General features: G+C 34.2%; 9 protein-coding genes across 16 annotated transcripts; 5 read left to right on the top strand and 4 right to left on the bottom strand.

The window, feature by feature from the left end:
- Positions 1–2,918: 2,918 nt before the first annotated feature.
- Positions 2,919–6,966, top strand: LOC115983713 (protein NUCLEAR FUSION DEFECTIVE 6, chloroplastic/mitochondrial-like). 2 transcript variants are annotated; one of them, XM_031106471.1, is made up of 3 exons: positions 2,919–3,178; positions 4,320–4,438; positions 6,582–6,966. In XM_031106471.1, the coding sequence occupies exons 1-3, from the start codon at positions 3,024–3,026 to the stop codon at positions 6,605–6,607; spliced, it is 300 nt and encodes a 99-aa protein (XP_030962331.1). In that variant the 5' UTR covers positions 2,919–3,023; the 3' UTR covers positions 6,608–6,966. The 2 variants fall into 2 exon arrangements, with proteins under 2 accessions (XP_030962331.1, XP_030962332.1); XM_031106472.1 differs by lacking the exon at positions 6,582–6,966 and adding an exon at positions 5,627–5,661.
- A 17,473-nt stretch (positions 6,967–24,439) lies between these two features.
- On the top strand, positions 24,440–25,659 carry LOC115987152 (GATA transcription factor 2-like). Its single transcript, XM_031110629.1, has 2 exons — positions 24,440–24,969; positions 25,062–25,659. Exons 1-2 carry the CDS (start codon positions 24,703–24,705, stop codon positions 25,500–25,502), a joined length of 708 nt encoding a protein of 235 aa, XP_030966489.1. The 5' UTR covers positions 24,440–24,702; the 3' UTR covers positions 25,503–25,659.
- A 1,854-nt stretch (positions 25,660–27,513) lies between these two features.
- LOC115987967 (RGS1-HXK1-interacting protein 1) lies at positions 27,514–34,712 on the bottom strand. Of its 3 annotated transcripts, XR_004091274.1 has the most exons (10): positions 34,329–34,712; positions 33,504–33,570; positions 33,314–33,391; positions 32,470–32,522; positions 30,620–30,703; positions 28,867–28,919; positions 28,706–28,770; positions 28,542–28,600; positions 27,766–27,928; positions 27,514–27,653 (listed from the first exon to the last, which is right to left on the bottom strand). XR_004091274.1 is itself a non-coding variant. In XM_031111582.1 (9 exons), exons 1-9 carry the CDS (start codon positions 34,611–34,613, stop codon positions 27,839–27,841), a joined length of 834 nt encoding a protein of 277 aa, XP_030967442.1. In that variant the 5' UTR covers positions 34,614–34,712; the 3' UTR covers positions 27,515–27,838. The 3 variants fall into 3 exon arrangements, 2 of the variants coding, with proteins under 2 accessions (XP_030967442.1, XP_030967441.1); XM_031111582.1 differs by having other exon boundaries at positions 27,515–27,928; XM_031111581.1 differs by having other exon boundaries at positions 27,515–27,928; positions 28,706–28,919.
- Positions 34,713–37,173: 2,461 nt separating this feature from the next.
- Positions 37,174–37,952, top strand: LOC115985102. Its single transcript, XM_031108071.1, has 2 exons — positions 37,174–37,509; positions 37,602–37,952. The coding sequence occupies exons 1-2, from the start codon at positions 37,174–37,176 to the stop codon at positions 37,950–37,952; spliced, it is 687 nt and encodes a 228-aa protein (XP_030963931.1).
- A 1,437-nt stretch (positions 37,953–39,389) lies between these two features.
- LOC115986534 (CCR4-NOT transcription complex subunit 1) lies at positions 39,390–75,015 on the top strand. 5 transcript variants are annotated; one of them, XM_031109656.1, is made up of 51 exons: positions 39,390–39,768; positions 42,801–43,098; positions 43,232–43,460; positions 43,588–43,927; positions 44,064–44,177; positions 44,291–44,419; positions 44,505–44,696; positions 44,813–45,007; positions 45,337–45,474; positions 51,286–51,408; positions 51,498–51,751; positions 52,265–52,368; positions 53,938–54,032; positions 54,121–54,360; positions 54,676–54,864; positions 54,950–55,031; positions 55,154–55,221; positions 59,296–59,441; positions 59,762–59,870; positions 59,956–60,102; positions 60,196–60,243; positions 60,324–60,452; positions 60,545–60,784; positions 61,191–61,328; positions 61,417–61,502; positions 61,575–61,680; positions 62,632–62,727; positions 62,850–63,002; positions 66,553–66,735; positions 66,833–67,053; positions 67,170–67,305; positions 67,390–67,515; positions 67,818–67,862; positions 68,045–68,122; positions 68,328–68,444; positions 68,812–68,938; positions 69,015–69,115; positions 69,195–69,332; positions 69,423–69,506; positions 70,864–71,010; positions 71,087–71,215; positions 71,344–71,373; positions 71,478–71,624; positions 71,697–71,758; positions 72,369–72,522; positions 72,614–72,805; positions 72,886–72,990; positions 73,226–73,357; positions 73,742–73,951; positions 74,465–74,566; positions 74,666–75,015. In XM_031109656.1, exons 1-51 carry the CDS (start codon positions 39,670–39,672, stop codon positions 74,813–74,815), a joined length of 7,203 nt encoding a protein of 2,400 aa, XP_030965516.1. In that variant the 5' UTR covers positions 39,390–39,669; the 3' UTR covers positions 74,816–75,015. The 5 variants fall into 5 exon arrangements, with proteins under 5 accessions (XP_030965516.1, XP_030965515.1, XP_030965517.1 ...); XM_031109655.1 differs by having other exon boundaries at positions 61,191–61,331; positions 74,666–75,010; XM_031109657.1 differs by having other exon boundaries at positions 61,191–61,331; positions 67,393–67,515; positions 74,666–75,010.
- Positions 75,016–75,120: 105 nt separating this feature from the next.
- Positions 75,121–78,407, bottom strand: LOC115986536. Its single transcript, XM_031109660.1, has 5 exons — positions 77,906–78,407; positions 77,371–77,488; positions 76,937–77,195; positions 76,791–76,872; positions 75,121–75,489 (listed from the first exon to the last, which is right to left on the bottom strand). Exons 1-3 carry the CDS (start codon positions 78,395–78,397, stop codon positions 77,140–77,142), a joined length of 666 nt encoding a protein of 221 aa, XP_030965520.1. The 5' UTR covers positions 78,398–78,407; the 3' UTR covers positions 75,121–75,489; positions 76,791–76,872; positions 76,937–77,139.
- Positions 78,408–85,203: 6,796 nt separating this feature from the next.
- LOC115983359 (protein transport protein Sec61 subunit beta) lies at positions 85,204–87,609 on the bottom strand. Its single transcript, XM_031105999.1, has 2 exons — positions 87,472–87,609; positions 85,204–85,742 (listed from the first exon to the last, which is right to left on the bottom strand). Exon 2 carries the CDS (start codon positions 85,738–85,740, stop codon positions 85,492–85,494), a length of 249 nt encoding a protein of 82 aa, XP_030961859.1. The 5' UTR covers positions 85,741–85,742; positions 87,472–87,609; the 3' UTR covers positions 85,204–85,491.
- Positions 87,610–90,788: 3,179 nt separating this feature from the next.
- LOC115986876 (F-box protein At5g51370-like) lies at positions 90,789–95,540 on the bottom strand. The gene is made up of 2 exons (XM_031110234.1): positions 94,085–95,540; positions 90,789–91,571 (listed from the first exon to the last, which is right to left on the bottom strand). The coding sequence occupies exons 1-2, from the start codon at positions 95,359–95,361 to the stop codon at positions 91,298–91,300; spliced, it is 1,551 nt and encodes a 516-aa protein (XP_030966094.1). The 5' UTR covers positions 95,362–95,540; the 3' UTR covers positions 90,789–91,297.
- Positions 95,541–112,759: 17,219 nt separating this feature from the next.
- On the top strand, positions 112,760–117,931 carry LOC115986522 (transcription factor UNE10). The gene is made up of 6 exons (XM_031109636.1): positions 112,760–113,171; positions 113,297–114,065; positions 114,438–114,539; positions 114,893–114,958; positions 116,492–116,854; positions 117,510–117,931. Exons 1-6 carry the CDS (start codon positions 113,068–113,070, stop codon positions 117,600–117,602), a joined length of 1,497 nt encoding a protein of 498 aa, XP_030965496.1. The 5' UTR covers positions 112,760–113,067; the 3' UTR covers positions 117,603–117,931.
- Positions 117,932–144,179: the final 26,248 nt, after the last annotated feature.

Here is a 144,179-nt window from a genome sequence, read left to right on the forward strand (position 1 = left end):
GTGTGTGTGTGTGTGAGAGAGAGAGAGAGAGAGAGAGAGAGAGTTCATAATGTGGATTTTTTGGCGTCTGAAGGAAATTTTGTCACATGATCTGCCATTCCATATTAATTGGTTTGGTTCTTTAATTATTGCAGCATGGGACTTGACCTTATGAAGGGAACAGTTCGGAACAACTTAGAAGCCGGAGTCATTGAGCCTGCAATGAGTAAAGTGAAGATAATTCAGGTAAATGTTGTCAAACATACAAATGCTGCTGTAACAAACTTATTATATAGATTTGAAATGGCCTCTTAAAGTTGTTTACTGAAATTTTCTATTTGACAGTTTGCGACTGAAGCAGCAATAACAATTCTTCGAATTGATGACATGATCAGGCTTGTCAAAGATGAAGGTCAGGGCGACCAGGATTAGGATTGGTTTCTTTTTGGAAAAAAGGGGGGGGGGGAGATTGTTTTTGTAGTTTGTTTCTGTGGACTTTCTGGTGTCATGCTTGTAATCTTTGGCTGAGGCAATCTCTCTTTCTATTCATTTTGGTCTTGTATTGTTGTAGCTTAATTTTATGGATAACTTCTTGGTAAAATGTCAGAATGCAGGTACTTTTTTAAGTAGATTTTGTTGTAGAAATGAAAATTCAAGCAAAGACTGGAAAATGAACGGTTGTGTTCAGTTTTTGGGTTTATGGCTCGATCAAGCTTTCTTTATCGCTCTACCATTTTGCATATTTTTTCTGCACGTCGTTTCTTCTTGTATAACGATGAGATTGTAACAAATGTACAGGCAAAACTGCGAGCCAGGCAATGAACTTTATTAGCTTAGGTTGTTTATTTAGAGGCTTGGTTAATCTTACAATAGGGCGGGAATGGTTGGGATGGATCTAGATGGCTTGAACTGCCAAGCAGCTTTGTGAACTTAGTAGGTTGCTAGGTTCACTTTTAGCAAGTTAGGGGCTGTTTGGTAGACTTTTTTAAATACATGTTTTCAGTTTTTAAAAAACATTACACGTATTTTCACACACTTTTTCATTTACACTTATTTTCAAAAAAATTGAAAACTGTTGTTTAAACACACGTACTAAATGGGCCCTTAGTTGTGAAGAATTTTTGTCTGGTGGAGTTGGCAAGATTTGGTTTGTCTTAGAGCTCACCCTATATTAATCTCCAATAAGATCATATTGAAATCAAGTAGAAGAATCTTCTTAAACATATGATAGACTTATAAAAAAAAAAAAGAGAATCTTTTTAATCGTATGATAGCCAGAACTGTCTTTCTCATTCTAATGATCACGAAGCAAGTTGGGTTTCACGAAAAAGAGAAGTTTTGGTCAGCCATTTTAGGGACATTTGCAAGCTATGTTGGGTTCTATTTACTACAACTTGAACCATGATAGATGAAGTTTTCATTTGTAGTTGTCTTCTTTGCATTGAGAAGGAAGAAATTGTGGAGTATCTATTTATAGATTGCCCCATTGCTCAAATCGCATGGTCTATGTCACCACTCATCATGGCCATTTCAATTCATTGAGCTGAATACTCCTCAATTGTTGATTGGATTAAGACTGTTTTAAACCCTTGGAGGGTTCTCAAAGTACCTTAAGATGAAGCACAGAATCTAATCCTCTTTGCAGAAATTTGCTGCAATGTGATTTGGTGGACAAGAAACAAACAACAGGAGGTGTAGGAGTAATTAGACCCTTTTAAAATAGCAAATCAGATCCAATCAGTTTACGCAAACTGACTCTAGAACTTATCCCAGCAATCTTGGTACTCTTTTTAATTAGAGAAGTAAATTTTATGGTCACAATGTTGTTAGGTGGACATGACCCAATTGTTACTCCGGATTTAGCTGAGGAAGAGGCCTAATTCTTGCTTCAACCCAATGATTGCAAGATTGCCACTATCAGTATATACCGACAAAATTGTTAAAGTCATTACTGCTGTCACCAGACATGACACTACTCATTTACAATATTTCCCTTGCATTCGGTGGATCTATCATGGTAAAATGAATGGTAAAAAAAAATCAAATTTACTCTTAATTATTCATCTGTGATTCCTGCTGCTTTCTACTATTCAAATAGTGTCTGTTTCTACCTATAAAAGGCATGTTTCTCTTCATTTGTAATAAGAACTCAATTTTTTAGCTTTCATATTTTCCCTTACTTTCCCAGCTATTTACTCTTGTAATCTTTGCTTCTTTCTTGCTTGGAAATATATATATATATATATATATATATATATATTCAATAGTATTTCAAATTATAAGAGATTTTCTTAGTTGAGTTAATTAAAATTCACAAATATTTCAATTTTTTTTATTATAAATTGGATAGAGAACATTAACAACAAACAAGTCTATTACAAAATAACTTCAATTTATCAAAAACCTATAAAAGTTCACCACATGTGGTGGTTCATTAAAAATAGGCAAAAATGCAAATTACTCCTTCAAAATTTGACTAAAATTCATTTCAGCCATCTAACTTTACTTTCATTTATTTGAATCCTCTAAATTTCAAGTTCATTCAATTAAAATCCCTCCATTAATACCGTGTCTAAGTTTTTAATTTTTTTTCCTTCAAATTTTTTTAAAAAATTATAAAATTTCAATTAATTATTGAAAAATATTTTTCAAATCATAAAAATTAAAAAAAAAAAAAAACTAACAAAAGTTGATAGAAAAACCTTAATTGAAAGAAAGCAAAATTAAATCATTTAGATGAATTTTAGTCAAATTTAAATCACGCAGTTTGCATTTTTGCCTTGAAAATATTATTATCAATAATAAAACTATCTTTTATTTTATATCATAAAAACATGTACTTAGAAAAAAAAAAAAATCATTAGACTTGATTATTGACGTGGCAAGATCTGGGAAATAATACTGAACTAGTGAGGTTTTAGTGACCAGTGAGCTTAAAAGGTCCATAAACCCCTAAAAAATAAAAAATAAAAAAGAAGTAAAAACCCAACACACAGGTGAAAGTGAAACCCCTCTCTTCTCTTCTCCACCAAACCTTGATCTTGATGATGGCTTCCACTTGCAACCGTGTGATCGGCAGAACCTTCCTCTCGTCCCTCAAATCAACCGTTAAACCAAGGCTCCGCCCCTCTACGACGTCGTTTCGCTCTTCCTCTTCCTCAACCACACCATCCACTCGTCGTTTCTCTCCTTTTACCAGGTTACTTTTTTTCTTTTTTTCAATATGTAATAGAAATGATTCAACGTAATTTGATTGTAATGTTTTTTTTTTTTTAGTATTAGGTTGCTTTATATTTAAATGTAATTATATTATAATTTGTTTAGTAACACTAAATGTAACTTAATTAAGCTTTTGTTTAGTGTTACATTGCTTTATTATTCTAATAATTTGGTGTTAAATTGTTTTTTTTTTTTTTTTATTTAAATAATAAAACAGTGAATTCTATGTAATTGACATGTAAGAAAAATCAAAATTAAAATATATATATTATAACGATGGTGTGAAAAAGAAAAAAAATTTAGGACCCATTTGGATGGAAGGGAGTAGAGTGTAGGGAGTGTAGAGTAGAGTTGGCTAAAAATATGCTTAGTCTCGAATTTATGAAGCATGGACATTTCATTTGTGGTGTGCTGGACCTGTACCGTACCTACTGTGTCATGTTATAATTTTTTAGAAAGTGCCCATATCACTGTGTCATACTCGTACCCGTGTCCATGCTTCCTAGGTTTTAATTATGGAGTGTTACTTTTGGTTAAATTGTTTTTTTTTTTTTTTAATAATAAAACAGTCAATTCTAACTTTCTAAGTAACTGACATGTGAAAAAAAAAAAATTGTTTAGTGTTAGATTGTTTAATTAGAGGTGAACAAATCACGAGTTTTTACGTTGAATGGCAAAATATGTTTTTATAGAACAAATAGCAAATAACATTTGATTAATATAGTAGTTGTCGTGTGCATTAAGAAAAACAAGAATGAATTATCCAACAGTGAATAAGAAGTTATTGATTGAGTGGTGTGACTGGCATTAACTAAGTGTTAAACCAAGTTTAACATGATCTTTATATACATAATGATGAGATGATAAAATTTGTACTTTCAAAAGCCTAAGTGACAACATAAAAAAGAGTCTGAAAAATTTGCCGCTTCCATTTATATATATATATATATATATATTTATATTATATAGATGAGATTCCTTATTTCAACATGGGTTTTGTTTCTTTTCCCACATTTTTTCTCATAAGCCAAATGGCCTGCGCTTTTGTTCAATCATTTTCCATTCACATGTTTGAATTTTCTCCTCATTGTTTAGAGCTGTATGTATTATGATTTGGGTAGGAATTCGGTATCGGAACTTGGTGGCGTTCAATCTCTGATGCCTCTACACAGCGCCATGGCCACAGCAAGGATGACATCCTGCCTGAGCTTGGACGGAAGTAGCCGAGCTCTCTCACAGGGTATCCTCTGCTGCTCCTCTCCTGGACCCTAGCCTCTTTTTGTATTGTTCTTGATTGTGAGTAGTTGCTCCTCTTACTAATTAAATCCCCATGGAAATTTCAGTATTTGCTTGTGTTCTATACTTATTGATTGACCTATAGTGTGTATGAAAGAAAAGAGAATTGAAGTTGACATTGAAAATTGACCCTTGAATTCTAGTCCCTTTTCTTTTTCTTGGTTGTTTTTTTTTTTGGGGGGGGGGGGGGGGGGGGGGGTGGTGTTGATTCATAGCTACAAATGTTCGGATAGAATTAATCCTGTCATGACTGTCGTTCCACTTGGTAACTAGTAAATCAGAATGAATAAACCTTAGCATTTTTTTTTGTTGTAGTTTCGCAAAAAAATTTTCCCCCAAGTAATTGGAGTCCACCTCATACTGATTTTCATTGTATCCCTAAGAATGTCCATTCTTGAATCCCTTTATTGGTGTCAGCTAAAATGGCTTTTGTCACAAAGTATTATTTTTTAGATATAATGTTTATAATTATAAATATTTTAGATCATGATCTGACTCATGCTACTTATGGTAAGAATAACAAGCAATCATTAATATTTTGAATACATCATATGGACAGAATCCTGAAGGCTATTCTGATGTTTGGAGATGGTCCCAAGAATTTCCCAATGTCACAGGGAGTAGAATTTGAGATCCCAAATTACTTTTGAGAGATTTTGGTGGAGAGTTTCATCACCAGAATCTTTAAACTATCACCATTAATAGGATCTTTTTTGGGCTCTTTTATTTTTTTTGTTTGGGGGGGTGGGGAATTTTTAGGTGGCAAACCTTACAGGTTATCACTGCTATTTACTGGTACTCAAGAAACTGAAGTTTGAGTGCTGGAGTACTATAGTATCACCTTTAAATTCATGTACATTCCCCATCAAAGAAGGTGAAAAATAGTAAGGAACTTTAGTTGTGTACCATTTTTGGATTAACGCTAGGACCACTGCGAAAATAAAACACTAGTGAAAATGATACTTGGTGTGTCTGTTCTTTGGGAGTTCATGTTACAGGTACATGAACTGTGACATGGCCAGGACAAATTCCCTACAAAATGAATATTTATTTTTTATATTTTCTTGTACACGTGATAGTCATGTATAATTTAGTTTGAATGATTTAGTGACAGATTTGTTACTTTCCTCAGATGGAGTTGATGATACATGAATTGTTTTGCTTCATACTGTCCATGAAGGTGGCCCCATTTATTATATTTAGGTTGCATATCTAAGTCTAAACTCTCTCTCTCTCTCTCTCTCTCTCTAATATAGGCTACAAATCACACCCTTCTATCTCTCATTTCTCTATGGAGAACCATATTATATTAATGCTATAGAACATAAGACCAGCAAATGTTTCGACCAATTGAAACCTCTCTCTCCAAGGAGGTGATTTCTCACTATGCCAAGGAGGTTTCTTGAATTTCTTGAATATGGTTTGATTTCTGATTATCTTACACTTAGCTAGCTTCATAAAATGTTGTATGGGTAATTTAGTGACGGAATTGTTACTTTCACCAGATGGAATTGATGGTACGTGAATCGTTTTGCTTCATGCTGTTCATGAAGGTGGGCTTGTCGTATGCATATTTAGGTTGCACATTTGATCCATCTTTATAACAACACATTGATATTTAGCATATGATTAATCCAATGCATATTAACTTTTTATACTATTCAGTAATGCTTCTCAACCTTGGAATATCTATTATGTGCCTATATTTCTCCTCCTCCAATTTGATTTTTCTGTATTCTGGATGTTCATGCTGGCCTGTTCATCAATAAAAGTAGTTATATTCAATAGCAAATGGTAATATAATTATTTGTTAGGAGGTTTTAAGAAAATGTAATCACTCCAGGGTTATTTGCAAACCTGCTTCATTTTCTTTTTCTTCTTTTTTGATGAAAAGCGATAGATAACCTCATTACCATTATCAAGCAAACAAAAGAAGTAGATAAGCTCATTAAACTACTAAGAAAATAGCAACTGATGCATCTTCAAGTGCCATGTAAAGTAAACCGAAACGCATGGAATTTGATTAGAATTTTTCTTTTTGTTGGATCATTTTGCAGTTGTGAATTGATTTTCTGTTTGCTTTGCAGAGCTTGGTCTATCAGTCCCCAGGTGAGGAAGCCACCAGTTTGAATGTTTAGCTACCCATTCCTAGGTTTTGTAATTCTTCCTAACCAGTATCCTCCTTTATGGAAATTGTTTCCGGAGGCTCGTGAAGAACTAAAATTGGTGTAGATTGCTCTCAACTTGGAGTTGGATATTTTTTTACTCAAGGTATAGGCGATCATCTTATTTATTACACATCTTGTTGAATAAGAGTAAACTGTTGCTCCTGTTTTTTCTTCTCTAGGATTAGTATAATTTCCTTTTCTGATGAAAGAATTTTTTCTTGCTGTTCTCGTGGACCATGGTAACATTCCTGGGTTCCACTTCCATGGTGATAATATAACTTGCCAATATAGTTATTAAAATGCATATATTATATCGTATGTATCACAAATACTTTGGAAAATACAGGTTTTTTCAATAATCAAATGTATAAAACACATTAAATGTTACTCGTATTATATCTAATTTACTTTAGATTTATACTAAAGTAAATACTTTTTTTTTTTGCCAAAATGCCCCTTGGGATTTGGGTCGGTTACAAAAAAACACTCCTTAGGATTTTATTTCTTTCTTATAAGTTATAACTCCCGAGGTTTTCTTATCTGCCAAATTAACTCCTGGGAATAACTTTCGTTAGCTCTTATGGATGGAAAAATTACACGACCATCATGTGACCATATTAAGAAAACACTAACTAATTTGTGTCAATCACTGGATAAAAGTTAGTCTCAAGGGTCAATTTAGTAGATTTAGAAGCCTCGAGAAGTTATAAGGAATAAATGAAATCCAAGGGATGTCTTTGCAATTGACCCAAACCTTAGGAGTGTTTTTGCATTTAGGCCAACTTTGTTCTTTTTTTAATACTATTAATGGCACTTTAATAGTTTATTATGTCAAGTGGTGTCATTAAATAAGACAATAATGGTCCCTTTTTTTTGAGAAACAAGTGACGGTCCCGAGTTGAAGGCAAAAAATTATATATAATATTTTTATTATTTTTGCTACCCTATAAATGAATATTGGAAACAAAATTAAACTTCATCCCATTAATAATATCTAAAAACTTAGTTCCATTAATAATATCAATGACTCTCTTGTCCTAGCTAGTGATTTTCGTTGTTGTAATTTCTCTCATGTAAAACGATTAGGCAATTTAGTTGCCCACTGTCTTGCCAGAAAATCCAAGTCTGGTAATGAGCCACAGGTTTGGATTGAGTCTGTTCTTGAGGATATAGCTCCCCTTGTATCTCGTGATGCTTTCTAGTTTTCTTTTCTTTTAATATCAGCAAACCCCTGGGTCTGGATTCTAAAAAAAAAAAAAAAAAAAAAAAAAAAAAAAAAAAAACCTGCAATAAGAAAGAACTCCCTAAAAATATATATATATATAAAAAACCAAACAACATCGCAACGCCAGATCGACCGCCTCAAAACAATTCGCCCGATCCAGATACCAGTAAAAGTATTCAATCCAAACCAATCAACGACGATGAAAAAGAAAATCAAAACCCGAAACTACACAACAAAAGTATACGATCCAAACCAATCATGGAGGATGAAAAAGGAAATCAAAACCTGAAACTACAAACATAATATTTCTTGGGTCCATTTTTTTTTTTTTTTCATATAACACGAACATTTTTAAATTTCTATAATTCGACTGATCAAATCTTGATATCACATATAATATGTACGTATGTGCAGTAGATTTTAAATAAGTAATAATCAAATTATAATAGGCAAAGCTTACAAGCCAAAACCAAGTAGATATATCAGATATTTTACTTGAAAACAGTTCCAAAATTTGAAAATATGTAAATTAGATATATCAAATATCTAATCAGTTGCTTGTTTTTTATATCTCGTAAAATTATTTTTATGAAATTAATCTAAGATTGCATAAGCAGGCCCAACCTGGTGTTCTATTGGGCTATGAGGGAGTTATTAAGGTTTTGAAAAAAAAGGCATACATTCAGAATGAACTAATAACAGATTTGCTTAAAATTCATGTTTCAGATTCATTGAGAGGCACATTACTTTCATTTCGGTGATTTTAAGTGAAAGTAGGACCTCAAATCAAACGGAATATAAAAGGAAAAAAAAAAATCAAACCAATGGTGATCAATCACGTAGGAAGATGATATACATTGGATTCAGGGTGTTATCTTGTGACAGAACTGTCTCCCATTCTGTTCAAAATCCATGTGAAAATGTGGTCAGTCTCTTCATTTTTTTATGTGATAAAGTTGCTACAATTCATTGCTATCAAATGCAAGCAGGGCCCAAGGGCCATATCCACAGACATGGCCCATTAAATATTGTAGATATTTCAGACTTTTATTTTTTTATTCCTGGCTCCAATATTTAACAACAAAAATGACCCGAGAAATCAGTTAAACTACAAGACTTTTGGCTGTTGCAAGTTAGTCAGTTGTCTTTTTTAGTTAAATTTCATCTACCCTCACTCCAAAGGCTCTAGATTCCCTGGAACCCAAAATATGAAATTAACTCTCCATCTTTATTTATTTAGCTAAAAAAAAAAGCTTTACAAAATCTATTCCTGGTACCCTTGCAGTTCTAAAATCTTAGAACTATTAGCTGGTCCTGGGAATTTTATTCATTTCAACAGAACATTGATAATTTTCCTGGAAAAAGTCCTCAACAAAATAGTAGAGCAATTTTCAATCCATGTTAGATTGAGTTATCCCATTTATCATACGAAAAATTCAAATTATATAAAGATACACTAATTTAATTCTAGTACATCATATAATTCATTTAAGCGATCAAACTTGATTCTAAAAAAAAGTGATCAAACTTTTAAGAAGGTAGACATTTGTTACACGTAGTAAATATGGATGATGCTATTGCTAACGGATTTGAGTTCATGTATAAATAAACCCCATGGTTTGCATTTTCAAAAATGTCAACTTGGGCACAAAATCCAAAATCGAAGGTAAAATCTCGAAATTTTAGGAATTCTTTCTACCCCTATAGCACAAAATCCGAAATCAAAGGTAAAATCTCTTTCTAACCCTGTAGCACAAAATCCCAAAATCAAAGGTAACATCTCGAAATTTTAAAAATTCTTTCTACCCTATAGTTCAAAACGAAAATAATTCATTATTCTAAGAGTCTATTTAGCATTAGTTTCAACTTTTAGCTTTTAATTTTTATATATAATTTTTTAAAACTTTACTTTTTTTTTTCACATTTTTAAATTTTTTTATGGTATAAATATACTTTAACACACTTTTAATAAAAAAAATTAAATAAATTATTCTCAAACAAATAATAATGCGTCAACTATCAACAAAGAAAAAAAATTCCTAGGTCAATTCATTTGAGACATCAGCTTCCGAGCATTGGTCAATTATTCTTGCATTGATTTAAAAAAAAAAAAAAAGAGAGAGAGAGAGAGATTTGTTTAAGAATAAAAGATTCGCAAGGTAATGCAAATCAATAATCATAGTTTTTATAATCCCGTCACGTTTACTGAGCACATGACCATGCACGTGTAGTAATGTGGCTTCGGGATCACCATTTTCCTTCTACTGTCACGTCACGTGATTCAAAGTCTCTCCCACCAATACCAAAAAACTTAAATATTTCTTACCAAAAATCTACTACTACCTGTGTAACAAAAGTACATGTCAATAATACCAAGTGGCAGTCTCTTGTTTAGGACTATGGGACAAATCTACAAGAAAATAATAACTTGCACCCATTCTCATGGTAAATTCACACCTCCTTAATCTAATCATTGCCCTTAAAAATTCTTTTGAGAACACCATTTTCCCTTGGAAGAAACATGGATCACAACAATTCGTCTCTTTGGGTCTTGAAAACCTTTTTTTTTTTTTTTTCTTTTTGAGAAATAGTAGGTATTGAAAACCTAGAATTGGAGCTTAGAGGTACATCCCACAACTCTTGTCTTGACCACTTTTTATCAAAATAGCAGAAATTTTATCAATCGAAGCAATACATCAATACTTGATGCTCAAGTTAATTATTTAAGAATTACCTACTTTTTATCTCTAGGTTTACCTCTTCTTAAGGTGGCTGCATATAGAACCTTTTCCAAACTGTTTTCTTACGTGAAATTACACTGATCGAGAGTCATTAATAGTTTGTAATCGCAGGTAAGTAATTCAAATGTTGAGCATTGGCTTAGTCTAAGGTTTTGAAATTATATTCAAGAAATGAAAAGATGGTTTAGAAAATCAAAATAGTGCCCGTTCATCAAACTTTGATGCTCAAGTTAATCATTTAATAATTACTTACATTTTTTCCTGGTGCATCACCCCTTTTAAGGCTGTAGTATACATTATTTTCTCTGGAGTGTTTCCTTATATGGAGCTACATTGATCAAGGGTCATTAATGGTTAGTAATAGCAGGTAAGTGATTTAGACAATATGCATTGGATCAATCTAAGCTTCTAAAAATATATTAAGAAATAAAAATATGATGGTCTATAAATTTTTTTTTTTTTTGAAACAGATGGTCTATAAAATTTAAATAGTGTCTATTCATCAATACTTTTATGCTTAATTTAATCACCCAATAATTACTTGTTTCCACTGGGTTCACCTTTTTTTAAAGTGGTCATATACGTTACTTTCTATAGACTGTTTCCTTTTTTCTCTGGCTTCGCCTCTTTTAGGGTGGCTATAAACATTATTTTCTCTAGACCGTTTCCTTAATTTGAGCTACATTTATCAAGGATCATTAATGATTTGTAACTGCAAGCAAGTTATTCAAACGTTGAGCATCAACTTAGTCTAAACTTTTGAAAATATATTCAAAAAATGAAAATATGATAGTCTAGAAAATCGAAATAGTGTATGATCATCAATATTTTTATGCTCAAGTTAATCACTTAAGAATTACTTACCTTTTTCCACTGGGTTCACCTCTTTTTGAAGTAATTGCATTCGTTACTTTCCCTAGACTATATAATTTTTCCTCTGGTTTCACCTCTTTAAAGGTGGTTATATATGTTAGTTTCTCTGTATTGTTTCATCATGTCAAACTACATTGATCAATGATCGTTAATAGTTTGTAACCGCAAACAAGTGATTTAGATATTGAGTGGTTGAACAATCTAAGTTTTTGAAAAAATATTCAAGAAATGAAAAGATGATGCTCTAGAAAATTCAAATGGTGTCCAGACATCACTACTTTTATGCTCAAGTTAATCATTGAAGCATTTGGGTTTACCTCTTTTTAAAGTGGTCATAATCATATACGTTACTTTCTTTAGAGTGTTTCCTTACGTGGAGCTACATTGATTGAGGGTCATTGATGGTTTGTAACCAAAGGTAAGTGATCCAAATGTTAAGTGTTACTGGCTTTTTTTTTTTTTTTGAGAGAGAGAGAGAGAGAGAGAGAGAGAGAGAGTTTCAACATATAGTGTCCGCTTCTAATGATAGTTCTTTATTATCAGACCAAGACACTAATCTGTTTTTAGTGTAGACAGAGATTGAACTCTAAATCTTTTATTCAACCAGTCGGTTTTTAGTATAGGCAGAGACAATAATTACTTAAGAATTACTTACCCTTTCTCTTTTAAAGATATATACATGAAATAAAAAAGATGATGATTAAGAAAAATCAAAATAGTGTTTGGTCATTAGTATTTTAACACTCAAGCTAATCACTTAAGAATTACTTACCCTTTCTCTTTGTGTTCACCTCTTTTTAAGGTGATTGTATACGTTACTTTCGTTGGACTATTTTATTACATGAAGCTACATTAATCGAGGGTCATTAATGTTTTGTAAACGCAAGTAAGAGAGTCAAGCATTGGCCGTTACTGACTCAATCAACATTTAACACGTAGGCGTTATTTACTCGTTGCCCAATTGATTAGTGATCTAAATATTTGAATTTTTTTATGCAATTCCTTGGGCCTTACCTGTGGTTCATCTAAACAATATGCTTAGTATGCTAAACAAAGCATATTCTGGTTTAGGGTTGAGTAGAGTAGATCTTAGTTTGGTGTGGAGTAAAGCTGAGTACACCTTTATCAAACATAAGCCTCTAAGCACAAGAGGCCTGTCATCAATCCAAACAATCTCACCAAAGGACTTAGCAAAGATCTCTTAAAATAAGTTCCCCAAACCAATATAATAAGATATAATTGGGATGGTTATATACCCATTTCACTCCATGACTTGAGTAATCTTATAAATACAATAATTTTTACAATATTTACATGGACAGATTTTTAATAATTATGAACTCACAAAATATCTTCTTCTTTTTTATCTACTAATAATAATCTACCAACTACCAACTACCAAGTAAGTAATTGTTTGTATATAAAAATAAAAAAATAAAAGTGAGTAATTGTAAAAAAATTTACTCTAATTTTAGTAATTTATCATTTTATTTTCTTTATAATAAAAAAATAAAGATAAAAAATCCACGGGTCGGGTTTGTAGAATCCAGGCTGGAATAATTTGTCTCACTCGTACTAATTTCATACACACAATAAGAAAACTTCGTAGGAAGTATATAAAGCATAAAACAAGAAAATAATACGTCAGATCGATCAATCAATCAATAAAGGAAAGGAAAAACGTACTTTGAAAAGCAAAATAAAAAGAGGTAGCACGGTACGGTTGGGTAGTACCTTCTTTTATTATTTAATAAAAGTATAAAACTAGTACCTTCACCTTGTACAAAGTCATTTGAGTTTGCCCTTTCTTTTCCCAAAATCCCAGCCTATGCCCAGCCCTAGCCAATATTTTTTAAAAGACCAAAATACTGTTCATTCGTTTTGTGCAAGTCGCCTGATCCATAAAAAGTGTCATGAGACCAATCAAACGCAAACGTTGAAATTGCAGTACGCAAACACACACTTAATCTAATGCAACTTATCAAAGAGGTCCAACCAAATTCATGTGGATCGAGTTAGATAGTTTTTTTTTTTCAATTACCATTATTATTATTATTATTATTATTATTATTATTATTAAATTGAGCATTAGAACATCACCACTATAAATAAAAGTAAATTTATAATTAAATAATCATGAGCATAACACTAAACAAACATAAATTATATGAGAGGAACTTAGGATTTTACTTTTATTTTTAAAAAAAGCCAAAAAAGTAAATAACAAAATTATATAATATATTTTTTAAAATATATTAAATATAGGTTGATTAAGTTTGGTTAGGCTGATTTGTAAATCTCATGACCCGAACCGAACCCGACCCGCTATAAAAAAAAAAAAAATTCATAACCCAATCCAACCGACCAACCCTTAAAATCGATCCAACCTAGAAGGTTAGGTTGGGTTGGGTCAGATTGGTTTTGGCAGGTTCATTGGTTTGTTGCACATAGGGGTGTCAATGTTTGGCCCAACCTGGGAGCACGACACAGATTTTTGCGGGTTAGGGTTGAGTTTTAGTGGGTTTTGTTCATAAATAGGTCAACTCGAAAGTGACATGATAAGAAATGTGTCATAAGCAAGTCAACTTGTAATAGACACGTTTGACACACCAATTTATTTGTGTTAACCTAAAATGACTAATTTAACACAACTTGTTTAACTCGTATAGCTTATAAATATTCATTTTATTTTAAAATTTTCAATACCTTTTATATCAAACCTATATTTTAAACTTAAAACGAAAAATGAGTAATTATAAAAACTTACAAGTGATATAATTGAAAATTGAAATTTTATAAACCCTAGTCATGATCAGTATGTTGTTTGCACCAACTCTTTAAATATTGATATTTAGTATTTGGCGAATTCTGTGGATGTTATATTTTTGTTGAACTATGTTATTTTGAATTTGGGTTGAAGTGTATGCATTTATTTTGAAGTGTAAAGAACTTATTTTTAGATAGATGTTATATTTTTGTTAAACTATATTATTTTGAATGTGGGTAGAAGACTTGAAGTGTATGCATTACTTTTAAGTTGTAAAGAACTTATTTCTATATAGATGTTATATTTAATATTAAGCGAGTTGAAATGGGTTGTGTCACATTTGTGTCAACCCAACACAACCCGTTTTATAAGTGTGTCAAGTGGGTTGGGGTCAAGTTATGGTTGAAGAGCCATTACACAATTATTAAATGGGCCGGATTCAAGTTGAAGTATTTAGTTGAATATCTTTACCTTGACACGATAAGAACCCAACACGCTAACCCGAATTGATATCCCTAGCTGCACACCCCTAAGTCAGCCACTTATGGAAAATTATTGGTAGTCATAGAGTATACTTTCTTCCTCACACATAGGGGTGGCCCACCTCTATGTAAATATCCTAACTAATAGATTCTAACTACTTGTCATTTTCATAGAGACCGGTAAATTTTTTTTTACCACTCTGGTCTACTTGGCCAGCTTTGGTTTTTTTTTTTTTTTTTTTTTTTTTTTTTAATGTAATCCTAAATTTTTTGAAATCATAGAGTCTAATCTATGTTTGTTTCATTTTGAAACATTTTTAGTTAAATATTTTCATGTTTTTGGTGTGACATTTGTAAAATTTTTCAAGAATAAACCATTGGAGCCAACAATCCGATCATTGGACCCACAACCTAATCACTAGATAGGGGTGGAGAGTCACAATTTGTTTTTGTAAAATATTTTATCAAGTTTTTTAAGGTAAAACGTTTTACAACATTTTACAAAAAATTTTATAGTCAACAAAACACACTCTCAAGTTTGACCAAATTTTACAATGAAACAAATAAGGTAAAATACTAAAATACTAAAAAAATTTCATTAAACAATTTACAACGAAACAAACAAAGTGTAAAGTGATACTATTAAGGGACCTCCCATGAGAACTTGACAATTCAATAGTTATAAATTTTGTTGTGAAAAAAATTGTGCATGCAACACCATTTACACACCACTGGAGTAGTCAAACTTGTTTTTTCCCCCCAATTCATCTTTGAGAACATCTTTTTTAGTATTAATAAATTTTCATCTTTGACAATTATGAATTTCTTTGTATTTTAGGGAGCATTTGGTTCGTTGTGATGTGCCTTTAATATGATGCACATTACCTTATTATCATGTTAAGGTGTTTGGTTCATTTTAATTTTTTATAATAATACTGTAATCTAAAATTACAAAATATATCATGCCTCCATTTGGATACCGATTAAAAATGAAAATTATTTCACTATTCAGTTTATTTTTGCTACTATTTATGGGCCCTACTATACTTTTCAGCTAACTTTTACCTTTATTTACAATACTTTCAGTAATAAATTTTCAGTTTCAATAAAATAAACGATATTCCAATAGACTTATATCACATTCTTAAATGGAGATGATTTTACATTACTTATGACAAATAATTTAATGTGATATTAAAATAATGCGCATCACATCATAATCACATCACAGCAAACTTAACAAATCAAATATCCCCTTAAAGAAAAACAATTAATTTAGGGACACGTTGAGTTTTATATCTAATATTTCATAACATATTAAAGTGGTAAATTATGATAGATAAAAGCTTTATGCCAATTATATAAGCCAATTACTTTTTACCTATCGTTTTCACTTGAATCTTGTTTTTTGAGAAACATTTTCACTTGAACCAAATCAGTAAAAAGTTGTAAAATTAATAAGTGTAAAAAAAAAAAAAAAAAATGGAAAGACAGCATTACAAAACCAGAACCAAAAAGGTTGTACTTTTACCCCCTCCCTCTCCTTCTTCTGCACTCAACACGTGCCTCTCTTTATTAATGCTATTTATAAAAGTCAGTCCTTTTTTTTTTTCTTTTTTTTTGCCTTTCACTTTTACAAGCCAAAGGTGCAAAACTCAAAAATGGCCAGCTGGAACTGATTGTCGGTGCTATATATTAACTCTCTCTTCGAGGTTGTAGTTTGGTGGCGTCAGCTCAGCTGGATATACATTTTTTTTTTTTTTTTTTGAGAATCAGTGGATATAGATATATCCCACTAATAAAAATTATTTTTCCTTTTTTTTTTTTAATTTATTATAAACTCATCTTAGTAATTTTTAAAAAAATAAATAAAATTTAGGCTTGTTGGTTTAAGTGTGATAGTTAATTTTTTATATAAATATCAGTTGACTTTAGGTGTGACTTTTTAAAAATATTTTTTTCTTAATTAAATATAATTTTTTAAACAAATAAATTTAAGTTATAAGTTTCTTTATTTAGTCCATGAATGTTCCTTTTTCTTTCCTTTCAATCAAGATTCAAGAAAGTCCTGCGTGACGCGTTTGTAGGGATCTCGGATTTAGTTACACCTGCGAGTTTAAAAGTTGTTGGGTTTGAATCGTGCGTTTCGCAAAAATGTTGTGCCACAATGCATATGGTCCTAATGTGCCCAAGGCTATCCCATGCCGTCAATAGTGGGTTTAAGTTAGTTAAGTCAATGATTACATGCGTGAGACCCCTTTTTTGTTCATTAAAAAAAAAATCAAGATTCAAGAAGGGAGGAAAAAAAAAGGCTATCAGCAATTAGGCATGGAGTTTTTAAAATAATTATTTGAGAAATTTTTTTATAGGAATATTTTAGAGAATTTTGATTGTAGCTCAAGGGGGAAAAATGTTCAGCCACATTGAAGTGTGAGCTTCTTTCCATAAGGGAAGTGTACTATGACCTTTCTTCTTGCTAATTGTGTGATTGTTTGAGTTTTTAAGGGGCTGTTTGGTAATGTTATTCTAATAATGTTGTTTGTATTTTTTGAAAATACATATGAGTGAAAAAGTGTGTGAAAATACGTGTAATATTGTTTAAAAATTGAAAACATATATTTAAACACATGTACCAAAGTTTTAAGCAAAGTTGACATTACTTGCCTTTATGAACCTTGACAAAGTATTTTCTTTAATGAGTTTCACCAAAAAAAAAAAAAAAAACTCTTATGAGAAACTATCATATCTCGTAGTGGATATAATGTCTAAATTATTCTAGATTTTTTTTCTGGTGTTGGGGAATGAGTTTGGGTTATGCTTAAAACACATCTATACCTCGAAATTTCTAATTCCTTTATTTACTTAAAAAATAAATAAATACAAATTATTCTTTTTTTTTAGGACAATACAAATTATTCTATGATGTTAACATCTTTAAGATGAAATGAGGTTGCTTGTTAAGAATGAGATTTAGTCGCATGAGGAGTCAAATAGGAAGTCAAATTAATAAAGATTGCACACATAAAATTATAAATGAACAAAAATCTTTTGCCCTACTAAGGTCGGAGAGTGTTTTATTTTATGTTTCATCACATGTAACATGCTATGCTTTTTTTTTTCTTTTTCTTTTTTTTTACCTTTAAGCTTCAATTATTTTATAGTGGAAAAATAAATAAAAAGAAAAGCCGTTCGACATGTCATGATTGATGAAGTATAGAATAGTCAATAGAGCACACATGTTAGGACGGAAGATTTTTATTTTCTAGTCAACAAAAATGATTGTTATCTTTTTAAGTCTCCATCAAATTTTTTGTCGTTCATCCTCCGGAAAAAAGGAAAAAAGAGTCTCCATCAAATTTTTGACATAGAATGCTTATACAATTGTCTTGTGTAATAATTAAACTAAAAAGTATAAAGCAGGTTTCATGCTAAATCAATAAGAGGAAGAGATTAGAAAAGCTATCACAAGAAACTCCGAGGATGACTTGCCTTTTTTAGGTGGTAGTTTTTAGTTATGGATTGAAACACTCACCCACCTACTTTACAAAAACAATTCAATACTGGTCATCTACTGGAGTTATCAATTTACAAAACAATTAAATCATTGTCATATAAAGGACGTATCAACTTTAATTAGGAAGAGAAGTAGCTAAAATATTGCAAAAAAAAAAATACTAAAACTACAAATTATTTTACAAATAGTTAGTGTCATAAATAATTATTGGTAAGTTAAAAAATAATATTAATAGTAGATCCAAATAAGAACCGATAAGAATTTGACACATTAATAATTTGTAAAAAATTTTAAAATAATTTATGGCAGTAACATTGCATATTAGCGAATTTCTTGTTCAAACCTCGTTTCAGCGTCATAGGCTTTAATAAGTACCACTAGAAGTACAGGAAATCACAGTCCATTTATGCTTGAATTAAAACAGCCAAGTTGGTGAACTATATGTATTAATTGATTGCATTTTTAGCCAAAAATAGCAAAAAGACAAATCCTAAAGAAATGTTTCTACTTAAATGGACTAGTGATTTGAGTCATTATTAGAGACTAGAGAAAGGGTAAAATCCAGAGAATCCTGGGATTTTTTTATTTGGTGGTTGGGGGTGCTTAAAGAAAAATCATATATGTCGAAGTAACTTAATAAATTAAGCTGCAATGGGTTTCACATTATTTAGAACAATACCGGATGAATTTTAAAAACGGAATTTTAAGTTCCTAAATCTATGTTAAATTTATCTTTAAAGCTTATATATTTTTATTGATGATTTAGTTGATTACAAGTCTAAGCTTTTCTGAAGATATATTCAAGAAATAAAAAGATAAAGGTCTAGGATAATCAAAATAGTTTTTGGTCGTTAGTAAATTTTGATGCTAAAGTTAATCACTCAAAAATTATTTACCTTTTTTTCTCTAGGTTTTTTCTCTTTTTAAGGTGGTCATATATGTTACTTTCTCTATACCATTTCCTTATGTGAAGTTACATTAATCAATGGTCATTTATGGTTTGTAACCATAAGAAAGTGATTCAAACAACATGTGTTACTAATTCGGTCTAAGCTTTTGAAAATATATTCGAGAAATGAAAAACTGAAGGTTTAGAAAATCGAAATAATGTTCAATCATCAATACTTTGATGCTCAAGTTAATCACTCAAGAGTAAGTGAATAACTTACATTTTTCCTCTAGGTTCACCTCTTTTCAAGGTGGTCATATACATTACTTTCTTTGGATCGTTTCCTTACGTAAAGTTACATTGATCCAGAGTCATTAATGATTGTAACAATAGGCAAGTGATTTAGACGTTAGACGTTACTGACTCAGTCTAAACTTTTAAAAATATATTCAAGAAATGAAGATAGGAGGATCTAGAAGATCAAAAAAGTGTTCAGTCATCAATGCTTTGATGCTCAAGCTAATCACTTAAGAATTACTTATCTTTTTTTCCTCTGGGTTGACCTCTTTTTAAAGTGGCTATATACGTTATTTTCTTTGGACGGTTTCCTTATGTAGAGTTACATTAATCGAGGATTATTAATGGTTTGTAACCATAAGCAAGTGATCTAGATCTTGGCCATTATTGATTCAATCAAAACTTTTGAGAATATATTCAAGAAATGAAAAAATGGAGGTCAAGAAAATTTAAATAGTGCCCTATTATCAATGCTTTGATGCTCAATTTTTAATCTTCTAAGTTCATCTCTTTTTAGGTGATCATATTCATTACTTTTCTTTGAACCGTTTCCTTACATGAAGTTACATTCATCGAAAATCATTAATGGTTTGTAACCGCAGACGAGTGATTTAAACCTTAAACATTATTTGCTCAATCAACATTAACACGTGAATGTTATCTGCTTGTACTTGACTAATAGTTTAAATATTCAAATTTTTCACATGGATTCCTTGGGCCCCACCTATGGTGGATCTAAACAATAAGACTAGCAGGCTTTGATCTAGTGTCAAGTAGGGCAAACCTTAGGTTGGTGTCGAGCAAAGCATATTCTAATGAGATCTGGGAAAGGGTTTACACATGGAGAAAAGAAGGGGAAAAGGAAAATAGATATCGAAAGCTTCTTTCTTGGTTTTGTTGAATCAAATTTAAAATCTGGAGGACAATAAAAGATATTGGAATTAGGGGGGAGAGGGTGGGGGGGGGGGGGGGGTGTTTAGGCTTTGAAAGGGACACGGACTAAAGGAGTAATATTTATGACATGATGATATTCATATTCTCCGAATTATTTTTTTTTTGAAACAGATATCCGCCAAATTTCAAATGGTTATAACATGGTTATTTATTTACAGACAAAGTAACTCTCTGAATTTTTATAAACCCCCTTCCTAGCATATTTTAATGGATTCAATCCCAAATTATTTGTTTAAAACTATCAATTGAAACAACTTACACGGTTAGATCTTCTATAATAAAATTTTATTTTTGAAGAATCAAGTTGAATAAAATTTCAATTAGAAAATGTCTAGAATCTTGATATTATCCGCTTTTCTTTATGAGGAAAATCAAGATTCAAATCTCGCTTCTCTCTCATTGTCTTCTTTGTGAGGATTGAGAGGGACTACAGTTCAAATCTCCCCCTCTCATTACTAAAACTATTAAATAAAAAAAATTTAGAAATTTATGTAGAGAATATTTCAAAAGCTAAATGGTATGTGCTTCATGTTAAATTAAATCAAAATAGAAACTAAATTGCATTGAGAAATTTGAAAAAATATTTTTTAAGTGAAACAAACAACATGAAGAATTATAAAGTTTACATTATTTGAAAGAGGGATTTTCTTCATATCAAGTCAAATCAAATTTTAGCCCACAAAATCAAGCAGGAAATTAAAAAGAAAAATTGGGCTAGTTCATGTTAAAGAAGAGAATAGTCAAGCAAGACAATGAGAAAAAATTGCCAAATCTTAAATTAATTTAAACAAGTCAGCTAAATTTAGAATGATGACATTGCAAAGAAAAAGTAACACTCTATTCCCATTAAAATGAGGCCAATAAGAGACAATACGTAAAAGATGAATAAACATATTGAAAATTAGACATGGCTCATGTTAAAAGTTAAAAGCACTGCATACTAGCGGATTTCCTGATCAAACCACGTTTCAACGTCATAGGTTTTTTTTTTTTTTTTTTGGAAAGAAACGTCATGGGCTTTTAAAAAAGGGAGTTTACTAGTAAAAACACGTCAGGCTTTCTTCTAAAAAACAAACCAAAAAAAAAACTAAAATTCCTAAGTTGATGAACCATGTCTGAATGATTGTGGGCCGTTTGGTAATGTTGTTCTAGTAATGTTGTTTGTATTTTCTGGAAATATGTGTGGATGAAAAATTATGTGAAAATACGTATAATGTTGTTTAAAAACTAAAAAATGTTGCTCGAATAACCATACCAAACGACCCTTGTATTTTTAGGAAAAAAAATAGTAAATAGACAAATGCTAAAGAAATTTTCGGAAAATTATTAGGTACTCCCGGAGTATCATAAATGCGTACTCCCCCCTCTCACATGAATGGTAGGTCCCACCATGAATTTAATTAGTAGGACCCACCATTCATGTGAAAGCAGGGAGTACGCATTTATGGTACTTCGGAAGTACACAATAATTTCCCAAAATTTTCCTACTTAAATGGACCGGTGATTTGAGTCATTACTAGAGCCTAGAGAAAGGGAGAGGAGTGGAGGATCCTGCAAATTTTGGACAAAACACCATATATCTAGAAGAAACTTGTTATATTAAGCAGCTATGGGTTTCACGTTATTTGAATAAATTTGGAAATAGAATTTCAAATTTGCGGAGACCTGCATTTTTGGTAAATAGTCGTCTAGGCCTCGTCACTATGACCCTCTTTGTGAGGAGGCACCCCTTATTCCAAATTTACGTTACTTTCTTTAAACCATTTCTTACATGGAATTACATTAATCGAGGTTCATTAATGGTTTGTACTTTGTAACGGTAGACAAGTGATCCAAGCATTAGGTTGATACTGGCTCAGTCTAAGCTTTTGAAAATATATTCAAGAAATGAAAATATGAAAGTCTAGAAAATCAGAATAGTGTCCGGTCATTAATACTTTAATACTCAAGTTAATCACTTAAGAACTTCCTTTTTTCCTCGGGATTCACCTCTTTTGAATGTAGTCGTATACGTTACTTTCTTTGGACCGTTTCCTTACGTAGAGCTACATTGATTGAGGATCATTAATAGTCTGTAACTGTAGGCAAGTTAATCACTTAAGAACTTCCTTTTTTCCTCAGGATTCACCTCTTTTGAATGTAGTTGTATACGTTACTTTGTTTGGACCGTTTCCTTATGTGGAGCTACATTGATTGAGGATCATTAATAGTCTGTAACTGTAGGCAAGTTAATCACTTAAGAACTTCCTTTTTTCCTCGGGATTCACCTCTTTTGAATGTAGTCATATACGTTACTTTCTTTGGACCGTTTCCTTACGTTGAGCTACATTGATTGAGGATCATTAATAGTCTGTAACTGCAAGCAAGTGATCTAGTCGTCAAGCGTTGGTTCAGTCTAAGCTTCTGACAATATATTCAAGAAATGAAAAGATAAAGGTCTAGAAAATTGAAATAGTGTTCGATCATTAGTACTTTAATGCTCAAGTTAATCACTCAAGAATTACTTACCTTTTTCCTCTAGGTTCACCTTTTTTGAAGGTAGTCGTATACATTACTTTCTCTGGATCATTTCTTTAGTTGAAATTATATTAATTGAGGGTCATAAATGGTTTTTAATTATAAGTAAGTGATCTAGACATTGGTCGTTACTGGTTCAGTCTAAGTTTCTGAAAACATATTCTGGAAATGAAAAGAGGAAGGTCTTGAAAACTGAAATAGTGTTTGATCATCAATACTTTGATGCTCAAGTTAATCACTCAAGAATTATTTACTTTTTCCCTCTAGGTTCACATCTTTTAAGACGGTCGTATACGTTACTTTCTTTGAACGGTTTCCTTATGTGGAGCTACATTGATCGAGGTTTATTAATGGTTTATAACAATAGGCAAGTGATCTAGACACTAGGTGTTACTGGCTCAGTCTAAGCGTTTGAAAATATATCCAAGAAATGAAAAAGGAAGGTCTAGAAAATTGAAATAGTATTCGGTCATCAACACTTGATGCTCAAGTTAACCATTCAAGAAATACTTATCTTTTTTCTATGAGTTCACCTCTTTTTTTTTTTTTCTTTTTTTTTTCTTTTTTTTTAAGTAGTTGTATACATTACTTTATCTAAACCGTTTTCTTACGTGGAGATACATTAATTAAGAGTCATTAATGGTTTGTAACCGCAGACAAGTGATTCAAATGTTAAGCGTTACTATCCCAAACAACATTTAACTCGTAGGTGTTATTTGCTCATTGTCTACTTGACTAGTGGTCTAAATATTCAATTTTTTCTTGGAGAAAAGAGGGGGAACAGGCAAAATAGAAATCAAATTCTTCTTTTTTGTTGAATTAAATTCAAAAAAAGTGGAATTATTGTTTTTTTTTCTTTTTCTTTAAAGAGTGGTTAAGCGAGTGTACTGTCAGAGTTGTGTATTAGAAGATGGCTTGTTGCTAGTGATTAAGTTGAGGATTACCGGTTTACACATTAAAGTTGAAGCTAAAGTTACTAATTGGTCAAAAAAACAATATTTGTACCAACCTTGTAATGGAATTCTTTCCTATTTTTGATAGCTGGGGAATCTCTAGAAAATAATCACTAACAAGATTCCTAATGATGTTTATTAGGAAGGAAGCTAGCCAAAGTTTAAGACTTTATAATCTTGTTACTTAGTTATGGATGATAACCTACCATCCATAATGGGAAAAATTGCTTCTTTGATAAGATGCAGATTTTTTTTTTTTTTTTTAAATGTGTTGCAAAAAGTTTGGTAGCTTCACTAATTGACACCAGTTCAATTTAAATGTTTCTAAAAAAAAGAAAAAAAGAAAAAATATTTCAATTATAAAATAAGAAACATAAAATTAAATTATAAAAAAAATAAAAAAAGAAAAGAAGAAAAAAGAAGAAGATAAGCATGTGAAGTAGTGTAGTAGACATTTGTCAATGAAAATGCATGAAACCATCCATGCACTTGGCGGTTTCAATATCAGGCAAAATATAATATAAAGGGAATAATCCCCATATCCATTTGAGATGCACCAGATTGACAGACAGACAGATAGCAAAAACCAAAAAAAAAAAAAAATTAAACAAAAAGCAAAAACTCTCTCTCTCTCTCTCTCTGTCTCTCTGTGCAGTGCACTGCAATGCACTGCACTGCATGATCGCACTCCCTTCAGCACGTTCCTCTGCTCCCCTCCTCCTCCTCCTCCTTCAAATACTTATATATCTCATCTCTCTCTCTCTCTAAAACCCATTGAGGCAGAGAGCCAAAAAATAAAGCTATAGTGTGTGAGAGAAAGAGAAAAAAATGGATGTGTACGGAGGAGGAGTGTCTAGTACAGCTGATTCGAACTTCCCAATAGATGACCTCTTAGACTTTTCCAACGACCAACTCTTCTCTTCCTCTTCTTTCTCCTCCAACGACTCTGATGTTACCCCCACCCAAAATTACCTTCCTACCCCTCACTCTCACTCTCACGCTCACGCTCACGCTCAGCCCATTGTTAATAACGGCCTTAACTACCACCACCACCACATCTCCACCGACTTCACCAACGACCTCTGTGCCGTCCCCGTAAGTCATTTTCATTATACTCTTTTTGTTTTTCAAAACAATTTTATTATTAATAGTGGGTTTTTTTTTTTTTTTTTTTTGTTGGTTTATAGAGCGATGACGTGGCGGAGCTGGAGTGGCTTTCGCAATTCGTTGACGACTCCTTCACCGACTTTCCGGCGAACGAGCTCGCCGGAGCAATGGCATTCCGAACGGAGGCTTCACCGGAGACCGGACAAACGAAGCAGAAGAGCGGAGAGCGTGGTTCTCCGGCGGAGGGAGAGGTGAGGAGGTGCACGCACTGCGCGTCGGAGAAGACGCCGCAGTGGCGGACGGGTCCGCTGGGACCGAAGACGCTTTGCAACGCGTGCGGTGTGCGGTTCAAGTCGGGTCGGCTCGTGCCCGAGTACCGACCCGCGGCGAGCCCGACTTTCGTGCTGACTCAGCACTCGAACTCGCACCGGAAGGTCATGGAGCTTCGTCGCCAGAAGGAGCTAACGAGCGAACAACAGCAAGAGCAAATGTATCATCACCACCACCGTCAGGTATGCTGACGTGACGTGTCGGAATCTGGTTGGACTGCGATCGGTGTTAAGATACCCAACCCAAATGGGGGCCGGTTTATGTTATCAAAACTCAGGACTAAATTTTAAATTTTAATTTTGGTTTTTTTTTTTTTTTTTTTTGGTTTCAGCAGTAGTATTAAAAGAAAAGAAGAGAAAATGTGTTTGGGTTTTAAATTTTTAGACTTTTAGTTTACTTTTTTTAAAGTGTCAACTACCAATTTGAATTTGGGTCTTAAATTTCACTTTCTTTTTACTAACATTGGCTTTACTTGAAAAAGAAGTAGAGTATAGAGAGTGTGGTGTTTGTGTGGTAAGAGTGGAGTTCCACGTGACACTGGCATGTGGGGCTGACTGAATATTTATTATATATTTGCAGAGTAGGTAATTTAAAAGAGAGAGATGCCTAGAGGGTAATTAAATTAAAGCTAAGGAACATGGGATGGGAAAGGTATGAAGCATATATAATAAGCTGTCTTGGATACACCATCAACAGTGTAAAATGACATCAGATAATAACTCTTAAGGTATACTATTGGGTTTCAATTAAATTAACTGGAAAAATCTCTTGTTCCCTATACAAAAAAAATTAATTGGTGTTATGGTTTGAGATAGAGCAATTGGTAGATCATCATGAAATTGATGTCATAAGTTAAAATTCTATCTCGAACTTGTTTGGAATGAGATGCAAGCTTTAACTTATTTGAGTTTTTATCTTCTTTTTAGTATTATTTATGGATCTTATTACCTTTTTTTTATACTATTGGTATTATTCATGAGTCTCATTATATTATTCAGTCAGCTTCTAACTTTTAGTAAAAACTTTTCAGTTTCAGTAAAATAAACTATTCTCAAACTATGCCCAAACTATGCTTTATGCGTATGTTACATAAAGAACATAAGTTTATAGTGATAGTATGGATCATATGATGTGAAGATAATGGTAATAATTCAGAACATGAAAAGGAAAATTCACGGGGAAAAGGTGTTACCCAACCCAAAAGACTAATACTATAGGTATAGATATTGTTTAGATGCCCTTTCATTCCTTAGTTCCTCACTAAATAGAAATAATATAATTATGAGGAATGAGGAAAATCAGTCACACCTGATGATATTTGTTTAAGAGTGAAAGTGAGAATATGCACACGCCATGTGATGCCTCATGGCTGTTGTTGACTCAATATGAGCAGTTTGACCATGACAGAACTCACAGAAGAGTATTCAGTTCACTGAACATTTTCTTTTGCAGACCAACGCTGTGATTCCATTTATTCAAAGATTCAACTCAGGTTGTGCAGAAAGTGAGTCCTATATTGACAGCAAATTTATATTTTTTGACCAAAGAAAAGTGGCAGGTAAAGCACAAATAATGTTTCTGCCAAAATTAAAGCACTTCTTCAACTGAATTCCTATGAATCTATGACTATAACCATTTCCTGAACGATTTTAACATTGGTAGAATTACTTCACCACTGCTGACATTGCCACAAATCATAAAAACCAAGAAGGAACTCATTCCAGAGAGTGCCATTTTATAATGCAAAGAGCACAGCTATGAACCTCATTGTTGCCTTACAAACAATTATTGCACTATTTTATCTTTCTTTCATTTTTCCCAGGGAACAAAACCGAAACCAAGGTAGTATGAAACTATGAAGCAATATCAAAGTTTTAAAAAGGTAAACAAGATACCGCATGCAAACTAGAGGCTTGGAATTAGAAATAGCCACCAATGATGTGTTTAATGACACCGGTTAGGCATTGAGCTAGTGTTAACTGTATACTTGTTTTAACAACTGAACAGAAGCTTGGGTCTGGGGTTCTATGGTTTTGTAAAAAATTATCCTCAAAAGCTGAAAACTACAACACATGACAAGATTTTGAAATTAATATATATCAAGCACAAAATTTTTAGCTTTGAAATCATTCATCTCAACCCCAGCCTTTAAATATTGGACCTGAGAGATTAAGAACGCAAAAATGGCTATAAACCAAGGCCAGAAAATAAGCAGTGATAAGATTCATATTGAAACACATGAATTTTTGTAGTTCTGTTTTTGAACATCAGTCTACAGCTGAACTGTGTACTCTTCTATAACGTACTCCAAACTTAGTATTTATGCAGCACATGTATCTCCTCTTCAAAAAAAATTTGCCACCGTAAGGAAAAATACCTTCCCTTTCACAAAACTCTAAAGGAAAAAAAAATGATCCACAGATTGCATTTATTTCTGACAATATAATTACTCACATGTTAGATAAGGGCGATTCAATTTGTGAAACTTCAAAGTACAGGAAACAAGAGAATTTCAGCAGGAGAATTCTCAAACTGAGATCCCATAATTGCTGATTTTTGTGACCTCCTTGGTCAAAGCAACCCTTTCTCGCTTTGCCTCAGAAGCTAGTTTAGAAACCTGTCAACCAGACAGTGCAACATGAGCATTTTTGGACAGCATGAACATTGACGAAATTTTTTAAACAAAAGCAAAATGTTAGTCAAAATTATTACATCTTGCTCTTTTCTTTTCAAGTAGACGTAGAAGTTATCAAATGAGATTTTTTTCTTTTTAGAGTTATTAAATAGGAAGAAAGACAGAGGACATGGACATGATAAAAAATGGAAGATTTTTTGCCTATGGCCTTTGTCACCCACTCAATGACTTCACAGGTTTTATTTTGATGATGTGAAACCTCAACAAGGCAGGGCCCCTTTCGACCCACCCCTGGAGACAAAACCACAGATACACAACCCATCCCGCCAGAACCATGTATCAGGTTATCCAGGGGAACTCTTAGTGGGGATTGGACCTAGGATGTCTGGGTCTACAGCTCATCCCAAGACTCCAACCACTAGGCTACACTGTGACGGGTTTGATTCCACAGGTAATATTTTGTTCCACATAATATACTTTAGAACAGTTAGTTTTAACCACGATGTCTGTTCTCAAGGGGATTAAATGACCTTGGAAGACTTCAACTTGTGGAAGAGAAAGAAAGAGTGAAAGGAGCTTCAATGAAAGAACTTACCTGTGACCGGAACCTAGATGCTTGCGTTCTTGGAAGTTCTCCAAGAATATCTTTTAATCCTGATGCAATAAAAGACAATGTGGAGACAACATAAACAGCATGTTTCATCTAAATAGGTTTGATGTACTCAATGCCAATAGCTTTTGGAGAGAATATTTGCATACCTCCTGCTTGTCTTTCAATCTTATAAGCCGAGCGGATCACACCTTGAATCTGCTTCCCTGCTTGTCTATAAATGGAATAGGAAAAGTTTAAACAGGATTGCAATTCATTATAAAGTAAACTACAGTAATTACATAAAGAACTATTCATTATAAGTGCAAACCTGAGTTTTGTCCTTCCACGTAGCAGCTCCTCTTCTCCATGTAATGCCCTCTTCTGAAAACAATAACTATATACCATGAATTGCATTGTTTTAGGAGTTTACTTGGATCAGTTATGTTGATCAATGAGCAAGCAATAGTTGTCATTTATATATATATATATATATATATATATAAATCCTTGATAGATAGATAGCGGGGGAGGGGGGAGGTGGGATTCGAACCACAAACATCACAAAGGGTGTCACTACTCACTACTGCTGGGCTTCACCTGAACCCCCATGAGCAGGCAATAGCTTAAAATCCGGAAGTTAATGCAATAACGACATTAAACAATATGCTATGTTAAAAACACATAATCAAGCATACTAAACAGTTGGAAATTTCTGCTCAGTTATCTTAACTTGTCTTGTTAAGAAAGTACCAAACATCTTATTTTTTAATTGGTTCCAACAGATGAAATTGAGCAAAGTTACCTTGTTAAATACAAATTGTAAACTAAGATATTAACATGAAGGACAAGCAGTTCTGCACTGCAAATTGGCAAAGCAAGAAAGAATGAAGGATAATATTCATTCTTATGTACAATATGTAAAATAACTAATACCAGAATCAGCTCATCACTGTATGGTTTGAAAGTTGAAATGCCTTTTGCAATTTTGAACAATACAGTTTAGGTTAAACATTTCGTACACATCTCGTTTTTTAATGAATAAAATAAATTTATTATATAAAGGTTACACACACAGGATACGCAACTAACTAATCCTAACCACTTGGAATCTGAGACTCAACAAATCTATTAAGTCTACATAAGATATGGTACACATGTTGCCTAAGGCAATCATCCAATCACCTACTTTTTTTTTAAAAAAAAAATGGCATTTATCTGATCATACAATGATTGCAACATTTAGCATGCATCTGCTCAAATGATGCACCCAATGACTGCTAAGGGCACATACTTTGCAACACACTCCCTCTCCATGGTTCTTTAAGAGAATACCCAAAAGTGTCATTATAATGTTGTTTATTATGTTCATATGTTCCTCAAATACATATGTCTATTGTTTTTATTCCAATTCAGGACTACTGCTAAAGTGTTTCAGAGAGGGATTATTTTGGACTATTGCGAGCTCTTATTGATTGGTCTAGGTGCTAGGGTTCTTCGAATTGTTCTTCTATCATAGAGTTTCTTTCTTCTCTTAGAATAGTCCCTTGAGTTCTTTTTTTTTTCTTTGATGTTGTTTGTTGTTTTTTCTTGTGTTCACCATCACAAACACCTTGTACTTTCCTACTCCGTTTTTTTTTTTTTTTTTCATCATGATTAATATTACTCTTATTACCTATCCAAAAAAAAAAGTCAAGTTAAATAGAATCTCTGCCAATCTTCTGCTTAAAGAATCAAATGTGAAAATTTCATACACCTTGAGCTTGAGGTTCACATAGATAGGGTGAAAGATTTTTACCATGTTCTCTTTGAAGGTCATAACAGTCATTGTGTCTAGCATGACTAGACTGGGTCTAGCCATATCTACCAATGATGGGTTCTACCTGGTGCCTATCCTAATGGGTGCCCCATGGACCAAACTGTTTGTCAGACTATTGTTCTCTTTTTTGTTCCCAAACAGACAGTGTAAGCAACCAAACATTTATATATACATATATTTTATTCCTTGTTATCATTTTCTTTTCTTTTCTTTTCAAATTAATTCCCCATCATCATTGAGGATTGAGAAGAAGCCAAAAAATTACCTCCAACTTTTCACTTTCAGCTTTCAGAAGATCAATTGATTGTCGCAACTCCTTCACTTGAGAATCAGCTCTGGAAATTAAGGACTGCACCCATAAACGAAGGCAGAGATAAATCTCTAGATATCATAACATAATACATAAAGCCATTGTACAATAACACTGGGTTCTCAATCATAAATGCCAAGCATAAGTGAGAATATTATGGCATTACTGCCTTAGAATTGTCGATGTAAGAGTATACAAAAAGTGTTTAGCAAAAAAAAAAAAAAAGAGTATACAAAAAGAATGTTCTTCTAAAGCAAAGAAAGACATTTAAATTTTTGTTAAGGCATTTCAAGGGGGGGAAATGATGGCATCAAAGGGATATTGCAAAGATCGAAAACCTTCATCTTAAAATGTAATATTAGAGTTTGTATTTTACAAAAAAAGAAGAAAAGAAAAAAAGAGAATGTCCTTCAAATTAAGATAGGCATTTAAATTTTTCATGAAGGCATTTCAAGCAGAAAAAATCATTAAGGCATAAAAGGGATATTGCAAAAAACCCTCATCTGAAAATGTGATATTAGAGTTTGAATTTTACAACTAAATCTTAGAGAGAAGAACATCTAAATGAGCATTATAGGCAATTCCATCATGAGCCTGTTGTTTTTGAAATTTCATCACTTTAGTTATGGGGCATTAAATAATTTTGTAACAGTCCAAGAATAGATTGATGGGACACATTTGACCTATGTTTGCACATGAAATAGCTTATAGTAATTTTTAAACGTAGCTTAACTAATTTATAACACATGCAGAGTGGGATAGTGTACAGAGAATTAGTCAAGACTAACATCCAATGTGGTTTAACTGCAAAATCATGGAAGTCAACAAGTTTAACATGTTCAAGTTTCAACTTCAATCCACAAGAATCTAGAACAAGACTTTTTTTTTTTAAAGGACAAATAATAAATATTTTATGGATATGTTTCTTAATAAATTCCTTTATTAGTCATTTAAAAATATATATATATATATATATATATGAAAACATGTTTAGAATTTTTCTTAAAAAATAAATAAAGGACTTAAAGATGAAAAAGGAAAGGAGTATGCACAAAGATTGTAAAAACAATGAACTCCTCATTCCAACCTCAAATAAATTTTATCAGGTTCATTGTGGGATCAAGAATAAACTCTACCTAAGATTGCCAAGAAATTACCAACAACTACAACCACATGCATATCTAGTACAGTGGCTTGGAAGCAGGCAATGTTCCACTATTCCCTGGCATGTTAGAAACACACAGGACCAACCTCACTTAGGTGACAGGAAAGCATTTGAGGTCTTGGTCCAAGTTGATAGAATGAAAACTTTTCACTCTCCTAGAGGAGGACACACCTCTCACTATGGGTGAGTTAGCCCCTTCTCAAAGAGGATTTGAGATCATTGATTAGCTTCAACTGACAGTAAATTCCAAATTTCACGATAACATGAAATTGACTCTCCCCCTCTTTCCGAAAAAGCCCAACCATGTTTTGTTTGGAAGGTTGAACCAAAGTCCTAGCCAAACCCAACCCACTTAACCTTAGACTTCACATAAGGGATCCAATAATTATTTCAGGGCACATAATACCATGACATTGGAAATTTTCATGTCTCTTCAGTTAAATTAAGGGCCTCTTTACAGCTGAAAGTCAATTTCTCTTACAGGTTTTGAAGATTGTTGAAAGAACAGGTTTTGAACATTCTCATTAACACCCAAATTACATAGCTATATCATGAATTGGAAATAAACTCATTCTGTTGAAGCACATTTAAGATGACAACTAGACAACTGAAAAGAAAAGGTAACAGGAATTGTGCTTACCTCTTCACTAGCAAAAAGGTGCAAGATTTTATAGTACAAGAAACGCCGTGGCCCTGCAAGTCAATAACCATTAGATGAGATTCAGTATAATCTTAATTCTTTCAAGGGGGGTTTAACCTGGTCACTAGTGTGCCTGACAACCTACTTAGCATTGGGATATCTTTGTGGGGGGGGGGACAAAAAAGAATTGTTTCATGAGAGCAATATAAAATATTTGGCATTAAACTTGAAATTTTATATTCATCTATATGAGTGAAATTTGTACATTTAGTGAACATTTGGATAGCGCAAATGTCCAGCGTTTTGCACGTGGGTCCCATGCACTGTTCACGGGACCCACAAACCTCTTGTTTCAACCAAACTTTCATTAAAAATGAGTCTCATGGCACATTTAAAAATTATTTTGCTACAGTATTTTCAGTTTTCAGTAATAAGTGGTATTCAAACAAACCTTGGCTAGCTTATTTTTTGCCAACTTATTTTACTATTCAGTTTATTTTTGCTACTATTCATAGGTCCCAATGCACTTTTTGATACTATTCATGGGTCCCACTTTACTATTTCAACTAATTTTTACCTTTATCTACAGTACTTTAAGTAAAAAAAAAAAAAAAATTCAGTTTTAGCAAAATAGGTAGATTTTTTTTTTTTTTTATAAGTAGCAAAATAGGTAGATTCTAGACAGACCCTTAGCATATTAATTACTTATCTAATAATATATGGACAAGATCAAATATCAGAAAATTATTAATTCAAGTATTCCTTGTTGGTAGAAATAAACACATCTCAAAGCTTTCAGATAATTTTATCGTGATACAAAAGTTTATAGAATTTTGAACCATACTTTTCAGTACTGTCAATCCCAATCCAGCAGCAACCCCACCCGTAATTAATGGATGTGAAGATGCAATAACAACACCCTCTGCACAAAAGGAGTGAAAATAATCACTACCAAATATTAAAAGTTTTAAAACAAATAAAGACTCATAATCATATGAAACTGTGAGCACAATAATGCTGAAACCAGAGCTAACCTTTAATCTTTCCAACTAATAAATCCTCATAAGTAGCATAATCAGACTTGAGATCTTGTAAAGAATCCTACATCCAGAGTTTCAGCTATAATATCAACAGGGCTTCATAATTCAATTGTTACAACGAGTGGAATATGGGAGATTCAAAACAATGCCACCGAGCTACAAAGCTCTTGGCCCTTTTTTTTCCCTAAGAGAACAAAACCTTATACCCAACTAAGCCTAATACTCCGTTTATTCCTAAAACACTGACAAAATCAAATACATTTTTCATTTTCCAAACATAGTTCCAAAAGGCGAACACACACATATTGATATTGTTTTAAGGGTCCATTTGGTTAGGCATTTTGGGAGCCAAAAAGTGCAGTTTTAAAACCCTTTTTACAAATGCTCATTTCAAACCCAAAACATAGTTTTGCAACAACTTATCCAAATGCAACCTAAACAATGACACATAATGCATAACCTTTTCTTTCCCCATTATTCTCATCAAACACACAATGCCACAAAATTAAGAAACCATACACATACACGGGCGCATTGCATACATACATACATACATACATGTGTGAGTTGTGAGAAACTTACTGTGTAATTCAACTTTCACAATTATCAATGTCTAAATGAATCAAAGTTTTTGCTAATAAGATGAAAATGCATATAAAAATTAAACTAAAAGCGCGAAAATTTCATTGTTCAGTGCCCAACTTTGCATAAATTCCAGAATTATCGGTTATTTTCTTTTCCTGTCTATTTTCTCGGCAACCAAACAGGGAAAACAGAGCAAAAAATGAAAGAAAATGAGAGTTGAGGAGGAAAAACTACGATAGTTTGGTTGAAATGAGCGGAGGAAGTGGATCGGATTTGGGAGAGGCGAGATCTGGAGACTTCGAGAGCGGAATCGAGGGCTTCTTCGATGGCTTTCTGGTAAAGCTGAGCTTGATGAACTGCGTACTCCACCCAAAGCGTCGTCGTTTCGTCTGGGGTTTTAGCACTGTTGTTGTTGTTGTTGTTGTTGTTGTTGCTGTGGCCTTCGCTTGGTGATGGTGGTGGTGGTGGTGGTAGTGGTGGAATTGGGTTCGCTTCCGATGATTCTGCTACAGTCGCCATTGCTACAGCAAGAGCTCGTTCAGCTTCAGAATTTCTGAAATTTCTCTCTCTCACTCTCTCTCTCTATCTCATTCTCACACACTGAAAATCTGGGCTAGAAAGACCCGGCTCTGTTTACTAAACGGGTCAAATTAATACCCGATTCGGTTTTGTTTCTGTTTGCGAAAATAAAAATAAAAATACATTTTTTTATAATTTTGATTAATTATCATTTTTAGTCCAATGAATTTAAAATTAGTTATTTTAATCCATTTTGTTAAAAAGTTTCACAATTTTAATTTTTTAAATAAAAATTAGAGGTTATTTTATTAATTTATTTCTAAACACAAATATGGTAGTTTCTTTTTAAAAATTAATGAATTCTTCTTCTAAACAAATCTCCCTTATGTGTAAAATTTAAAATAAAATAAAAAACAAATCAATAGGCGAAAAGGCCAACCTTGGTATAAGAGCATCCACATCAGTTCTTTTAAATTTTTTGTCTATTTTACACAAAAAAACCTACTTTTTATATTTTACACTATCATTTTTACAAAACACCCACATCAATTTATTTATTTTACAATATATTTCAATAAAATATTAATTCTTCTCAATTTTTTTATTATTTATCTCAACTACCATTTACCTATATATGCACTCTCTCTCTCTACTCATTTTTCCTGAATAGATCACCTCTCTCTCTCTCTCTCTCTTTTCTACCTTCTCTCATTCTTTCTGAAAAACTACCAACCCATATCACTTCTTCACCGAGTCCTTTCTTCACCGGCCGATCCACGAACCAAGCTCCTCGACCCAAATCCTTTCTTCATCGGCCGATTCACGAACCAAGCTCCACGACCCAAATCCTTTCTTCACTGGCTAATCCACAAACCAAGCTCTGACAACCCAGATCCTTTCTTCACTGGCTGATTCACGAACCAAGCTCCGACCCAGATCCTTTCTTCACCAGCCAATCCACAAATCAAGCTCCACAAGCACCAATCTATCTCTTTGTTGGTTTGTTTGTGTGTGGATGTGTTTGTGTGCATTGAAGGAAAAGAAGATGAGGAGCTGAGGTCGTTGTGCACGGAGAAGAGAGAGAAAAATTGGTGCAAATGAAAATTAATAAAATAATAAATACACATGCTACAGTAACCGTGTAAGTATAAACAGTTACTGTAGCTAGTGAAAATATATACACAAGTTTAGAAGCACTGATGTGGAGCAATTTTGAGGCAAAATGTGTAAAAGTGATGTCTTTTTATATTTTACACATTTTTAGAAGCACTAATGTGAATGCTCTAAGTATATAGTATTTGTCTCTTTTTACAAAAAGTATGACCTTTTTTTTTTTTTTGTACATTTTTTTTTATGACATAAGAGAATTTCACTTAGATTAGTTGCACGTAGCAGAACATACTGTACAACAATTCTCATTGTTAATCAAACTCCTATAGGCAATTGACGCCACCCGTCAGAACCAATTACCTATTATTCTGTTTTCACAAATTTATTCTTTATATAGGCTCACACAGAATATATTAGTTATGTAGTTTTATTTGGAACTCTAGTCTATGAGATTTGAGTTCCAAGGGTCTGACTCTAAAGGGTAACTCAAGTCTCAAAGATTCGAGTTCCATGGAGAAATTTTTTTTTTTTTTTTCAAGTTCCCAGTGAAATTTGAATTTCAGGGAGTTGAGTTCTTCACATTAGAACTTGACTCTCAGATGCTCAAGTTCCAAATGAGACTATGTAATTAATATATTTCGTAATAAATTTGTGAAAGCATAATAACCGCAAAAAAGTCCCAAAAAAGCACGCCTATAGATTCTATACTATATTTTCTCCCAAAAAAAAAAAATTTTATACTCTTATTTTTTTTTTTTTTTTTGAGAAACAAAATATTTTTAAGTTAGATGCCCGTATCCAAATCAAAGTTGTGCTAAAAATTTCCTTCTTCTTTAGAACTTTTCTAAAAGAAATTTTTTTATTTTATTTTATTAAACTAATTCCTTAACCAATACAAATACTTTCACAGGACAATTTCAGTTTTTACACGACTTTACTTCACTTTAATACCTTCTCGAAAAAAGAAAAAACAAAAAAACAAAAAAACAAAACTTCACTCTTTAATATGGCTACAGACTGAGATAGTCATACTCTCATAGTTGCAGTAGTTTTGTTCGTGTATTTACTCTATAATCATTCTTCATCTAAAATAAAAAATGTCAACCATGAAGAGGAAGAATCGTGTTCACGACCACATTGTACTCAACATCTTGGCAAGGCTGCCTGTCAAATCAATTATAAAATTCAGGTGCGTTAGAAAAGCATGGTACTCCTCAATAATCGGCCCGAATTTCATATTCACCCACCTTATTAACAACAACAAAAAAGATAAAGATGGTGATTATCTTGTACACATGCAACATGCTAATGAAAACTGAAAAGACCATGTATCCTTGTTATTATAGCACAGTTTGTACAGTTACTTGTGACCGCACGTTTAATAGGATTTTCGAGTATCAAATTACCAATGATTTTCCTATAGAGTTTGCCCATATAGGTGGTTCCTGCAATGGCGTATTGTGTCTCACTGATTTTCGAAGTTCTGACCCTTATGGTAAAGCTATATATTTGTGGAACCCCAGCATCAAGAAAATTTAAGAGGTTGCCTGATTCTTCCTTAGCCGGGGCTGCTAGTGGACTTGCTTATCACTGCCAAACCCATGACTACAAGGTTGTAAAGCTTTGGTTTTCTTCACATGTAAATATATTTGAAAATATAATTCCTCCACTTGAGGCTGAGGTTTACTCATTAAGCTCGGACTCATGGAGAAGGGTTGAAACCTCTTTGAGACCCAAAGTTGGGGTCTACGATAGCAACATCAATGCTATATCGGGTGCCACATTTGTTAGTAGGGCTATGCATTGGTTGGTATATTGTAGGGAATTTGAAGACAGACAAAGTATTTTGTCATTTGATCTCAATAATGAGAAATTCAGAAGATTGCACTCCCTGATGTTAGTGCAGATAGACTGCAAGAGCAAAGTCTAGCAGTGTTCAAGGGGAATTTGGCCTACTTTACATTTAGTTACCCAAATTTGATACTGTCCATTTGGGTGATGGGGGAGTTTGGTATGGAAGAATCATGGAATGAACTTTTTGTTATGCAGACCAAATATTCTATAGAATCCTTTGGTTGCACAATGCGTAGTGAACTTCTAGTTGGAAGTCTTGTGAAGGGTGGCTATGTGGTTGTTTCACTTGACCCCGAAACTTGCTGTGTGAAGAATTCTGGTATTCAACATGTCCAACTATGGTACTACTTTCGTGGAAAACCTTGTGTTACTTGATGGAGGAATGGAGCTATTTGTGTAAAAAAAATTGTAATCATTAGTGATAATCATAGGATTTTTGTTTTTAAACGTACTTATACTTTTACTTCTTCCTTTTTATGTGACTATTTTGGAGCTGCAATGGTCCTTTCCATGCTTTAGTGGCTAAATCAAATGTTTACTGTCATAGGAGACGTGAATCAGTTAGTAATTTAAGCATCTTAATCTTAGAGATTTTTTTGTTAATATTGTTTTTGGATTTATGTGCTTTCCCCTAATTTTTAACAACCCTCGGTGTACTTTGGCTATTTGTATTTTTTTTTCTTTGAATAAAATTTGCCTTTTACCAATAGGAAAAGAAGAAGAAGAAAGAGTGCGGTTGTGATCATCTTCGGAAAATGTTTAATGATTTTGATTTGACTCGCTTTGACTCATACAACAACTTTCTTTAATGATGTATCCCTATTTTTCCCAAGCCTTTTGCTGTTGGCTTTCAAAAACATTGTTTGTATTTTCTGAAAATACGTGTGGATGAAAAAATGTGTGAAAATACGTATAATGTTGTTTAAACACAGAAAATTATTATTTAAATAACGGTAACAAAGTAACAAACGGGCTCTTGAATTCTCAAATCTCCATTTGTTGCAAAAAAAAGTTTGACATTGGTACCAAAGTTCTTATTTCTTTGAAATCATAACAATGACCAAGCTTCCGACCTTGGTCCCCAAACCAACCCTTACCAAGTAACTATACCGCTTAGAGGTGTGATCCTCAATTTTACTTTTACCGCTTATAACTCATCACATGATGAGTTAATGGTAAAAACTGTAAACTTTTGAATACTCCTAACATTTCTCATAAAAATTAGTAAAAATTTGCTAACTCAATATATGTGAAAAAAAGTTGTCGAGTTTATTATGTAGGCTACGTTTGGATAGGGCGTTTGCGTCCGTGTTTTCCCTTTTTTTTTTTTTCACGCGTTTTTGAGCTTTTTGAGTGCTGTGGTTACTGTTTATGTACTGTTCAATGAACAGTAACCGTAAATTTTGACTTTTCCAATTTGTTTCAACCAATTACAGCACATCATGTACTGTTTACAGACCCACAAATTTCACTTTTCAGCAACTTTTTCATTAAAAAAGGGTCCCACGATACTATTCACACATTTAAAAATTATTTTGTTACAGTATTTTTCAGTTTTCAGTTTTCAACTATATCCAAACGGACCCGTAGTAACATTAATTTTAATTGAAAAATTTTATTTGAACTCAATTTTAATTTTAATTTATTCATTTATTTCCCTTTCAAATCTTATCCAATCATCACCCTATAAAATAGATAACCCAAACCTATTGAAAAGACCCAATCCATAGTTGGGACTGTGGGCAATGGCCTGGCCCCACCACAAGTGACAAGGGCATTCGTAAAATGTATTTAAACGACACATCCCAAAAAGCAAAATCACACAGAAAACAAAAGCCGCCTACTCTGCTAACGCTCTCGCTCTGCCATCTCTGTCGCTCATTTCCTTTCCCAGCTTACTCACAGACAAACTTTACTCCCTTCTCAAAACACCACACCACACCACTCTCCCTCGGAACGCTATATAAACCCCCCTCGCTTTCTGCTCCCATTTTTCTCACCACCAGTTTCCGATCTCCTTCTCCTCCCCAAATCTCTCTCTCTCTCTGTGCGCAAACCCTAAACCCTAGAAATTGAAGAACATTTGGTCACTATGCTGAAGTTTTCGTCAACGACGGCGAACCAGATTCGCTTCCTTCTCCAGAGCATCGACGAATCAAACGCCGACTCTGTTCTTCGCGAGCTCCGACAGGTCTTCCTTCTTTCTCTCTCTCTCTCTAGATGTAAAAATGTATTTATGTATATTCGAATGTGTGAAAAAGTCTAGGTTTTAGTGCTCGCTAATTTGTTTCATCTGCGTTGTTTTTCTTTCAACCCTGGAATTATAATGATTTATTTTTTTGATTTTGAAATGGATTTCGCTATGGTTCTTTCGGTTCTTGTGCTCAAGGTTTTGCCTAGATTCAATTTAATGGCCGGCGAAGGTTCGGCTCGTCTTTTGGTTAGGGGAAAAGTAGTTGATTAAACATTGGATTAGATTTGTTGAGAGTGGGTTGACTTCATTGACTGGTGAAGGGGGAAATAGATTAAAGGGCATGTTTGGATGGGTGTTTACCAATTTATTTTGGGAATGGTTCGCTTTGCTATGGACTGTTGCACGATAGTTAAGATCGTTGATGTGAATGGGTAGCAAGAAGGAATTCTTTTATTCTTTTATAAAGTTATAAAGAAAGTACAAGAAGAAATTCTTTCTTTACAGTAACCCCTACCCCCAGTCAATAGTGTAATAGACTATCGTCCCATTATTTCGCAGAGAGCAAGAGACATAACGTAAGGATGGATAGTTTTTGTAGATGGATGTTCTTGGTTATCAAATGCACTGAATTGTTTTGTTATTTTTGTTCCAAGATTCTTAATTATCAAGGTTTAGGTAAGTTGTGTTTAATACTTTAATCATTTTGCTAGAATTGAAAGTTTAAAAGGTAAAAAATACCATTCTCTTTTGTGTAGTTGGGATAGTTGGGACAACTTGCACGCACAGCTTGTTGTTTAATAATTATGACTCTCGTATGGAGTAAATATTTCCTCTAAGACGTACTTTTGATTGCTGAAGTATAGGAGTATGTTGTATGTATGTACTGCACTTTCACGTAACTTTTGGATTAAGAATTGTGTTGAAAACGGAAAACCTGAAGTCGCAATTAATTGGTTTGGAAGAGACTGAAGGATGTATATTTGAAGTTCATCTAAATCCATCAGCGGGTTCAATCCCTCTATTTGTGGATATAGAACTACAATTATGAGGTTTTAGTTGTATATCTTATTGGTGATTTAGGAAATTAAAACTCATCTGGACGAAATGAGTAGATTAATCAAACTATGTGGCTACCATTTAATTTTGTAATTTGCATTTGCATAGCAAATCAAGTTAATATTATGTTCCCAGTTGGAGGTCATATTGGACACCTGGACATCACAGCAAGGAAAGGACATTATTTTAATGAGTGACACAGTGCGATACTCCAAATTGTTTTGCAAACCGATGAACTACACATTGAATGCCATGCTAGCAAAAAGGATGGAGAAGACTTAGCAACCTTTCAAAAATCAAGCAAGTTCAGTGTGAGATAGCTGCATGAATGCTTTTCTTGGTTCTATAGTTTCTAAAATACTAATGATATTCTCAAACTTTAGAAGGGAGAGTAATTTTTTTTTTATAAGTAAAAGAAAAAAATGGAATTGCTACTACTTCTTACCATAACATTCAGACTCAGTCCTTGATAATGAATGATAGGAAATGAAAAGAAAATAAAGAGAGAGAGAAGATGAATCAAGTTTAGGGACGCTCTAATGTGATTGACAAATAGGGTAGAGTATTTTACGGAAATGTAACTTATACATACTGGGGCTGATAGTCACTATCGATGCAATTTGCTTGTATTGTATTAATATAGGTTTCGAGTTAGAATGTTTTTGACTATGAGGTACTCCAAATGAGTCCTCGAACGAGTTTGCTCTTCTTAGTTTTGAAATATCAATGTAATAAGAAAAGGCGATTTGAGTATGCATAGCTATGTTTTATCAAAATTCTGATTGGATTTTGATTGAACTTGGATACAATTCTTTGAATCAACCTGATTTTGTTTACTACACTCATATTAAATGAAATATGCTCCACAACAAGAGACTACACTAGTCAAAGAAAGAATATAATGATGATCAGTTTTCAAAATATGGTAGTTGCCAGCACTGAACAAGCAGATGTTGTGATGGCTGTTTGTTTCCTAATCTGCTTTTCATGAAAAAGTCAACTTTGGCTTTTCCTAAGAATATAAAAAAGAGGCTATGGAGCATTAAAAATCCATTATAGATAAAAAGAGTGTAAAATACATGCTTGTGTGAGTTGAATTCTTGCTTGATCAAATATTACAAAAAACATTTCCAGTTACTCCATTCCCTTTGAATGTTGTGCTAGTGGATTTTATCTATTGAATTGGTAAGCAGAAGGTGATAATGTGATCCAATTTGTCTCTCCATGTATGCTTTGTATTACGAAGTTCTGGTGCTAAATAAATTTTTGACAAGGCTATAACCATAGCTCTATTTCGATGCCTAAGGAAGCTAGTAATTATATATAGGTTAAATTGTCCTTCCCTAAAATATAACCCAGGTTCTAGAGGGGTAGAAGAACATTCAGGTTTGAGATTAGGTGGTTAAAGGCAATGGCGATTTTGGAGAAGATGAAAACGTGGTGGGAGTCTCACCAGTTTCAAGGGTTCCTGATCTATAGATTGGCAAATAAACTTGAAGCACTAAAAATGGAATTAAAGAAATGGAATGAGGAAGAGTTTGGAAATGTGGAAACTAAGAAGAGTAAGTTGGGGTTCAATGATATCTTAGATGATATTTCAGGGACAAATGTAGAACCAAAATAATATCATTTGTTAGGTCCTATTTCTCATCCCTAAAATATGCATTCATGTTAGACATGATGAAAAAATACTTAACAACTTTGCTGGTAATCGTTAAATATCTTACACAGCCGAGGGTTTCTGAAGTTGATGGCATGCGCGACTTTAAGTCAAACATGTAAATATTGAATTTCTTATAGTTTTACTTCAAAAATTGAAAGCGATTATAGTTTTCTTGGTCAGAAGAGATGTTGATGAAGCAGATCCAAATGCATTGGAATATTATGTTTTTTGAGTTGTATGCTCTCTTGACTCTTTGCATTTCAAATTTTCAATTGATTGCATGCTGATATAGTTTATTTCTTCTTGGCAGTTTGTTGAATATGGAATTGAGGGAAGCATTATGCTTCTCCAGACGTGCATAGATCACTTGAAATTTTACAACACAGACTCGAAGAACATGCAGCTGGAATTGGCTGTTGCATCAATATTTAAATTCCTCTTGGGCAAACCAAATTTCAGCACAGTGTTTTGTGAGTCGCTAAGAAATACAGAGATCAATGAGGGAACTCTGGAGAATTTCTCTAATGTATTACACCTGTCTGTATCGGAAAAAATTGGTATTGGTCTAGCTTTATCAGATTCTGAAAATCTTGATACCAGGAATTGTGGTACGTTTCAATTCTTAAGTGGAAGTACAATCTTGATTTCAAAAATTTATTCTTGCATGATTAGTTTCCTTCTGCACTTATTGTTATGTGCATGTATTGCACCGTTTGATATGGACTTTTTGATGCTTTTTAGGCCAAAGTTTTTGTATGGCTCAGATGAAGGAATTGTGCACCAATCCTGTTTCGGTTGGCGGTACTGATCAAATAAAGAATATTGTTATGCTCCTCCAGCGGTCTGAGGGCCTTTCCAAGCACATGGATTCCTTTATGCAAATGTTATCTCTTGTGCAGTTTAATGATGTCACCCCATTTGTTTTAACTCCATTACTTTCAGATGAACTACGTGAGGCTGATTTTCTGAGGTTATGATCTTTCTTCATTGTATTTCTTCTATATTGGTTGTGCTGTTGATTACAAAGCTGTCCTGTCCTGTTTTTGTGGTGTTGAAAGATATTAGCTGTCTAATAATGGTAGTTGTTTTTGTTACAGGAATATGAATCTGTTCAATGACTGCGGAGAAGATGATTTTGATTCTATTTTAGCAGAAATGGAGAAAGAAATGAGCATGGGAGATATTATGAAGGAACTAGGTTATGGTTGCACAGTTAATGCATCGCAGTGCAAAGAGATTTTATCTCTTTTCTTGCCACTGTCTGAGGTTACCCTTTCTAAAATACTTGGCACAATTGCCTGTACCCAAGCTGGTCTTGAGGACAATCAGAACACCTTTTCAACGTTTAGTTTGGCTGTTGGCTGCAGTACTTTGTCTGATCTGCCTTTGTTGAACTCCTGGAATATTGATGTTCTTATTGATACAATCAAGGAACTTGTGAGTTTACTTATTCTTCTTCTTGCTGCAATTTTGTAATTTTTTTTTTTTTTTTTTTTTTTTTTTTTTTTTTTTATATTGTAACAATTGCTTTGCAATTGTCTCGTTTGTATCTAAGTATGTGTGCTGGATACAGGCTCCTGCTACCAACTGGATTCGAGTTATTGAAAATATGGACCATGAGGGGTTCTACATTCCTAATCACGAGGCGTTCTCTTTTTTCATGTCTTTATATAGACGTGCATGCCAGGTATATTTTTATTACATGTGTGAATCTACATGTACATTAAATATATCTTAAGATCAATATATGAATTTAATGTGGAACATATTAGTTCTAAATCTTTGGATTGAGCTGTGCAGGAGCCATTCCCTCTCCATGCCATTTGTGGGTCTGTTTGGAAGAATACTGAGGGTCAGCTATCTTTTCTTAAATATGCTGTATCAGCACCACCAGAAGTATTTACGTTTGCCCATTCTGTAAGGCAGCTGGTATGGTGCTATAGATAACCAGTCGTTCCTTCTTTCCTCATGTTATCTCTTTTTGATTCTTTTGAATGACCAATGTTTGTTGCAGGCCTATATCGATGCAGTGAATGGACATACGCTTCCAATTGGACATGCTAATCATGCATGGTTGTGTCTTGACCTTTTGAATGTACTGTGTCAACTAGCTGAGAGGGGTCATGCCACTTCTGTTCGCTCAATGCTTGCTTATCCTATTAAACACTGTCCTGAAGTCTTACTTCTTGGGATGGCATGCTTTAATGTACTCTCTTTGATTTATTTATTATTTTTTTAAATAAAAAAAAAATTTATTGTTGCTTTGCATAATTGTTCCATATATTCTTTCTTGGTTAATAAATTTTGCGTGTGTTATTTCAGACTGCATATAACCTCCTCCAGCATGAAGTGTTGTTTACTGTTTTTCCCAATATAGTTAAAAATGGCATGGGTAATGGAATGATTCATCACCTCTGGCGTGTCAACCCTAATTTTGTGTTGCGGGGATTTGTAGATTCTGTCAGCTGTGATCCAGACAGTATGACTAGAATATTGGATGTCTGCCAGGAGCTAAAGGTAAATTTTGAGTGAGCATATAGAGTTTGATCACCTTTCCTGGTTTTTTGTTTGTTTGTTTGTTTTTGTTTTTGTTTTTTTTTTTTGGCATTTTGAACTCAAAATCTAAACAATGTGCATGTTATATAAGACTGTTGAGTGTTGATTATCGTTCTGAAGATCTCAAAAGGTTTGAAATTAGCATCCAATTTTGTTAATTTTCCATATTCTTTATTTTTCATTGCTGGGAACATTTTCCAGATGTACCCTTTTGTTTGTCTAATTTTTTTGTATTACTAGAATAATTTATTTCTCCTGTTTCTGTACTCAGATTCTTATTCATTTTGCAGATTATATCATTAGTATTGGACGCGATTCCTTCTCCTTATGCCATCAGATTGGCAGCTCTTGCTTCACGGAAAGAACTTGTAGACCTTGAGAAGTGGCTAATTCATAATTTAAATACATATAAAGATATTTTCTTTGAGGTAATATCTAGTTGGCCCTGCATCCTCCGCCTTTAAATAGCGTTGATAACTATGGGAATTCTAATTTATGGTGCATTATATACTTCCTCTGTCCCAAAAAAAGACTGTATTGCTTTCAAATGGCACTATTTTTAGTAAATATCAGCATATATGACTCTTTACTTAAATGCCCTTCAATCTCATTTAAAGGTGTGCCAAAAAGTAATTGCTTAGATTTTTGAATAGGTATGGGTAACTGCCATTCTAAACCTTGCGGTTGTGTATGATTTGATATTATTGAACAACATGAAGAGGGAATCACACTCAAGTACCTTTAAAATTGGGATTTTTGAAGGACAAATGTTACTACGTTAGTCAAATAAATTTCATCCTTACTTGAAAAGTAGATAGTAGATGTTATAATGGTTGCAAGGTGGTACTAGGAGAGAGTGTAATCACATAGCATAGATTGGTGGTTCTAGATATTTGTATTAAAAGTTGGAAAAGAAGGTGTTAGACAAAGAAACCCAAGGATTAGGACGGATTTGAAGGGTGATAAACAAGATGTGTGAAAAAAATAAAATGATCAAAGAAGGCAAGTGGGATTTAGACAAAGATGATGATAAGATGTGGAATGAAATGACTAATTGTATTAAAAGAGTGGCTAAAGACGCACCTCGAGAATCCAAGGGATGTGGGTAACCGACTAAGGGGACTTGGTGGTGGAATAAGGAGGTTCGAGCAGCAACTAGATTAAAGAGAGAGCTATAGAAGAGTATTTAGATGTGGAGACAATGTTTCTTATGAGAATTATAAAGTGACGAAGAGGGAAGCAAAAATGTCAAGCTTATGATGAATTATTTTTTATACATCATAAGTGGGGGAGGGGGGGAGTTGAACCCTGAGTGCCTTTGTTGGAAACACCAGGAAGTGCGAGTTGACCTAAAGGTCATTGGCTATAGCAAGTTGGTGACAAATGATGGAGAAAATAATGTTTATAAACTTGGTAAGATAAGGGGAATGAAAATAAGAGACTTGATGTAGTAAAGATGAAGATTAAAGGATGTTAGCAAATGAGGAGCATAGTAAAGAGAGTGAAAAGGTATTTGATAAACTTTTCAATGGAAGCGATAAAAACAATTGTATTGGTGCGAATTGAGTAGCACTATTGAGAATAGAAACCATAGGTAATGATGCATTGAGGAGGATGAAAATGGAAAAAAATTTGTGGGACTGGCTGAAATTCCCATTGAAGTATTGAAGTTTGGAAGTGCGTTGGTGATATGGGTTTATGTTGGTTGACAAACCTTTGTTGATTTTAAGTGTTAACAAAATGCCTAGTGAGTGGAGGAGAATACTCTAATACATATTTAAAAGAACAAAGGGGTGATTCAAAACTATACAAATTGCCATGGAAACTTACTTATGAGAATATGGTTCTTGACTGTTTTATGTGGATTGTTTGGACGGAAAGAAATCGGCACTCTTTTGAGGCTACTGAGAAATCACTGGTTTAGTTACAAGCTCTATGCTTGAAGACTCTTTTTGATTGGTCTAGGTGCTAGGGCTCCTCGAATTGTTCTTCTATCATTGAGTTTCTTTCTTCTCGTAGAATTGCCCCATAAGTTTTTTCTCCTTCTTGTTTGTTGCTTTTTTTTTTTGGTGTGTTCACCATCATGAACACCTTGTATTTGCTTTCTTTGTTTTTTCATCTTCATTAATATTATTCTTATTACTTATCAAAAAAAAGAAAAAAGAGTCATACTAGGGTTTGAGTTGATAACCTGGTGGTATTGACACTTTTTGTGGTGCTTGATGTTTGGGGTGACCCCACCTCCCCCTCCCTTTATTTAAATAGCAAAAAACGAAAAAACAAATTATGAGTCACACTATGAAACAAAAACTTTGAATATAGGTTAAAACATGAAACAACAATAATGGGGAATCAATTTGGTTTTATGCCAAGGTGATCTACCATGGGAGCTATTTTCATACTAAAATGCTTTTTTTTTTTGATAAGTAAAAAGTTTATTGATATAAAAAAAGGGGAACACCCTAGTACACAGGGAGTGTACAAGGGGTCAAACAATCAAGAACAAAAATTACAAGAATCTAAGAAATCAAGAAAGGATAAAAAAGATTGGTTCCGCAAAGCTGCCAATCAGTCCATTAAAGTTCTAGAGAAAAATAGCTTTAAGTCTGATATGGATCTCTCCTTATCTTCAAAGCACTGACTATTTCTCTCCCTCCAAAGGCACCACTATAAGCAATGGGGAACCATCAACCATATTTATCCATTTCGATGACGACCAAAACTGCCTTGCCAACATGCTAGAAGCCCCACTATAGATTGCGGCATAACCCAGCTCACTCCAAATAGACGGAACACCACAGCCCACATATCCATTGCAATTGCAAAAGGAAGGTTTGGATATTGGATTGGTGCTATATATATCAACCGATTCACCATTACACTTGCATATATAGCACCAATCCAATATCCAAACCTTCCTTTTTCGTAAATTGTCAATTGTTAAGTATTTCCCTAAAGCAACAGTCCAAACAAAGAAAGCTACTCAAGGAGGAATCTTCTGTTTCCAAATGCTTTTCTAAGGAAAGCAATAGTCATTAGAGCCCACTAAGAGATTGTAATAATCTCTAACCGTGAAGCCCTTCTCTCTATCAGATTTCCAGCATATCTTATCCTTACCAAACCCTCTCACCGACGCACCATATATGATATCCATGAAACCGGCGAGTGCCTCTAGTTCCCGAGCATGCACACCCTTAAAGAAACTTACATCCCAAAACAGAATTCCGTTATCAAACTTTATAATCTCAGCCACACTAACCTCTTGATCTCGGCAAAATCTAAATAATTCAGGATAGCTGACTGCAAGAGATGTTTCACCACACCAACGGTCTTGCCAAAATTTCACCGAATAATTAGAAAGAAAGCAATCCCCGACTAATATTTTTCCATAAGACAACACCATATGGACCATTAGTAGGCCTAGAATACCAGCTACCCCATCCACAGTCATATTTCACCGCTATCACTTGCCTCCAAAGGGCAGCCCTCTCCATCCCAAATCTCCATAGCCACATTCCAAGCAAAGCTTCATTAAAAAGTCTTACCTTTCTTATCCCCAAACCACCCGAAGCAATGGGAGTGTAGACAGTAGCCCATTTAACCAAATGGAATTTTGGTTCATCACCAATGCCACCCCATAAGAAATTCCTCTGAATTTTCTCAATTCGGTTAGCCACAGAGGAATAGGAAATAAAGATAGAAAATAAGTGGTTAAATTAGATAGAGTGCTTTTAATTAAAGTTACTCTATGGAAAGTATATGGAGTCCTGTAAAGATCTTCATATGGTTTTATTAACCTAGAGAAAGATAGGGTTTTTGGTAGGGGTGTCAATGTTCGACCCAACCCTTGAACACGACACGAACCCGACACGTGTTTTTTCGGGTTAGGGTTGGGCCTTAATGGGTTTGGGTCATAAACAGGTCGACTCGAAAGCGACACGATAAGAAACGTGTCATAAACGGGTCAACCCGCGTAACCCGCAATAGACACATTTGACACGCCAATTTATTTGTGTTAATCTGAAATGACCCACTTAACACAACCCACGTTTAACTCGTATAACAAATAAATTATTTATTTTATTTTAGATTTGTCAAAAAACTTTTATATTCAACATATATTTTAAATTTAAAAAGAAAAGTGAGTAATTACAAAAATTTACAAGGGATATAATTGGAAATTGAAACTTTACAGACACTAGAACTACTAATACCTTCTCTCTTTTTTTTTTTTTTTTGGGCATAGAACTTGCACAAATGAAATTGGATGAGCTTGTGGAAGATGTTATAAATTTGGACATCAACAAAGAATCTATGGATGATAATCGTGGTCATAGTTAGGATTAGTCTACTATTTGCTCAAATTCTTTCAATATTAATACTTGGTAATTGGCGAGTTCCAAGGATATTATATTTTTGTTGAACTATATTATTTTATTTTTATTAAACTTTGTTATTTTGAATTTGGGTTAAAGTGTATGCACTTCTTTTGGAGTGTAAAGAACTTATTTCTAGATGAATGTTATATTTTTGTTGAACTATATTATTTTGAATGTGGGTTGAAGACTTGAAGTGTATGCACTACTTTTTGGGATGTAAAAAAATTTATTTCTAGATGAATGTTATATTTAATATTATGCAGGTTAAAATGAGTTGTGTTATATTTGTATCAACCCAACACGACTCGTTTATTAAGCGTGTTAAATGGGTTGGGTTAGGTCAACCCGCTTTATTAACAGGTCGGGTTAGGGTTGAAGGATCATGACACGATTATTAAATGGGTCGGGTTAGGGTTAAGCCATTTAGTCGAATACTCCTACCTCAATATGACACGAACCCGACACGCTAACCCAAATTGACACCCCTAGTCTTTGGAGAGGTTTATATAGTGGGTTTTGGAAAATAAATGAGTTCCTCTAAAGTAGATTAAGGATATGCATGACAAAACTGTAATTAGGGTGAGATTAAGTAGAAGCATCACAAGTGAGTTTCCTATCTCTAGAGGCTTGTATCAAAGATTAACATCAAGTCCATACCAACCTTGTACTAGTGATGGACAAATACAGTAAATTGATTCAAGAAGAATTTTTTGGGTTTGTGTATTATTTTGCATACATAGCATTGGTGGATGAAACTAGACATTGTGTTAAATGCCAAGTTAGAAATTTGGCAAGACACTATAGAATAAGACTTTCAATTGAGTAGGGCTCTAAAGAGTACGTTGAATGTAAGTTTAGTAAAGTAGAAACAAATATGAAGTGGCTGTAAGACTTGGTGGTCAAGAAATGCCAATGAGTGAGAATTTTCAATATCTTGGATCAATAATTTATAAAGATGGAGAGATTGAAGAGATATCAACCAGAGGATAAAAACATGCTGGATGAAGTCATCAAGAGTATGGTGTAATTGTAGAAGACATTTTATGTTAAAGAAATTTTTTATGAAATGATTGCTATAAGATGAGCTATGCTCTATGATTCTAAATGTTGGACTATTAAAAAGTAACATTCATAAAATGAATGTAGCCCAAATGAGAGTGTTATGAAATAAAATTTGCTTAAAGATAAGGGTGACCTTTGTTGATGAAAAGATGTGGGATTGTCTGTTGAGATGATTGGTCATATTTAGAGGAGAGCAATTAATGTATTTGTAAGAAAAAGTGAGTTGGGTCAAGTTGAGGGGACGAAGGAAGACCAAAAAAAAAAACTTAGGTACAGTACCTTAGGTGCTGTTCCTTAAGTTCCCTCTTAAGATTCGGCTATATGGCTACTTAACTGAAAAATAAATTTTTATCCCATAAGAAAAAATCCACATGGCAGAATCTTAAGAGGGGAACCTAATGAACAGTACCTAAGTACTGTACCTTAGTTTTACCCCAAAAAATAATATTAATAGAAATAGTAAAAAAGAAAATGTCAATTAATTAAGCAATAAAGAGTATGTATTTGGATAGAATAGAATAACGAAAAGAATACATTTGGCTGACCTTGACTAGTTTGTTGAGGGTTGATAACTCACCCCATAAATTTCGATACTAAAGCGTGATTATTGTTGTTGTAAGGGCCACATGGGAGGATGTAGAAATAAGTGCTTTAAAATTTGAAAATGGACGCTCTTTTTGGGACATCCCTAAAGTAAATCAAGACACTTTATTTTGGGATGAAGTATTTTATTGTTATCATTAAAAATTTTCTTGAGATGTATACAAAACATGGTTTGACGTGAGTTTATCCTTTTAGGAATGCCTCAAGTTCTTAAAGGAGATTCAATTTGGTGGATCCCAGGATTTTTCCACCAAAACGTTCCATGATTCTGGTGCTGTCTCGAATCTTTATTTGGAGACTAGTTCTACCTTTATGAAGGTTCTTTCTACAACTCGGTTAACTGTCCATCCACATGCATTCTCATTCTTGATTGTCTGGAACCTTGTTGTCTGTGTTATTCACCACAGGTCCTTAAAGCTCACACTGGCTTGATTACCTCCAGCCAGCTTGCTGAGGAAATGGAAAAGCTGCATGCACCAGTTATGGATCCTAATCCCAGGTTGCAGAATGGTGGGGCTACTGATTCTTCGACATCTGATGGATATTCAGATGATATTGAGGCTGAAGCAAACTCTTATTTCCAGCAAATGTTTTCTGGCCAGTTGACCATTGATGCAATGGTCCAAATGCTTGCTCGATTCAAGGAATCTTCTGTGAAAAGGTTAATGCCTGTTAAAGCCTTTACTCCAGTTGCTCAGTATCTAATAATATTCTTGTGTTTTTGAAAGCCAATATAGCCTTGTAGCTCAGTTGGCACCTTCTGGTGTTTTCAATGGAAATGCCTAGGGCTTGACTCCCCCATTGCAAATATTAAAAAAAAATAAAAAAAATTTGTATTTTTAAAACCCTTCCAGGTTTTGAATGCTTTGTCTTTCTTGTTCTACTTCTGTTGTACTGTGTAATGGCTATCATTTCTCATATGTGATGGCATCTTTCACCCTGTATTTAAATGTCTTTCCATTTTTCAGTCTTTTGGAAAACCAAAATGGAAATGGTCTAAAGTGGGTTGTTTTATCTTTCTAGTTTGCCAATTCATTATTTTCCTGAATAATTGAAACCAACCGAAAGGAGCTTTTCACTCAAATCTGCTTTTGCAACCATTTTTTACGCTGCTCTTTTATATGGTTTCTTATTTCAAAATAACAATTCAAGGTTCTTCTGCACTGACTGACAGGGAACAATTAATTTTTGAGTGCATGATTGCAAATCTGTTTGAGGAGTATCGATTCTTCCCCAAGTATCCGGAAAGGCAGCTCAAAATTGCTGCGGTTCTGTTTGGTGAGTTTTCGTACAAAATTTGCAAATGACTCTTAACTCAACCATGATGGGGGTTTATAATCAATATACTCTGATTTTATATGTTCCCTTCGTTTAACCATATTTAAACAGCTGGAGTTGTGCTACTTGGTCCAGTTTCATTTATCCTTTGATTGGGTATATTGAACTAAGTACGTTTATTTTTAGGGTCTTGTTCCCAGTAAAGGGTCTTATGAATAAAACAATCTTTTTGTGTACTAGTTCTGGTGGGTGGGGTTAGTTGCTTATAGGTTTTACTGTCTAGAAGCTAGTCCAAGGGTCTCTTCTTTTGAAAGGTTCCTTACATTATTAAAAAAAAAAAGAACTGCTTTAGTAAAACAACAGTGAAAGTATCCAATTTTATTTTCTGAAATAATTTTTTCTGTAGCCTTATGATGAGAAAATTAACAATAGTGTTGGAATTTAATACATTATGAGAGTTACCCAGCATCTCCATCAACGAACAACGACTTCCTAGAGTCGTTGCTTTTTGTAGATAATATTGTTCATCTGTAATTCTTTAGACTTAATTGTGTCCCTTGTACATGAAGTAGTCTCGTTGCAATAAAATGTATATGAAAATTACCTTGACACATACCTCTGGTCAATTATATTCCTTCAATAGTAGCTTCTAATGCTGACAATGTTGAATGTGTGTGTTTATGAAATTTGAGATTTATGTGATTATGTACATCATGTTTTGTTGCATGTCTTCAGCAGATTCATGCATTGACTTTATAAAAATGCCATTTTTTGCCTGATATAAGTTACACTGATATAAATGCTTTGGTTTCAGTATTTTAACAGACATTGTCCTTATATACTGTTAGAGCCATTACATATCCTTAAGTTTTGATTTTCTTTTGGAGGTTGAGGAAAAATGGGGAGTTCGATATTTGTTCTTTTTATGTTGCTATGAGGGGATCCTCTCTCTTGCCACTTTTCCTTGGAATGGTGTTTGGGGTCGATGGCCCCTTAGAGAGTGTCTCTTTTTGTTTGGATGGTGGCATGGGGGAATCTAACAATATATAAAGTTTGGGAGGAGAGGATATACTCTAGTAGATAGATGTTTTATTTGTTGGTGTAGTGGGGAGGGGGTGGATCGCCTTTTGATTCATTGCACAGTGGCTTCTCATTTGTGGTGTTTTGTATTTAGATCTTTTGGTATCTATTGGTCATGCCAGGGAGTGTGAGAGATCTTTTGTTTGGTTGGAGGAATTGGTTGGGAAAATATTTGTTGGATATTTGGAATTTGGTTTCACTTTGTTTGATGTAGATTCTTTGGCGTGAACAAAATAGGACCAGTTTCTAGCTCATTTTGTTGAGACTTTGTTTGATTAGTCTCGAGCTTGGGGACTCACAAATAGAGACTTTGTTCCTATTTTACTGAGTCTCTATTTCATTGTATATAATCTTTTTCTTTGTAATTGTTTCTTTAGGCTACTTTATGCTGTTTTGCATGTAGTAGTCTCTTTTCAGTAAAATTTTCTTACTTGTCAAAAAAAAAGTTTTGATTTTCTTTTGTTGCCATGGTTCTTAACCATTTTTCAGGCTCTGTGATCAAGCACCAGCTTGTAAGTCATCTCACACTGGGGATTGCTCTGCGTGGTGTGTTAGATGCACTACGCAAACCTGCAGATTCAAAAGTTTGTATCATCTCTCATTGAGTGCATTTTCTTTTATTGGTGGTTATATGCTATTAATAGTGGTTATTTTAACTTTTATCTTATGCAGATGTTTGTGTTTGGGACTCTAGCTCTGGAGCAGTTTGTGGATCGTCTGATTGAGTGGCCACAGTATTGTAATCATATCTTACAGATATCTCATCTGCGTGGTACTCATTCAGAACTTGTTGCTTTCATCGAACAGGCTCTTGCCAGGATTTCATCAGGCCATTCAGACACAGATGGAGGCGGCCATGGTTCTGTTGTTAATCACCATGGTTCCACTCAGTCTTCCTCAGGGAATTTGGAGGTAAATTCTGAAGTTTATCTCTTGACTTCTGTCATGCATTTGAACTCACCAAAGCCAAACTCATGAAGAGTAGACTTCCGTAGTGCATAAAATTACTTTTGGAAATTGTGAAAATCCCGTACAAGTTGGAGAATGGATTGTTTGAGGATGCATTTTTAATGAATAAAAAAAAAATTCATTCTCGAGAATGCATAATCCACAGTAAAGTCTTTTGAGAATGAAATTTGTTTGGCCCTTTAGCTGAGCTATGTATGTATATATATTTTCTGATAATGTCTTTTTATTTGATTTATATATGTTGGGACATTGGTGCAGTTAAATGGCTCTAGCATCATACAGGCTGGGCAGCAGCTTTCATCTCCAATACAGATTCAACTAAGACATGAAAGTCTTGAGGATCGTCATAAAACTGTTGCAGCGTCATCTAATGATGTGAAACCACTCTTACCTTCTGTAGGGCAATCTTCAGCTATTCATTCAGCTGATGCCTCCAGTATTCAGAAGGTAACTCCCCCCTTCGCTCTCTCTCCATGTGGTGTCATTTTTTATCCTCTTCCTGGCATTGCTCATTTTATTGCTAAAGTTGCAGCCACAGATTGCTGTCAGTGCTCCAGCATTGCTGTCTTCTTCCCCTGGTTTTGTCCGTCCTTCTCGATCAGTTACATCTGCCAGTAATTTTCTTTGACCTAAAATTATGCCTTTTGTTTTACAGAAGTTTCAACTCTCAACTGGTCTTCATGTATTTGTTAAATGCTCCATCACTATAGTCATGCTTATGCAATGTAATTTACAGGGTTTGGGTCTGCACTGAACATTGAAACACTTGTTGCTGCAGCTGAGAAAAGAGAAACTCCGATAGAGGTACTCACTTCCACATTCAATAACTTTCACTAAAATACTAGCTGTATATCTGTGTGGTGCACGGGTTAGTTAAAAATCATATGTAAATTAAGGAAAAGACTTCATATATATATATATGTAATAATTTATATATATCTTCTATTTTTTTTTTTTTTTTGATAGGTAATAAGACTTTTATTGAAATTAAACATCATGTTCATGATGGTAAACACTTTGAACGAGAAACAAATACAATATAATCAAGAACTAAAGGAAATAGAGACTAAGAATTCAGATAAAGAAATACAATTCGTACACCCCCAAATACGAGCACAATGAAATAGAGTACCAAAGAGGAGAGATTTTAGATGATCTAATGTTCTCTCCTTGTCTTCAAAAATGCGGGTATTGTGTTCCTGCCAAACTAACCACATTAAACATGCCGGGATCATATTCCAAATGGTTGAAAGATACTTTCCAAACCAATTTCTCCAAATAAAGAAAAAAGAGCTGACTGACCTTGGCATTACCCACTGGATCCCAAACACTGCAAAAGCTTCACACCATAAGGCATGAGAAACTTACAGTCAAGAAGAAGATGATCCACTGATTCCCCATCGCAGCAGCATAAACAACACCTATTAACTAGAGACTGACCTCTCTTCACAAGATTATCAATGGTGAGTATTCTATCATTAGCTGCTGTCCATAAGAAGAAAGACACTTGTTTAGGCACCTTTGCACACCAAATGCACTCCCATAACAGTTTATAAAAAGAGTGCACATCAAACACCCCAGACGTAGTTAATCTCTAGACCAAGTGATCATCTCCCTCACCCCTCGGCATAGAGGAATAAATAAGCTAAAAAAAGTAATAAACAGTGTCTGCCTCCCAATCCTGAGGACCATGACAGAAAAGTAAATTCTAGCTCCCACTACCTCCTTCTGAAGTAGATACTACCAAGTTAGAGACCCATGCTTCTTTAGAAAGAGAGCAAGCAAACATAGCAAGAAATAGTTCCTTCAAAGGAATTAGCCCACTCCATGGATCATGCCAAAAAATAACACGGCAACACCCCCCCCCCCTCCCCCCAACATTATACGGAATTTGACTAAAGAACTTCTTTGTTCCTTACTTAATACTCCTCCACGTCCCACACCCATGAGAACCTCTTACCCCTCTAGTGCACCAGCCTCTTCTCGCTTCACCATATTTGGCTGCTATAACTTGACGCCAAAGTCTGTTACTTTCTTTCCCAAAACACCACAACCACTTCCCAAGCAAACAAGGCCTTGTTAAACAACCCAATCCCCCGGATCCCCAAACCACCACTCTCAACTGGCAAACAGACCTTATCCCAAGCAATTAAAGGATATTTAAAAACATCATTTGAGGCCCCCCAAAGGAAATTCCTTTGAATCCTTTCTATTCTAGCTGCCACAGCCTGAAGGATAGTAATAGTAAACAAAGATAAAAAGTAGGTGGGAAGGCTTGAGAGAGTACTTTTTAACAAAGTAAGCCTATCACATGTTGACAAATAAAGTCTTTTCCAACTAGATAGCCTATTCTCCATCTTTTCTATAATAGGATTCCATGTTGACGAATCCTTATAATGGGCCCCGAGAGGCATGCCCACCTTGCAACAATCTCACTCTTACCTACATTAACTTTTAGTCCTGTCATAGCTTCAAAGAAGATCAACACCATCTGAATGTATAATAACTGTTCCCTAGAAGCATCACAGAACAAAATAATATCGTTAGCAAAAAGAAGATGAGAGATATGCACACTCCCTTGTCTATGTGACCCTGCTTGAAAACCACAAAGAAAACCACCATTTTCTGTTCTCTTCAACGGTCTACTCAACACTTCCATAACCTATAGGAATAAAAGTGGAGACAAAGGATCCCCTTGGGGAATACACAAGAACTACCAAAAAAACCCGCAGGAGCTCCATTGAACAGTAAAATATATATATATATATATATATTTTTAAAGTCATGGAGGGAAGCACAGTTTTATTGAAAAAGAAAACTACATTAGATGATTAAAATAATTTAAAATGAATAATGAAACTTAAAAAAAAAAATACTCTACAAAATTTTGGTAATAGAATTTAGTAAGAGTAATATTTCTGAACTTCTTGAAAGTGGCAATAGAGTTTCACTTAAAGAAAACTATATTAATAACTTTGATGTATTTATAGTGTGTCACATGACAAAATTACAATAGCATGTCATATGATTTGTAATAGTTATGTTGAGCTAAATGAGCTAAGCATGGTGTGTATGACCCAATTTTTAGTATGTGGTCTATGATGTTGACAACTGGTGCAATTTGGATGCATGTTAGGAAGAGTTGAAGATCTTGATTTGTGACTTATTCAGCATTTGATATTACATACACAATGGCACTTTTGTTTTCTACATTTATTTTTTATAAACCATTTTAGATTCTATGAAAATTTTGTGTTCAGAGTCTCTATGTCATCTGGTATTGATATCTTTATCTTAGCAATGAAGTATTTTCTGTTTTGTGTCCATTATCATAACATCTAATTTATATTTATGTATTTCACCAAGTCCCTATATTCTTCAATCAGATTAAGTTAATTTTGCATGTACAAAGTTGGGCTGGGTGGCTGATATGAACTTATATTTTGATATGATGCATGTGATTTTTGGCACTCCAGATATTTCATGTTTAGTTTAGTATTGTGGAGTTCTCTTGTTGACCTGAACGGAACTACTTATTTTAGTTTCTTTCTATGGGAGGGATATTTGTGAATAAGTTTTTGCAAATTAAGGACAAATACTAATTGGTCTAGCACCTAGACCATCCTATGCTTGTTCACATTTTTTTAGTTCCTTTATAGTGAGTTCAGTCCTAATAGTGGTTCTTTTCCTATTCAAACATTTTTTGGTTATGTTCTTTAGTAGGAAATGCAATTTTTTCATGCTTATGTATTTTATTCTAGGAAAAAATGATTTTACTTATGAACTTAATTTTTGTTATTGTGATGCAATAAATTACGATTTAAGTTTTTTTATTATAGTTTTAGAAAAAACTTTATTATTGAATTATCTTACTCAATTCAAATTCAAAATAATACTCCCTTTTTCAAGATAAAGTTCTTTAAAGAAGAAAAAAAAGAGAGTTGGCTGCATCGTATTCTCTCCTTCAGCTTATCCAAACTCGTATTCCTCGGGGTAATAGGAGAGATACTCTTTACTGGCGGCTTAAAGGGAATGGTAAGCTTGACACTCGGTCTTACTACCATGCGATCTAGGGTGCTTCGAACTCTATATTTCCTTGGAAGGGTGTTTGGAAACCAAAGATTCCTAAGTTCCTAAGCACGTGGCGTTCTTTTTGTGGACTGCTGCACATGGTCGGATCCTCACTTTGGATAATCTAATGCTTAAGGGTCGGCCTTTGGCTAATAGGTGTTGTATGTGTTGCTGTGATGGGGAGTCGGTTAATCACCTTCTCCTTCATTGTCTTGTTATCCATTCTCTATGGACGTTTATGCTTCAGACCTTTGGTATTCTTTGGGTTATGCTAGGATCGATGGCGGGTTTGTTGTCTTGCTTGCATCAGTGGCTTGGGAAGCATAACTCGGACATTCGGAACTTGGTTCCAGGGTGCTTAATGTGGATTGTTAGCTATGTTTTACAACTTCCTGTGTTTGCTCTGGGTGAGTTGGTTCTGTTTTAGGGGAATTCCAATCTGAGCCAGTACTGAGTCCCAAAGATTGATATTGGGAGTTTGAGAGTCATTAGTTTGGGGCACTCTGTATAACATCAAATAGCACTTCCTCCCATAATAATGGGATAAAGGGTTAATGGGATAAAGGGTGAGGTTGTGGATTCAAGAGTCCACTTGGTGCATGTGAAAGTTACCAATATAAAAACATTGTGGTGTATATATTATTTCAAAATTATTGTATGAGAATAACTGTCTTTCAATCAACCCAATCAAAATCACGGGAACAATGGAATTTGCATATTGGACAAGTTACCTTAATACTTTTTGGGTTGTCATGCTATTTGTTCATATCTGTCTTTATCTTATAAGTGTCTATGTTCTGTTTACAGGCTCCAGCATCAGAGATTCAAGACAAAATATCTTTTATTATTAATAACATTTCAGTTACTAATATCGAAGCAAAAGCAAAAGAATTAACTGAAATTTTGAAAGAGCAGTACTACCCCTGGTTTGCACAATATATGGTTATGAAAAGGTTAGAAGCTTTACGACTTAATCTTGTATTTGTGTTTGCATTTATAAAAGAACATGTTATGAAACATATTTGCGTCAACTTGTAACTTTCTTTACTCCATAGTGTAGTTTGTTGTATTGGTCTTTATCTTTGTTTGGTTCTTTCTCAATACCCCCTAACTTTCAATGGAACATGCATTGAACTGGATTTTTATGATCTCCCATGTGCATGCACGCATGTGTGCGCAGCCACACGCACATGTTGGTATACCTTGCAGCTGCCTTTGTTGTCATCTTCATATGCTTTTCTTATGACATCACATAATACCTAATTTTTGGCAGAGCAAGTATCGAGCCAAATTTTCATGACTTGTATTTGAAGTTTCTGGACAAGATCAATTCAAAGGCTTTGAATAAAGAGATTGTTCAAGCCACTTATGAGAACTGCAAGGTTTATGTCTTATAACTATTTTATTTTTGTGTTTAGAAGTAGAGATCATTGTAATAAATTGGCATCTTTTATTTTATTTTTTCAGGTTCTTTTAGGATCAGAGCTTATAAAGTCCAGTTCGGAAGAGCGTTCGTTGCTGAAAAACTTAGGTAGTTGGCTTGGGAAGTTAACAATTGGGAGGAATCAAGTCTTAAGGGCTCGTGAAATAGATCCTAAATCTTTGATTATAGAGGTGATAAAGGGATATATTCCTTCTTCTTGAGTTTTATTATTGTGTTATTATTTGAATTTTGACTTTTCCCCCCTCTTGGGTTGGTGGTGACAGGCATATGAGAAGGGATTGATGATTGCAGTAATTCCGTTTACTTCTAAGGTAGGTTATGCTGACGATTGCCAATTTTAAAGGCTCTGAACTTGGGTGCTGTGATCTTAACCATCTACTTTTTGCTGCAGGTTCTGGAACCCTGCCAAAGCAGTCTTGCATACCAACCCCCCAATCCCTGGACCATGGGCATTCTTGGGTTACTTGCTGAGATATATTCAATGCCTAACTTAAAAATGAACCTCAAGTTTGACATAGAGGTACACATAGTCACATACAATTGTTTCATTGTTGATGCATGCCTAATATAACTTTGGCTCTCTTAGCTACTTATACCCTTTTGTCATTTTAGGTCCTATTCAAGAATCTAGGTGTTGATATGAAGGATGTTACACCGACTTCTCTTCTCAAAGATCGCAAAAGGGAAATTGAAGGGAATCCTGATTTTTCTAATAAAGATGTTGGAGCATCCCAACCACAGTTAGTTTCTGAAATCAAATCAGGAATAGTATCTCCAGTGAATCAAGTTGAGCTACCACTTGAGGTTGCTAGTCCTTCTAATTCTGGTGGCCACACACATTTACTATCTCAGGTTTGTTTGGTTAGAAATGTTGAACATCTGTCAGTGTAGTTAAAAGTGCTCTTAAAGCTTGAAACCCCAAGGCCTCAGTGCTTTGCTTGGCAAAAAACAAAAAAGCTTATTTAATGAAGTGCGCTTTAGGCACGTTATTTTGGCTTCTTTTTGAAGAAGCACGTGCAGCTAGGCACACTTATTTATTTTATTGCCAAAAAAAATATGAATCATCAAAATTAATTGCTTGATCTTGAAAGAAATGACATGGACCAATGATTTACTATACAACCACTATTCTTAAGGTGTTTTTTATCTACTTGTCAAAAGATACGAAGATGTTGATTGACCCCCTTTTTCTTGTGTATCTCATCTTTGTTTGCCCTGTTTCTATATTCTGAAGTTCTAACTAATTTGGCTTGTTCAGTATGCTTCTCTTCATCTACCTACTGGTACGTTGATGGAGGATGAAAAGCTATCAGCTTTGGGATTGGCTGATCAGCTCCCTTCTGCTCAGGGACTCTTACAAGCCACTCCATCCCAGTCACCTTTTTCCATTAGTCAGGTGGTTGTGTTTTCTTCCTTCAGTTTAGTAGCAATTGATCATATTTTAGTAGCACACACTAATGATCTGGTTCTTCTGCTGTTTGCAGATTCCGGCACAAATACCCAACATTGGAAATCATGTTATTATCAACCAGAAGCTCAGTGGTTCGGGCTTACACCTGCATTTTCAGAGGTTTGAAGCTGAAAATTCTTTTACTGCTTTTTAAGTACATTGCTGAATACTCATTGCTCTCATACATTACAGCATGGTTCCGATGGCGATGGATAGAGCTATTAAGGAGATAGTATCTGGTATTGTTCAGCGCAGTGTATCTATAGCTACTCAAACAACAAAGGAACTTGTTTTAAAGGTTTGTCAATGCGGCTTAATGAAACCTTTTTTTTGGTACTAATTATGTAATCCTTTTGTTCTTTGGCTTTACGCAGTGCTGTAAACTCCCTTCAATCTATTCTTTTTTCTAACAGCCATGACCTATGTTCATCTCCTTCTTGATCTACCCTGAACTTGAAAATAATCTCTCCATATAAGGCATGCATTACTTGGTTTTCCATGCAGAGCTTCCTTCTTCAGTGCGATCAAGTCATATCTTTTTTTGCACTTACCCATTCTAGTTCATGTGTTTCAACTGTGCTCATCTTTTTTTTTCTTTGCATGCACTTCCTTATCTTGTTGTAGTATGATCCCGTTTTCTTAGTAGGCACTCTCATTTAGGAACATTTTTCCAGTTCGATTTTCATGTATTCAAGCTACAGGCACTGCCGTCTATAATCTCAGTTTACTTATGGGTAACTGGTTCAATATATTTAACTTTTCCCATTTTTATTTTTAATTGTACTAAAGTTGTGTTTTATATATAGCAAGTGAAAGAGATTCTATGAACACTACAATGGAATTACTTTAACTGAGACCCAATAAGACCGTCCAAGTAATAATCTAAGGCAATATGTTTTCAGTTGCATCTCCAAAGCTTCCACTTAAAAAAAAGCACCATGTGACCAACTCCTAAATCAGCCTTGAAGTTCATTTATACCAAAGTTAGACGTCTATAGTTTATATATATCCCTGTTGTGATTCAAGTGGTTTTATGAGGTCAAGCTTTGACGGTTGTGGGGGGAAATGTTTTGTTTTGAATTGAATAAAAGACTTGCATAAACCTCTTTCTTTAGCAATGTTTGAACAACAGAACTATCCCTACATTTCCCCATGTTTAGTTGGGATTGCTGAAGCCCATGTCACAATATCTCTCTAGTTGCTGTTGTTATATATAATTGTTACTTACTTTATTCAAATACGATGGTAGGATTATGCCATGGAATCAGATGAGACACGCATATTCAATGCAGCACACTTGATGGTTGCGAGTCTGGCTGGAAGTCTAGCTCATGTAACATGCAAGGTAATATCTATCACTATACTTTCACAATTTCTTTATCTTTTTTGGTTTTGGATTGTTATAATATCTTTTAAAATGTCTGCTTTTATTTTCTGGTGTTAACTTTGGTTGGTGGCTTCTGCTAGGAACCCTTACGGGTTGCACTATCAAGTCAACTGAGGAGTTCACTTCAGAATAGGGGTATTGCAAATGAAATTATGGAACAAGCTGTACAGCTTGTTACCAATGACAACCTTGATCTTGGCTGTGCACTTATTGAACAGGCTGCCACAGACAAGGTTAGCTCTGATGATTGTGCATTTTATGCTTGTGTGTGGTGTGTGTATTTTAGTTTATGGCATATAGAAGGTTCATCATCATCTATTAAAGCATTTTCCTGACTTTTTCTACACTGGGTGTTTTATACTTGGTGGCAATATAGGAAGCATCTAAATTTTTGTGTTGTGTTTGTCAACTAAAAGACGTAAATAGAATTTGGAACATAAGTTGTTATGGAAGTTTCCCTTGGATGAATGTGTCTTGGATTAAGACAATAACTTGTTGTTATTGCCTTGAAAATATTTGGCCATGTCTTATATAATTGGATAAAACAATTAAGGAAAAGGAGATGGGACCTTTAAAAAATTATGCCCAAGGTTTGGAATAATTGGCGAAGTTAAAGTTGACTTAGGATTTTTGCATGTTTAATTATCACCTATGCATTACATATGCATGCTGGAGTTTTTTTTTTTCCTCAAATGTTTTGAAGTTAATCCAAGACCTTGTGCATCTGAAAGCTTGTCTCTAGTTGCATATTACAACAGCAGCCAAGTCTTATGCAAAATTTAGGGGTTGGCTATGGATCTTGAACAGACTAAATAGGGTCAGCCACTTGTATTTATTTCTCAATTCTATTCTATCTGAATTAGTTCTCTCTTTTACCTTCTTAATTGAGACAGTTTTTTACTAATGTTATTCTAGGTCTTCCTATACTTTTTCTGATTCCCTCGACTTGGATCAGTTCACTCTTCCTTTTTGGTGCATTAATCGCTCTTCTTGCATATGACCAAACCATCTCAAGCAGCCCTCCTTATTTTCATAAATAGGGCCACTCCTATATTTAAGCAAATTTCATCATTTCAAATCTTATCTTTTCTTGTATTTCATTTATCTATCTTAACATTCTCTTAGCTACACTGATTTTTATCAACATGTTGCCTCTTAACAACTCAACCTTCAGTACCTTAGAGTATAGTTGGTGTTATAGTAGTTTTGTAAAAGTTTTCCTTGTACATAATAGATAATCTACGATATGCAATAGGCTCGATGCATTCCCCTACTTCATTCACCGTGTTTTTACGCTATGATTCACATTTTCTTCAATCTCTCTATCCTTGTGAATTATTGATACAAGATATCAAGAGCTCTTACATTTTGGTATCTTTTGACCATCAAGTCTTGCAACCTCTTCACTTTTGTTTCTATTACTTAATTTACCTTCCACTTATTTTGTTTTAATTGTAGTTGGCCCAAAGCCTTTGGACTCTAAAACATCTTTCCAAATTTGTAGCTTAACATCAACTCCACACCTAGTTTCATACTCCAAAACTATATCATCTATAAAGAGCATACACCGAGTAATTTCATTTTGAGTTCATCTGGTGATCTCATCCATCTCTAGTGCAATGAGATATGGACTTAATGTTGATCCTTGATACAAACCTACTATGATAGGAAACACAATTGTCACACCTCTACTTGTTCTTACAGTAGTTACAATTTTGTCATACATATCCATAATAAACTTAATAGATTTTAGAGGAACTTATTTCTTTTCTAGGTCCCTCCATATAACCTCTTACAGTAGTTACAATTTTGTCCAAATTTATCTATATTTTTCCATTAGGCGTCTAAGTAAGAAAATAACTTCCATGATAGATCTCTTTGGCATGAAATCAATTTGATTCTTTAATATTGTTGTTTCAAGTCTTAACCTATATTCAATTGTTCCCTCCCAAAGTTTGATAGTGTGACTCATAAGATACATTCCATGTTAACTTGTAAAATTTTGAATATCTCCCTTGTTTTTGTAAATAAGTATTAGAGTATATCTCCTCAACTCACTTGACATTTTGTTTACGCAAGATCTTATTGTAAAGGTTTGTCAACCAACAACATACACCCATGTCAGTCAAGCACACTTCTAAACTTAACTGGGAATCTCATTTAGGGTGGAGGAAACACGCTTATGCAGTATGAAACCTTTTCAAGGCACTCATAGATGTGGTGTGGAAGAGCATTAAAATAGGATGTGATGGGATGGGATAGGTTGTTAAGAGTACACTCTAGTTGACACAGGCATTGGTAGTTGGATCCAGTTCTGGTATGACCGTTGGTGTGGAGATCAGCCTTTGAGGAGGGTGGCTTTTCCTGTTGTGTATGATTGTTCCATAGATAGAGAAGTTTCAATGGAGTCTTTGTTGGTGAGATAGATTTCAGGGGAGAGGAGGAGCGATGCAACATTCCTCTGCGACTTTGATGATTGGGTGTTTAGTTTGGTGGCTTCATTTCTCCATCTTCTTGATTTTGATATCCCTCTTAGAGAGGGTTTGATCGAATGAGGTGGAGGTTGAAAAGGAATGGGGAATTCAATGTTTGCTCTTTCTATGCCTCTCTAAGGGGCTCAAATACTGTGCTCTTCCTTTGGAAAGGAAGTTCAGGTGTTAAGGCCCCCATAGAGGGTCTCCTTTTTGGCAGTGGCAGGGGGGAAGGCACTCACATGTAAGAACTTCGTTCAGAGGGCTATACGTTAGTAGGCTGGTGTTTCATGTGCCAATGTAGTGGGAAGACTTTTTTTGCTACATTGCACAGCTGCATTAGATTTGTGGAGCTTTGTTTTTAGATCTTTGGGATTCATAGGTATTATTAGAAAAGGTTGTTGACCTTTTGTTTGGATTGTGATTCATAAGATGGATATTTGGAACATTGTTCTATTATGTTTGATGTAGACTATATGAAGGGAATGCAATTGGTGTTTATTTTAAGATGAGGAAAGAATAGGGATTCAATTGTTAGTGACTTTCACTAGCTCCTTATCTGATTGGTATCGTGCATGGGGCTTTATGAATTGAAATTCCATTGTGATGTTTATATATTCATTGCCTTTCTGTACATAATTCTTTAGGCTTCTTTATGTCCATTTACCTTTATTAGGCTTTCTTTAATAAAATTATTTTTTCCTATAAAAAGGGGATGGTGATAAGGACATTTGGGGCAATGGGTTAACCTTCTCAGACGCTTAATATCTCATAATCACAGGTGTGATTTCTTTAAATACAATGAAGCACATCCTGAAAGATGCTTCTGTTCTTTTTATACTAGGAATAGGAGGTCCAAAATAAACCTAGTGACCTATGTTAAATTGTTAAAATCCAAGATTACACTCCAAGGCTTGGTTTTTATCTTTTTTATTATTATTTTTTTAAAGAGTTGTTTAAAGGTCTTAGAAACTCCTAGGAAATTTTAGATTAGACATGATTAAAAAATATTCTTTGATCTTCAAAGAGGGTCAGAGCCATCTTCATTGGATGTTGGCGTGTGGCTTCCCAATTAATAAAACTCAAGATTGTGCCATAGCTGGAAGCAATGCAGCTTTACTTATTTTTGAGCTGCATAATGCAATTTCAGTGCTTAATGTCTTCAAAATTAATTCAGCATTAATTTTTTAGGGCTTTGCTTTCTGTTTGATTGGACAACAGATGATGAACTGATTGTACTTTGATTATTCTATTTTTTAAACAATGTAAAATTTCAATTTATGGTTTTTCTGTGGTGCATTGATTATTGTAGGCGATACAAACCATTGATGGGGAAATAGGTCAACAACTTGCTTTGAGAAGGAAGCATAGAGAGGGTGTTGGTCCCACATTTTTTGATGCAAACATGTATACACAAGGTTCTATGGGTGTTGTACCAGAGGCCCTCCGGCCTAAACCTGGTCACCTATCCCTTTCTCAACAACGAGTTTATGAGGTAGGCACTCGACTTTTTGCATGAGGTTTCATATGATGCTTAGAGACATAGTCCTTACAGTTTTTTTTTTTTTGGGGCATTCCCTTGCACTTTTTAGGACTTTGTTCGGCTTCCCTGGCAAAACCAATCTACTCAGAGTTCACATGCTATGCCATCCGGTCCTGCTACTGCTGGCAGTACAGGTTTGCCTGGTGCGTATGGCTCAGCATCTGGACAATTAAATCCTGGCTACTCATCTGGCCCTGGTAGCACAGGATTTGAAGCAGTCTCTCGGCCACAGGATGAGTCAACGGAATCTAATTCGGCTCTGCATCTTAGGTGTTTTATCTATATCATGTTCACTGGATTTTTTTTTATTATAAAAATTTAAATTTATTGTTTTTATTTATTTTTTGTTTGCTAATATGATTGGAATTCTTTCTGAAATTATATAGTGCTTCCTCACTTCACATTGGAGTTGCTGATGGTGCTAGCTACATTAGTTCTGAAAATGATTCTGCGACTGCTTCGTTTCCTCCAACTACCTCAGCCTCTGACTTACATTCAGTCGATTCCTCTGATGTTGCAAAAGTAAGAGGTTTTTATTTTCTTGATGAGTTTCTATGTTGAGGTATTAGCCTTTGTTATTGATATGTGCTTGTAATTTTTTGCAAGGAGTCTGGAGCTTCTTCACAGTCATTACCTTCACAGGTTACCACAGAACGCCTTGGAACTGGCATATCAGAACCTTCACTCACCACTAGGGATGCATTGGATAAATACCAAATTGTGGCACAGAAGGTTGCAAATAACCTTTGTTGTTTGTACTTTTATTCTTTTGTCTTTGGTGCCCCCCCCCCCCCCCCACCCCTTTTTTCTTGTATTGTACTTCATTATCTGAGCATCCTTTGTGCAACTTATGCTCATGTTCCGGTCAAAAAAAGAGCTGGTGACCTACTTTAGATTGTTGCATGGTTACCATTATTCTCTGGGCTAGTAATTTCATGTTTTATTTTTTTCTTATTGGTTTCTTTCAGTTTTGCTATTATGGCTTAAGAAGTACCTACAATTTTTTATTGACTCCCTATTTGTGATGGTTTCAGTTGGAAGCTTTGCTAAATAATGATGGTAAAGACGCAGAAGTTCAGGTATTGTTTTTCTTTCCTTCATCTTGGCACTACCACTATGCTATATATTATCTGAGGCACCTTTGTTCTGGAATTTCTTCTGCCTTATTCTATTTTGCCAACTTGTTTGTGAAACCTTAATTTAATTTTATTGCACATATGTTTACGCTAAAATGTGTCTTTTGGGATATATTTGTGTTCAGGTAGTCATTGCTGAGGTTCCTGAAATTATACTCAGATGCATAAGTCGAGATGAAGCTGCCTTGGCTGTTGCACAAAAGGTTTGCTATCTTTTATAAGAGAACATTTTGGGACACACACACACACGCGTTTTATGTGTTATTGCTTGAGCTATCTCGGTTGCTCCACAATTTTTTGTTGGTGTCCAATTAACTGATTTGAATAGGCCTGAAAAGGACCTTATCTCTTGAAATGTTTTTCCCAAATTATTCATTGATTTGATTTTCATTATAAATGATGTTACAGGTTTTTAAAGGTTTATATGAGAATGGGTCAAACAATATCCATATTGGTGCTCATCTGGCAATTCTGACTGCAATTCGTGATGTTTGTAAGCTTGTTGTTAAGGAGCTCAGTAGCTGGGTATGCTATATTGAACCTTTTTCCCATTTCTTAAGATGCATGACATGTTAGGGAAAGTCTGGTTCGCCATGGCTATATGTTACTACATTTGGTATACCTTAAGTTATATATTAATTTTTAATAAACTTGATTCCCTCCCTAATGAATTTACCTTAGTCTATGCTGATCCCTGTGATATGTGGTTAGGGAATCTGTGTGAACTTTTCTACCTCATATCTAATCTCTATGGTATTATGATACTTTTGCTTCCATGCTTGTAAAAAAAAAGGTTATATCACCTTTTGGTAGTTGTTAGAGGGAGATCTTTGGATATATAGTAATGTGTTCCATTTCTTTATCATAATATGAGTGTACATTTTTGTTACAGGTTATTTACTCAGATGAGGAGCGGAAGTTCAACAAAGATATAACTATTGGCCTTATTCGCAGTGAATTGTTAAACCTTGCAGAGTACAATGTTCACATGGCAAAACTTATTGACGGGGGCAGGAATAGTATGTATAAGGAACTTCATTTTACATAATCTGTACTGGGTGCTATAGTTGACTGACCAATTGCATGAATGTGCAGAAACTGCAACCGAGTTTGCGATTTCCCTTTTACAAACTTTAGTCGTTGAAGAATCTAAAGTTATTTCTGAACTTCACAATCTTGTTGACGCTTTGGCAAAGGTTTATCTTCATTCATTTTGTGTAACACTGTCTTTCATCATGACGTGTCGCATAGTTTCTTACCAATTCTAATTTGCAGGTTGCTCAAAAGCCTGGATCTCCAGAGTCATTACAACAGCTGGTTGAGATCGTGAAGAATCCTGCTGGTAGTGTGGCTGCTCTATCTAGTGTAAATGTCGGAAAGGAGGATAAGGCGAGACAATTAAAAGACAAAAAGGTCACTGGAGATGTCATAGTCCAACAGTTACTTTTAGTTATAATTTTGTTTATTTCCTGATCCTGAAGTATTTTCTTTCTACTGAAATAGGCTCCTGGGTACTCTACAGCAAGCAGAGAAGACTATAATAATGCAGAGTCTGTTGAACCAGATCCGGCTGGTTTTCGTGAGCAGGTACCTTGATGTTCAATTCCTAGGTTTTAAAGATCTGGTAGAAGATTGTGTAGATTACATGCATTTGACCAGAATTGCTGATTTAAATGAAAATTAAGAAGAATATATTGGGTGCATTGGACATTACCTTGACACAATACTTTCTTCTTTTGATAAGTAAGTACTTTCAATTGTAAAAAACCAAGGGTTACTACCCAAGTACAGAATGAATACAACGGAAGCACAAAAATATAAAAAGGGAATACAAACAAGGAAAAAAACACAATGACATTAGCTAAAATTCATGGAGTCCATAAAATTTTTGGAGCTCCTCATTTGAAAAAAAGGCAATGGCGACAAAGTCCTCATATAAAGACTTCGAGGTTGCATTTGGATATTTGAATTTGGATTTAGATTTGGATTTTAAACCAATGGATTTGATTTTAACTTTCATGGGGTTGGATGTTATTTTAAATCCAAGGATTTCAAGGTTTAAAATACTTGGTGGATTTGGCCAAATTCAAATCCTTGACATATTTAAATTATCCAAACTAAGTATTTGGATTTTAATCACCCAAATCCAAATATACATGTCGCACCACAATAGTATTTCAATTTTCAACTTCAACAAACTAATCTTCAGCCCCCAAAACTAATTGCATTCCATTCTCTCGATACATACCACATAACCACAACCCAAATTCCTCCACTACCTCTCCTCCCATACTGCCCCGCCCAACTCATTTAAAGATATTGAACTGAAAACAGCATCACTCAAGAAACTCCAAAAAAACAAAATATCATATCTCACAAATCCCAAGCCACCTCACAATGTAGGAGTAAATGATTGACATCATATCTACTGTGTTTTACAAATAAAGCACCACTCCCTAATAAAAATCCCGCAATCCCCCTCTTCGTTAGATTATCCTGTCAAAATCATCTCTAGTCTAGAGCCACACAACAAGCAAAGGGGCAGGAGTTTTCCAAGTATTCTTCCACTCCATAATACCAATTACCTCTTCCTTATATGCTGTATGCTGTCTTTGTTTAGATTCTGTGTCTCATCTAATTTACATAGTGGTATACTGAGCTCTGTTGGTGTCTTGTGTTCATGCTTCATAAAACAGGAAGTAACTACCCCCCCCACCCCGGCCAAAAAAAAAACAAAAAAAAGGGTAGGCATATGATATTCTTCTGTTGCCTGTTAGGTTTGATTTATTTTGATTGGATATTGATACTCATAATTGTATTTTGGAGTTTAAAATGTAGGTGACACTGAATAGAAAAATGTAAAAAATAAAAAGAGAAACATACTGTATTATATGCGTTTTTGATTTTATCATAGCATTTATACTGGTGTGTTATTATGCTGTAGGTCTCTATGCTGTTTGCGGATTGGTACCGGATATGTGAACTACCTGGTGCAAATGATGCAGCCTTTACCAATTACATCTTACAGTTGCATCAGAGTGGACTGCTGAAGGGGGATGATATGACAGATCGCTTTTTCCGCCTCCTGACAGTAAGTTTTTCTCCTTAAAGCTATCTTTTAACCTGATATTCAGATATTCATACTTAATGCCTTTTTCTCATATCAGGAGCTTTCTGTCGCACATTGTCTGTCCTCTGAGGTGATAAATTCAGGAACATTGCAATCGTCTCAAGTGCAGAACCTGTCCTTCCTTGCAGTTGATATCTACGCAAAACTTGTCTTTTCAATCCTGAAGGTAGGTGTTTATGAATTCTAAATATACCATATGGTATTTTCATTTTTGGAATCTAATGTTTTGATTGATTTTTAATATTTTATAATTTGATGAATAATATTTTATTAATTTGATTACTTATGGAGCAGGGATCAAATAAAGTCTTTCTTTTGTCTAAGGTTAGTCCAAAATCTATACAAAAATTTAAATAGTAAAATTTCTGGCGGTACAAAAATTTAAATACTAAAATGATGGTCTATATGGTATAAATGGTATTTGACAGATTCTGGCAGTGACAGTAAGATTCATCCAGAAAGATGCAGAGGAAAAGAAAGCTTCTTTTAATCCGAGACCATATTTTAGACTGTTCATTAACTGGCTGCTGGACCTGGGATCCCTGGAACCTATTGTTGATGGTGCAAACTTTCAGGTGTGGATTGTTATCATTTGCTTTTGCATTGTTCTCTATGATTCACACTAATGTTGGTGCTGTATGTTGCAGGTTTTGGCAACGTTTGCAAATGCATTTCATGCTTTGCAGCCCCTCAAAGTTCCCTCATTCAGGTTCACATTTTTAACAAAATAACAGTCGATCGTAGGATTTTTTAAAGTAAACATTATGAGCATGTGAGCTTTGATACTGTAATAAATATCAATTTGGATGGTTGTGAATGGTGTTTTCTTTTAGTTGTTATGCTGACTTGTTGGTTGTTTCTTGAGAGCTCACTAATAATCTCTTTGCTAATCTGTGAGAAAGAACTGTTTAATTGTAAGAGTTAGTAGATTAAAACATCTTGAATAGAATAATTTAAAAAGAAAAATCTTGCATAGGATATTATTATTTAAGCTTGTCAATCAGACAAGTTATGTTCAGTTGATTTCCTCTTTGCTCTAATAAGCTTTCTAGTTGGAAAAAATGCAGGGCAGTTTTCACCAGGATGGCTTGAGAGTTGAGAGAACCATTGAATTGGAAAATGTCTTAAGATTTAGTCTAGGACCCGGATGATTTGTGCTGGAATAGATTTATTTGAGGGTTCATTATGCTTTATGTGGTTTCTATTAATCATGGTTTTGGCATGCATGTATTGGATGTGGGAAATCTTGATGTGTAAATAAATCTAATATTGCTTCAATTTTACACTGCATCACTAATTTTGTTGAAGTGGTTCTCCAGCTTTGCCTGGCTTGAGTTGGTGAGTCACCGGAGTTTCATGCCAAAAATGCTCACTGCAAACGGTCAGAAGGGTTGGCCCTTTATCCAGCGCTTGCTGGTAGATTTGTTCCAATTCATGGAGCCCTTTTTGAGGAGTGCTGAACTTGGAATGCCGGTTTGCCTCTTTCTCTCGGTTTCGGTGTTCATGCAACTATGACCTACATATAATAATTATTTTTTGTTTCTGTTTTCTTCAATATGCACAGGTTCATTTTCTATATAAAGGCACACTTAGGGTACTGTTAGTGCTGCTTCATGATTTCCCTGAGTTCCTGTGTGATTACCATTTTACCTTCTGTGATGTGATACCTCCAAGCTGCATACAAATGCGAAACATTATCCTTAGTGCATTTCCTCGTAATATGAGGCTGCCTGATCCATCAACTCCCAATTTGAAGGTATCTCAATAGATCTTGTATTGTAAACTGTTTGATTAAGAGACTAATCCTAAAGGGAATTGGTTTTCTTCCATTTGCAGATTGATTTACTTCCAGAAAGCAGTCAATCCCCTCGCATTCTCTCTGAGGTTGATGCAGCTCTTAAAGCAAAGCAGATGAAGGCTGATGTAGATGAGTATCTCAAGGTAATTGGCTCTCCGCTATTTTTTGTTTTGGCCTTACAATACCAGGAAAAAAAAAAGTCATGGAGAAACAATGTTTCACTTGAAGCAGACATGGCTTACTTTAATTACTAATTTGGAGTTAATTCTCTAGTGTTACATTCTTGTGATCCTTTTATGTTTTTTGTTTTTGTTTTTTTATTTTTATTTTTAATATATATATTTTTTATCTTTGTTTTGTTTTTCAAATGTTCTACAGACTAGGCAACCTGGGTCCTTTTTGACTGAACTCAAGCAGAAGCTCCTCCTTCCACCAAGTGAGGCTGCCTCCGCTGGTACCCGTTACAATGTACCCTTAATCAACTCCCTCGTGCTCTATGTTGGAATGCAGGTACTCATTTTTTTCTTACTTATATTTGTCTATTTCTCAAAATCTTGAGGACCACCATTTTTGTTGGTAGAATGACTTCCCCAGTTTCTTTACATGCATAAAGTGATTATTACTTTTTCCATTCTTAACCTGTTAATGTTGATAGGTCAGTTATCAATTCATTAATCACCATTATCTTTGCGTTATGTCACTTGCATTTGTTTTTGAAACTTCTTGAAAAAAACTCAACCATATTTTCTTCTGTAAATGCAACTGTATTTTTGGCATATGTTTGGGCTTGAGATCAATTTGAAATTAAAATAGGATGCTGTGAGATTCTCTTTCTCTGTGCTCTGCTTTAAAAAAGTTTTTGTAAGATGCTTATCTTCGTGTTATTTTATACAGGCCATCCAGCAGCTGCAGCCAAAAACTGTCCCATTGGCTTTGTTCTTGGTTGGTGCTGCCTTGGACATCTTCCAGACTCTAATAGGGGACTTAGATACTGAAGGGCGCTACCTCTTTCTCAATGCAGTTGCTAACCAATTGCGCTATCCAAACACCCATACACATTACTTCTCTTTCATCCTTCTTTACTTGTTTGCTGAATCAAACCAGGTACAAAATGTTCTGTTGTCAATGTTGGTGCATTTTAATGTGTATGTTTTAATTGATGTTGAAGTTGGCAGTCTCTACGTACAGCTTGGTTGAGACGCAATAGGAATACCTTTTTTTTTTTTTCCTTTTTTTTTTATTTATTGTAATCGAGTCTCAGATAGTATTGTTACTCCTGCTGTTATCAGAGCTGTAACATAGTAACATGTAAACTAACTGACAACATTTCCACAAAGTTTGACTGTAACATTTTGTTTATAGTCTATCATGGTGGGGTTATAACTAGTTGATGACATTTGTATAAATGCCTGTCATTAACATTTTATTTATAGGTTATCATGGTGAGGTTATTCTATTGTTAGATCCTGGGTTTTTCAGATTTAAAAGAAATAGTCTGTAAATTACTAGGTTTATCCTTCAACTGGTTTTAGTATATGATGATCTATGATTTTTATAATGATAACATGGATTATTCTGCTGCTTAACTTGATTGCTGATTTCCGTTTCCCTGGGCAGGAAATAATCCAGGAGCAAATTACAAGAGTATTGTTAGAACGCCTGATTGTTAATCGACCTCATCCATGGGGCCTTCTGATTAATTTCATCGAATTAATTAAGGTTACGATCTTTTTTCTTTATTAAGTTTCTCTGTATGCATTCCATCTTGAATATCAAATTTTATTCTGAGTTGGTCAATTTTTATTTTTATTTTTTCAGAATCAAAGATACAACTTTTGGAACCGAGCTTTCATAAGATGTGCCCCAGAGATTGAAAAACTATTTGAATCAGTCTCAAGATCCTGTGGGGGTCCAAAATCTGTGGATGAGAGTATGGTTTCTAGCTGGGTATCTGACTCTGCCCACTGATTCTCCCCAGCATGCTTGTCAATTTTTTTGATATGTAATAATTTTTTATTGAAAAATAGGAGAGACCTCGTGTACATAGGGGCTTGTCAGAGAATTGTTATGTAAATATAACCAGTTAAAACGACTAGGTACATTGTATAGTGTTCAGGATTCTTAGAATTGTATTTAATGAAGAGATTTTGTTATTAACTTTTATTTCACTGGCAAAATGTCGAGCTTTTAGATATTGCCTGAAATACTTGAGGTGTAACTGCCTGGCAAAATAACCAACAAAGGTAAATGATTGTTGTCTTCGAAGCAAAAGTTGGGAGGATGGTATTCACACTATAATGATGTGACAAAACTAGAGCCAAATTAATCAGTGTGTGAATGGAGTGTTTGATGTTATTGGATGCGGCTAATGCTACTAGAATCAACGTTGGAGCGAAAGTTTTAAGTGTAATTGTCATACAATTTCTAGATGTATTGAATGTGAACTAACATAGCTTCCTAAGCTTGAGCAATAGTAAACTTTTGGAGGCTTGGATCTTGTCAGAAAATTTTGAAACTGCTGTCATCTCCTCAATTGTAGATCGTCTTGCCTTTGCCGTCTTCTTGTTTGCCACTTCCTTGGCTCTGCTTATTTTCTTTTCCGTCTTCTTCAATGCCTGGGCACGTTTTCTTTCCAGTTTGTTCTGCCAGAAAAGAATAACACAAAGATGAGATTTTTAATAAAAAAGATTGTGACTTTTCCTCTCCTCTGCACTCTGCAGATCCAGAATCCAAATGGTGCCGTGGATTACTGGTTTTGAACTCTGCAGATCCAGAATACATATAGTGCCGTGGTATACTGGTTTTGTGGATGGAGGCTTATAGTCTTATCTAATAAAGATGTGGCTGTGGGTGGACTAGAGTCTTTTGACTCTTATGTCTAATCTTCGGCTGGGGCCGTGGGCCTTAAGAGTTTTGTCTTTTACATTTTTTTTTTTTTTAAGGTAATAGGATCGGTTTTTGTCTTTTGCATCTTTTGTTTTTGTTTTTGTTTTTTTAGGTAATAGGATCGGTATTAGCTGGGCTTTCAATTTTTGGCTGGGATGTAGGTGGAGTTATACTTCTGTCTGGGCTTTCAAATCTTCTTCTTTTTTTTTTAATCATGCGTTTTTATATTTGTGCAGGTTGAGAATTTGAGATTGATAGATTCTTGTTATTGTTTAGTAAAGCTAGAGCTACAATAGTACTTTTCTATATACATCAGGTTATATTGCTTTATATTTGAAAAGTTATTTTTTATTTCAGTCATTATAAATATATTACAAATAGTATTTATTTTATTTTTAAATTTCTACTAGAAAATATGCATTTGGATATGAAAAACTTTAAAAAAGAAGAAGAGAAGAAACATTAATTGAGTCTCAAAAAAGATCAATAAATAAATTTGTTATTAGTAATAAACAAAATACAACACAAAAATTAGATAAAAATATCACAAACAAGAAATTCACCAAAAAGAGTTAGAAGATAATGAAAATGAGATATTAGAAGAAATTGAATACAAAATTTTAATTAGTCAATTTGCATCTCAAAATGCAAGAAAAATAGATTTTAAATAAAATATATTATAATATAAAAATATTAAATAAATATTAATTTAATTAATACATAAAAAAAAAAAAAACCCAATTTTAATTCTCGCCTAAAGCCCAAAAATGTCTAGGGCTGGCCCTAGTTACTTAAATGTTTTGTCTTTTGTTATGAGGCGATCTCTTTGTGTATAGTTATATACAATGCTCCTCTTATATAAGGGTGAGTTCTATATTTGGGATGTGTATTCACATGTGAGTTAGGTGTTGTATACAACCCTTAAAACAAATAATAAATCCCATTCGGGTTTAGGCTTTCACTATTTATTTATTTATTTTTATGTAATAGCACTCAAATCATGTCAAAATTTAAAGTGCTTATCAGGAAAAAACATTCAACAAATATTTTTCCACACCTCAAATTTCTTCATCTCCTCCTTGGCCTTTTTGGTCTTCTCGAATTCCCAATCATTTATATCTTCTTCCTTCCTTTCCAGCCTGCCAAAACATGCTTAATTAAAGTCTGTTAAATATTTGAATAAGAGAGGATGTGTTTTCTTACTTGCTCATGAGTTTGGGGTATTTAGCTTTCTTCCATGCCTCTATCTCAGCATCAATCTTGTGCCTCTTGACATCATCTAAAAATGCATGGTAAGGTTTCAGGCGAGTCAGCAAACTTTGCTGTTCAATATTGTTCAGGCTATCAGCCTCAGAGGCTCCATGTATGCTATTACTACATGCTACATTGCTCAGCTCTTCAGGAACTTAACTCTCCTCTTCCACTGGAGGTAAAGTCTGGCTGGAAAGTTCATGATCACCGGCTGTAAAAAAAGTTTCTTATATTAACAACACTTTCAACTGCTTTTTTTTTTTTGCGTCAAACAAGAAAATGAAGGAGTTTACAATATTTTGATGCAAGGAAGAAGAACAAGTTAAAGACAAAACACAGAGAGAGAGAGAGAGAGAGAGAGAGAGAGAGAGAAGAGAGAGTATAACCTTTCACCAAGTTGGGGCGGCGTTGAAGATGAGTTCGGCTATTATCCATCCATTTATCTATTTCAGTACTAGTAGTAGTAGTAACTCTCTTGCTATCAAAGGACACAACGTCGGAGCTCTGAGAATTAAAACAGATTCTAATCATCATTCTTAATACAAAAAATGTCTGTGTGTGTGTGTGTGTGTGTGAGAGAGAGAGAGAGAGAGCACTGGATATGTGAAAGAGCTCAAAAGCATGAGGCAAGGCATGCATTTTCTAATCAATAATTCATTGAAAAAAAAAAAAAAAAAAAAAAGAGAGAGAAAATTTTAAATAAGAAAATGTCAAGAAACCAATGTAGCAAGATTGAAAACGGTTCATCAAAGCAATACTGTAGGCATATTTGATCAATTTTTTTTTCAGAATCCATACATATACAAAACTAGAAACAGAGAAATCAATCAAAGAAAATGAAACTTTCCCACAAGGTCAAACAGTCGCTTAACTTTACTCTTTTTTTTTTTTTTTTTTTTTTTTTTTTTTTTGCAAGAATACCTGGTTTCTTGAGTCTCGTGGGCTGGAGTAACCACTGCAAATGGGTGATGGAGAATCTGGCAAAACAGCCATGAGAGACCCCACGCTCCAAACACACAGAGGACAGCCTTCAGAGGAATTACACTGCGTTAAGGGTCTGTCTGAGGAATAATGAACCAAATGTGACTGATTATGGTGGTTGTACACAGAGTCAGAGATGGCCATGGAGTTGACGGTGGTGCTGCTCCTCTCGCTGAATGGGTGGTAGGACTTTTTCTGTGTTCTGGCTTTTCCCAGCATCGTTTTCTTGGGAATCTTGAATGAATGTTGTGGGGTGGTCGCTGCTATTCCTTCGGTTCTTGTTGCTGTTGGACTCAATAATGTTTCTGATAGCCAATCTTCAATTTCGTCGTGAGACTGAGAGTAACAACCGTTTGCCGATTCTTCTTGAATGGTTGGCAGCTGAGCTTTGATGAGCTCTGTAATGGAATATGTGCCAGGAATGTCAGACATTAGAAAACACTCAAACGTACAAATTTCAGAGAGTAGATTTTTACTTTTATGTCACAGTGATATACTCTATATTCAATCAAATGCGGAGAAAGTTTTATCCTAAGGTTACGTTTTGTTCTCTTTAGCTCGGAAGAGAAGGTAGAAGAATTTTTTGTTTTAATTTTTTAGCACTCGTTATGTTGTTTAGTATTATTTTCTAGCAGAGTTAAAAAGAAAAAAAGAAAAAAAAAAGAGTAATGGCGTATCAGAGCAAAAGTGAATCTATTTATTGTTATCTTTTTTTTTTTTTTTTTTTTTTTCATTTTGTAGAACTTTTACGATCGAAAGTTTGAAACTTGAAATTCTATAAACAATTTTACAAAAAAATTATACTTGGTGAGTGGCTATTAATAAGTAAAAAAGTAATATTTCCCTTGAGAGTGAGAGTTTGGAAACTTGTCATACTCACAACAAATGTAGATCACCACTAGTTTAGGTTTAACCAGAGGTGGATAATCGAGTTTAACACTCTTACAAAATGGGCATTTGGTCTTATTCTACCGCTACTAGCTTGTGCACAAAGTTTAAAGCCCAAAGTCCAAATAGTTAAATACATGAAAATAAGCCAAATGAGCATTGTAGTTCAAGGGAGAACCCATGAAAAAGGAAGATTAGTGGGAGAGATAGAGAACCGACTGTGCATGTCGTGAGGTTCATGAATTTTAAGTTTTTTCTTTGGTTTTTGGCAATGGAATGTGGTTAAATATATAAGGGTATCACTGTCGAATTTATGGATTATGGTTGAGAATTGAGATGATACCACAGCAAATTAGATCACATTTTTGTAATAAAAATTAGAGGTTGTTTTTCCTTTACTGCCCCTTCATCCATGTTGAATTCAAAAGCCCTTAAATAATGATTTGAATTTTGGTAGTCGGTGGAAGAAAAGTTTTTTTTCATTTTTTTTTAAACGATATCCCGCGCGATGTGCGGTGCATTTTGATAAAATTTCTAAGAGGTTATTTATGACACATTCATGAATACTATCAATCAATATATAAAAGCAGAGACCTTATGCGAGAGAGTATGAGATTTTGCCAAGTGGCGCATTATATGAGATTCCTTTCATTTAGGCTTCCATCTCACCCAAATTTAGCATTTATGTCAGTTGCATTTATTTCAATGTATTAATATAATTCAAAAAATTTGTATACGTTTATAACTTTAAATGCTTTAGATAGATACAAATGGATCTAAAAAGTCAAGGGAAAAGTACGAATATATATATATATATATATATTTATATAAAAGCAGAGACCTTGTGCGAGAGAGTATGAGGTTTTACCAAGTAGCGCATTATATGACATCCTTTTCATTTAGGCTTCAATCTCACCCAAATTTAGCATCTATGCCAGATGCATTTATTTCAATGTATTAATATAATTTAAAGAATTTGTATACATTTATAACTTTAAATGCTTTGGATAAACATAAATAGATCTAAAAAGTCATGGGAAAGACAAGAAGAATGTTGTGGGGTGGTCGCTGCTATTCCTTAAGGTCTTGTTGCTGTTGGACTCAATAATGTTTCTGATAGCCAATCTTCAATTTCGTAGCTGAGCTTTGATGAGCTCTGTAATGGAACATGTGCCAGGAATGTCAGACATTAGAAAACACTCAAACGTACAAATTTCAAAGAGAGTATATTTTTACTTTTATGTCACAGTGATATACTCTACATTCAATCTGTAGGGACTGGATTTGGAGCCCAACTCCGGATTTCCTAGAATCTTGGCCCAAAGAGCCCAATACAATGAATTTATTTAGAGTATGAGTTGAAGAACTAGGTTAAAATGAGTTGAACTACGGCTTGCATGGGATTTAAAGGTAAATGAACATGAAGTAAGATCTGTCACGGTCAAAAGACCTTTTTCCGAGGAGACTGGAACTTTTAAGATTACAAATCACCGTATTAGGGTTCTTTTACAGGACCTTACACCTGTTGGTCACCTGGACTCATACCCGAGCATCTATCCCATCAAACACCCCTTTCAGTTCTTTGTGAGTTGCGGCAACTAAGGTAGTACTGTTCAGGGGTCTTCTCTACGTTAATGCGGCCAAAAAAGTAGCTGTATTGTATTTAATGTGGTGGTGGCAGCCTTTCTTTAGATATTTTGAGTTTTCTTCCTTCTCACGTGTTTAGGGAGTGTGCCTTAACAGTTTGAACATACGTTTGCTCCGGATTTTCAGCGTTCGAGGAGAGGTCCCTCCTCGGACCTTCTTTCTTTGTCTCCCATGAAACGTAAATCATCTAAGTCAATCTCCTCGGAATCGCTAATGTCCTCGGACAAGCCCAAGGCCTAACTCGTCACTTTGGGCCATAGCCCCCACACAATCAAATGCGGAGAAAGTTTTATCCTAAGGTTACGTTTTGTTCTCTTTAGCTCCGGAGAGAGAGTGGAAGAATTTTTTGTTTTAATTTTTTAGTACTCGTTATGCCGTTTAGGGTTATTTTCTTAAAAAAAAAGAAGAAGTAATGTCATAGAATTATTATCAGAGCAAAAGTGAAGCTCTATTTATTGTTAGATTTTTTTTTAAAAAATTTGTAGAACTTTTTTGATTGAGAGTTTGAAACTTGAAATTCTATACACAATTTTACAAAAAATTATACTTAGCGAGTGATTATTAGTAAATAAAAAAGTAATGTTTGGACCCAAATGAGAACTAGTAAAAATTTGCAACAACAACCGTTTGTAAAAATGTTGTAAAATAGTTTGTAGCCGTGGAATTACATCTTTAGAACTGTCTCTTTGTTAAGGGTGAAAATCTGTTTATTTGTTTTTCATTTTTATTTTTAGGGGGGGAGAAATGGCTAAGCCTCCGTTTGGATTGCGCTGAAATGAAATTTCAATGTGTTTGCATCTCTATCAGTGGGTCCCGTGCACTATTCACAGGACCCACAAGTTATCTAATTCAGCAAATTTTTCTTTAAAACTATGTCCCACGGTACTATTCACACATTTAAAAATTATTTTGTTACAGTGTTTTCAATTTTCAATTTTCAGTTTTCAGCAATAAGTGATATCTAAACAGACTCTAAATAGGATAGTGCTTTCTAATATTAGTTGTTAATTTTGTTGCTTAAAGCTATTGGGTGTTGATGATGTATACTCAAGATGTTTGTTTCTTTTAAACATTCCGATTACTTATAGATATTATAAAATCCCTCTTGATATTTTGAATTTTCAACTCTCACTTAACATGTGCCAATGGCAAAATTTTGAATATTGGAATTATTTTCAAGTTACATATTAATGAAAGAAAATTTGTAAGGACGTATCAACTATTAAGTTACTAATTGTAATTGAAACTTTTTGTAGAGTTCTTTTTTTTTCCCTTGAGAGTGAGAGAATCGTGGAAACTTTTTATACTCACAACAAATGTGGATAGCCACTACTTTGGGCTTTAAAAAGAGGTGGACAACCGAGCTTAGCACTCTTACAAAATGGGCCTTTGGTCCTATTCTACCGCTACTTGCCTGTGCACAAACTTTAAAGCCCAAAGTCCAAATACTTAAACACATGATAATAAGCAAAATGAGCATTGTACTTCAAGGGAGAACCCATGGAAAAGGGAGATTAGTAGGAGAGATAGAGAACCGACGGTGCATGTCGCGAGGTTCATGAATTTTAAGTTTTTTCTTGGGTTTTTGGCAATAGAATGTGGTTAAATATGTAAGGATACAATTGTCGAACTTATGGGTTATGGTTGAGAATTGAGATGATGCCACTAAGCTAATTAGATCTCCTTTTTGTAATAAAAATAAGAGATTGTTTTTCCTTTAGGGTTCGTTTGGTTGGAAGGGTGGAAAATTGGAAGGATAGAAAATGGTGGGAGGATAAAAAAGATTTTGATTTCTCTCATTTTTGTTTGGTTGAGAGTGAAAAAGTGGAGGGATGGAAAAATTGATTTGGTATAAATTTACTCATATATCCTTTTTAAAAAATAATGGCCAATTAAAACAAAAAAGCAAAAAAAAACAATCACCCAATTTATTAAAAAATAAAAAACATGTCACAAAAAAAATCATGCCTAGTTAAACAAAAAAAAAAGAAAAAAGGAAGAGGCAATGGCCCAAGAAAGCACAAAAAAGAAGAAGAAGAAGAAAAGAACTGGATGAATTGCCCATATCCATTAAACAATCCATTTTCTCTCTTCAGTTTTTTCCCCGTTTTGGAGAGAACTTTTTGGTGGGCCTGAAGAGAAAATACCCAGACCCTATCATTTATTTTCCTTCCTCTCCACCCAACCAAACACATTCCAAAAAAAAAAAAAAAAAAAAAAATTCATTTCTATTTTCTCTTCAAAGTTTTCTATCTGCCTTATTTCACACCCAAACAAACACACTCTTAGTGCCTCTTCATCCATGTTGAATTCAAAAGCCCTTAGATAATGATAAATATTTTGGTAGTCAATGGAAGAAAAGTGTTTCTTTATTTTAAATGTGAATATGATAGAATATGGAAGATAGGTTAAGAATGAGTGGTTAAGAATAATGAATGCTTATGGAGGCGAACTTGTTTGTGGCAATTAGTTCAAATATTTGTGTACATGTATTTAACATGCACATTGTGGTTAACTTGCCCTTAACCATTTTGGTGTGTGGGTGCTTTCCTTGCAAATACATCACCCCAAAAGGTTTAGTAAACACTAGACAGCCACATTTCGGGTCTTCCCCACCCTTTATACCAAATCTTACCTTCTTGGGATCAATTATGATGTGTTGGACCCTTTTGCAGGCTTGGGCTGTAAATTCGGCCTCCCAATTTGGACTTTTGTTGACTGATTCATCGTAAGAAGAGAGAGGGAGAGAGAGAGAGCTTGGGCCTCCACTGCATGCATCTCCACCGCCGCTCCAGCATCTCCACCGTTGCTCGTCATCCTCCCCACCGATCGGCTTGGGTCAGATCGGCTTGTTCTTTTTTTTTTTTTTTTTTTTCAAATTTGCTTCTTAATTCAACTTTATTTTAAGAATTGGATTTTGTTTTTGTGTTTTGTGTTTGGATTATGTGAGAAATGGGTTAGGTCAGTTTTTTTTTTTTTTTTTTTTTTTTTTTTTTTTTTCATATTTGCTTGTTCTGATTCAATTTTATTTTAAGAATTAAATTTTGTTTTGTGTTTGGATTATGTGAGAAACAGAGAGAATGAGAGAAAAAAAGAAATCCGAAGGAGAGAGAAAGAATTGATATAATAGTAGCTAGGATAATTTTTTAAGCAAAAAAATTTATTTGAAGGTGCTACAGTGTTCTCTAGATTTAGAGAACTACTGTAGCAACTTCAAAAAAAATTTGGAGAACCTGCGCGTTTGGAGAAGTTGCTGGAGCGTGAATAGTAACATTTGGTGGTCCAAAAATAACTTTACAGTGACTGTTGGAGATGCTCTTAGGGCTTCACCAAATCGCAATAAAATATACGCGGTTCTCTGCTACAAAACCCATATCTAATTTCCACTATATGGGGAATTGAACCTTTAGCCATAGTAAAGAAAGACCTCACCACTGGCCCTTGCGGCTCGTCCTTGCAGTCTGCAACTTCAGTTTTTGCCGAGAGAGTTAGGGAGGGTGAGAGTGATAATGAGGGTGAGATAGAGGTTCTAACGAGAAAGAGAGTGTTAGGGATTTTAGTTTTTATTTATTTATTAATTTTATTTACCTTTTATATGAAGTGGTTGTACAGTTGGCAATTGATGAGGCTAGTAAATAAATTTTATATTATTCTGTTAGACACATTAGACTTTTCTATCCAAAGGATAACGGCAAGGATCAAAATGACACGACACTAAAATGTTAGGAACTAAATTGACACAATTAAAAGGATAGGGATCAAATTAACATATAATATAATAGATAAGAACCATTTATATAGTTTACCCTAAAAAGACCATTTCTTTTCTTTTTTTTTTTTTTTTTCTGAAACAAAATGGAAAGCTTCTCAATTCTTTCTGTTAACATTTAGATTTTTTTTTCTTCTTTTCTTTTTAATGGAATCTCAAACACATGGGAAACAAAAAACCGAAAAAGAAAAAGAAAAAAACACAAATTGAAAAAGAATAACGTTGGTATTGTATCTAATTCCGTTCATCTGTTATTTTTTTGATTCAGCAAATTTTATCTTCGAAGTCTTCTAGTAAAGAGAGAGATTGCAGATTGCAGAACAATTACCCAACAAGGTAGCCCTCCCTTAAAGCCCATTTGACATAATAGTGAGGTTTTTATTATTTATTTTTTTTGATGGGATAATAATGAGGTTAACAAAAGAAGGAACTCTAGCAATCAACCATTCAAGACTGCTTAAAGTAGGAAAGCATATTCTTCAAATATCATAACAGCAGTAGTATTATACATGAAATCACATTTGACCATATTCTAATGGGTATTGGGATTACTTTTGAGAATGAGGTCAAAGGTTTCACATAAAATGACTCAGTGCTTCAATTGATATCCATGGTCAGTAGAACGGACATTTCCATGAGGTTCAAGCAGTATGGATACATGAAAGACAGACACAGAAAAGGCAGAAATGAGATCATGCTCGCTGGTGGCCAGAGTAGTTTTCCAGGTAACCTAACGCCGGCCATTAAAGGTCAAATATTCAAACACAACCGGAAGACATGCTTCAGCTTTTATCTAAGATCATGCAATTGTCCAATAAGAAATACTCATAAGTCATAATGCTCATCTCCCCAACTATGGTCTTAAACTCTGCACACACACACACACACACACACACACACACACACACACACACACACATTCCAACGGCAGCAATGCTTTTCAAATTCCAATGACTATATTCTCATTCTGAAAGAAAAGAAGAATCTTAAAGTAACAAGTGCTAAAACAAGAAAAAGTGCAGAGAAACATAACAACCTGCTGCAACTCTCTCTAATTAACAGAAACAAAGATAAACTACAGCTGTTTAAACCATTAAGAGTCTACAAATTAAAGTCTATCTTTCATAATTTAAAATTTTGCTTATTGATTTGAAACCCAAAATAAATTCATTCAAAACCAAAAATTCACCACATTGGACAGTATCCTCTCGTAAGTACTTTTCTAAGCCTCTTTACGCACGAAGTACAGCTTACCCATCACATGAAGAATGGCAACAAAGGCAATGAAGCCAATGCTCATGACAAGAACAACATTGGGTGAGATCTTGAGTCCTGGGGCATCATCCGTGTAAAACTGGAGCATAGTCCCAGCTGCCCCTCCAGAGGCACCACCACTTGTCGTCCTCCTCCTACGCATGCTTGCAGTAGCTGCTGCACTTCCCCTTGGGGGAGCTGTTCCACCCAAAGCCATTTCTGCAATAGCCATTCAAAAAAATTTAGAGAAAAACTTCAATATCTCACAAATAGAACTGCAAATTATGTAATATAAAAGATTTCCAAAGCATTATTATTATTATTATTCGATTGGTAAGGTTACACAATCACTTAATGAGTCTTTAACCCATGACCTCAAACTTCACCTTGCTTTTACAAGGGAAGAAAGTGCCATTTGAGCTAGAGCTTGTATTATGGCATTTCTTCTCCTATTTGGCATCTTTTTTTAATAGGTAAGTTACACACGATCTCACCCTCCACCCGAGAGAATGAACTGCCATTTGAGCTAGAGCTCATTGCCAAGAGTTTTGGCAACTTTAAAACATGTAATACCACACAATCGATATCGATAACTTCATTTTAGAGGTTTACCACCATTCTTTACACATTTACTATTAATTCATGGAGATACTAGTATTACTTTCTAAAATTTGATGCATACATTCAACCATGGAATGCTCAACATTTCAAACAGGCAGCAATAAATATTCAAAAACTCAACTCAAACTAACAAACTAAGCAGGCAGGAAAGATTCATACGAGAAGACATTGTATCATTTCCATTTTTTTTTTCAAAGTCCAATAAAAGCAAATCTTTCCCAAAAAATCCACATGAGAAACTAAGAAAATAATGTCAACAAGAAGAAGCATTACTGGACATGATGGTTCCACCCTGTAAATGGAGCAAAGGGGACTCATTAACAATTCATTCTATATATGTTGTATCAAAAGTAACAGTGTCTCCAAAGTAGTTTTAATTTATTATTGAATTCAGATCAGCCCAGAAGATGGTTCCTGTTATATTTTTTAAAATAACCCTGGAATGCACAAAAGAAAACAAGATCCACAGTGTGCATCCGCTTCAAATAGTCAAAAACAATCTGACCCCCAAACCTTAAACTCCTCAACCTACTACCACTACCACTCAATACTCACATAATTCTGGCAATCAACTGAAGTAAAACCTCATACATTCCTATGGGACTAGAGGCAATACACCCTTATTGGGATGTACAAGCTCGTGATTATATTCCTTCATGAGTTTCAACATTGCCTTGATCTGCACTTTACACCCAACTCAAGCTCAGGGAAAAAAAAACCTAATATTTCAAATGCATGCAGCATCACACTCATAACATGTTGTGGGTGTGAATGTGATTCTACAAAAACACTAAATACCGCCTCGTCTTTAAGACCTACTTTAACCTTGCTCACGACGAAAACCCATCACGGGAACACACAATTAGACAGCATATGATATATACAACACCAATTTGCTCCCAAAACTAATTTCTTTTCTCCAATCAAGCAAATTTTCCCAAACTTCCCACAGAACCAAACACATCCAAAGCAGAAAAACAAATATTCAAATCAAGCACAATTGGAATTACAAATGAATTCATCAAGAAAGACCCAAATAAAAAACACACATTTAAACCGTAGAATATAGCCAAAAACCAAAAAAGCAAAAAATTTGAGCATAAAAACATTCAAATGAAGCTAATTCAGAAACCCTAAATCTCCAAAATCTAATCAGACGTATCAGATCTGAGAAGAAATTCATGAATAAAAACAAAACCCTAAGACCCAGATCGTGAAATTGAAAATTGCATGCAATAGATCCAGAATTATGAATCAAATAATCGGAGATCTCGGAAATTGAATATCGAAAAATTGAAGGTAGAGAGAAAAGGGGGGGTGAACTCGCCTGAGTCGACTCGGTGATTGAGAACTCGCCGGTGTTTTTTCGAAGATCTTAGAAAGTGGTTTGGTAATGAAAGAAGACTCTCTTTAGGATTTGTTTACAGAGAAACTCTTTTTGAGTTTTAATACGTAAAAAACATACGAAGCTGGTTTCGGGGGGGTTTTGTAGTTTGGAGAGTACACGTGGTTTATGTCCTTGTGGGAAATTCTAAGACTTTCCACGCCTACTCAACCAATCAGATTTCGCCATGTCATAATTTTGTTTTTTTGTTTTAAAACATCTTTGACTTTAATAATCCTCCCTTTCTGACCCATCCCTAGAAGAACAAGGAAACAATCAAACTCGGCTCCGGAGCTGCAATATATTCTTAAAAAAATTACAAACTACTTTGTTTGTATTAGAGAAAATCTAGGACTATAATTTTTATGCAAAAATTTTAGGAACACAAAAAAGTACCACAATTTTTGTTGAAATTGTCCAAGTGGCATATTATGAATGATGGATAAAAAGTGATGAATCTAAATGAAAGTGACAAATAATTAATTACAGTCTATCACATAAGATAACCATGGTTTTTTAATTTTTAGATAACCGTGGTTTTTTAATTTTTGTATGATGGTTTGCTACAACTTTAACGTCGCAAGTTGTGAGTGATAAAACAAAACCAGTGAGTTTAGGTGAAAATAATAACAATCACTTACAATTTACCACATAAATTGTGGCACAAATGAAATGACTAAGCTTTTTGTTTTTCCCTTCTGTTTTTGAAAGAAAAAATCCTTAATAATTTCATTTTAATTCAAGTTTTATAGTATTAAATAGAAAACTTGTGAGTAGAGTTTGTAGTATGTTTTTGTGTTAGAATCGCATTCCCTCTCCCTTGTGAGTGTGTTTTTTTAAAGTTTTTTTTTTAATTTAAATTTTGAAGTGAAAATTTGAATTACTGAGTGTTAATTAAAGGAGAGGTGTGCATGGGTCAGATTGAGCAGGTAAAGGACAATATTTTTATCTAATCCGCTATTAGCGAGTTGGGAAAATTTTAATCCGCCGCCAACTGACCAAAGTTTAAATCTAGGATCGGTTGAAAATATTGACAATTTCAACTTGGCAAGTTGGGCGGGTCAACAATAACATTGTTCTTTTATTTAAAAAAAATAAAAAAAATAAAAAAGATCACGTACTATAATTTTTTATTAGCAACACTCAAATTACCATAAAATAATAAACTATATTCAAATACATAACTCGTGCATACAAAAAATTTTGTAGATGTAGACCCAATATATAACTCGTGTACACTGATATGGGAACTAAATCAAAACGACAAACAGCATGCTCCATAAAAAAATAAACGCAAACATTAAATAAGACAAGACATAAAAGGAACTACCTTTTATGGTTGCGTAGAATGGTACGTGCAGTTGATGGAAGGTGAAAATTGAAGGAATAAAAAGAAAAGACTTGAGAAAGGTTAACAAAGAGAGATTGAGCGTACGGCTGAAGTGAATAAATGGAGTAGGTGGTAGGGCAGTTGAAGGTTTCACTATTTAGATTTTTTTTTTATTATTAGGCGTAGACGAGTCCTATTTCTAACGATGAGCTTTTATATATATATATATATATATGAACCAATCAAGATGAGTTGTAGCAGGTTGACACAACCCGTAAACCCAAACCGCTCACCTAAGGTGCTCGCATGGGTCGGGCTAGTCAGAGGTGGGTTGGGTAGGTATTTTGCACAACCCTAGTTAGGGGTGTCCATGGGTCGGTTCTGGTCGAGTTTGTGCCTAACCAGCAATTGACCCAACCAAATTGGGTGGAGATTGTCCAGACTCGTTGCTAATCAGTGAAGGAATTGGGTCGAATTGGATCTACATTGGATGGCAGTCAATCTTGGTGGGAGTCAAGTTTGATATCTTACTGAAAATTTGGTGGATTTGGGCGAAATTCGGTTGGATCTAGTTGAAATCCTCCGGATTTGGCGAGATCTTGCTGGATCTACACAAGATCTCGATGGATCTCATAATTCTTAGTCACATAATTCATTCACATTCTAGCAAGATCTAGTAGAGGAATTCCTAATATGATGGAGAACAGTAGCCTTTTGGTGGTGGAGATCGGTCGACTCGGATAAAATTGGGTTTTGATGCAATGACCCGCCAACTAACCCACCGAAATCCGGTTTTGGAGGTCGGAAACTGCTATTGACTGTCACAAGATTCAGATTAGGCAGTTTTTGGGTTGGCTCAGTTGGTCTAGGTGGGTGGGTCGGGTCCACAGGTGGGTTGGACAACCCTAGCCTTAGTTAATAGTTAGAGTAATTTACTCTTTCTTTACTTGAGCTATACAATATATGTGCTCAAAAAATTTGATTTCCATATAAAATCGTCATAATGTTAATAAACATCAACATTGGCGTAGCTATATTTATGGACAAAATTTAATTTAACAAACTATTTTTTGTTTAACATTTTATTCTACTCACTTTTTAAATTCAGCTTGCATTGTTCAACACTAATTAATTATTCAAACGCCAAAAGTTTTGTAACTTAATTGGCACATCTCCATGCACAAAATGCTTAGAGAGTTGGAGATCAAGGGAGGAAAGGATTCGAATTGTAAAGTTAGCAAGCAAATTGTAACAATCTAAAAAAAAATTAATTATCCAAATACCCCTAATGAGCAATAGAACTTATCATTTAAAATGATATTTTTTTGAGAAAAAAAATATTGTATATTACACACCTACTTGGCGAGTCTGAGATCATGGCTCACCCTCCATCTTCTTATTCATATAAGAGGAGTTATCATTTGAGTCAAAAGCTTTTCAATGAGTTGCTTTATGAGCTCAGTTCATCATCAAGCTTGGCAGCAAATAGCAGCGAACCATACTTGTGGATCTATTTATTTCCAAACTCCCACTATTCTCTTGAAAAGCTTTCACTGATGTCACACAACGACAGTAAAAAGACCAGAAGGATAAGAATACATGTGAATCTCACTCAGCTCATCTAGACCAGACAAGAATCCAACTTTGGCAACATTAGCTGTCTTTCACTGCATGTGATTTTCTAAATCAATAACTCGGGAGAAAAGTAAATGTACAAGAGTGTTGTTTGCAAGTTGCAATGATGGAAAAAGTGAAAACAGATAGATATGCCTATACAACTTGGGACTTTCTAGTTGCTCATCTTCTGCAAAGACATGCTTCCCTTCGTAGCAAATCAAATTCTAAGCAAAATTTTAAATTGGCACTTGAAACATGAAGAAAATAATTTCACAAGGAAAACCAATGAAAGAAAGTAGGAGGAACCTCAGCATATTTAAACTGCAGAAAGTTTTTCACTATAACTTGTAGAAGAATAAATGTTACATATCCAGATGTGAAAAAGAAGTCACAAACTGTACTAATGTCTTTGCTTATGCTAATGCCTAGCAAGTCGGTGCAACACTGCAACTACCCAAAATATTAAAATTAGCATATCTAACTTTGTTGAACATTAAAGAAGCCGTAATGGGCACAAAATTACAACATTATAACTTTAGCTTGACACCAAAACTTGGTCAAGCTGATTACTCCATGTACAATTGAAGTGGAGAGGGATTAGGACGCTTCAAAAGAAATGCTCCCTTTGGCATGGCACTGAAGGCAAGAATGCGAATCATCCTCTCTATTATGGTGGTAAGCCTCCAAATTAGACAAGATAATGACTACAAGTCTACAATGTACTACGGAGTGTGTGTATTTGCTAAATCATTACGGAGCTGCCATGTAATTCACCTGAATTGCACTGAACTAAAGCATGTATTCTAAGAAACATTAGCAAGTTCAACCCTTATAACTCCTGAAAAATCGACCACCTTTCTTCCTCAAATCAGTCTCAGCAAGACTTGATGAGAGGAGAGATCTAGAATCTGGACTCCATTTTAATTCTTTTAGTACAGAGAACAAGGTTGCAAGGGCGGGAGTCACTGCACTGTCCATTATTTTGTTACATGAAACTACTCTAAGTCTTTGAAGATCCTTCCAAGAAAGGATTACCGACTCCAAACCTTCCACTGTCAGCAATGAGCATCCTTCCAATGAAAGCTGCCTCACCCTCCTAGGAGAGTAAAAAAGTAAACTGTCATTCAAAACTTCAATCAACAATATTCCTCTATAATATACAAGATTCCAAATATTACTTTCCTTATTAGACACTGTATTCAAATGTATATACCAAGTTATCAATTAGCCATGGTAAAAGTACACCTTTCGAAATGCAACAATTTACGGATGAGCACAAATACAAAGAGGAGCTGATATTCGTGAATGTAAAGGCCCTATTTGACAAGTTCGCATGGGCTTTATTTATGCCTCAAACCAAGAACTCTTCATAGTTAGAAGATGAAGAGCATAAATCATACAACTCACAAGAAAACTTGGTATATAAACGGCAATTAAAAAAAAAAAAAAACCACATATATTCATAAAAAGCAGCTATGCCAGTAGAAAAATACCACAAGAAAACAAAAAATGTCCAAAGGCCACTAATACCATTACAAGAAAATATGGATCGCTGTGGAACTGTCACTGACTCACTAATACCATTTCTCATTATCCATACAGGATAGCATTTAGACACAGACTGATTTAACTTCAAGTTCAAGTATTGATTAATGGGGAATGTATTTTTCTTTCTTCATCTTGATAGGTAATATAAATCAAGCTTCTGTAGTGGATTGACCTGACTCACCCTCCCTTTTTATTTTTTATTTTTGGTTCTTTTTGAGGGGTTGGGGGGAGGGGATCCCATTTTGGTCCAAAGACCACTCATTTGCCAGAAAATGTATTCTTTATCCACATGAATTAGAACTTTCCAAGAAGTAAATATTTGGTACCAGGTGATATATAAATCACAAATCAATTGCCAGCAGCCTTTCAATGGTTCAACAACTCTAAAAATATTTCTCCATTTGTAATAACTAGAAACAATTCTCAGGAACTTCACAGCTACACATCATTTTATGAATTCAAATTGATGATTATCTTATAGATTACTAATTTATAGTCCACTAGTTACCTGATTTAAAAGGATCCTCAAAAGCATGGAGACAACAAAATGATGCACTTTTTATGCAAACTTATGAGAAAAAATAACTTATGTACTTTTTTCTGCTGGTAATTACATATGCATCCTATAGGTATTGAACTCAAGACCTCAACCTCCACCTTGCTTTTATGGGGGGGGGGGGGGGGGGGGGGATGCCATGTGCACTAGAGCTCATTGGCACAATTATTTATTTACTTACTAAGTCAATTTCATTATTCTTAAATAATAAATTACTGCATCTCTTTTATTTATAGCATTCAAGGGGAATGAAGGTCCTTGATTTTTACCAATTACCTTTCCAAGTGTAGTGATACCGTGACTATAAAATATTTGCATTCAACATTGGTTCAGACTCATACCAATCTTTCATATATTCTTTGAAATATACAAACTTGATTTATAATAAACCCACTGGAAGGATAACATCAAACAATTTTTTTTTTCCTTCAATTTCTTTAAAGAAATTGGTATATCATCATAAAAAGAAAAAAAGAAAAGACAGGTGACAAGAGCCTAGCAGCTCAATTGACACCTCCTAGAGTTTCCAATGTAGACATCCAGGACTTAAATCCCCCACTCCCAACTATTGATGTTCCAAAAAAGAAAAAGAAAAAGAAAAGACTAGTGTTACCCAAGACAAGAGGTAAAGTCTTGGTTCAAGGATCATATTAGTGACTTTCCAAAAAGTATTTAATCTTCAGTTTTGAAGCATATTGGTGCTCTCCAGGTCATAGAGTAATATACTGCACTTGTTGCGATTTTAATAAACAAGCTCTGGATATAAAGAGATGTTTGAGCTCACTAAAAATCTCTCATTTTAATAAGCCAGAACACCTAATAAGTAATAAGTAATAACTTATTTTTGTTACAATTGATCTAATTTTCTTGGTTTCTCAGTTTCAGGATTGAGTCACATTTTAACCTCCTTAGCAATGCATAAACTTTCATTGCACTTTATTTCTTTGAAAGCAGAATTTTATTAAAGAGTCTCATTTTCAATTTTGCTTTAATTTTCTTCTAAGTTGAATAATAAATTGACTGAATGGGTTATAAACAAAACTAAAGGGGAGGTCTTGATGGAGACCTTGAATTATGTCTCTCATAGTCTCACCGGGTCTGTAAAGCAAGAAAATTTCCCAAAGAAAGGACTCTTTCTTTTAGGTGGCATAGGAGAAACTGTTGAGCACCATTAGGCATTAACTGAACCTTTTCAACTTTCATGTTCCCTTTTGTATATCTATTTCACACTTAGAGAGCATACAGCATCTAAATTAATGCAACAACTTCATGAATTTTACACTACTAATACTTTCCTATCAACTACAAAACCAAGGGCAATCACCATACATTGAAAAAACATTGAACATGAACTGCATATTAGCATTAAATGTGCTCACCAAAACTGTAAACATCAACTAGTAATTAAATTCTCAAGTTATCTCATTCATTCTCTGATTTTCCCCTACTACTTATAGATATTATAAACATTGCAAAAACAAGAACAATGTCAAAAAGGCTCATACCTACAAACAGTGGCCAATCCGAAAACCTCATCACCCAAACCATAACAATCCTGCAACACAATCTCCCTCACACCCCTACAAACCAAAAACAATGCTCTCACCGCCTGCTTATCCCGCATTTGACACCGCTGCAAATGCAACGCTTCTAAAGCCGGGCACGACCCCAAATGCTCGTCCGGTCCAGGACGAGAATCGATACTACCCTTACAAGACTGCAGCTTCAAAATCTTCAAATTCCCACAAAACGAAACCGCAGCCAACCAGCCTCCATCCATTTTATGATCACTCAGAGTCAATTCCTCAAGCATTTGGCAGCATTGCCCAATAGCCTTAATCCCATCATAACTCCCTTCACAACCACAAAGCTCAAGCCTCACTAGCCTCCTACAACCCTGAGCTAATATGGTTAACCCGATATCCGACACCACCGACCCGAAAAACCCATCAACGAAACCGATCAATTTCACGATTTGCAAATTCATACAACCCGAAATCCCTTTCAAACTCAAATCCCCACAAGCAATGACATCCAACTCCTGCAACAACTGGCACTCCTTCGCCACACTCGACAACCCATCTACGCTGGCTCCGATAACGACCAGCCTCCGCAGATTCGGGTACGACTCGGCCAGCGATTTGAGACCCGAGTCGATGACCCGGCTCGGCAACAGGTCCTCCTCCCCGACGAACCGGTCTCGGGAGAGGCTCGAGTCGAGGTGAACCGAGAAGTACTTCCGGGTCACGATAATGCCCGCGTTTCTAGGCAACCGAATACAAGCGTGGACGATGTCGACATCGGAGAGATTCGGGAACCGGTGGAAGAGCCGACCCGAATCGAGAAACGACCAATCGAACAGCTTCAAGGATTGTACCAAGCGGCCGTGAAGGTACAACCAGCGCCTGCAGACTAAGGAATTGGAAGGGTATTGGGAGACAGGGAGTTTGGAGAAAATAAGGTTGAGGACGTTGTCGGAGAGGAGGGAGGTCGGATTCGGTGCGGGCGTGTCTACAACGATAGCGGTGAGATCGGTTGTGGGTTCGGGAGACGAAGGTGGAGATGGGGTCGGTGACAGAGAGATATGTCGGTTGTGATTGCTACGATTGTTATGATTGTTGTTTTGGTTGCTTTGATGATGATGATGATGATGCATCTTGAGAATAACATGCTTGAGAGCTTTTTCCTTGAAGAAAAATTCTGGGAGGCTGAGAGATCTTGATCTCCTTGATGGGTCTGGGTTTTGGTCATTTTGGTCATTAGGGTTTGGTGAATGTGACATTTATTGTTATTATTATTATTATTATTTGGTTTTTTTGTTTTTGTTTTTTGATGGGGTTGTGGTTGACATTAAAGGCTTGAGTTTTTGTTTGGGTCTCTCTTTTTCTCTCTAATAAATTTGAAATCCTAATAAATATACAGAAGAATTGAAAGAACCCCAAAACTCCAAAATTTGTGAGTTTTTTGAGTTGTTCTCTCTCTGGATTTCTGGGATTTTTTATGACAGGACATGGAGGGTTGTACTATGCCACTATGGGCTTGAAGAGAGTTTTATCCTCTGTGGAATAGAGTTGTATGTTTTTGTGAGATGGGTGTTTGAATCTTTGCCACGTGGAAATTTGAGGAGGTTTTGCTGACGTGGCGAAGCATTATTGGAAGATGATTCTTTCGTGGTTATTGTTGAAGAAATGAATGATGAGGAAATGGGTAATGTGTTGGGGCTAAAATAACGATTCTGTCCCTCTTATTAAAGTTGTTAACTTTGTCTCATGTGACTGAGAATCAGTTCGGCGAAGTACACCGCTCAAAGTTCTCACACAATACCTTTTTGGGATGGATAAGATTTTCATGACAGTTTGCTTTTTCTTTTCTTTTTTTACTTACTTGAATGATGGGATCTGTTTTTTTTACCTTTTTTGTTTTTGTTTTTGTTTCTATTTTCACCCAAGGATGATGACGGTTATTAGTTGAAAGGAGATTGTAGGCTATTTATTAGAGAGTTAGATCCCTTCAAAGAAAATCAATAGATTTTAATGCTAAAAAACTAGTCCCATCAATTCAAAAGAGGGTGTCACACCATAACGTAAATAAATGAAGATTTCTTTGACAACATGGAAAAAAGGCAAAAATATTCAAATATCTCTCAATTTTTTACACTCTTGAAATGGATGAAAGATGAGAGAGAGAAAGGAAGTGTTGGTGGAAAGATCAAGTTCTTGTGTTTGGTTGGTAGTATAATGAAAGAGAAAAGAGGTGAAAATTAGGAGAAACATGTCTAGGTCATCTGCTTAAATTGGATGGAAATGGAGATAAATGTAACTAAAAAAAGCTATAGTTGTCTTGCCACCATTATGACCTACAAAATTATGTTTTTGCCAACAAGCAAGCATACACACTTTCTTTACTTCGTTGGGGACATTTAAGTAAAAACACATATTTTTCTTTCCAGTTAGAGTAAAATATAATTTTCGTCTCGAAACTTTGCAAAACGTTTTATTTTTGTCCCTTTGTCTATTTTCGTTAGTTTATGTCTTATGTGACACTCGGATCATTAATCCAAGACCATAATATTCAAAGGACTCTTATGAACAAACAAATAATTGTCAGCAACTTTGTTTTTTATTTTTTATTTTTTCAAATCTAAAGAATTTTTCTTAATTTATACAAAGCTCATCAATTGAGCATTGGATATGTTGCACATAATTCTCTCCTATGGAAAGCAACAAACATTAGAAAAAGTTCCGCTACTCCATATTTTATATTGGTATATGATAGGTTGTCACAACTATGTTTTCCTTTCTTTCCATCATTATGGCCGTCTCACTCAAAAAATCGAGCGGGGCGATAGTGGGGTCGTTTCTAAACTTTGCAAAATGTTTTATTTTCGCCCCTTTGTCTATTTTTGTAAGTTTATGTCTTATGTGTCTTGACGGAGTGTTGATGTGGTATTTTGACAGTTCAAGGACGAGAAATAAAATTTTGTAGTAGTTTATGAACAAAAATGATATTTTACCCTTCCATTTATCTTCTCTTTACAAACCAGACAAAGAGAAAATCAAATAATTTTATTTTTCTTCTCTTTCTCCCCTACTTCCAAACATTCAACAAAATGCAGTGTTGAATAATGATGGCATGTTAAATCAATCTAGGTAAATAGAAATATTAAAAAAAAAAAAATTTCTTTTCCTCAAGCAAATCATTCTTCCATTATAATTGTTATCCTTCCTTTATGTTTAGTACTTCGATTTTATTAGAATCATAGACATTTGAACTTCTCAGTTATCTCACACTTTAGTCTATGTATCGTTTTAGTTGTTATTTAGCATTTCCTTCAATAATGAACATCATGTAGTTCATCATTATCAGCATCAAAAGGATATAAGTCTTCTTTGTTGAAGCAAAATGAGCCCATACCCCTTTTTGAAACGAAACTAAACTATAAAATAGGAGCCTCCATAAAGGCAATTAACGATTGGAAAAGGTCATCAATGTACCTTATAAATCACATCAATACTTGTGTTGCTATTTAAACTAAAATCAGTACAAATAAATGGGCGATCATATTGGGAGAATCAAGAATGGCAATAACAACTAAAAGTATGAAAGCTTTTACATGCCCAGTTTTGTACTAATTATGAATCAAGGCCCCCACAAATCAATGCCCAATTTTAAACATGCAAGGTGCAACATATGACAAATGATTGCAACATAAAATTTTACACCTTTTGTTGGCTAATCTTCACCAATCCATGGGACTTTCTAGCATGTCTAACTTGTTCAAATCATTGAGCCCCAAACATACCTTTAGCTAATTATTGAAGTGGCCCTAGTATTTTTTTTTAGAGTAATTATTCACGATTCCCAATTTGCAGTGAAGCACACTTGAAGTATAAGAATAAAGTTTCCCTAAAAAAAAGAAGTATAAGAACAAAGTTTACTTACATCCCGTGGGACTAAGATCCTTTTCCATTAAAAGTGTCCCAATTACAGCTTAAATCAAATTAAAAATACGAAACTGTCAACCCCTCCCCATCCTTCTCCCTAGTGATACATGATAACACAATGCATTTGGCATATATTATACGTGACCACATCATTTCTGTAATTTTTTTTGGGTATAATATTGTTTCAAAAGAAAAATAGAATTAAATTAGGTACCCAAAAGTATATTAAATTAGATACGGAAAATTTTTAGACAAAAATTAAATTTTATAAAACAACTATTCTATTGCACTTTGAACCTCAATCTCTAAACTGGTAATAAGGTAATTAGGCTTTTATGGTATGATAATTGATAAATATAATATGAGATATTTTGGAAATTCCATTTACTGAAAGTGTGGTGAATTAAATATAAGATTTTTGGATTTACGTTACGTTCCAGATCAATGAGCCTACCACTTGAATACCACTATTTGGAGATAAGCAATTAGTGTTTAGTATAAAATAAACGATAAATTATGAATCCACATTGTTTGCCTTATGAAATAACACTTGCTATTGCAAAATCGTTTATCATATCAAAATAATCTATTAGTTGGTCTGCATGAGGGTGGGAAAATAATTACCATTTTAAATCTTTACATGGTGTTCAATGCAAATCAAAAGGACGAGACCAAAAGTGCAAGGCCCACATATTTCAACGTACCGAAATGGTAAAGCCCATGATGATGTACTTAAAATATACGACTCGGCCATTATGTCATTATGTGGGCTGGACAAGTCTGGCTTCTTGTCATAGATTAAGACAATTTAGCTTGGACTTGGGTCTGATGGTTGGCAAGATATGTGTAAATTAAGCCTAAAATATTTGTAGTTTTTGTTACTAACTCTAAATGAAAACACAGAAAAAGCCTAAAAGGGAAGCAGCTTGTAAACTTATATTTATTCTTAAATCTTACTGTTGTAGCATTTTATATTGAGAAGTGTTACGTTCATAATATTTTCACAATAATTTTTATGTGGCAGGTTGTTACAGGTTTTTAATTTGAATTTTCCGTTAAAATTAATTTCTTGCTCACTAGTAATAGCAAGTAACAACCTGTTATATAGGATTGTTGTGAAAGTGTTGAGAAAATGTTGTGGACATTGTATTTTTCTTTAATATTATATAATTAAAATAGATAAATATGACAACATAAATATAAAGATATAAGAGTTAATATGGAAGATAAGAGTTAGTAAAATGTTTAATTCCACGTTGAAAATAAGAAAGACTCTCTTATATTTTTCTAAGGATGTGTTTGGATACCGCCTATTTTGCTGAAATTAAAAAATTATTACTGAAAGTACTGTAGATAAAGGTAAAAGTTAGTTGAAATAGTATAATGAAGTCCATAAATAGTGCCAAAAAGTAACAAAAATAAGCTAAATAGTGAAATAATTTTAATTTTTCTTTTCAATCCAAACACACACTAAATACCAGTTTGGATAACGTCTGCGTTTTGGTGTTTCCTTTTTTTTTTTTTTATGCACACGTTTTAGGAGACACCATGCACTGTTTAGTGGGTCTCGTGCATTATTCACGGGACCTACAAATACTTTATTCATAAAAAAAAAAATTAAAAATGGGTCCCATAACACTATTCACACATTTAAAAATTATTATGCTACAGTATTTTCAGTTTTCAACAAAATAAACGGTATTCAAACGGACCCTAAGTGTGGTGATTAATGGGCTGAAATTTATTGGAGTAGATATTATGCTAGATATGTGCGCAAGAAAGAGGTGAAGGAATGAGGCAAGTTAGAGAAGGTCTGCACCGGTTATAAAGATTAGTCAACCTAGTGCTTGAATTTTCTTAAAGAAAACGAATACCACGCCTTAGTCCAAGTAGTGTTGTGTATCTTTTCTCAAATAAATAATACTTGGAAATATTTTATTCAATTCTTCTTTATGTTATTTCTATTACTATTGTGTTTGCACCAATACTTACTACTTCATTCTCACTTGGATACACATCACTTTATATTCTTAATTATTTCTCACTTATTTTGTTTGGGATTTAATCCAAGGGTAGGGAAGAGATAGATGAAGAAAGCTCTCTCTCTCAAAAAAAAAAAAAAAAAAAATCTTAAAATCAAATTATTTGTGCATTTTTCTTTTGCGTTTCCAAGAGAAATGTCAAATATTTAAATCTCCTATCTTCCAAGTTGTTCCAACTATTGAATTATCCATAAAAATAATAATAATTATTTTTTAAATAGATTTTTTGATCATATTTAATTTTTCTTTGGATATCTCAAATTACATAAAAAAATCATATATTATATAATAAAATTTGGTGTCTTAAAATGTGTAGTCATGTCAAGTAAATCAATGCATGTGTTACACGTCGTATTATAAGCTTTCATCACACAAATTATTAACATAGTTCACTTTAGATTAAAATCTATTGCTAAATTAGCAAGTAATTTATTAATTACCAATATAATTTACCTTAAATAAAGCTCTATTACCTAAGTACTAAAAAATTAAAATTCTATTTTTACTAAAATTTTATTACCAAGTTTTGGTAAATTTAAAATAAAATCAATTATCATTCTAATGCTAATTTACAAATTACATCATCAAACTTTACCTAAAATTCAATTTAGTTTTATAACTTTTTGATAGGCCAAAAACGAATTGACCCTTTGTAATAAATTAACTAATTAATTTAGCCAAGTGAATTAATTAAGTTAATTAACATGCAAACACGTGGTAGTACAAACAAATCACCAATAAACTAAGTATGCAGCGGAAAATAAATTTTTGTTTACGAATGGGGAAAACCAACACGACAAAAACCTCATCGGGTGATTTTAAGGTCACCACTCCCGAAATTTCACTATTATCACAACAAGCGGTTACAAGTAAAAGAATTCAGTACCTTATACCAACCTACAATTAAACCCTTACCCTAATACCCAATTGGACTTGTTCTGTAATGACAATTTCTCCTTTTGATGTACGGCTTCTAAGTACGTGACTAACCAAATGTGCGGATCCCAGTACGCGACTTCAATCACCAACTAGAGAAGGTTGTTGGCTGCAAAGTTTTTTAGTTCATCCTAACGATGAAGATCAAGAAGATGCTTGGTTACAAAATCCTACGGTGCATAAACACAACAACTTCTTCAATAAACGATGAATTAGGGAAAATTCTGTCTCCGGTTACAATTTGTTTGAACAAACTTTGCTCAACACTTGTGCAACTTGTGAACACTTTGATGACTCTTAAAATAATCATTTTATATGTTTAGGGTTGTGAGAAAAGAAAGTCCAAACACATAAAACCGGATTAGAGTCAAAACAGAACTGGAATTCTGTTTTTCATAAAGCTCGACAGATACCTGTCTGTCGAGATGCTATTGAGCAACTGTCGGGCCACGGGGCTAGAATAGCTTCTTAAACTCAATGGATAGCTAGCTGTCGAGCTTTAATGATAGGCACTTCTTTAGCTTGTTTCTTGAATAGACTTGCATGTTTTTAACACTTGATCTTGAAACACAGTCTCTTGAAGTATTAAACACATCCTAGATCTACCCGAATACAAGTAAAGTGCGTTTTGTTAAAAGATTAGTCAATTACATAAAATAGTGACATATATTTCTAACAAGTGAATCACATATATCCTAACACTTTTGAATTTTTTTTCTTTCATTTCAATTCTATAACTTCCATTTGTTTTCAATGTAGTTTAGAAGAGTTACCACTTACCATTAAGTATTTAAAAATTAACGTAATTTTGATATTTTTTAATTGGGATTTGGATGTTATATATAGGTGAAAAAAATTAAATTTTTTTTGATACAAGATATAAATTTTATTCTAATATAATCTAAATGTATATGTGTGTAAAGTTTCATTTTAGGGATTTGAACTCGGCCCTTACTCTTCACACTCTACAAATACTTATACTTGTGGAATGACTTTTGCACCAAGAGAATACGGTGGTAAAAAATTTAAAATATTTTGAGACCAACTTTATATAAAAACGATTATTTATTTATTTAACAACTTTACAAAATTTTGGGGTCATGTCCCCCCTTAAGGTGACCCCCACTAAATTCAGGAACAACGAATAATACACATAGAGTGGAGGTGATGACGTTGTAGTACGAATCAGCAACGCGCAAAGGTCCCAAATCCCAATTGCAAGCTCTTCTGTGGGCTTTCTTCAACTCTCCCTCAAAAGATTTTAATATTACGTGGTTGAATGAAGTACAGATCAAATATTAAGCTAAAAAAAAAAACATAAACTGCAGATGATCTTATTAAAAAAAGATGAGAAAACTATAACCAAAAAAAAAAAAAAACTCTGTGAATGAGATATTTTGTTCTGAAATTCAATGGACGTGACCATGTAGGGAGCTAGTCCAGTGGTCGGAAATGTAAGTGACATATTATGCTCGTGGGTTCAGGAGTTTTCGATTCAAATAATGGCAAGACATTAGTGTTTAGTGCATTAGTATTAGGTGATCTGTGGGTTTCAGTTAATTCAATTGGTAAAATTTCTGATTGTTAAATAAGAGATATGAGGTTCAATCTCTGCGTATACCAAAAAAGATTGGTGTCTTAATCTGATGATAAAAAGTTGTTATCGAGAGCGGATGTCATAGGTTAAAACTATCTTAAAAAAAAGTAGTAGGCGATCTAAAAAGCTGGAAGAGAGAGAAAGTTTGAATAAAAAACATTAATAGAATTTGCATTGTAGCACTTATGAAGGTGTTTTTTTTTTTTTTTTTTTGAAGTGCTTAATGTTAAAAATTTAGCATTTAGCACATTTGATGTTCGTGCTCTTAGATAATCCCACATCATAATGTAATGCAAGAATTTAAGAGTCTGTTTGGATACCGTTTATTATTGAAAATTGAAAACTGAAAACATGGTAGCAAAATAATTTTTAAATATGAATAGTGCCGTGTGGGACCCAATTTAAAGTTTTTTTTTTTTGCTGAATTTCGTACTTGTAGGTCTCGTAAACAGTGCACGGGAGCCACGGAAAAACGCCCAACGCAATTGAAATTTGTTTTAAGCTCTATCCAAACTTACACTAAGTGTTGTGGGGATAAATAGTGTCGTGCGGGACCCAGTTTTAAAGTTTTTTTTACTGAATTTCGTACTTGTGGGTTCTATAAACAGTGTACGGGATCCACGGAAAAACATCCAACGTAACTAAAATTTGTTTTCAGTTCTATCCAAACTTACACTAAGTGTTGTGGGGATAATAACCACATTTGCAACTCCTTTCTTTCTTTCATAAAAAAGAAAAAAGAAATTTTGATTTAGCGATTTTTTTTTCTTCTGTTTTTTTTTGTTAAAAAAAACCTAGAGGGGGACAACTAATGATGTTGCTTTCCTAACTCGACGTGACTATAATAACACTCTAATTGCTTTTAGACTAAATCCACACACCACAGTTGTTGATGAATTATGTGAACATCCTCCGAGAATAAAGAGTTGCAATATAGCATGAATTTAAACTCATGCCATGAGATCTCTACTGGGCTACGTTGGTGCTGACTTAATGATTAGAGTAGTTCTATGACCATAAACCATTTCACAATTTTTTATCATAATTGTGACATGACAAACTATAAATAATTACTTATCATTTTTACTTAGACCAATAATTTTTTTTTTATTATTCACATTTTTTTTTTATACAAGATAAAATTTCTATTATAATATAATCTAAGTGTATATGTGGGGCCCAAATGATTTATGGGCCAGGCCCATCTACCCGGGGAGAACCCAAAGGCCCAAGCCGAGGAGGGCTATGGCCCAAACTCGACAAGATATCCTTTAGATACCGCCGAGGGCAGTTCAGTCCTCGGCAGACCCAAAGTACCCCCTAGAAAGAAGGGTAAAAACGGTATAGGACTGAAACTTGGAAGAAAGATCTAAAATATCCAGGGAAAGCAGCTGTTACTGCCATTTAATGCTCTGAATCTGACAGAGCCGCATTCTTTGGCTTTTACAACCACCCCCAACGACTTTGAATATGGGCTGATGGGACAAATATCAGTCTTGGAAATGTTGACCCTATACGTGGACGAAGGACAGTGAACACATGCGAGTATAAAAGGAAAAATCAGTAACCTAAAGAAGAGGCTGGGAAAAATGGCCAAAAACCAGAACCTCCCAGCCCACTTCCAGGAGAAAAGACTCCAGGGGTGAAGGAAAACTTAACCTTGTATGAACACCACGAAAAACCCACCGCCTGTCGATCAAGGCCTAGCCTTCCAAACCCACGCTCTACAAATGATATTGTTAGGGCCTTTTCACGTGCGAACCCGACACTGTTACGGTCCGCCACGAATCGTGTCCTTACAATTGGCGCCGTTTGTGGGGAAGGCTTGTGTGTTGGCATAGGCGGTAGGTCGAAATAGTTCCTTTTTTATTCCTAACAATTGGTTATAGAGTTTCAGCGTAAAGTTCCGTTAGGGGCTATGCTTCTTGATTAGGGGCTACGTTTGTCAGCGTTAATCGCGTGAATAATTCTAGGGGCTTGGCTGAGGAGCTAACTCCCGTAAAACCAAGTTCCAGTGCCAAAGAAAACTAGGTTTTGGACAGAACCAAGGCATTGCATGGTCCACGGACTCAAGCTTATGGGAAAACCAACTACCTGGATGTGGAAAACTAGGTTTTGGACAGAACCAAGGCATTGCATGGTCCACGGACTCAAGCCTATGGGAAAACCAACTACCTGGATGTGGAAAACTAGGTTTTGGACATAACCAAGACATTGCATGGTCCACGGACTCAAGCCTATGGGAAAACCAACTACCTGGATGTGGAAAACTAGGTTTTGGACAGAACCAAGGCATTGCATGGTCCACGGACTCAGGCCTATGGGAAAACCAACTACCTGGATGTGGAAAACTAGGTTTTGGACAGAACCAAGGCATTGCATGGTCCACGGACTCAAGCCTATGGGAAAACCAACTACCTGGATGTGGAAAACTAGGTTTTGGACAGAACCAAGGCATTGCATGGTCCTCGGACTCAAGCCTATGGGGAAACCAACTACTTGGATGAGGAAAACTAGGTTTTGGACAGAACCAGGGCATTGCATGGTCCACGGACTCAAGCCTATGGGGAAACCAACTACCTGGATGAGGAAAACTAGGTTTTGGACAGAACCAAGGCATTGCATAGTCCTCGGACTCAAGCCTATGGGGAAACCAACTACTTGGATGAGGAAAACTAGGCTTTGGAACCAAGGCATTGCATAGTCCTCGGACTCAAGCCTATGGGGAAACCAACTACTTGGATGAGGAACCAACTATTTAAAAAAAAAAAAAAAAAACTATGGCACATAAACCTCAAAATCCATCTGAAGAGAACTCCGCGTTAACAGATGGGTTAATACCTTGATTGTGCGGATTCCTCGGTTTACCCTCGGATCCGCAGTATCAAAGGGGTTGATGCGATACGGTGCAACATATTACCCAAAAGCACAACCAAAGTCCCTCGCTACTCGGCTACCCTCTCGGACGAATTATTTAGAGTTTATCGTTCTCGGACATCGCTCTAGCATGCATCGCGCAGCACTCAGCGATTATCCCGGTTAGTTCCAAGAGTTTAATTTATTGAGGATTAACCTTGTTATGCTTGATAATATTTGTAAGTTTAAACTAGTAGGAATCTGTGTTAAGGCATTTTTCTGCCTGGAATATCATTAAGGGCAAGCTTACATTTAATATTCATGCATAAAGTAGTTGTTACGGAGAAGAAAGATATGTATAGAGAAATAGACACATATTTTATTAAGACAAAGGAACAGTACAGTGTACAATGAAAAGCTGAAACAAAACTTACATTGAAGCTAACTACGTAAGTAACGAAAAATACAAGAGAGTGAAGATAAAGCCGAGGAGGTAGCACAGAGGAGAAGTTGGCTACTGTCTCGAGACCTTATTCCTCCTCAATGCTTTTGCACGCCCATAACTCAGGCAGCAAAAGAACCCGACTTAAGCCTCACACCGCTGAGGGAAAGGTGCAGGGAGCCGGAAGCTGAGGAGCCTTCACCAAAAATTTGCCTGCAACGAGGCAGAGGCGCTGGGGGCGAAGAACCTTTCTTCTGACACACCAAAATTCTGGCATGAACAGAACCTGCTTCGGATTTTGACTAAAAGAGGGAGAAACACCCTTTCCCCTCTGTCAAACTGGAATATTCTCTTGAATTCATGCTTCCTTTACCCGTACCTCACTATCTGGAGTCTCAGGAGGACACGGCGCCTTTGTGGCGGAGAGATTTCCTTTGCCCCAATCCTCGCCTCAAACATGATGTACTAGGAGAGGAGACTGAAGGGTTTGTGCGAAAGTAAAGCAACTTTCTCTCCTATTTATTTAAAAGATAAGGTGGTGGCATTTAATTCACGCAGCGTCCCAAGGAACGCTACAGACAAAACGTCTCTGACTCGATTTCCAATGCCGTCTGCAAACCTGAGATTAAAGGAGTCTCGCGAAGGCGCACCTCGAACACTGGGATGCCAAAAAGTACCGCGTGACCAAAGACTACAGAAATGCCTCTTAATTTGTGGGCTTAGTAAAATCGCGGCCCAGGCCCGTTCTGCATGGGGGTCCTCGGACTACGGCCCACGCCGAGGAATAACCGTTGCCGAGGACAACCTCCTGCTCGGCAACTTGTGAGATACCTGAGGAAAGGGATAATCTGAACCAAGGCATTGCATGGTCCTCGGACTCAAGCCTGTGGGAAAACCAACTACAAAAAATTATAATTATTATAAGTTTTGGACAGAACCAAGGCCTTGTATGGTCCTCGGACCCAAGCCAATGGGGAAACCAAATACTTGGATAAGAAAATGTTTGAATTTCGTAAGATGGGTTACTTGATAAAAATGTCAGATCACTTCATCCACGGCTTAAACACCATAAAAGGTTAAGGCCAATAAAGGTGTAAGGAAGGTGGCAGAACGCCCCAGCATTCAGTCGTATAAGAAGGCTGTTCATTTGGTGGGTGATATATCTTCAAAGGGTTATTCCTTACACGGCATTAAACCTTCGTTTTTCTCCTCAGCTAGCATGGGGTAAGTATTACTTTTCACTGGTCGGCCTTATTGTGCCAAGCATTTCTATTAAAGTTATGGCGATATCTTTTTATTATCAAGTATTTTGGTCTTAGTCGTCATTGATTTAGATGCTATATTACTGTGCCGAGCAGCGCTTGTAAATTTTTTTTTTTAAAAAAGGCATAGAGACAGAACATGCGAAATAAAATAACAACAATTTTCATTACTACGAAAAATTATTACAACGTACAAAGAGGGGCTCAAACGAGCCTATACAAAATGTGAACTGCCTAAGCAACAATTACATCCGTAGTACAGATAAGTAAACTGTCAGGTGTCTTTTAAACTCGTCTTCAAAGTCTCTCCAATCTCTGCCTCAATACTGCTCATATTACGATAAGAACCTTCTTTGGGAAAAAAAATGAAGGAGAAGGAAATAGTAAGGAAGAAATCAATGAAGAAGATGGAGGAGATGAATGAAGAAGATGGAGAAGATGAATGAAGAAGATGGAGGACATGAGTAAAGAAGGAGGAGAAGAAGAGAGAAGAGATGAAAAGAAAGAAAAAGGAGCAAAAGAGGGAGAAGTGAAAGTACCAGGATGGATCTGGTGCTGGGAAGACTAAGAAAAGGAGACGGAGGATAGCACCAATGAAGGAAGAGAGGAAAAAGTAGAGACGCTTAGTCCCTGTCTCGATCCTGACTCCCAACACACTGGAGCCATACTAGGTATGCTCATAGGAGAGCGGTTGGTACTGATAATGGGTGTTCTCGACTCAGTCACGCCGAAAGTTTGACGTGACAAGTCCCTGCTTCGGATTTTGACTGAAAGAAGGGAGAGGTTGATTTTGAGTCTTCGCCATCCCTGTCCCGATCGAGCCATAATGAGCTTTATCGGAACGTGGCGTTTATAGGAGGGGTTTGGCTCTTGCATCACTCGTTGTTATGGTAGAGTGTATCACGATTTAGTGTATAAACCAGTGGGTAAAATGAACCCTAGGGGAGGCCAAGTATTTCAAATCTCAGAAGGATGAAAAGGGATTCTTTGCAAAAACAATAACCTCCTCCCTTCCTTTTTATACAGAGGGTGGAGCGGGAGACATTTAATAGGTTCAGATCTCCAAAGGAATCTGCCAACACTAACATGCCGGTTCCGCTTCTCCACCCCATCAAAACAAACCGCCGAGTTAAAGTAGTCTCGTAAATAGTGGTCATTAAAAGCGCGTTTTGAATACCCAAACGATAAGAACGCATCAAGCGCGAAATAAAAAAAAAACTGTCTCGTAGACCGGTGCATTTCTTGGGCAGATGAAGAGCCGCCAGCATTATTAATAGGCCGAATTGATTGGGCCGTAGGAAGAGGTTCGGCATCACCAAAACCCCCATTTCCAACCAAGAGGTTGGACAGCTGGGTTTTGAGGGGCTATTGTGGGGCCCAAATGATTTATGGGCCAGACCCATCTACCCGGGGAGAACCCAAAGGCCCAAGCCGAGGAGGGCTATGGCCCAAACTCGACAAGATATCCTTTAGATACCGCCGAGGGCAGTTCAGTCCTCGGCAGACCCAAAGTACCCCCTAGAAAGAAGGGTAAAAACGATATATGACTGAAACTTGGAAGAAAGATCTAAAATATCCAGGGAAAGCTGCTGTTACTGCCATTTAATGCTCTGAATCTGACAGAGCCGCATTTTTTGGCTTTTACAACCACCCCCAACGACTTTGAATATGGGCTAATGGGACAAATATCAGCCTTGGAAATGTTGACCCTATACGTGGACGAAGGACAGTGAACACATGCGAGTATAAAAGGAAAAATCAGTAACCTAAAGAAGAGGCTGGGAAAAATGGCCAAAAACCAGAACCTTCCAGCCCACCTCCAGGAGAAAAGACTCCAGGGGTGAAGGAAAACTTAACCTTGTATGAATACCACGAAAAACTTACCGCCTGTCGATCAAGGCCTAGCCTTCCAAACCGACGCTCTACAAATGATATTGTTAGGGTCTTTTCACGTGCGAACCCGACACTGTTACGGTCCACCACGAATCGTGTCCTTACAGTATATATATGTAAACTTTTCTCCTGAATATTTAAACTCTGGTCCTTATCCCTTACGCTCTACAAGTATTTATATTTGTGAAATGACCGTCACACTAAAATGGACGGCGATCAATATTCACATTTTTCAACATCATCATATATAGTTGTTACAAAAGAAGTTATGTAATTATTTGCGGTATTACACTTTTTGGGGTGACTAGATAAAAGATAGTGAATACTCTCAATGGCGACTCAGATTAGATGTGAAGAGTGAAAGAAAGCGCGTGGTGGAGACGTCTGGTGAAACCTCAAACCAGGGCCTATGTAGTAGTAGTGTTGTATTCGTGTCTCTCCGCCAGTAGTATGTATGTAAAGAAGAGCTACACGTGTAAAGCGATTTCGTCATCCACTCAACGGAGAGAAAATTAAAAAAAGACACACAACGTCATCCACTCTCTTCCAACACTTCATTTCCCCACGCGCAGACCTTTTTGCTTTGCCCTTCGCTGCTATTTTCCACTCGAACTTCAAAAAGGGTCCCACCACCTCGTTATAAACTGCACCACAACTCTGTTTCTTTTTTTTTTTGAATAGCTGCCCAAACTCACTTTCCCACAACTCAAACTCAGTTTGATGTTCAGTGCATCCATTAGTAAGTATATATATATATATATGGAAAATTTTAGGTTCATTGAAAATTGTGAAACTTGTTTTTGTAGTGTAGTCAGAAAAAAGAGAAACTGTTGCTGCCCACAATTTAACTTCAAAATTTCAATTTTCTTTTATGGCTTTTGTTAAGGCATGCTCTACCTGTAAGGGCAGTGGTCTATTAAATAATACACACACACATATATATATATATATATATATATATATTTTAAAATTAAATTAAATTGCACAAATATATCTAAAAGAGCGTGCACATAACAACTCTAAGTTTATACGTGCAAGCTAATAAATCATTAACACTTGTATTTTCTTCTTTGAAAATAATGATTCATTAATCTTTAATAAATCATAGTTGGAGTGGGGATAAAGCATGTGTATTCATTTTGCATCATCAAAGACCATTTAATTTATTTTGCATAACAATTTTCACAACACATCTTACATTCCATTCTTCATTTTTTCAATACACCATATTAAAATAATCTAAAATAATTCTTTTTATATATCAAATAAATCTGGAAAAGAAAAAGAAAAATCCACCCCCAACCTCACCAACGCCACTCAACATTGTAAGTTCACAACACCCACCCTAACCTCAACAACACCACCACCACAAAACAATAGGAGAGAGAGAGTAAAATTTTGGATTTAAATTTTACATTTTAGCTATAGTAATATTTATTTTTAGCTATTATGGTAGCAAAAATGCATTTGCTATAACATTATGCATGTCAGGGTGTGGGCGTGTTTAATTTTTTAATTTTTTTTATAAAATCTTTTGGTGCCACAATGTTATGCAAAATGTATTTATTTTTGGGTTTTGCATAACCTAATGTGAATTCTCTTAGATGCCACACAAGTGTGTATCGCACAATATAAGCCCACGAAGGCCATACAAATTATATTGGAAAATTATCTAATGAAATAGTATTGCCAATAGTGCTAAACCAAAGAAGATTAATGCAACAGGAGGTTCTCATAAACAAAGAGGAACTAATAAGACTTGTTTGTAGTACAAAGGGATAGGTCTTGAACTACACAAAGAGGCAATGATTCACATTTGAAAGGGATATTGGCCTAAATATTTATGCTTTTGAGTTAAGTTGCATTCCTATATATTATATTAAAACTTCAATTAGAGTCTCTTCAAAGTGTTATATCTCCTTATCAAGCATATAAGAAAATTTAGATAAATGTCTACAACCTATAGGCTTAAGAATGAAAATTAGCATTAAAAAAAAAAAGAGAATGACATTATATATTTACATATTATATCTATGTTATACTTATGGTATTATTCTCATATATGATATCACATTTTTTTTAGTACAAAAGGGAAGTTTTATTTATTCAAACAGATAGTTTAGGAGAGTATATAGTTTGTTACATAGCACTTTCTAAGAGTGCCCATTTGACAAACATCCTTGAGATACTTTTCATACACAAAACTTGGGCAAGACTCATATACAAAAATTATATCCATTTGCAAGCTTTCCCTTTTAGCTAGTCCATCAGTTAGGGATAGACCTAGGATTTTAAGCTAGCGAGAGCTAGAGTATAAAGAAAAAAAACTCCAAATAGATATCCATATAGTATTAAAAAATTATAAATACTCAAAATCGTTATTTCTAAATACATTAATATGCAATCATTTACCAACAAAGACAAACAAAAACAAAATAATATCTTGTTTTAATACTAGACTGGTTAGGATTTTTATTTATTTATTTATATTTTGTTGAAGTTAGAACATTCACATTAGTGGTGCTAAAATTTTTAGCTTTTAGCACCTCAAAAATTTATTTGATCTATTTTACCATCCCACTTTACAATACACCAAATATCAAATATTCTATTTTTTTTATAACTTCATTTAAAATAATATAAATAATTCATTAAAGTAATAAATGAAGCGAGAGAATTTGAGTTTTTTAATTGAAGGAAGAGATATAATCTTAATAAAATATTGTATTTTATTTTCAACAACTTGCTATAGTCAACTGGTATTTATACTAGTTTATTGTAATTGCAAAAAGATTAGCTTTAGCTTCTCTAATAACACATGATTTTTTGGTTATTTGGTGGAAAAATAGTTTTTTTTTTTTTTTTGCTAAAATACAATTACCATTGTGAATATTTTTATCGTTTTTATTAAGTTTTTTTGGTTGGATGGTTGTTATTTGAGTGAGGTTAGTTAGGTTTATTGTGGAAAAAAGGGGCCTAAGGTTTTGAAAGGGGCTAACTACAAAAAAAAAAAAAATATTATAACTAAAAAAAAAAAAAAAGGACCCAAGGGGCTCGGGCCCCCTTAGGCCCCCACCTAGGTCCGTCCTTGCGATCAACCACTCTATTAGCCTCTCGATATATGTGAGCAGGAAAAACGATTCATTCGCGAGTGAAAAGGGACCTGCAATCATTAATTAAAACATAAAGTTGTGGCGCATAAGCACCATCATGTGTTATCCATTGCATAACCAAGGTAGAGACTATATAAACCAAACAACAACAATAATAAAAAAGGTATAGAATTCATAATTATAATTTAATAAAGGAAAATAACTAAAATTTAAATAAATATCTACAAATTATATGCAAATAACATTATTCCATTTGTTTCTACAAATAAAGAAGTTATTCCATTTGTATATGAAAACTACTTTGTTATATATATGTGGTATATAATTTTTTTGAAGATGGAGAATGTCTCCATTGTCTGACTTTTACCCGAAGAAGAAAGGACTGCTCTTTTTAGCTGGTTTTTTTTTTTTAATTTTTGCTTTTATTTTTTTCACTAATCTAAAGGAAAAAAAAAGGTTCACATCTTTTTGGGCAGAACAAATATCTGCTTTTGCTTTTGTTATTTTGATGCAAAGATACGAACTCATCTCCAATCTATAAAAAAGCGTAATTACAAAGAAATATGGCCTTCACAAACTTTGGCGTCTAAGTTATCTATATTCTATATAACCATTTATAGTAGCCATCAGTCAAAGTCCTATTGATACCCAAAACTTCTCTTCCTCTCTCTCTCCCTCCCTCTCTCTCTCTCTCTCTCTCTCTCAAATAATCAGGCTTTTTTTTCCTGTATTCTCTACCTGTGGACCATAATCTCTCTCTCTCAAATACATGATAGTCGCTATAAAGCTTAAAAAATAAGGTAAAAGAAGAAGGAACAAACAACAATATACTCCTCTGCTGCCCCTTTTTCCTTCTGTACCAAAACAACTGTTTCACTGGCAAGAGTGGCAACTCCACCCAAAATGAGCCAGTGCGTTCCAAGCTGGGATTTCGATGAGAATCCCAGCCCTACTCCCAGGCTTTCTCTTCGTTCTAACTCCAATTCCACTGCTCCTGATGTCCGCATGTACTCTCTCTCTCTCTCTTTATCTATATAAAGTATAAACATATATAGATATATATGTATGTGTGTACTATACTTTTTTTTGTTCGTTTTTGTAAGTTAATTATAGATGCAATCAATTTATGCAGGTTGGGCTATGAAGTAGCGGAGCTAACATGGCAAAACGGCCAGGTAGCCATGCACGGCTTAGGTCTACCACGCGGGCCTGTCAAACCCATACCTTCAACCTCTTCTCTTGCCAAGTACAACACTTGGGACAAGCCACGCGCTAGTGGTACCTTAGAATCAATCGTAAACCAGGCCACTCTGATACCCCACAACCACCGCAACCATAACAGCAACAATCACGGCCAAAAACCCCGCTCTTTCGATGGCGGTGGCGGTAGCGACATGGTCCAGTGGTTCCACTCCCGTGCAGCCGTGGCCACCACCTCGGCCACCATGACTATGGATGCTCTAGTCCCTTGTTCCAACTGCACCGACGACCAAACCACAACCCAAGCCGGCCTTGGTGGCAGCGGCACGTGTGTAGTCGGGTGTTCTACACGCGTTGGGTCTTGTAGTGGCCCTGTTGGTGGTGGTACTATGACGCATGACCAAGACGAGAATGTCATAATAGAACGCGCTAACAACGAGGCGCGTGTGGCAGTCCCCGCCGCGGCTGCGGCGGCGGCGGCAGCACCCGAATGGAGCAGCAGAGACCAAAGCGTCTCCGGCAGCGCCACGTGTGGGAGGGATAGTCAGCATGTTACACTTGACACGTGTGAGAGGGACTTGGGTGTGGGGTTCACTTCCACTTCACTGTGTTCCATGGAAAACACTAGCCCTGGCAAGCCTTGCACTAAGGCCACCACTACTGGTGATGACCATGATTCCGTTTGTCATAGCAGACCACAGGCAAGCTAGCTAGAAAACATTTGATAATCATTTCACTTTTTGTTTTTAATGTACTTGTTTTTATTTTATTTTTGTTGTTGTTGCAGTACACTTAAACCTGAAAAAGCAATCTTTTACGGTAGATTTGTCGACTGTAACTAGTGAACTTAATTGAGATTATCGCTCATAATGGACTACTTCAATAATTAGGAAAATCCTAATTATTGTAAAATGGTTGACTGTAACTTATGAATGCAATTGAAATCATCGCTACTTTAATAGTTATGAAATTTACTGTGAAAAGAAAAGTTACGTACATGATCATGATTGATATTTAATTTAGTTGGGTCGGTTGTTTTATTCTTATTTATTTATTTATTTATTTTTGTAAAGAGGGAGGCACGTGATGTGGTGGACAAAAAGAAGAGTTCAGCAAAATCCTCAGTCTCAACGAAACGGAGTAGGGCTGCTGCTATTCATAACCAATCTGAACGTGTATGTGCTCTCTCTTTCGATGTGGGATAAGGCATTAAATAAAGGAGTAGGGGGAATAAAAGCCCACCTTTCTTTTTCTTTCTTAATTGAATAACGCTTTTACTTTTTCTCTAAAAAAAGATGGAATTGCTTTTAAGTTCTCCGACAATGATATATGTGGGTTTAATTAGAGTGAATGAAATAACATATATAAATGGTTAACCAAATGATTGGATATGACTAAATCCACAATACTTTCCTAGTCACAAATGGGTTAGATTTTATCCATAATAGATAGTCAAACCGTATAGAAGATTTGGTAGAATTTATTTTATTTTATTGATGAATTTAAGAATGCTTTATGTGTGTTTTAGAAAAGAAGAGATAAAATAAACCAAAGGATGAAGACACTGCAGAAGCTGGTCCCCAATTCGAGTAAGGTATAAGTTCCAATTTTTTGGCTTTTATGCATAACCTTTATGGTATTTTTTTTCTCTCTCTCTCTCTTCATATTATCTCTTGGCTAAGCATTTATACTAGTGCTTTTATCACGTCTACTTTTCAATTCCATCTTATTGGACATAGTATATTCAGCGACTTTTTTAACTAGGAATCATGTGAGTATGTGTGACACTTATCATAACCTATAATAGAGTTCTTTTGTTTTCATTCTATTGGGGAAGAAAAGGACAACTTTAGTGTGATAAGGTTATTCTCTCTTAAGTTTCACATATTAATACACTGTTTAGTATAGTATTAAAAAAATAAAAAGCCTCAAAGATTTAGATTAGATATAGCAGGCAGTGTATGCAAATGGATGTGGTCCACTCAATGTTTGAGTACATGGCTGTGGGTATTTTGGGACTGATCCGATGATTTTAGTCCACATACGCAATGCTATGGGGGACAATTTGACAGAAGGTTGTTAGGTATGGAGACAACTACCTGCTCTTACAATAATCGCTTCACTTGGTAGGGCCTAATTAAGCTTGTGTGAAATCAGTCATTTCCATGTTATTAATCTCTAGTTTTTGGTACTAGTACACTTAAGTAACTTTTGTGTAGAGAAAGAGACAGTGAAAGAGGGAGAGAGATTTTGAGTTATGGGTACACAGATGTATATTTGAGGTTAACTTAGATATGTATTTTTCCATCTCTGTTCTATGGAGCGGGCCTCTCACAAGTATGCGGATCTTAAACGTGGTCATATGACAACCAACTAATAAAAAGTAAGCATCTCCCAAGTATGTGGATCTCAAACGCGGTGGTATGACAACTTGCTGATAAAAAGTGCATCTCCAATGAATTAGGCATCTCTACCCTTTTTCCCACCATAAAATATAGTATCTCCAACTGAGGTTAGCCGTTCTGGAGAATTGGTTGGTGGATTGGATCAACACATTTAGAATGTGTCTTTTCAAAACCATTATTTTATTATTCTACCCAAAGAGGTTGCAAGAACTATTTCCTGCATCCACTGCATGCAGAGAACCAGACTCGTTTCTGATAAAAAATGAATAAACAATATAAAAAAAATATTTTAATGGAATAAATGAAAAAACATAAAGAGTGAAAAATTGGCTATTTACAAAATAAAAAAGGAGGTATTTTGACTTGCTAAAATAGAGAGCATTGCTGGAGATGCTCAAAACTTTTGAGCTCTGCATAGCAGAGTTATGTACATAAAATATTGGATAGTAAATGTAGTGCAGAGATATAAGTACCATATAGTAGACAAAGAGTTGATCCTCCTGAAAAAACGGTGAGAACCAGGCCATGATATTCCTGACAGTTCAATTTTCAGAGTGCAATCAATTCTGCAAAAATTTAATTTCATTCCAAGTCATAAACTTTGCACATACACTATCTAATTGTGCAAGTTGAAATATAATTTTGGTGATGGTACATAACTAGTTTTGGAGTACAAACATTGATTGGTATTCATTCTGAGAAACTTCCTTGCATTACTACAGACTGACAAGGCTTCAATGCTTGACGAAGTGATTGAATATCTGAAGCAATTGCAAGCTCAAGTCCAAATGATGAGCAGAATGAGTATGCCACCAATGATGTTACCAATGGCCATGCAACAACAACTTCAGATGTCCATGATGGCACCAATGGGCATGGGGATGGGAATGGGCATGGGACTTGGTATGGGGATGGACATGAGCAATATCAATCGGTCCAACGTCACTGGCATCTCTCCTGTTCTTCACCCTACTGCTTTCATGCCTATGACCTCATGGGATGCCGGCTCTGGTGACCGGATACAAGCTACTTCACCCGCGGTAATGGCAGACCCCTATTCCACATTCCTTGCGTGCCAATCACAGGTAAACACGTGTTAGATTCTCTGTTGACAATTCAGCCACAGCTTGACATTCAGTGTTGTCAAATTTTATTGATTTCGGAAAGATTTTGCTTTTGTTTGCTTTTTCTTTGGCTTTTCTTATAGTGATTGAAAGGAACCTCGGTTTATTATGTTGAACAACAGCGACTGAGTCATTTGTTGTATACTGATTTCAATCAGGACGAGTCAAATCATATTTAATCTTGCCTTAAGGAGTGTTTACTTTGCTAAGATGATGACAAAATATTAGCAATTATTTGTAGCATAAATCTCGGTCATATTGAAAGATACGATGCTTTCTCTAAACTTTCTTAAAGTTAAGATTCATTTTGACTGACTTTATAAAAGTTTTTAATTTATTGAGTCTTCAAAATTCAAATGACATGACACATTGACACCCCCCACCCCCTGAGAGTTGCTTAAAAAAAGGAAGAAACAAAGTTTTCTTTGTAAATTGTTTCATTTCTACATTTTTTTACTTGGTTTTTATGTCATATATGTTGCTGAATTTATAACTGTCAGTTTCCATTATTTGTTTAGAAACTTTTTTGTGTGTGCCTATATTTTAAAGATCTTGGTTAGTAATTCAATGATCTTTGAGATCATAAAGATGACGATTAGTATAAAATTCATTGCAGCCAATGACCATGGATGCTTACAGTAGGATGGCGGCGGCCATGTGCCAGCAGCAGCAGCTGCATCAACCTCCACCTTCTAGTTCTAAGAGCTAAGCTTTCTGCAATCTTTGTTTCATTGCTTGCCATGCCTATCTTGGGATCAGTACCAGAAATTGGGTGCGTGAGGTTGATACGGTTTAATTTGTGTTTTCTGCAAGAGCATAGATGCAGGGGTGGTGTGTTTAAATGATGCAAGTATCTTAATGTATTTTAGCTCCAAGAGATGAGCAGATAGCTAAAATTAGAGCCTTTTTTGGGGGTAATCAGTTAGTAAATAGTTGGTGTACAATATTCTCTTTTAATTTTCAACTGATTAATTTGCAACCACTATAATGATTTTGTATTTTTTGAATGTATAATGTATAATGTATCTTGATTTGTTATTATTTTTTAATTTCATTCTGCAATATTGTCTCTTCCAGTTAATTTTGCACCCTAAACCTAATTAAGCTAAGCCTTGTGTTCTTTTGACTTGTTGAGCAATTAAGCTTAATCATGTGATTTCAACTTAAACAAGGTTATGAGGTTCTAATTGCTTAGTGAGCTTGATATTTCAATACAGTTGTGCAATTAATTATATCCAGTCCTTTGACAATGCTATCTAACCTGCTAATAAAGTCTCTATTGTCCCACCTTGTGCGTCAGGGATAATTATTGTGTGGGGGTTTAAGGTTAGAGGAAAAAACAAACAAACAAAAGAACTAGAGAGGGGAAAAATGGGGAGTGGAATCCTTTGTACTATGAGAAAGTTTTTTGTCATAATTTGTTGAAATTGTCGACTAGTGAAAAAAAAGTGGTTGATCCTTGTGAAATTGTCGACTAGTGGTTGAAATTGTCGACTAGTGAAATTGTCCATTACTTACTATCAACCATTTCAGAAAGTTGTGTTAAAAGTTGTTTCCTTAGAAGAACCATTTTAATCTATTGGAGGTCTCTTGGGTACTTATGACCTATACAAAGAGAGATGGATCTCTATTTTTGTTTTTGGGCAAAATTTAGATACAATTTCTTAAGCATTTGTATCATACATTCCTCAATTAAATTCAATCATGTGATTGCATTGACTAATGTAGCATAAAAGATGTTACTTTTCTTGGTGATAATTAAATTTAATAATGTGATATATTAGTCAATGCAGTTACATGATTTAAATTTTTTATACTAATTGCATGTTTGAATTAATTAGAAACCTAAGATACAATATTTAAGAAACTTTTAAGAAATTTTATTTAGGTTTTGGGCTTTTCCTTAAACAATTAAGTCATTCCTCTTCCAGTGTAGGGAATTTCGATTTAGGTCTTTTGTTCAGGAACAAGAGTTTTATCAATTGAGTATCCATAGGGGTGTCAATGTTCAACCCAATCCGCAAACATGACATGAACCTGACACGTGTTTTTTCAGGTTAGGGTTGGGCCTTAATGGGTTTGGGTCATAAACGGGTCGACCTGAAAGCGACACGATAAGAAACATGTCATAAGCGGGTCAACCCGTGTAACCCGCAATAGACATAATTGACACGCTAATTTATTTGTGTTAACCCGAAATGACCCACTTAACACAACCTGTTTAATTCGTATAGCAAATAAATATTTATTTTATTTTAGATTTGTTAAATACCTTTTATATCCAACATATATTTTAAATTTAAAAAGAAAAGTAAGTAATTACAAAAATTTACAAAGGATATAATTGGAAATTGAAACTTTACAGACCCTAGAACTACTAATACTTTTTTTTTTGGTATAGAACTTGCACAAATGAAATTGGATGAGTTTGTGGAAGATGTTATGAATTTGGACATCAACAAAGAATCTATGGATGGTAATCGTGGTCATAATTAGGATTAGTTTACTGTTTACTCAAATTCTTTCAATATTGATACTTAGCATTTGGCGAGTTCCAAGGATATTATATTTTTGTTGAACTATGTTATTTTATTTTTGTTAAAATTTGTTATTTTGAATTTGGGTTGAAGTGTATGAACTTTTTTTGGAGTGTAAAGAACTTATTTCTAGATGAATGTTATATTTTTGTTGAACTATATTATTTTGAATGTGGGTTGAAGACTTGAAGTGTATGCACTACTTTTTGGGATGTAAAAAAAATTATTTCTAGATGGATGTTATATTTAATATTATGCAAGTTGAAATGGGTTGTGTTACATTTGTGTCAACCCAACACGACTCGTTTATTAAGTGTATCAAATGGGTTAGGTCAGGTCAACCCTCCTTGTTAACAGGTCAGGTTAGAGTTGAAGGATCATGACACGATTATTAAATGGGTCGGGTTAGGGTTGAGCCATTTAGTTGAATACCCCTACCTCGACATGACACGAACCCGACACAAACCCGAATTGACACCCCTAAGTATCCATTGATCACAATCCTTTGTATTGTTGAATTTCAAATTCTTTAATGCAAACAAATATATTAACATAATGTTTTATTTAAAAAAAAATGAGTAATCATGTTTTATGAACATGCGATTTGAGTTGAATTCGACTTGTCATCCAATTAAAAAAAGTTATCAGCTACCTACCTAAGATTTTATTTCTTAACAAAAATTAGTCAAATAACATTTGTAAGTTTTATATTATAATATTTAGAGTCTAGTTATAAAAAAAAAAAATACAAAAATAAGATGCTAAAAATATTTATTATGTATATGGTGTAAAATTAAATTGAATTCTTTCTCAAACTTCTTCAGGATTCTTATAATTAATAAATTTTCTAGGAATCAGTTGGTACCACATCATAGAATTAATCATTCTTATATAATAATGTTTCAAGACAAGAGTTTTGTAGTCTAACTGGTTGACACATTTTGGTCTTTCCAATGAATACATCCTAGATTCAAATTCCTCCTCCCCAACTATCAAACTATCAAAAAATACAATAGTATTTTTTCAAAACATTTTAATTACCTTTAATTTCTAAAAGATTAGTAGAATTCCTTTTTCTTGTAGGGTCATCATCACTTCACATGAAGTGTATTTCTATAAGTTAAGGTCTTGCTAGATTTTTGGATGGAATATATTAGGTTAAATTGTACCTCTATAATCAAACTTTAACCCTTATTTTGTACCTAAACTATTAAATATGTTATTTTGTTACTTATATTTTTAAATAATTCAAAAAAAAAAAAAAAACTTGTCATCAACTAAGGGATAAAAATTTTGATGTAACAAATGAAATTCAAGTAACTTACTGGATTATATGAAGTGGCAAATTGAATATCTCAATTTCCAATTAGTGAGTCTTTTAACCCTAGAAAAAGCATTGACTTTTTCACATTTCCCCCTCTCAAGTGTTTTGTGAAGGGCCCGTGTAAGTGTACATGTGATAGGGTGTGAAAAAGTCTCGTGTAAAAATTGGTATTTGTAGCACCACTCGTTTTCCCATCGAAAGAATCCAATTCCAATTGAAAAGAAAAGAAATAATCAAAATAAAAAATTCCAAAATTCTCTCTTAGTTGTTGGGGTACAATCGAAATACATAGAGAATTTTCTTTGAAACCCTGGATGTCATTACCACCGACTTCTTCCTCTTATTGATGTTGCACACTTACACAGTGGTTGGGGCCCAAGTGTTCAATATCAATGGGTACTTATTGGCGAAGGGCATAGGGACCAGCAAATTCATCGCATTTGACTTGGATGATGGAGTAGCAAGCACACTGCACCTACATTAGGGCCCTGTTTGAGCTCACCCTTTTAGACCAAAGTAGCAAGGAGAACCACAAAGTGCCACAACCACTTCAATTGCATGCTTGACTGTGGAGGGTATGCCTTTAAATGTAAAAAAAAACATATGTTTGGGAGTATTTTAATTTTAACATTTTCAATGTGATTTCAAGTGGTTCAATGCCTTATGTCAAGCTTCGAATTGATTGATTATGCACTTGGATGAATTATTTGAATTCGTGTTTAGGAAATATGGGTCGGTATTTCCTTAATTAAGAGGGATTTTTATGCTCGAAGGAGGAAATGCAAGTAATAGTGAACTATGGAAAATTAGCAAATTAAATTGAAAGTTATCTAGCACCATGACTAATTTCTAAGTAAAATCAAAGCTCATTGAGCTCTAAACACCAAGTTATGCATGATTCAACTAATTTTAATAGCAAGCAAGACATATTGAAGCCTAATCATGACTAATTTCTAAGTAAAATCAAAGCTTATTGAGCTCCTTGACACTAAGTTATTCATCATTAAACTAAGTTTAATTGCAAGTAAGACAGAATGAAGCCTACTTAATCTAAGCAATATACAGTTCAATGGTAAAAAAATGCTGAGCAACAAATAGATTATAGCCTAAATAAACATTCTAAACACTAAATCAAATCAAAGACAATGCATTATGGATCAAACAAAAATAACAACTAAGAACTTGAATCAAACCAAAATTAACTTGTTTAAATGAGATTAATTTCAAAAACAAGATTACAAGGAACATTTACAAGTACGAACACCTTTTAAAACCCTATGAACTATTAGAGAATCTCCTAAGGAACTACGATTACAAGATAATGATTTATGTATAAATAAGTTAGTTAGAGGAGGGTGGTGTTGTTTCTTAGAAACAAACACTCAATTTGTATTTGAGACTTAACGGTTACTGATGGTTGTTCTCTTCACATGTCTCTCTCTCTTTGGACTTGATTGGCAATTGCTACGATGTTGGAAGCTGTTTTTTTAACTTTTTTATTTTTATTTTTTTGAGAAAGGTTTTTTTAACTTCTTCAAATTGCTTTGATGCCACATTCTTTCATTCTAATAATTGCCCCAAGAAGTGCCACATCTGCATCCCACATATTTCCCCATATTCTAATGCTTTTCACACATGTAATCCTCCTGTTTTGCTATTAGTCATCTTTTTAACAACTCAGGAAAATAACCTCGATACACGATCCTCGTATGTTATTGGTGTAATCGTAGGACAATCATGTGTTTATGACACCAAATTTTATGATCTATGATTGATATGACAGTTATCACAGCTTTTAATGATTTTAAAATACCCCTTCGGTTGGAATTCCTTTTACTACCTGCCTGTTCAAGCACCACTTTTAAAATGCACTTTGCCACCTAATTCAAGCACCACTTTTTATGGCTTGAACCAAGAAGTCCTATCAAGAGATGGAGAATAAAATTCCATCTAGCACTTCTATTTTAAGTGCCTCTAACCTTTGCTTTTAAAGTGCAAACTAGATTATTGAGACCAAAAAACCTTTTCTCCCTTTACAGTTGCTAATCGTAAAGTAGATGTGGGACAATCCTCTTCTTTTCAAATTTCAAGTGTTATTTCTTCTAGAGCCAGTGTCCTGGCCTTGCTTTTTCTACAAACTTTCCCGATAGAGTTAATCCTAAGTTTTTTTTTAGGGTCCGTTTGGTTGGAAGGAATGATGAAAAAGTGAGAAGATAGAAAATGAGGAAATGATCGATGGAAAAGTGAGAGAATAGAAAAGATTTTAATTTGCCTCGTTTGTGTTTGGTTGGAAGGGTAGAAAACTTTTTTGTTTGGTTAGGAAGAGAAATGAGAGAATAAAAAATAGAGTTTGTATAAAAATACTCATATGTCTTTATTAAAAATGATGCTCAATTAAAAAAAAAAAAGGGCAACCAAACAACCCAAAAAGGCAATCACCAATTTTATTTAAAAAAGAAAATTCATGCCCAGTATAAAATAAGAAATAAATAAATAACGTCCAAAAAAAGGGAAAATTATTAGGTACTTTCAGAGTATCATAAATGCATAGTTTCCCCTTTCACATGAAAGATGAGTCCCACCTTGAATTTAATTAGTGGGACCTATTATTCATGTGAGAGGAGGTAGTAAGTATTTATGGTACTCCAAGAATACACAATAATTTCCCCAAAAAGAGATAATGTATGCCTGTATGTTTATCACACTATATAAAAAAAAAAGAAAAAAACAAAAAAATCAATGTTCACTACTGCAATTAAACCCAAAAGAAGAAGGAAAAAAAAAGAAATAAAAAATTGGCAGGCAGCACAGTTACACCTAGTAGCCAAAAAAGTAAAAAGGAAATATGACAATTTTGTCCAAATATTTTTACCCACTTTTTTCTCTAATTTTCTTCCAAATTTGGAGAGATTGTGTTTTGCTGGAATAAGAGAGAAAGCTTGTGGGCCTCACAAAAATCTTTCCCCTTTTCTACCCTTAACCAAACAACCACAAACACCGTTTTCTCCTTACTTTTCTCTCCTTTATGTTCCATCAGCTCTATAATCACTCCAACCAAATGAAGCCTTACTTTACAAACAGTGCATCAACATATCATAGTAAGTTTATAACTTGGGATGATTGGGAATCTATCATCTTGATCGAGTCTTACCTAGATCTCTTATACACAATGAATATGTTGGGTGACTCGTATGCATACACACATCGAAGAGAAATGGGTCAAATTTGGGAGACCATTTTAATATCGAAGTAGGTGTTCCTATGAGCACTAGCATAAGATGTGCTAGGTGCAAAATTTTTAACATTTAGCTAGGGATGGCAATTTTTGCTCGACATGCGGGTACCGGCCCGGCCTGACCCTAATGGGTCAGGTTTTACCTGGTCCGATTAGAAATAGGGTTGGGTATGGGTTTTTTTAAAAAAAAACCTGAAGCGGGTCCGGGCCGGGTTCAGGTTTTATAAAAAAATTCGAAACCCGACTCGAAACCCAACTCGGATATAACCCAGTACCCTGGAATTACAAAAAACCCCCTATATATATAAAACTAACCCTAAGTTTCTCCTCACCCTCATTTCATTTCACCTCAGACCTCATAGCCTCACACCTTCGCCTCTCATCTCTTCAGCACACCTCTGCCACTTCGCCTCTCATCTCTAGCTCACAATCTCACTCACTCTGTCTCACACGGCTGCCTCTCCCTCTTCATCTCTCAACTCTCTCACTCACACGGCCACAAGCCCACAAGCAGTCAAGCACAGGTTGTCAGACACAGCTCTTAACTCCGTTTTGTCCTCGCCGTCGCTGGTCTCACACTGAAACACAGCTCTCTACCCCTCTCATCTTCCTTGTCCATGGCCTCATGGCCTTGCTCCGCCTCGATCTTCAAATTTTTTTTTTTCTAGGTTTAGTTCGTCTCAATGTGAGTTTGTGTTTGTGTAATTTTGAAAGGGAAAATCATAGATCTAAAATTTGTGTTTGGTTTGTGATTTTGAAAGGGAAAATCACAGATCTGACATTTGTGTTTGGGATTTCTGCGTTTATGTTTGTGGTCGTGTTTGGATTTGTGTTTGTGTTTGTGATTTTGGGCGAAAAAATCATAAATGGAAGTTTGTGGTTCTTATTTTGGGCTTGGCTGGGCATGAGGGGACGGGGCTCACGGGGCCCGCGGAGGCCCGACAGGGTGGGTTTGGGATTAAGAAAAAAATCCGTTTAATAAATGGGCTGAGTCTAGGTTTCTGGGATAGACTCGCGGGTTAGGTCCGGGTATGGAAAAACCCAGCCCGAACTCGACCCGTTGCCATTTCTACATTTAGCACACTAAACACAAAAAAAATCACCCCATCAAATATGTCAAATGCCAAATAAATTTGACATAAACTATAATAACATTCAACAATAGGAGCATACGGGGAGATATGGTATAAATAATTAAGTATTTGGTTATTTTTTATTCAAAATTTCTCTTTCTTCATGACTGTTGGGAATTATTTAAGAATTATTTAAACTTTCTCTTTCTTCCATCTCTTCAATAACATTGGGAACAACAGAAAATAATTAAAAATAATATTTAAATAAAGTAGTAAAAAAATAATATATGATGATTGATATATTGTAAAGTAGTGTGCTAAAATAAATAAAGTAAAATTTTTTATAGAAGAAAATAAAGTAACTTTTTTGATATATCAAAATATATATTTTTTTAGAACGCAATTCTCTAATTCGTTGATTTTAGCAGCTTTATCCTTATTGTGGTCTCCTGAAATCAATACCTTCTATTTTTCTAAGGGCTTTATGAGCCCATCCATCAAAGACGTTTTCACCTTAATTGGTTTACCCTTGGATGAACTTCTTGTTCACAACAAACTCTCCATTGATTTTGTCCTAGAGTATACTGGTCCAACAACTCCAGTGGCCCTAGATGTGGTAGTTTACTATCCTCCCAACATAAGAGATTTAATTAGGAGTGATTTCAAATTAAACCATATACTCTTTAGAAGTTTCAAATTAAACTCTATACTTTCAAAAATATGTAAATTCATATTTAGTTTAAATCGGATGTTATTTACTACTAGTCGCAGATTTACACGATGCGTGAAAATATATAATTATATTTTAGTTACGGTATAATATATAATTTGTTCTCTAAATTTTGTGGAAAATAATTTTTTCTCCCAAAAATTTAAACAATTTTTAAAATTATTTTTCATTTATCTATCTCAAAAAATATATCATCATTTTTGTAAGGACACGATTCGTGGCGGACCGTAACAGTGTCGGGTTCGCACGTGAAAAGGCCCTAACAATATCATTTGTAGAGCGTGGGTTTGGAAGGCTAGGCCTTGATCGACAGGTGGTGGGTTTTTCGTGGTGTTCGTACAAGTTTAAGTTTTTCTTCACCCCTGGAGTCTTTCTCCTGGAGGTGGGCTGGGAGGCTCTGGTTTTTGGCCATTTTCCCCTTTTTCCCTGTTGGTGCACCTTCCTTTTTATTATATAGTCCATCTTGGTTGATCCTGACCCTCCACTTGTAGGTCAGGCAGGAGTTTATTTCTGTATCCATCCCATCAACCGTCTCGTCTAACTTTCTATTAGTTGCATGGATTGAAGTTTACACCGTCCAAACGTCTTTTCTCATTAATCAGCTCTGGATATTGGCAGGTGCATTTACTGAAGAGGGGATTCATTTTCCTTGGTCCAATTTCACACCCTGCTTCCCTATGGGCCCCATTCCGTTCACATCCCCTTGAGGGGGCTGTTTGGGGATTGCCTACACCATGGTGTTGGTCTTCCCATTGTAGCTCTGGAATGCCGAGGACAGGGTAAGTTCTCAGCCGTTCCCCTTGCTACCTCGGCCACTGATCATTCGTCTTCGGCAAGATACCTCCTCGGCACGGGCCCTGGGCCCAGATAGAGTTTGGGCCGGATTGCAGACCTCTCGGACCCACAATTTTATTATTTGGATTTATTTGATTGATATTATTTATTTTTTTAGGCAGTCCATATTTTGATAAATTATGTTATTGTGCGTTATATTTTCCTAATTTTTTTTCCTAAACAACTAAACTATTTGAGTTTCAAATATATTATTCAAAATTTTCATTCTCTTAAAAAGAGATATTATATTTATAATTTTTCTTATTGTAGGAGTAACTTCAAACTATTGATTGAGTTTTGTTTACTAATATAGATACATGAGATTGGAACTACATATTTCATAAACATTCCTAAGAGACTATACCATATTATAAATTTAATATTTAAAATGATATGTTGGAAAAAAAGTAGATTTTATGTCTAAAATTGAACACTTCACCTATCAAAATGAAAGAAAATAATATGTATGATAATATTGTTGGAATTATACTTAAAAAGTAATAATTCAAGAGAAACAAATATAATACATCTATCAATTAAAAATTATATCATGTGCATACGTAATAAAAATCAACAATAAGATGTGAGAGATTTACATACTAGATTATGTTATTCAAAGACCTCACAAGAAATCAGGATGCTCTCCCCAGCTGGTCAGGATTAACAAAGAGTTTTATTTTCTCTTTCACATCCCTTGCAAGTGTGGCCTTGAAATTTTTTTTAATATTCAGAAAGGACATGACTAGCCATAAAATCATTTCTATCGTAATAACAATTCATGTAACAGATATGTTACATTCATTAATAAACAACTTCATTAATTAGATTCATTAATGAATAAGTTCATTAACGTGTCATTACTTTTGTAACTCCATAGTAATGCATGGATTCATCTATCATTCATATCCAGAATCACTATAATGACAACACCTCTTATAGGAGGCCAAATTACTGGCAATGACACGATAGATTTATTAAAGCCAACAGTCAACTTACATGAATCTCATCATGGAAGGACTTTTGAGATTATTATGCACTAACCATCAAAAGACTAGCCCTTATTGTCTTTCATAGTCTGGGCAATTTTAACTTGCATCTCCTTTTCATCATGGTCCAACAATATACCTATAAGAATAGGCTACATCATGATGGATATGGTCAAGTCAAAGACTATAATGAAATGATTCATAATCTTAGTCTACAATATCAAGTAGTCATATTTCAATATTCCAATATTTTACATCATAAAAATATTGCAAAATTTCACAAGAAATTTTGAATAATTGATTATTGATAATAGAGACATCATAAAATATCATGTTGGGCCACATTATTCTAACAAACATAAAGAACACATAATCATTTTTTTTTTTTTTTTGTGACTACATACATTTTATTTATTAAGATTTAATTGCCTTTAACTAGATTTTCATATCACATTTTTGTTACTACGCTACTGTTAAGCCTTTTCATCGGTCACATCATTGGCCGCATCATTATTCTTTTTATTATTTATTTTTTACTTTTAATTTTTTGACAATATTAAATATATAAATATATTGGCTTCACAAATTCATCTCAGACAGTTTTAACTTTACATATTCATTTTATTTATTTATAATTTTGATGTTATAATTAAATAATAAATCAATGAAAAATAAAAATAAAAATATTGTCTATACATATTCATCTTAGGAAGTTTAATTTTAATAGTTGATAGATACATTCAAATACATAGCCAACATTGTATTTGATATAAATTCAAAATCTCACTTCCAAAATAACTAAGTATTATGTCCAAAAAAAGTTAAACAAAAGCTAAAAGAGGGAGAGAGTAGATTTGTGATGGAAAACTTAAAAAATCAAACACACTACCAAATCTTATATAAGATTCATCAACCTAAAGTAATGTTACCAAATATATATATATATATATATAAATAGAGAGAGAGAGAGAGAGTAATCACCTTTTTCGGGAGAGAAATAGAAAATAAAATGAGAAAAAGAAGCATAAAAATAATATAGTCATAAGTCAAATACCAAATTATCCAAGCCATGATATATAATAGAATAACATTATATTCTTGTAAACTATATATATACGCAATAGAATAACATTTAACAATCATAGAAAAGAAAAGAAAAAACTTAAAAACACGAAACCAAATTGCAACCGAAAGTAAAATTCTAAAGAACACATAAATACATCAATCTAAAATAGAGATCCAACAAATAAAATATTCACACAAAAATAAAATATGAGAGAGAGAGAGAGAGAGAGAGAGAGAGAGAGAGAGAGAGAGAGAGTAATAACATTTTCATGTGTGAAGATATGTATAGAATGGGAGAAAGAATGTCATATTTATAGTAATAGAATGAGAATAAGAAGAGAGTCAAAATAAAAGTAAGAAGAAGAGATAGACGAAGAATGACACTAAGGTTGAGAGTAGTGAAGAGATGAAAAGGTAAAAGAGAAGTTATTTATTTATTTATTTTTTGGATATAAGATAGAATTTCTACTCTAACCTAATCTAAGTATATATGTATGTGAAGCTTTCTCCTGGAGACTTGAACCCCAGCCCTTGCCCCTCATACCCCACAAGTACTTATACTTGTAGAGTGACCACCGCACCAAGGGTGCGCAGTGGTGGTAAAAGAGAAGTTATGGTTGGAAGTAGTGGAGAGAAATGGGAAATAGGTAGATGATGTGGCTCGACAGGAACGTATTAATAATAAATGCTACGCTTTAGTTTTTAGATATATATAGATTCGATCAATAAACTTATTTTTTATACACAATTTTATATCACAAAAACTTAAAATTTTAATATTTGTTTGATGACATAGCAAATAATCTTTAATTTTCTTGAAATTTTGCAAACATAAAAGATATAATAAGAACATACAATTGAACAGTTAGATTTTTAGAATTTACTCTCAATATAAAGATATACGAGAAGTTTGAATGATTTTTCTCTAAACTAGTTTGGAGAAAAATTTTGTTATTGTCCTTGTTTCCTTGTGGAGAACAATGCATATGAGACTAGGGTTCAAATTGTGATTTCCTCGGAGTTTTGAACCCTAAACGTTTTTATTAGAAATACAAGAAGGTTTCAGTTGAGTCATATAGTTCTTAACAAATTTCATCCAACGATTATTTACTTTTTTTTGTTTATTTATTTTAATTATGTGAATCATATATTTGGAGACGAATGAGATTATAAAAAAACTCAAGCATAAAGTAAATCTATTTGATTGAAAAAAAATAACAGTTTATATTTATATTTTGTATGACAAATAAAAAATTACATTATTTTGTTATTAACCTTGATTAATATTTTTGTTTGAATTAATTTAATTTTCAAATTTAGCCTTTTAATTGAGTCGGTCATTGAGTTGCCACAGGCCAACAGTGAATCCTCAAGTCAGGTCAACTGCACCCCACAAATTTGTTGTTGATGCAAATGAAGACATGTAACATGCAATGTTTGCTAAAGATAAACATATAAATGATTGGATACTGATTTGTCAGCTGGGGATTAAGGGGCCGCCACATATATTTGACAAAAGAGGCGTTCCACATCTCTATATATATATTATTATTATTATCATCACGCTATTCAATGAATGACTTTACTCTTATTCGTAACATCATCACCTTATCACCACAGTCCAATTCTAACATATCAGTATTTTAGAAACAGTAAAATCTAATTGAATTGCTTAGTTGTCTTTTTTGTAGATATTTTCTGAATAATTTATTTTTAACATACATAATATATGTATATCAATTTGTCCCTTCAATATATAAACGAAGTAAATTAATTCTTATTATGAATCCACTAATTAATTTTTTTATGACATGGACCACTTGGTATTGTTCATCCAAACATCATTTTTTATTTATTTATTTTTTCGTGGGTTGCTTCTTGTGAGACAGTTGCGAGCCAATTGCGAAATCCATTTGTTCAACTTTTGAAACTTGATTTTTTACTAATTTCTCATACTCATCTCTTACAATTAATCCCACATGCATACAGGGAAAATGATTAAAGAAATTATAATCAAATTTGACATGAAATTAAAACCAACATAATATAGTTGGAAATCACAACTTTACACATCTTTATCACTTTTTGATTTGATATTCCAAAAGTTCAAGCCTTGGAGGGTTTGAGTCTCACTCAAACTCATTATACAAGGTCTTTTCCCTTCTCTAGAGAAAGCTTTTGAGAAATGTCATAAGGTGGTTTAGTAATCCTTTTGTTCAGCACACGACCAAACCCTCAATTGCTTTAAATTTCCCTCAAAGCCCCATAAATATATCGGAACTCTGCCCAATTCATCATAAACGCAAAACTTTAGTCTCAGGATCATTGATCTAATCCTAAATCGATCATTGAGCTTTGTGTATATTGGTAAAGTTTTACTTGAACATTTTATTGTTTGATCTTTGATACTACTCTCAAATCAATCAAAAACATGTTTGCATTTGATGATATAAATTTGGATCAAAACATGCTAGTTTTTAATTTAAAACTCAAATGTTGATATGCCGCTAGTTTTTGTGAATGACATGTTGTTTTTTCATTTCTTATGACATGTTGGTGACCACTATGCTCTAGAAGACTAATTGCATTGGTCCTAACACTTTCCCACTCACAACTTAGTCTCTGATCTTAGATCATTTTTTCTAGGCTAGCTTTATTCAATATAATTTTGATCTTCTTAGAATGTGTTTAGGAAACAAATTCATGCATTTTTCTTAGATTATACATAAAATCAAGGCTATGTAATTTTTATTTTTGTATTCAATGAGTGGTAAATTCAATTTATTCAATCAATGAAATAATGTTTTTATTTATTTATTTATTTTGCATTATGGTTTTTTTAATTAATTAAAATAAGTGGTGACTCCAAATATACAATCCCTAGATTAAATATCATCAGTCGAATCTCTATTTTGAGAGGTGATTCACATAACCTCACATATTCAAGTGAGCTTAGTCAAAATAAATTTTCTGCAAGATCAAGTAGGTCTCTCACATATGGTGAATGTGGAAGGAATCCCGTACATGTTCTTGATTGGAACTTCTTCTTAGATAGGCTTGGACATTTCCCGAATTTTAGACACTGTCAATTTTGATTATAATAGGTCATAATGAGGGACATAACTACCTTCATTATTTTCATGATTCAACATGTAATTGTAGATTTCCATAATGGAAAGTAATAGTATTTCTAGATTTCGTGTTTGATACTCGATGCTCAGTCATTGGATTGGAATGGTTAGGCCTTTCTTTGCTTAAGGCTCTTTGCCTGATTGCTTGGTCGGTTCATCTCATTTGATCAAGTGATAGTAAGACGCAAATGGTTTTTTGGTCTTATTATGTATTCAATTATTCCCCGTATAATCAATTATCACAATAAAATCTATAAGATTTAAAATATAGTCAATTTTAAGTATAAAATATGAAATATGACACATAGCTATCGTTTTAATAACAAGATTGTTAGAGATATATTAGATATATTAACCCAATATAATAGGCTCAATCCCATTTCTGCTTGTACTAGTAATCTAGGATTTAGTCGTTTATATATACTCATGTTAGGGCTCATTGTAACACAAGTTTTTATATTACTCTCTTACATAATAAATATGTAACCTTTAAGGGATTCTTCCATGGATGTAGGCCGACAAGGCTAAACCACATAATCCTCGCGTTCTCGGTGTTTCTATTTTATACTTCCCCTTCCGTATTCACTCTAATATATACAACATGGTATAACACATTGCGTTGCTAATATATTTAACAAAGATGAGTAAATCAATTTTTATTTATATTTGTGGGTTCCAATTAGTTAAGCTGGTAAAATCTTTGACTGTTGAATAAAAAATTTGGAATTCTATCATTGCCTATACCAAAAACCGATTGGTGTCATGATCTGATGATAAATAACTATTATTAGGGGTGGACGCTATATATTGTAATTCTCTCAATTATTATTATTATTATTTGTATATTTGTCTTTCCTTTTAATTCATCAATATCTAATTTTCTCTCTCTCTCCTTTTTTTTTTTTTTTTTTCCTCCTTTTAGTTTTTCCTCCTTTTAGTTTTTCTTGACTTTGTTAGGTAGCCAAATTATTCTTGTTATGATTTAGAACCCCTGTTGTTCAGTTACAAGTATATTAGCAAGTTATTTAATTTGTTCAATTATGCCAATATCCACTTCACAAGTAAGCCAATTAAGTATATGATGGTAAAATCAATAATGTGTCACCATAGCACGAGATCATTCACAAGGAGACGACGATATTATGACAATTGAAGTGGAAAATTTAAGGAAAACTATTCAAGGGAAAAATCACTTCAAGGACACCTTATCCAATGAAGCATTCACTATGATAAGTGAAATTATTACATTCACAGGAAAAACCTTTTCCTACACTCTACAACCTATAGACCAAAAAAAAAAAAAAAAAAAAAAAAAAAAAAAAAAAAAAAAAAAAAACCTTTCACTACTCTAGAATATTTGGAATCTTTAACAATATGAATTGCTTCCATGAATGATGCAACTATGATCACGAACCTCCAACTATCCCTAAGAACTTCTTGGAGATTTCTTCATAGCAACAATAACAACAACTTGTACTCAATTTCTTCGATCACTGTGTTGGATCACTCTCTTGATTTTCGGTCTTACGGGATGAACAATGTTTGCTTGAATTTATCTCTCTAAGTGAAATTGCAGTAGCTTCTCAACCTTGTTGAAAGTCATGCTTTAATGTCCCTTTCATACTGATGGCAACTTAGGGCGCGTAATCGAAAGCACAAATGACTTTTTGTGTCCTTACCCTCAATTCCGTTGTGCTATCAATTAAGTACCAATGCCACCACCACCCTTACTATTTCCACCGCCATCGTTGCCGCCTCTATTGCTTATGTCACCCTATCACCCTTATTAATAAGGAAAATGTTTCTCTCCAAACTAGTTGGGAAAGAAACTCTAGATTGGAGAAAAACTCTTCAAATTCATTTTATATCTTTTTATTGGATGTGAATTTTGAAAATCTAACTGTTGGATTGCATTGTTTTACCAACACTGCTACCATCATCGCACCATCTTTAGTGTTGCTACCATTATCACCTCCTCCATTAGGAACCCAAATATGTGCTATAGGTATATGCATATAATTTTTGTAATATAATAGTAATTAGTCACAGATCCACTCGTTGCTTATGATAATTTTTAGGTAAAATACTATTTTATTCCCTATACTTTGTAAAGAATTAAAAAAAAAAAAGTTTTATCATATTTTTTAATCTTGTTTGTAACGTTTCTTACCATTATCATATATTTATTTGTTGATAATTTGCATAACATAGACATTAGAATAAGAGGTAGAACTGTTCATTAGATTTTTTTAAGCCACGGTGTATGAAGATTATGATTATATATATATATATATATATATATAGAGAGAGAGAGAGAGAGAGAGAGAGAGAGAGAGAGAGAGAGAGAGAGAGAGAGAGAGTTGGGTTTAAGTTACACCTGGTGTAACTTTAAGAAATGTTACACCACTTAATATTTTTTAATTAGATGCGAATTTTGACAAACCCACCGTTAGATTACATTATCTTCGTATATTCTCTATGCTTGCAAAATTTCGAGGTGATCAAAGACTAATAGTCATGTCATCGATCAATTGTTTAAATTTAAGTTTTTGTAGTTTAAAATAATGTATAAAAGATGAGTTAATAGATCAAACGGTAAATAATATCCAATTGACATGAAAATTGGCATGAATGTTAAAAACATATAGATTATTGAATTCAATGGTGGGATTTTCAAAATATAAACTCTATAATAAGTTATTGAGTGGTATAATATTACTCATAGTTACACCATGTGTAACTAGAACCTAACATATATATATATATATATATATATATATACATACAAGGCTAAATGAAATGTCAAGAAATGAGATTATAAAGTGTGGGGATCGTTCGATTGATAGGCCCATAGGATTCAGAATTGGTTGAGGATTGTTGGGCCAGTGGCCCATCCGAGGCCGTATACCCGTCCGAGGACATCATGCTCCTCGACAGTACGCGTCCGAGGACGATCGCGTCCGAGGACGATCAGGACGTGGTCTCGCCGCGATCAGATCTCAGAATTAGGTCATCTCAAAGGGTAGAGTAGCCGACTAAAGATGAAAGAGATAAGACAAACAAATATCTGAAACTACAGCTGTCTTCGCATTAATGACCTCTCAACCAACTCTCTGGCCGCATTAATGTGGAGGTGATATCTGAACAGTAGGGAAGCAGCCTTACAGCTGCCCATAGGAAGTTCCAGGAGGTGCCAGATGGGACAAAAAGAAATCCCCCGGACACAACCTACACGTGTTCGGCGAGGATGGAGCGCAAATGGGAGTATATAAACTAAAAGAAGAACATGAAGAAGGGGATCGGAGAAAGAAGGAAAGAAAAGAACAGACATAAATTGGAGAGAAGGAAGTAAGAGGAGGGAGAGAGAGTTGCACTAGTGACTAAAGAAAAACGTTCATTATACCAACTAAAAAAAAAAACCCTTGTACGGGCTTGAGAGAAAATCTTGGAGGTAGATACCACAGTTAACCTAGTTCTTTACACCCACGCTCTACAAATCATATTGTCTGGGCCTTTTACGTACGAACCCAATACTGTTTAGGTTCGTTACTAAATCGTGTCCTTACATAAAGTTTTCCAACTTTATTTCTAATATAATTTCTAAATTACTGAAGAACATTTCATTTTTAGTTATGATAGGAAATATAATTTTCCTAATTAAAGTTTGATTAGTTTAAAATTTAAATTTTGTATTATTATATTTAATTGTTGATTTGATTTAATTAAGTGAATATAAGGGTTAATTTTATTGCACTATAAAGTTTTCAATGTCCTCTATATAGTCATTTCTATTTTATTTCTTACTCATTTTGGCCACTTTTTTATTTTCCAAATAACGGTTACTAATTGACGTTTGATTTCATTTCATTTTTTCTTTCATCATTTATTCTTGATTACTTTATATGTTCCCTCACTAGTTGTAGTTTTTATGGTTATTAATAAGAAATAGATATCATGAATGATTTAAATAGTTATAGATGTAGTTACGTTAGTAGTATATCAAAGGTTTTTTTTTTTTTTTTTTTTTTTGAATTTTCAAGGAAATATGAAAGACATTTCTTTAGTTTGGTGTATATATATATATATATATATATATATATTCCAAGGAAATGTAGAAGGACTTTTTTTTGAAAAAAGAAATTGGGACCTTTTGAATCGTAGAAATATGATTGTTTTAATTAATTAATTTACTCATCATTAAGAGTAGTTCGTACAAGATAAATATGTATGATAATTTTTTTTTGATTATTCATGAATCATAATTTCATTGTTTACTTATAAATATCTAGATTTCATCATTAAGTTATAAATATCTAAATTAAAGTAGTTCGTACAAGATAAATATGTATAGATAATTTTTTTTTGATTATTCATGAATCATAATTTCATTGTTTACTTATAAATATCTAGTTTTTTTAAAAAAATCTAAATTAAAATAGATGAATATGTAAAGGTAAAATTATATGAAATGTTAAAACAACTCAAGATAAATGTTTAACCATTGGTAAGTATGTGTTTTTTGAGGACTAAAAGTATGCTTGATTGTTTTAGCTAGAACTATATAACTATGCAAATATTGTTGCAAGTGGTTCCATCATTTGCAAATTATCAAGTTTGGTGGCCTTACAAAATAGATATTTCACTTTTGCAAAAAACTTTACATGAACTCTTGTTTTGTGACAACCTTTTTTTTTTTTTTTTTTTTTTCAATTTTTTTCTTTTTGTTGAAACAACTTAAGAATATTAAGACTTAAGTTATCACATGTGGTAGCTGTAAAACATGTTAGTGATATGAAAAATAGAAAGATTTAAATTTTTAAAAAGCATTTTTAGTAGATTATAATATAAAACATTTTTTTTTCTCAATATTTTATGTTACTTTTTCCATAAGATCAATATTGTTGGCATCCTTTGAAGATGATACATAATATTTTTGAGAAGAAGAAGAAGAAGCAAAAACGATGCTAACACATAATATAATATAAAATTATTAAGTTTGCGTGATTTAAATTTGTTTTAAAAAAAATAATATATCTATGATAAAGGTTTTTATCTTAATGATATATAGTTTTAGTCTTAATTCAAAAAGTCCATTCTCAATAGCCTTTTAAGTCTATAAATTGCTCAATTTATAAGCCTAGACACATTAGAGTGCTAAATAAATTATTAATTATATGACCCTTTATCACACAAATATTTTGATTCCCCTATTGTATGGTAAAGGAAGGCAGGTGTGTGTCTAGCCATTTTCCTGATTTGTGATGCATATATATGGAGGATGTGACTAAATTTAAATGTTGAATAAAATAAGATAAGGAGAAAAAAGAGTAAAACTAAAATATATAACAATAAACACCATCATTCTATGTAATATAACAACATTGTATTATTATATATTTTATGTATAATGTAGTAGGATAATATTTAATAATAAAAGAGAATAGAAAACATAACAACTTAAAACACAAAACTAAATCGCGTCAACCTAAGTAGAATTCTAATTAACACAAAAATTCATCAACCTAAGTATGGATGCAATAAAAATAAAAAAATCAAGCAAAAAATGAGAGAGAGAGAGAGAGAGAGAGAGAGAGAGAGAGAGAGAGAGAGAGAGAGAGAGAGAGAGAAGTAACCTTTTTTTGTATGAGAAAACTATGCATAGAATGAAAAGGAAAATGTCAAATTTATAGTAATATGTTGAGAATAAGAAGAGTCAAAATAGAGGAAGATAAAAGGGTAGAGAAAGAATGATATTAAGGTAGAAAGTAGTAGAGAGATGTGGAGGTAAAATGGAGGGAGAGTTTTGGAAAATTAATAATAGAAATAATGGTTAAAAAATATTTTAATTTTTAAATAATGGAATTTTTAAGTCACCTTATTAAATGAGAAAATGTTTTAAAAATATATAGGAAAAATTGGAAACAAAAAAAGATAATGACGTGGCTGCTGATGTAGTTCAACTGGAACGTAGCAATAATAAATTATACGCTTTAGCTTTCAGATATATATCGATTAGTCAATTAGTGCAAGTTCATTACAAGTGGAAGAGACTGGATTAAGTTAGAGTTTAAACACATGCAATATATTAATCACATGAACCAATTCATAAGAGCACATGCTTGATTAGTAAGCCAAAACGAGCAAGCCATTTGTGGCCAATAGCATTAGAGTTTGAGTTATATAAGTAATTGTATTAGAGTTTGAGTTATATAAGTAATTGTATGTACCCCTCATTGTGATTATCTTGAATAATAACCAAATTGGTGCCATTGTTCTTTCTCTTGGAGGGTGACTACCTCAAATTAAGTCATTGTATTTTTCATTGCTTTACTCTTTGAAGGGTGACTACCTTGAATTAAGTCTATTTCAATGTAATTCCCATTCATTTTCTTTAGAAATCCATGAGTTCCTAACATTCGCCGCCCACCACCACCACTACCATCGTCATCACGTATACATAAAATATTAATGATTTTTTTATATGAGCTAAACGATATAAAAAAAAAAAAAATTTGGGATCATTTTAGAGCTACAATCAAATATAAGAAAATAATATGTTTTTGTAAAATAGTTTTCAATGAAACAAAGATAGTCTTAACATGTTTTTGCATAAATTTTGATAAACAAATGGATGATATTATAGGCACACCAATTTTCACAATATCTTTCATAAGAGTTTAGTTGACAGTTTTCTTTTTTTTAAAACTATTTTAGTATTTTTTTTTTGCACTGAAAAAGTATGTTGACATAACTTTTGTGTCATAACTATAATATGTGCAATTGTAGGTATTAGTGAAAAAAAATAATGGGTCAATGTGAAAGTTATGGTTTACCGATCAATGTCACAAATGTTATTAAGTTGTTGCAAAAATTGTACCAAATGGTGTGGCCATAGAAGAATTGTTTTGCAATGGGACCCCAATATATACTTCAACTAGCTGTCGCATCCATCAATTTGGCTTGGCTTGTGAAATGTGAATGTGATGGCATGTGAAGTGTGAATGTGAATGCTAACCACTTGTGTAAGAAGTAGAGATCGGAATTGTAAATGATTGAAGAAGGAAGGAAACGCTTGGACTATGAGATCACCACATGCTTTTATGTTGAAAATCTAGGCTGTTTGCCTCCTAGGAAATCTTGTCCTTTTGGCCACTTTCCCAATCATCATACTTCAAGTTGATCAGATTCTTTCTTTTATAAAAAAAACAAAGGTTGATCATATTCTCTCCCCAAACATTGTTATTATTATGACAATAATGCTAGTATCAAACATTTTGCCACAATTGTTATACATGGTATGTTGTAATTGACTATCTATTATTATCACATAAACTCATTATTTATTTTACTATTTATAATCTATTATGTAAGATAGTTATAACAAAACGCGTAAAAAGTATCTGACACTGATATTATTGATATTTTTCTAACTATTAATAAAGTGGGTAGTGGTTGGAACTTGGGACAACCATAAACTAACAAAATGTACTTTGGGTAAGAACATATGGTAACAAAATAGCCCACGGCAACGTAGCTTAGTGCCTAGATTAGGGACTAGACTATGTTTTTCTTATTATTATTATTTTTTTCCAGCTGGATAGGATAAGGAACGTACAAATTTTTGGGGTAATTATTGTACCACTGATTAATTGTAGTACCAATGAGAATTACAATTGAATTTGGTGTTATGCTATATATTCAAATATTCTTATCTTGACATAATATGAATATGATCCGTTAACATGAATTGTGATTCCTAAACTCTCCATCTTATAATTGGGAAGGTTTGAAAAAGTTTACTTGAGGTGCCATATAAATACAACTGCTTTAGGGTTTTTTTAAAATAAAATAAAAAAGGGACATTTTAGAGGGTTTTTGGACTTTGGAGAATTGTTTACCGGTTGATTTGAATCTGAACTTAGAACATAACAATGGATTTGAGTGTGTTATTAATAACAATGAATGTGAAATTTTTGATAATGAAAATTGTCATAAATCGATAGAACAATTATAGATTGTGATTTGTGAGACAAGAACCTTTTTTCTTTTTAATTTTCTGGTGAGACGAGAATTGATGGACATGTCGTTATTTGGATGGGTCCAGTGATACTCCAAGTCCAAAAAAGATAAAGAAAAAACTAGTAGTAATTGGTAACGATTGTAATTGGCCATAATGGTGTTGATACTTGATATAAGCTGTCACCGACCGTGACATGTTTGATAATAATATTATCTGTTCATATCTAATTATGATGACATGTAGATTATCTATGAATCTGATACGAATAGATTGTTCAAATCATGATTATTCAGATCTATGATGCAATTATTATTACTATTGCTTTAGGAAATAAATTTTAATTGTGGAACTTTAATATACATTTGGCTCTGCATTTAGTAGAATCATAAAGTGTTTCTTGAGGTATAAAGCTCTTTAAGCAAAAAATTGAGGGGGTTCTGTTAACTCACTGAAAAAGAACTTTTAAGGGATTCTTAAAGCTGAAAACAACTTAAAGGCTAAAACTAATGTTTGGAGTTTAAATTAAGAAGAATCTTTACAATAATTGTTCATAATTTGCTAAACACTGAGAATACTAAAGAATTTTTTCAATTAAAACTCTATATCACAAAACTTTATTATCAAAGTTTTACTTCCTACATCAATGTCAAATGGGCATTTAGGAGGTTTTACAATATAGAGCTATAACTAAAATGCCCCTTATAGAGTCTTTTAGTGCACCTAGTACTGTAAAGTGTTGATTGAGTGAGATGTATCAATATGAGCATTGCACAACTATTTGGTCCATTTCTTATGATTCGATCTCTTTGCGTTCGTCTGAGAAGGGCCTTTGATGCAAACTACTCAATAAGCACTCGTGACTCAAGACATTGACATGTTAAACGATTTCCACACCACAGACCAGGATTTTCGAATTTTGATGTCTTTGCAAGTTTGATTGCTATGTACTTCTAATTTGAAATTAACGCATTAGGCGAAAATGACCTTCTCATTCAATGCATAGGACCACAAACATCGTTCCTATTACCAAGTGGGAGATGCCTTAGGACCATGTACTCATCCCTATCAAGTTGGTCCTCATCATATAAATTGTAAACTAAGAAAATTTTTATGTGTTTCAATTAACTCAATTGGTAAAATCACTAGTAGTTAAATAAGAGGATTCGAATTAGTATTTTCATGGGATGATAAAAAGAAATCATCATAGAGCTGACGTCATAAGTTGAAATACTATCGTGTTGAAAAAGAAAAACTATAAAATTTTTTAGGGGGATTCATTTCCAAAACTCCCAAAATAAACTGTTTCAATTAGCAGATTTCATTAGCAGGTTAAGTTACTCCATAAACATTTTAAGGATAATTACATAATAAATATTTGAGGTTTTTGCTATATACAGGAAGGATGATTAGTGCCTATATAAATCTCAAATAGGCTTTAGATGGATTTTTTGCAGCTTCAAGTAAATGGGTCTGGCCTTTCGCAAACAAAAAGAAAAAAAAAAAGAAAAAAAGAAAAAAAGAAAAAGTTAATGGGTCTGGCAATTGGCAAGGCGTTTGATTTGTTGTTTCCATAAATATGTCAGCCCAACAGAATTGGATTGCTGGAATGGGCTGGATAATATAAGGCCCAATATACTCTTGAGGTCGCATATGATGTGCACTACAAGCATATTGGAGTCATTAAAAAAAAAAATGCACTTGTGAATTTCTTCGATGTGGAAGGTCTTGGATCATCTTATCATATGCACATTCTAGCAAATTTTCTGTGGATTGTACAATACTTTGTATTGATTTTTAATCTTGAGGTCGCATATGCCATTGTGCACTACAAGCATATTGGAGTCATTAAAAAAAAAAAATGCAAGAAAAAAAGAAAAAGTTAATGGGTCTGGCAATTGGCAAGGCGTTTGATTTGTTGTTTCCATAAATATGTCAGCCCAACAGAATTGGATTGCTGGAATGGGCTGGATAATATAAGGCCCAATATACTCTTGAGGTCGCATATGATGTGCACTACAAGCATATTGGAGTCATTAAAAAAAAAAATGCACTTGTGAATTTCTTCGATGTGGAAGGTCTTGGATCATCTTATCATATGCACATTCTAGCAAATTTTCTGTGGATTGTACAATCAAACCAAGTGCTGTGCTTTGTATTGATTTTTAATCAAATATATGTATATGTTATTGTTATAAGCACTTGATTTGTGACTGAGATGCTTTAAATGTGATTTTGCCATTACAGAATTACTCATTGCAGCCTCACTAGTCCATAGAACATCTCATTTTGGAAAGTAGAAAACTTCTCAAATCCTTTGAAGACTGTTTTGCAAATCATTCTTGTCTCAACTCTCAATTCTCAACTTGGGAAACCCCCCCCCCCCCAAAAAAAAAAAGAAAAAAGAAGGTAAATAGGACAACCAACCAATCTATTTCTTTTCCACAATGTAGATTTATGGTAGTTTTATTTATTTATTTATTTTTATGAATAGAAAATTATATTGACACACACAAAGAAACAGAGTCTAAGCAGCAAATACAACATGGGTTGCTTTGAATTAATTACACCTATAAAAGGGTTAGGAGCATAACCCTGAACAAAACAACTAGAAAATTATTTCCTAAGGTACCAAGAAGCTAGTATATGGGCTGATTTGTTTGATTCTCTCGGATTCCACCTAAAAAAAGAATGGTTCAGCACTACTGTGGTGTCACAATTTATCTTTCCAGCTTCTTGCTTTGGCTTATTTCGAAAGAAACAATTGGTCTAGGGGGCACTAGGGGGACATTAGTGAGCACAGAAAGATGTTCATTAAATTTTTTTAGGATTATTTGAAGATTATTGGGAAGAATTTAAGCCATGTACATTTTGTCTATTTATGCTTCATGTGATAGTTTATATCCTATTAGATTTAAAAGATATCCTATTAAGTTTAAAAAAAGAAAAGAAGTTTATATCCTATTAGATTTAAAAGATATAATACGAATTGTGAAAAGGACAAAATAGATAGGGCTTTAAGTGAGAATTTTAATATGTAAACCCAATGACTCAAGTCTCAACCTTTAGTCCACTATATTCATTTGAAATTTGGGCTGAACCAGGCCGACATGCTTTTGAAAACCCACCAAGACCCCCCTTTTTTTTTTGTTTGGTGCTTAACCCACCGCGACCTGTACTTTCATTTTGTTTCCTTTTTTCAAATTTGGTTTGTCATGGAGATAAAAAAATAAGTCTTTTTGTTGTCCATATAAATGGCCTAGGATCCAATTATGCTTACACTAAAAAGAAGAGATGTGAGCTTTTTAGCTTAACTAGCATCTCTGGTGTTTCTAAAGAATATAAGTTCAAGAATTTAAATTCCCACATCTCCAATGATATAAAAAAGAAAAATGAAAAAAAAAAAAAAAGGTTGAAGAAAGGAGTGGGGATTACTCTGATTATGTGGAAAATAAGTCCATTGGACGGAAAAAGATATTCACCTGAAAAAACTTGTATCTTTCATTTGTTTTACGAAAAAACATATTAGAGAATTTTCAAAAAAAAGAAGAAAAAGCTTTTCAAGATGAAAGTTTCTTCCAAAACATGTTGAAGACTTTGTGTACAAATAAAATTTGTGTTAATGAACCACACACTCACAAAAGAGCAGAACAAACTATTATATTGTATTCATATGTATGAACATTGGTGCTCTTCTTTACACTGAACGAATATAAGAAATTCCGTTGATTAGATATCTGAGATGCACGCTTTACAATCCAAGGGTTATGAAAATTGATTTCAAATTGTTTCACTACTAAAAACGTGTTCCATAGCCACAATTTTTTTAGCCGCGTATTCAAAAATGCAGCTAAAACTAACCTATAGTCGCATTTCTAAATGTTTTTAGCCGTGTTTTTTGATATGGCCCATTGCCACGTTTAAGAAGCATGGCTATGGATCCTACCGATTACTTAAAAAGAAAGAAAAAAAGAGAACCTATACCTGCATTTAAAAAATTTGGCCACAGGCAACCTAAAGCCACGTTTTTAACAAGTGCAGTTTAAAATCCTAACCTATAGCTGCGTTTAAAAAGCATTGCATTAGGTGAGGTTTATAGCCATGTTTTTTAGGGATCTCAGCCACGGTTTTGTGCATAGGGCCTATGGCTGCATTTGAGAAGCACAGTTATAGGTCCTGCGAAAATAAAAAATTAAACCTTAGGAATTTAAAACAAACCCTCTCTCTCTCTCTCTCTCTCTCTCTCTCGGTGCAAGGACTCATTGCCTTTGATCCGTGAGCCAGCAACCTCCATCTCATCCTCCATGCACAAACCCACCAATCCAAATCCACAAACCCTCACCCACAATCATGC

This window comes from Quercus lobata, chromosome 4, assembly GCF_001633185.2.
Source record: "Quercus lobata isolate SW786 chromosome 4, ValleyOak3.0 Primary Assembly, whole genome shotgun sequence".
Lineage (NCBI taxonomy): Eukaryota > Viridiplantae > Streptophyta > Magnoliopsida > Fagales > Fagaceae > Quercus > Quercus lobata.

Excerpts from the sequence above, each read along its gene's own strand:
- LOC115987967 (XM_031111581.1), bottom strand. The coding sequence starts at position 34,613 with ATGGCGACTGTAGCAGAATCATCGGAAGCGAACCCAATTCCACCACTA. Across the intron at positions 33,571-34,328 it reads CTCATTTCAACCAAACTATC|GATTCTTTACAAGATCTCAA; the intron begins GTAGTTTTTCCT and ends CTCTGGATGTAG. Across the intron at positions 27,929-28,541 it reads CATCTAGGTTCCGGTCACAG|GTTTCTAAACTAGCTTCTGA; the intron begins GTAAGTTCTTTC and ends TCTGGTTGACAG.
- LOC115985102 (XM_031108071.1), top strand. The coding sequence starts at position 37,174 with ATGGCGTATTGTGTCTCACTGATTTTCGAAGTTCTGACCCTTATGGTA. Across the intron at positions 37,510-37,601 it reads CTATATCGGGTGCCACATTT|AAGATTGCACTCCCTGATGT; the intron begins GTTAGTAGGGCT and ends TGAGAAATTCAG.
- LOC115986876 (XM_031110234.1), bottom strand. The coding sequence starts at position 95,361 with ATGTCACATTCACCAAACCCTAATGACCAAAATGACCAAAACCCAGAC. Across the intron at positions 91,572-94,084 it reads GGATTGGCCACTGTTTGTAG|GAGGGTGAGGCAGCTTTCAT; the intron begins GTATGAGCCTTT and ends TTACTCTCCTAG.
- LOC115983713 (XM_031106471.1), top strand. The coding sequence starts at position 3,024 with ATGATGGCTTCCACTTGCAACCGTGTGATCGGCAGAACCTTCCTCTCG. Across the intron at positions 3,179-4,319 it reads CGTTTCTCTCCTTTTACCAG|GAATTCGGTATCGGAACTTG; the intron begins GTTACTTTTTTT and ends TGATTTGGGTAG. Across the intron at positions 4,439-6,581 it reads TAGCCGAGCTCTCTCACAGG|AGCTTGGTCTATCAGTCCCC; the intron begins GTATCCTCTGCT and ends TTTGCTTTGCAG.
- LOC115986536 (XM_031109660.1), bottom strand. The coding sequence starts at position 78,397 with ATGTCTGACATTCCTGGCACATATTCCATTACAGAGCTCATCAAAGCT. Across the intron at positions 77,489-77,905 it reads CACGAGACTCAAGAAACCAG|AGCTCCGACGTTGTGTCCTT; the intron begins GTATTCTTGCAA and ends TTTAATTCTCAG. Across the intron at positions 77,196-77,370 it reads CCGCCCCAACTTGGTGAAAG|CCGGTGATCATGAACTTTCC; the intron begins GTTATACTCTCT and ends CTTTTTTTACAG.
- LOC115986522 (XM_031109636.1), top strand. The coding sequence starts at position 113,068 with ATGAGCCAGTGCGTTCCAAGCTGGGATTTCGATGAGAATCCCAGCCCT. Across the intron at positions 113,172-113,296 it reads ACTGCTCCTGATGTCCGCAT|GTTGGGCTATGAAGTAGCGG; the intron begins GTACTCTCTCTC and ends CAATTTATGCAG. Across the intron at positions 114,959-116,491 it reads TGGTCCCCAATTCGAGTAAG|ACTGACAAGGCTTCAATGCT; the intron begins GTATAAGTTCCA and ends GCATTACTACAG.
- LOC115983359 (XM_031105999.1), bottom strand. The coding sequence starts at position 85,740 with ATGGCTTTGGGTGGAACAGCTCCCCCAAGGGGAAGTGCAGCAGCTACT.
- LOC115986534 (XM_031109655.1), top strand. The coding sequence starts at position 39,670 with ATGCTGAAGTTTTCGTCAACGACGGCGAACCAGATTCGCTTCCTTCTC. Across the intron at positions 43,099-43,231 it reads TCTTGATACCAGGAATTGTG|GCCAAAGTTTTTGTATGGCT; the intron begins GTACGTTTCAAT and ends GATGCTTTTTAG. Across the intron at positions 73,358-73,741 it reads TGCTCTATGTTGGAATGCAG|GCCATCCAGCAGCTGCAGCC; the intron begins GTACTCATTTTT and ends TATTTTATACAG.
- LOC115987152 (XM_031110629.1), top strand. The coding sequence starts at position 24,703 with ATGGATGTGTACGGAGGAGGAGTGTCTAGTACAGCTGATTCGAACTTC. Across the intron at positions 24,970-25,061 it reads ACGACCTCTGTGCCGTCCCC|AGCGATGACGTGGCGGAGCT; the intron begins GTAAGTCATTTT and ends GTTGGTTTATAG.